The following is a 138,551-nucleotide window of genomic DNA, read 5'->3' as shown; positions in this document are numbered from 1 at the left end:
ATAGACAAAATGGTGAAAAAATCAAACCTGACAACCTCCAGATTAATACTGGATGTAGGCTCTTGAATGAGTCAAAGGGAAAAGAAATTACTGTTTTGGGGTCATAGATGAGATACTGATATTATAAATAACAAGGCTGTGGTTAGATCATTCCCCACATACCTATGCAAAACGCTTCAGGATGAGGGAGTTGTTGCTGATCCTAAACTCTCTGGTTTAACTGTTGACCCTTCTGAGTTATCTCTGTAGCATTCACACCAAGCCAGCTGGGCTGGTTAGTTGAGCACTAAGAAAATGTAAATATTTACTGCCTAACAAATCTAACTTCTCTCACTTTGGTAGAGTCCCATGATTGATTACAGCTCTGCCTTTCATTCTGCAAATATATTGACATCAGTTATATAAATACATTTATCAATTCTTAATATTCTTTGAGAAGGAAGTAAACACCGTGCCCTCCTTTCATTACATTTTAGTTTGTGCAGCCCTCTCTTAAAAGATTGCTGGATTTTCCCTGTTCCCCGTTTTATGTCATCAAAGTATTGCTGGCATTCTTTATTTCAGGTCTACAATTTTTTAAGACCACGTGCTTCCTGAGAATGTCTGGATACTTTTTGTCTCATGCTGTGCTGGTTTTGCCTGTGGTAGAGTTAATTTTCTTCAAAGGAACCATGACACATGATGGAGCCCGGCTGTCCCGGCTGGGAATAGTTGAACACCTGCTTGCCCATGGAAAGTGGTGAATGATTCCCTGTTTTGCTTTGCTTGTGTATGCAGACTCTTCTTTACCTATTAACTATCTTTATCACATCCATTGTGTTTTCTCGCTCTTACCCTTTTGATTCTCTCCCCCATCCTACCGCAGGGAAGTAAGTGAGCCAATTTCACTGCAATTGAATATAATTTTTTCTTTTACTGTAGCAATTCAACTCCCTGCTGGGAGTTGAACTGCTACAGTAAAAGAAAAAATTCCAGTCTGGGAATTATACTGGATTGTTACTAACCAAGGTGCTATATGCAGGCTGATTTTCCAATGGTGCTTGTCCTCTTAGTGCTATCCAGGCCACTGAGGTGCTTAACAAACTGGCCATAAAATAATTTATCATTTTTTGTGATTTAAGTTTAATGTGGAAACACTATTTTGTGAGACATAGTTTGATAGTACTCCAAAACGTTTAGTGAGCACTTCTCTGTAACAAGTAAACTTGAAGCCATAGATTCCATTTTTACTGCATGTCTGATACATAGAATATATCTATTTGATAGATGTGTGTGTACCTATAATGCACAGCCGACACATGCCACAAAGAACTGTATGTAGTGTGCAATGTGCAAACACATCAGGACATATTTAATCATTCACAAAAGCAAAATGTTCTCCACATTCTTCATTAACAGATTTTCTAGATATTCAGGATCAGTATATAGCTCCTAAGTGGTAGACACCATCTTAGTGAATGTCATGAAGTGATTATTTTTAAGTTTTTATATATGCCAAGTATTTGTCAAAGCAAGTATCAGCTGTTCTCTGCTGTTGTACATGCTTACACTACAGAACCCTCCCTATTCTCTATGTGTCCTTATTGATTGACAAATAAATGATCCACTACCTTGTCTCCTCATGCTCCACGTAACCCATCCTTATGGCTTTCCAGGTGGCCTGGTTGATGTGGAATAATTGCTAGGTGTTTTCCAACGAAATTCTGTTGAGTAATTAATTGTGAACAGTCTGCACGTTGTTTGTTTAACTGTCCTGATTCCTGTAAGTAACAATGTCCTTGTCTTGCCCTGACTGGAGGAAGGCACTGCTGTATCGCAGGTGGAAAGGAAGAGGGAAACAAGGAGACTGTTCCTGTAACTGGCATTGACTTCTGATTTGGGTCATCTCAGATCAAATTCCAGTTACTACAAAGCTTTCAGCTGTGACTTTAACCAAATCCTTTGGTTCACTGCAGGTCCCTCAGAGAATGTACTTTTTTAGTATGGGGACTGACTCTTATTTTGTGCCTTGGAAACAGGGACAAGATTTTCCTGAGCTAGCTCACGTCCTCCTTCAATGAAACAACAACAACAACAAAAATAGCAATATTTCACTGAAGTACAAATGCTTCATTGAAACAGGTAATGTCACGGTATTTCAGGTGTTGATCATGTCCAGGAAACTGTCAGCACGACCCCCCCCCCCCGCCCCCCCCCCGCCTGTATCAAATGCGCTGGGGGTGTAAGCCCTGTTGAACGTCCCTAACACGCTCTGGGCACAGCAGCCTGTTGCCGGGCGGGCGCCCCGCTCCCTGCTTCCGCTCCTTGCTCCCGTTCCGCAGTGAATCGTGCCGTCCACACTAATCAGCACCGGCTCCCGTTATTAAAGGGGCCGCCGCACTATTTTCATTTCCCAGAGGCGGGGCCCGGGAATTCGGTCCTCGGGGATTCCGCAGCTCGACACGGTCTAACCGGGGCCTCTCCGCCACCCCTTGTGCTGCAGGCTGCTTTAACCCCTTCTGCGCCCTTCGGAGTTGCAGCAGAGGTTTGTAGGGAATAATCCCAGCTGGTCCAGATTATCTGGACAGAAGGAAATTGCAAGCACCTTTATACCTAATTCTGCAAAAGAAATTTACTTTTCCGATTGCCTTTTCATCCACACGTTGTCCTTATCTGCACGGCATCTAGTTCTGACCTCCCTTCCTTCTTCCATGTATCTTTCTAGCAGCCAGTGCCACAAAAAATCCTTGCCTGTGCTTCCTGTCCTTTTGTTTGGATTAAGCAGCTATTATTCCCCTTGTTTGAATACCCTTTCATTACTGCAAATTGTTAAACTTGTTGATCCAACCTAGGCAAGGCCCATATCTTCACTGTTGCGCTTTTCAACCTTTCCTCAGCCTAATGACGTGCCTCTCTGCTGGTACATGACCCTGGTAATCTTTTCACTTCCCTGCCTTGGTTTCACATGTAATTCACGGATGCAAACTGGCTTTATATTCATACAATACTGCTTTTAAAGGATTATGCTTACTGAGAGTGTAGAGTTTTCCTTTGTTAAAATAATTCATTAAAGCCCATTATGAAGTTAATGGTGCAGTAAAGCCTAGAATGATTAGAGAACTTGATTTCTGGGTGAAACCATCAGTGAAGAATTTTGACTTGGTTATGATCTGATACACTGCAGATTTTGAAGCTTTTATATATTATGCTGAAATGATTAATTTTGACCTTTTGAACATTTCATGCAATGGATTTTCTAACATGCAGTGAATAAAACCATAGAATAAATTAGTATAAAAAGGTCTCACTTAGGTCAACTACTGTGCATTAGATGGTCAACTTCAAAGCTAGAAGGGCCCTGTACATATATCTTCTAAAGATCTCCAAGAATTATATTACTCAGTCTCTCTTGGCACTTCGTAGTACTGAATCATCCTCATAGAAAGAACAAATTTTTTCTTGAATATAGCTGAAATTTTCCTTGGTGTAACCTGAATGTTGTTACTTGTCCTTTTTTTGTGCCTATACTGATGAACCTAGATATCACTTCTGTGGAGGAGCTGCTTCATCTTTTCTGAATCATGGCCATTCCAGTCATCTCTGAAATTAGCAAGCAATCTTATAATTTCCTTCCTAATTAATTTTCCCTGTTGACAAATATCTAAAGTTATATTATCAAAATCCTCTCATTTCCCCAATCCATACACTACTGACAGACAGATAAATTGCTAAATATTTATCATAAAATTAAGTTTTACTAGCAGACAATTTTGGTCAAAGCTTGAAAGTAAACTGAGTTGTTATCAAAGAGCCCTGCTGAGAGATTGATGCCGCACTGATATCATGGGCTAGTTTAAAATTCAGTTGTTTGCAAAGGAGTCCTGCCATATCCCTTTCCCATCAGCCACTTGTTCCAGTCCCCTTCATTGCACCAGCACGGGCATTCAGGATGTCACCTGGACCCACTGGCTGATCTGAGAGGGGCTCTCCTGTGTCAGCACGGTATGGAGGCATCTCAAGCTGTTTGTACAACTGTACTGATGGACTCAGAGCTCTGTCTCCTTTCTGTGACCCTGGGAGATAGTGAGGGTTAGTATCTCTATGCCAGTTATCCTTATGTGGAGCAGTGGTAATAATGGGAACCAATATCAGTAATGCATTGTGAGATATGCAAATAAAGGTGGCAAGGAAGTGGGAAGTGCTCATATTTATATGGAAACAATTTCTTCTACAGTCTTTACAGACATATGGGAAGACCCAGTCAGTTTATAATCTAAGGGTGATTTAAAAACTTGTATAAAGGGCAGGATGTTATAATTGTATTGATCAGGTTATGAATAATAATAATTTTAGTATATAACATTACATTGTATGCAGTATATAAACTGTATATATACTATATAATATGAATAATATTAAATAGTAAAATACCAAAATAGTAATATAATTAGTCCAGTAAGAGTTTAATATTCTGAAAAAAAAGCATAAATCTATGCTCCTATATCTGTAGGTAGATACACAGGTATTGATATTTGCTGCTAACTGAAAAGCCAAAAATTACTGTTTTCTAATATTTATAATGCTGATTTTCTTACTGTTATTGAGTTTTACCATGTCTTGTTCTTAGTCTGCTTTTCTAGAAATAAAATTTACTTTAGACAGTCTGTGCCTATATACCATTTTTCCTTTGTAACCTCTGGAATAGCTTTCTTCTACCAAAATTAGGGTATCAAGATCTCAAAAATAATTTGCTGATTTGATGATTTGCTTAAAATTATGTTCTAATAATTTGATAATTATCTCAAAGAGCCTTTTTTTCTGTTATCCCGGAGAAAAGGCTCCTTTAAATTTAATTAAAATGGCCAACCAGGAAAAAAGATCCAAAAGAGGGAAAGGTTTCAATGTGAATCTCATCAAAGATCCAGCACAAGAGAAGGGTCTTGTAAATGCTCCAGCAGACTCAACTACAGTTGTTGGACCTGGAGCAACTGCACAAAGCAAATCTTGGGAAAATTTGTTGTTATTCCGTCCATAGAAGTTGGTGGTTCCAATGCTCACATGAAAACAAAAAGGTGATGACTTTTTCTTAATTTAAATTAAAACTTGTCCAGCCTGCAGAATTGTGGAGAAATGCTTGACAAAGCTTGATCTGCAAAGTTTTGAAAACAAGAATATAATTGAAAACAATCAGAGTACCCTCTTAAAAGAGTTTCTGATTTTCAGGAGTTTTACTCATAACTGTAGTTGCAATACCAATATTTTCTATTAGGCAATTTATTTTTAATGTAATTTCAGGAAACTCTTCACTTCTTCTGGTAAAATTCCTGCAGACATCTTTTTCAAAAGATGGAAAAAGTTAAATAGGGCAGAAAAGCCATGATGACCTACTGTTTGAGCACTCTAGTATGGTGGGGTTTTTATTTGTCTCTGTGGTGATTCTGGCACAGCTGTAGTCATGGGAAGAATTAACAGAACAAATTACTGTGATATTTGAGATGACACAGCAGGAGGGTCCCCAGCAAACTGGTGGGACTGGGATGATTCAGGGTGAGTTACTCCAATGCAAAATGGAACAGTTAACTTGTCCTGGGATTTCAACCTAATTTTGCTGTGAGGCAGATCTAGAACACTCACCCAGTTGTGGGCAGTAGCCCTCTACAAAGGCAAAATGTTTTAAATGCCTTGACCCAGGTCTGCCAGAACTCATTTTACCTTTGCCTAAGACTGCTACCACATGAGAATCCTTTAATTATCTACAAAAATTCTGACTGAAGAATCATTCCAACCCACAGGTCAGTCTCATGACTCATGATTACCAAAAGCATTTAGAGAAAGTACAATGTCATCCTGTCCCCTTAAATTATCCTCTCCCTGTGCCTTTGCTATGGGACTAAATCAGTACTACGTAATCATGTTTCAGATTTTTCCAGTCTTCTACTTTCCCTTCCTACTCTGATCTATACACATGAATTTGCATGACCCAGTTCACTGTCACCAAATAACTGTCATCATACTTGAAAGGACTACAGAAATGTTCTTTTCTGTAGTTAAAAAAACCCCAACAAAACAAAACCAAAAAAACCTCTTTCATTTTTAAAGGTCATCCCTGCAGGTCTGAGATTAGAAGCGCAGGGAGCAGGATGTGGATGTACAGAGCTGCTTGTCTTCCACCTCTGGAGCTGCCAGTCCGTCCCCTTCTGCCAGGGCAAATCTTCTCTGCTTGAGAGCACAGCTGCTCCACAGGATGGCTGTTCAATCGACAATGATCTCTAGTTTCAAGTGTGACAGCACCGACCTGCTCGATCTCCATTCAGCTGCAGGTGGGGGCAGCGGAAGAGAAAGGGAGGGAGGGAGAGGGAGGACACTACAACCTACGTGAATAATTGATAGTGCAAGGAAAGGAGAGCAGCTGGGTTCCCTGTCTCCATCTGCTCACCAGCTGGGGATGAGAGATCCTTGCTCAGGTAGGGGATGATCAGCTTAGCTGCTTTTATTCTCGTCTTGCTTGCAATGCCAATTAAAAATATTTTGCATCTAGAAGGAATGGGAGCAAAGATGGGTGGGGGAGGGTTGATCCAGATCTTCTCTGATGCTTGTGTGGTGTTGTGTAATGGATAGAGTTTGGGGCAGTTTCAGCCTCATCAGGGAAAGTGTGTGCTTTTTAAAAGACATTGTGCTATTCTGCATTGAGTAGAGAAGCAGTTGCAGAGAGAGAAATGGAGAGTGGAGGTGGGGGGAGCAGATGTCTGTGTAGGAAATGAAACAAACTGAAAGGATGGAGGGGCATGAGAGAGGGTCTGCCCAGACTCAAAAGGATCCCACCCTGATTATGTCAGTCCTGGACATAAAATGAGGAGTCCAAGTGCACTGCGGGAGATGCTGTCTGTGCACACCCGGTGCTATATTTAGAAGCTGTGTGCATAGATCTGTGGAAACAGCTGAGGTGAGAACATGTGTGTTTCTGTCTGTGGATGCAGCTATGAGTTTGTGTAATATTGAAGTAAAACTTAAAAAAATACAGGTTTTGCCCTGCAGAGTTTACCCTTGAAGGATATTCTGCTGTGTTTATGTGGTACTGCGCCGCTTCTGTAGAGCTGCTGATGTTCTTACCATGACTCAATTAACAGAATTGCAGGGACCAGTTTCTGTGTTACAGCTAATACAGACTTCTACGTGAGCAAGATCAAATGCTAATAAAATGAAACACATTGAAAAAATTGCTAACAGAAACTGGGAAAATTCATAGCAAAAGGTATAGACACCAATTACTGTAATACATATATTAATGTCTCTACAAGGATACCTGAAAGAACAAAAACTTATATGCCAGTCCCTAAACCATGCCATAACTATAAAACACATAATGATCCATGCAAGTATGGACACATATAGGGATTAAAATCTAAGACCGTAAGTACAATGTATTAGTCATATAAGAACACAAGTATTAATAGGAGCTGAATCTACTTACTACAACAGAAGGCTTATAATAGGGAATATTTTTGCATCAACAGGGTAAATAGTAACAATGGCTAGCTTGATTGTAAGTTGAGGAACAGAAAGTGGTCCTGTGATTTGTTTACATGTGATTTATTCATATTGCTATTGCTAAAGGAAGTTAATTAGAACAGTAATTAGGGTATTTAATAATTGTTTGCTGTTTTGCTTATGATGTTGAGGGCTTTGTACACAACTTGAGTTACACTGAAGGTTAGGTAAAGCTGTGAGGCCGCTAAATGAAAGCTGAGTTCAGTGTGGTTTTGTATGTGAACAAAGTTGGCTCTTGTCTGTAGTGGCAAGCTGCCAAAGAACAAGAATGGCAGAAAGACCTGAGCCTCTCTGTATGCTTTGCTTTCACCATGGCCAGGCCTGATAGCGCTGCTGATAATGACCCTGAGATGGGGGAGGGCAGTAGTTACTGCTGGCAGCCCTCTCTAACAGCAAAAAATAATGTCTCTTCCTCCTTCCTAGATGCAACAGAAATGGCAAGCTTGGCTCTTTGCCTTGGTCCAGTCACATCTCTACTCAGAGATTCAGGTGAATGAGTAAGACCTGCTTGTGCAGAGAGCAGCTGTTCTATTCAGTGCCCTGGGTCCATTTAGGAGGCATTTGAGTTGAAGTGAGGATGTATGAATTGGCCCATGCTCCAGCATCAGATCTTCTGGGGAATTACAAGAGGTAGACAAAAGGAAATTGAGTCACCTTGGCTCCATGCAAGTTACTAAAAACAGCAAATGGACCCTTTGTCCATTCAAAGTCATCACCCATCTTGATTCCTTACTCCTTAGAGTCTCTTTGCCCACCCACAGATCCTTGAAGACCCCATAATCATTTCTATCCAGGTCTTTCAAGAGTAGAATTTATAGGAAGCATTAGGATGAAAATGGTGCATTAATACTCAAAACTTTGATATAACTCCTTGCTCTCTGCATTTTTCTTTTTTCCCCCATCTCTATCTGCTAGCTCATATTTTCTGCCTGGTCTGTCTGCATATCGTTTGCACATTTCCTTTACATCTTTTCCTAGCTCTATGGCAAATTCTGTCTCTTGTTCTGTGTTTCCTGATGTCCTCTTCATTAGTTAGAAAAAATCCAGTGTGAGGCTGACATTTGGTGTAAGGTTATAGTTACTGCTTGTATAGGTCTTGATGTAAAGAGAATAAATGGCATCATCCTGTGGAATGAAAGTGAGAAGCATGGAAAAAAATACATGTCCAGAAGAACTCTGTGTTCTCATTTAACACAGGTATATTCATATTCTTTCTATCGCAGACCATGTTCTTATGCTCAGTTTTTTTATCAGGAATGACCATCTGTTGATGAGTCAATCTGTTGATGAGGAAATGTAAATACAATTGGTTAAGGCATTTGTGACCCCTGAGAAATTGAGCTTCCCTACACATTGCATCAATGAACTATTTCATAAGGAGTGCAGAGCCAAATCTCTGTGATACTTGATGTACGTCAGGTCCAAATGACACAGAATTGGATTTAGTGGATACAGCATCTTCCTAGACCTCCATTTAAAAGAATGGCAGTTTGTGGAGAACTGCTTTGATGCTCACTTTCCTCACTGGATACTGAGAGCCTCAAGATGTGATCTTGTTCCACAGCAGAGTTGACCAAGTGAAAGCCCTCTGCTGTCCCCGTCTAACGCTGTGCTTGGGTTACCCTCACAACCTGGAGGGCAGCGTCCTCGGCTCGGCTGTCCCAGCAGCAGCTCCGGCACGCTGTGCGCCATCCGTGGGCTCCCACAGCGGGGGGCTCCAGGGGAACCGCTCTGCCACGGCGGAGGAGGGGCAGAAGCCATCACCCCATCCCCCCTTGTCTCCTCGTCCTCCATCCCTCCTCCTCCTCCTTCCCTCCGTGCTCTCCGGGGCCGCTGTCCGCCGGGCCCGGTGCCAGCCGTGCGGGTCTCTTCCCCCGTCTATCCGGTGAATCCCGGCCCGAGAGGAAGAGGAGGGGTGGGGGCGGGAGCCGCGGCTTCGGAGGGGGCCTGGAGGCAGCCTGTGCCCTTCTTCATGGCGAGGCCGGGGGAGAGCAAGCTCCCGAGGAGGGAACCTGGGAGCTGACTCAGCGGAGCAGTCCAGCATGTTTTCCCGGGAGCACGGCTTCTCTGCCGGAGCCAGCAGAGGGTAGGTACAGGCACCGGGACCGGTGCCGGCGGCAGTGGGGCCTGGGCCCTGCCTGTCCCGCGCAGCCCGGCCACGGGGCAGGGCAGCGGCTGCCGGCGCTGGGATCGCAGTGCTGGAGCAGCAGGAAGGGCCCTCGCGGGTTGGCTGGAAGGGCGGAGAACCGGGGAGGGGGAAGGAGGTGGCCGTGCCCAGCCCGGCAGATCCGGTCTGGCTGTGGGCCCGGCCCTCGCTCCCGCCCTCCGGCTCTCCCGGCCCCGCTCCGGCCGGGGGAGGATGGCCGTGGGGCGGCAGCGGGTGCCCCTTTCCCTGGAAGGAAAGAGGGACGCTCGGCAGGATTTCTGCTGCCGTCCTGGGAGTGGGGGACCTCTCCTATTGGGACTTCTCAGGAGATGGGAGTGCGATTAATTTCCCCCTGGACTTCTCCTTTCTCCTGCCCCGCAAGGAAAACCGCCGGGGAGAGTTCTCCCGCTACCGTCGTTGTGTGTGCACAAAGTCCTGAGCACGGGGCTGCCCACGAGTGGGAGCGGTGCCCTCCACGGGAGCTGCCCAGCAGCCAGAGGGGAGCGCGGGTGGAAGAGAGGTTCCTTGCTGGAAGTCGGAGTCTGTGGGCAGAAAGTTTGTGACCAGCTGAGAGCAAACCACCTCTCATCTGTAGCGGTAGCTTCCTTTTCCTAGTTCTGCTTCAGTAATTCCTTCACTTGAGCTCTAGGAATGTGTAAGCAAATTTCAAAGCTGCACAGGTGTTCTGAGAGTAGGGCTATTCATGTCATGTTTTCAGCTGTCTCCACTGAATAGCTGACAATTGTATGTGGTGAAGCAAATGCACCTCTCTAAGGCAGAAATAAGGGAGTGAAACAGCAGAAGCTGTTGCTCAAGAGAAGTGGTTGCCCAGAGTTTTCCTTATGAGCATTTCAGGCCTGTTCTTGTCTGACATCACCTTCAGTTCTTCTGAATTGCCTGTCCCTTCCAGTGAGGGATTTAAAAAACATATTAGTGTCTCCCTGCAAGAAACTCTTACCAGGCTGGGATACCAGTTATCATACTGACTGTTGTTCCACAGATAGCTGCAAATCGTGTGGTGGTGTTTCTCCTATTGGAAGACTTCCAGATGAGCAGAACTATTTACAACAGCTATACACCTGCTTCCCTGTTAACTTTTAGAAAAACAGTTGTCTGAGGATTTGTGGCACTTGCCTTTTAGAGTGCAACAAATCCCTACTTGCTCTGTTATATTTCTGAAAGCATGTATGAAATTCTGTCCAATTTGTGTTTTTCTTAGAGCAAATACTTGCATCGACTTGGTTATTGAACTGGCTCAGCCACAGCAGATAGCAATGGTTTTGAAAGCTGGGTAGAGAGATCCTATGACTGAAATAGCAGAGGATGCTGCAAGACAGGAATATAAGGCATGAACACAGTTGTAGTGGCGTAGAGATTTCAGAGGTCCTTCTTGCTCCATTTCAGAATTGAGAGTGGAATTTATCAGTGGATCAGCATTTAGTTTGCCTACTTGTAGTACCTACATTTAGACTGCCTGCTTGAAATTATTGTACTTGTTACTGTCACTAACAAAATCCCAGTTTAGCCTTCAGCATTTTCTAGGCCCTCTGCTTTCCCTTATTGCCATTTTCTAGGAATAAAGCTTTAGCAAGTATATATTTGCACATAAATATTCCTCTCCCAATCTGCAGAATTGCCTTCCTTTATCAGAAGGATGATGTTCTTCTTTTCTGTGGTCAAATAGTTTGAAGTTCCAATTTGAAAAGAAGTATGTTCCCTTTTTGTAATACAGTCTAGTGATTTTCATTCCAGAAGTTCAAAGTTCCAGAAATTGAATGTGGACTTTAAAGCGATAATTATAATAGCTTCAAATTTTTGTGATATTTTATAAAAGGTAATATAAAAGATAATATAAAATCTAAGGCATTCTCTTGGGTTTTCAAAGGCCTGTGGAGTATTCGTAATTTGGGATAATTACAGAATTGTGAACATCTCTGAATCTACAGTAAGACTGGTGATTTTGGCATCTACTGGACTCATTTAGGCAATAGAACTGTGCTAGGATTCAATGGTAAAGAACAATTTCTGCCTAAACTTTTCCAGTCAGTCCAAAGTGTTGAGATGAATTTATGGTGAGAGGACAGGGGCAGGACTGGCTGCATTGACCATGTAGGAGCTGCCAGATTTCCATGATGCAGGTGTGTATTTAACTCCTCTGAATGATTCAGCATTCACCTCAGTGACATGCCAAAGAAAACACTAGTATGCAGCAAGGCCCCAGAACATCCAGTTGCACAAAAGGTTCTATTGTTACACTTCTTTCTGAAAATGAGAATTTATCAAATTAAACTCATGCCTTTTTAGGGCTTACAGAACAGAAACTTCAGGTTTTTAAGAGACAGGGAAAATGTACTGCCTTGGACATAAATTTTGCTCATCCCAAGCATTCTTCAAGTAAATGAATACGATTATAAATAAAGCATGTATTAGTATAGTATTAATATTAATTTAAAATACATTTGCCATTGAACTATTTCAATATTTATTTTAGGTTGTCAAGACTAACTCCTACATCTTCCCTCCCAGACATGTTATGGCATTAATTACTAGATGCATTATACAGATCTCTCTCATTTGAATTTCAGGAGAAAATTGTGGGGTGGAAGCATTGTGTTATTTTGTGTTGATGAGCCTATATACAAGTTACATTATGCGATTGGGCCACTAAAATGAATTGTGAATTGTCAGAGAACTGGTGAGCATTAGGATTCTTGGAGCTTTCAAGATTATAGAAATATACAAGAGGGAATGTAGCTACTGCTTTCAAAGCAAGGGTCTGCATGGCCACTCTCTTAGCATGGAAGCAGCAGCAGTCATGCATCTAACAGCTACAGGACAGCAATTCTTGATTGCCTTTTAGGATTATTATATGCCTTGTATGATGATTGTATGGCCAGTGATGAGTGGTGTCTGTCGGGCTCTGTCTTGGGACTGGTGATCTTTAATATCTTTATCAATGATGCCGGCAGTGGGACTGAGTGCACCCTCAGCAGGTTTGCAGATGACACAGAGCTGAGGGGTGTGGTTGACACAACAGAAGAAGGGACCATCCAGAGGGATCTGGACAAGCTTGAGGAGTGGTGGTCCCATGAGAATCTCATGAGGTTCAACAAGTCCAAGTGCACTTGGTTTGGGGCAATCCCAGACATGGGCACAGACTGGGACTTGAACTCACTGAGAGCAGCCCCGTGGAGAAGGACTTGGTGGTTCTGGTAGAGAAAAAGCTGGATATGAGCCTGCAGTGTGTGCTTACAGCCCAGAAAGCCAGACATACCCTGGGCTGTATCACAAGAGGAGGGGCCAGCAGGCTGAGAGAGGTGATTTTCCCTCTCTGCTCTTGCGAGACCACATGTGGTATACTGCATCCAGCTCTGGGGTCCCCAGCACAAGAGAGATATGAACCTGCTGGGGTAGGTCTAGAGGAGGCCACAAAGGTGCTCTGAGGGCTGGAGTTCCTCTCCTACAAATATAGGCTGAGAGAGTTGGGGTTGTTCAGCATGGAAAAAATAATCTAGTACTTAGAAGGGGCTTATTTAAAAGGGAGAGTGACTTTTTACAGGGCAGGTAGTAACAGGACAATGGGGAATGGTTTTAAACTAAAAGAGATTTATATTACATGTTAGGAAGAAGTTCTTTACTCAGAGGATAGCAAGGCACTAGAACAAGTTGCCCAGAGAAGCTGTGGATGCCCCACCCCTGGAAGTGTTCAAGGCCAGGTTGGATGGGGCCCTGAGCAACCTGATGTAGTAGGTGACCTCTGGCAGAGGGGTTGGGACTAGATGATCTTTAAGGTCACTTCCAACCCAAACCATTCTGTGATTCTATGACCACCTAACAATCATATTCATGATTTCATTACAAAGTGGATGAGTCCTGTCTCCTGTAAACCTGCACTTAGTTCCCAGCCCCACCTATGTGGCCTTCACCATGACTTAACCCCAATTGTGACTGCTAGTAAAAACTGTGAGAGGTGTGGAATGTTTATAAAGTAACAGTAGGAGAGGTGCAGCTGGCAGTGAGACTGTCTGTAGTGCTGTGGGCAATATGTCTTCTAAACTACAGTGTAGTGCTTGCTTTTTTTTTTCTTTTCTAGAAAATCTAATAAAGTCCTGCCACTATTTGTACCCACTGCTACTCCAGCAGGGACCATAGTAATAAAATATTTTCCATAGCAGATGTGTGGACAACAGCTCACCTAATCTCCATGCTGGTTGTACCAGCAGTAGTAACACAAATCGGTGCCTCCATCTCTGCAGGATCTTACCGGTTCTGCTCTGGTGCCATCTCTGTTATGCTCCTGTCTTTGAGATTGATACCCAGGCTGTGGCAGCTGGGTATTGGGTATTCGGTGCTGATTTCAGTGGTGGTTCAGGACTACTTTATCCTTTTTAATACAGTTCTGTTTTGACATCTGATTACAAAGCTTCTTGTGAGATGTGTCTTAATTCTGCTCCAAATCCATGATAGAAGAGGAAAAATCATTCAGCACTTCCTTGACAGTTGTGAGGAAAATATTGTATGTGAGCTGAGACAGAGCAGTCAGAAGCCAGAAATTTTTTGCTGTTACATCCAGGATGTTTGAAAGTGGCAAGTGGTAAGTTCAGCCACCTCAGGGATTTTCACAGGTAATGACAGCTTCCTTATAGGCAAGAAATGGCCTGGGGAGAGGAGTAGTATGCAGAGGGCAAAAGAGGCACTGCAGGCAAGCACTGACATCTTGAATTCTCTTAAGAGTTAATTTTTTCTATATTTTTTTCTCTTCTGCCTCTGTCTGTTGCAGGAAGTCTGAGGAGGTGGTGCAGGGTTTTAGTGATGTTATAGACTCTCCCACTGAAGGCTTTCCATGTGTCCTCACTCCTACTGTTCCAAACAAGGTAAAAGCAGTCCATGTTTGGCTCAGGGTTGGTGTATGCTTTGAGTTATGTGTGCAAAAGAATTGTCTGAAATCAAGCTTGTGTGTAGGTATGTCTTACAGCTATAGTTGCCTCCTTCTGTGAGAATCCTAAACTTGCTAATTTGACCAGTTCTTATGCCATACTATCTCAAGTCAATATGACCCATTGAAAGAGAGACATTCCTGATACTGACTGACCAGGTTTCAGGTCAAGCTTTTGCAACACAAGCAGAAGACAATGTGGCCAGTTTTTTTGTCCATGCTACCAATTAAGGAAGAACAATTCCATTATGTCTTCAGCAAGCAAGTAGTTTCTTTGCCAAAATATGGAGGGAGCTGTTGGCTCCTTCAGTATCTGGGTTACCACAGCAGATAATGTTATTTTCTGCAAATGTCAAATTATTTTTCTCTGTTGTCTTTTCCTTTTCACAGACTGCAGACTTGTTTGAGATGATTGAAAAAATGCAGGTAAGGAGAAGTAATTCTGTCAAACTTTGGGATCTGTTTATTTTTTGTAGCAAACAAATAATCAGCTACTATTTGTACTATTGCTTCATTCACAATATCCTTTATTGTGGGTTTACTGAATGTTTAGGGCCTCTAGGCTCAATCTCTTACTCTTCAATGGGATTTCAAAAGCATTTTTCTTTGTTAATTTTTCCAGTCAGCATGATGGAAGCAATAAACACAGGTTATTATAATTCTGTCTGTTCTTTGCAGAAGTGTGATTCTGAGAGAAAATCAAAGTTGCAGTAAGTTATCTCTGGCATCTTCTTCAGGAAACTCTGTTCTGCTGGGTAGCAGATATAATGACAGGTGGTTAATGGGATGTTAACCTAACTGCATTTAGCAAGGTCAGACAGTTTAATAAATAACTACCGTAGGTCCTGTCATTAACTTGTGCAAGAAGGAAGGACTCTGGCTTAAGTCTTACACAGAAATACATGCATTTAGCTGCATATATTTTGTTGTAAACTTAAAACAGGGCAGAGCTGGGTTTTTCCCCCTTCTACCATATCAGGTAAAGAAACAGTAATATGTTATATGTGTTAAATATCTAACAATGAAGTTTTCAAATACTCAGATTATGTGTTCTCAGAGCATCCTTGCAGTTTACCAGTATTTTCCCTGAGAGGTGAACCTTCTTTAAAGTGCTGTGGTTAACATTGACCTAACAGAACACATAGCATGGCACATAACTCCTGACTTTTATTACATACAGGAATTAAACTTATCAAAACCATTTAGCTTATTTTCTGGAATTCGGGTGATCAAATGATGAATATGAGGAAACTGCCAGAATTTAGTGAGACTACAAAGGTGAGGAGGTGGAAGGTAGCAGGAAGATGCTGAATTTAGAGTTATGAGGCTGAAGTACTTTTTGGCAGATGGGAGAGGAGGAATGTGGGAGGGAGGGGCTGAAGGTGTATGTGCCATATATTCATGTGCAGACAGACACAGACCTTGAAACCACTGTACTGACATCCAAACTATGTTTGGGATGCGTTCTCAGTGCTTTAGAGTAGCAAGTCCTGTAAGTGTGCCTGGCTTATTTAACTGCAGGAAAGTAAGCTTGAGCAAGCAGTGCTGCTTTAGTTCAAGCCCATGTTCAAAGGTTGTGACAGTCCTTCCCAGGCCTTTTGAAATATGGATAAGGAAGAGTCACTAGCAGGTGTCCCTCAGTGAAAGACTGGTGCTTAAGATTGTCAGTGTTTCTCAGCTCCCAGTTTACTATATAGAAAGTCTGACTGGATTTGCACCTCTTTAGAGAGATAGCAGGGACCTGATGGGAATCTCCAAGGCATGCAGACTGCCTAATTTTGCATCTATGGTGTTTTCTTAGCTGCCCATTATCAAGACTTTAAAGCTTTTTTTTTTTCTATTTAAGCTTGTTTTGTCACCTAACATGCACTAGGAGAATCAATAACTGCCATTTCAGTATAACGGATTTTTTTGAAAGTTAAGTGTTTTCCAAAAGGAAGAAATATTTTTTCTAATACTTTTTATGATATTTGTTTAGATTTTTACTAATTCTTTATTCTCTTTTGTTTGTTTTTGCTTTCCCTTTCCTTCCATTTGACTGTGACTATCCTTTAGATTTGTTGAATCATTCTTGTAAAGTAAATCTGGGATTTTCCTTAGCAGTCAAAGTGAGTGAATATCACGGCAGCTCCCTACCGGGCTGTGCCCAAGCAGGGTTGCCGGAGCCAGGATAACTCAGCAGGAGCTCGGGCCACCTAAGCAAGCTATAGTGATTTTCAGCTCTTACTGATTATCAGCTCTTAGTGATTTCCGCTCGTAGCTTGCTAGGTGCCGCAGCAGCAGACGCAGGGAGAGAGAGGAGAAGGCCGTGTGGGGCTCTGCAGGATTCTTTATTCTTTATTATGTTCCGCGAAGGTTCCCAGTGACAGCTCTTCTGCTGAACCAGGCAGAATCAGGGGTTTTTATACCCTACAGGGGTTTTGAAAACTGTCCAATACTAAGGGTCAGGGGAAAGTGACCTATGGGCTTACAGAGAGATAAGCAGGGTCCGAAGAAGGAAGAGAGGGGCTGCTAGGGTCCAGTCATGCTGACTTGGCATTTCCTAGCTTTAGGCCTCTGACTGCCAAGGCCTCGCAGGCCCTAGGTCTGCTACAAGTGAAAACCAAAGCAGGAGACTTGAACATTTCTTCTGTAAAATAACAACAAAAAAGCCTCAGGATAGAATTGATTATTGAGTACTTTACCATTGGATTGGAATATAATTGTTGGACTGAAAATTAGGATAGCCATTTCACATTCTGTGTGATAAATTAACATAAAGTTGTGCTCTCTTTTTACACTGAAACTAATCCCAAGATCTGGGAAAGAAGTTTACCTTTTTTTTCTTTCATGTTTTATTTTTGTTTTTCTCTTCAATTTTATTAATAATTTCTTGGAAATAAATAGGCTACTGGCCACTTCATTCTGTGCTTACAGATCTAGTGAAGTCACAGTATACACTCTGTTAAGAACACTTAGCAATATGTTGTTCCTAGATTGCTTTGCAGTGCAGGCATTTGAAAACCAAGTAAATTTTATTTCATCCAATAAGCTCAGATATTTCAGGTCTATTTTTACATAGCCAGTCTTTCACTTGACTACTTTTGTTCACTCTGTCTGTTCTGCATTCTTAAAATTTCTGCATATTCAGTTTTATTTTCTCACAAGTACTTTCATGGGTTTTTTTCTTGTGTCCCCTTTTGTATCCAAGTTGTCTGTTTTGAATTAGTCCCCTCAAGACACTGCTCTTTCCCCATAAAATATGTGTATTATCATAGCGTTGTTATGCCACGTTGGACCCTGACTCTGGGTCTGGACACGTCTTTCTCTGTCATTGATTCTTTCACCCTGCTCAGGCCAGGTGTTTCCCCTATACAAACCTTAGGAATATGAGATTCCTGGGCTGATATAAGTTTCCCAGAGTGGTGCTGTCTCCAGTTAGCTACCCAGGGAAACTGGCAGTGCTGCAAGCCAAACCAGATCAAACTAGAAGGATGTCTCAAGGGGTGGCTGAGACTGCTGCAGTTTATTCCCTTCCCTTTTAATGAATGACAGTGATCATCAAGCAGTTGTTCTTCCCATGCTTTGATGCTTCAACAACTTACGTTGTACGTTTTTTGTGGTCCTGGTTACCCTTTAAAATAAAGCTTTGGACTGTACAGCCCAGGGTTGCATTATTCTTACCTTAAGCTTCACTCTAGAGGAGAGGCTGGTAGATTTAAACTTGTCTTCTGCTTCCAGGCTATCAAGAGCTTCCTTAACAGTGCAGAGTCATGGAATGTGCTGGTACATTCCTTTGCTCTCTGTAGAGGTTCTGATACAGAGCTCCTTTACAGCAGCCCAGAAAGTTTTCCCTCAGGCTTGCTGAGATACTGGTCTCCTACCAGGACCTCCTTTGAAATTGGAAAATTCTTGCAGTTATCAGATCTGCCAAAAATGCCAAGGAAGGAGAGTGAAATATTAGAAGATTGCAGTTTCCCAATCTCCATTTCTGTCCCAGTACTTCCTACAGTTTGTTGTGGAAGTTTGTGGCTGTTTTGTACTTATGTATCTGTCGTGCTTCAGCCCTGTTTTGACAGTGCACAGGACTTTTTGGTAGTGACAGGACTTTCTGTCCCTTTTCCAAATCCCTGTTTCAGAACCTGGTCTTCCTTGTGAACCTCAGCTCAGTAGGTTGACAACTGAAACTGGAGACCACATCAACAAAACACTTTTTAGCACTTACATTCCATGACCTCAACTTTATCACCTTTACAACTTCCCTAAATGCAAAATGGTTACTAACTACTTCTGCAAAAGATAAAGATCACTTGTCAGCCTGTGTTCCATCTTAATTTCACAACTCACCACATCCTGGTAATTAGTTATTAATTTTGTCAATGCTGTGTACTGACAGCACAATTCAAAACATATATTGTAAAGTTTTCCTATGAAGAATGGTTTCAGGCTGGTATTTGTTTAGTCTCTGTTGTTGAAAATACAAAAGGAAAACAATTTTTTTGGGGAGGATGTGTAACTGTCTTGAAACTGAGCTTTTGTAGTTTGATCTTGTGTCACCCTGTAGATAACATGTGAAGCTTCTTTCTTCTAGTAGAGCTAAAGAAAATAATTTGGTTTTTTGTTATCTGCTCATTGTTCCTCGCTCACTTTACTGTGTTCCTATATTTAACCAATTAAAATTTGTTGTTACTGCTACTTCTTGTGATTAAACTTGACTTCAGACTTCTGAAGAATGACCTCCTGCATCTACTACTAGTCTCCCTGACCCCAGAGTATGGACATACTGTTTTACTTCTGATGTTTCTAAGAGTATTTTAAAGGTGTTAAGCATTTGTTGTGTACTCAAGGTCTGGCTCCTCATGATTTCATGAAGGTTTAAATTTTTTTATGACTCCTTCCTAGGTTATTTTAATAAACTTTCTAATTTTCCTAAAACCTTGTTTTTTATGTGAAGTAGATGTGTTGGTGTTTTTCCTTCCTTTTTTTTTTCTTTTGTTGCTCCTGCAAAGAGCATCCTGATTATTATGAATCCTCAGTAGTAAGGTTGCTGTTGCTCAGTGTTAGTGGTACTATGCTAGCAATTTTTGCACTCTGTACAGCTGGAGCATTGCCCAAAACTTTTGTTCCTGAGCTTCCTAAAGTCTCCACTGTAAAGCTCCTCTGCGATTTACCTGTTTCTACCAGAATCAGTTGACAGGCTAGTTCCACTGTAGAATATGTGCATAGGCATGGCTGTTATGAATCCAATCCTTATTTTCACTTAACAAAGTTAAGAGCTGCTTATCCTGTCTGGAATCCCTGATTAGCCATGCCAGTCACTGATGGTAAATAAAAATGTAGTTTCAGCATCATGTTCCAGCATGAGAGTTACAAGATTTAGGTGACAGTAGTTGAATACTCATGTACTGTGTGTAAGAGAAACCTACATTTTAAATCCTGGTCCTCACCTTCCTATCTGATCATGCAAATTCTGCTTCTTACTCTTCTGTCTGTGATGCCCACTTGGACAACTGTTGACCCTCATATCTTCTGCTCTGGGCCTCTACTCAGTCTGTGTTGGGACTCTCCTCACTACAATTGTCCTATTCTTGTGTGCTTCTGCTGCAGAGGTGTAGTGGAAGTGAGCTACTTTGCTGTGGTGAGAAGACAGAGGATGGAATAAACTTAAGGAGGAGATTCAAGTCTGGATGCCAGCTCTTGATTGAGGAGGAAACTAGGCAGCCAGTAGCCTTTTGCCCTATTATTCTAACCCAACTCATAGTCATTCCATTTCCTCTTTTTATTGCTTAGGATAGGAAGGAAGATAGCTAGAATAGATTAGAGAAACAGTTTGGGAGGTTGTTTTTAATATCTGCCAGTTGTCTGCTTTTTAAGAGGTGTTCTTCCAAATCTTCCAAAGTTGCTTAAAATGGTAGATTTTATGGAGAGACAAAATATGCATACTGCGGATATGGAGAAGGACACAGAGGGTAAGTGAAACAGAAATGCTGAAATACAGGATTCACTGTCTGTGACTTTATGTTTCCAGGGGAGTCGTCTGGATGAGCAAAGATGTTCCCTTCCAGCTCCTCTCAAGGTCAGGCAAAGTTGTTGTTGCCTCCTAAATTGCTGAGAATGGCAGATAATTACTGACCTGGCTTGCAGTGTACTTTTGTACTGGAATGAACAGGGAGTCTGCAAACATCCCAAAAACACATGCTTGCCTTTTTTCTTTTTTTTTCCCCTAGTTGCTGCACAAGAGGGTGCTGAAATATGTAGCTGAAATAGAATTAACTTTTCTTTTTTTCTAATTTAAGTGGCTCCTATAAGAGTTTATTATTATTAAAAGTGTTAGTTTTGACTACGTAATTTCTTAAATTTATTCGAGAGCTGCAATAATATTTATGAAACCACATAGCATTTATTTCAGTAGTCGGCTTGATGACTCATAGAGATGCTACTAGAAAGTTGATCTGTTTTGCCCAATATTAAGGCAATAAGAACAGATTCCTATCTTTAAATCCTCAAGTTGAGGATTAAACTCCGCTTCTTCAGTATCAACTCAGGCCTACTAACCTTAAAATCAAACCTGACCTTGACTTTTATCTTGGGATGACCTGTAAAAAAGCCACATCGAGAATTGACACAGCCTTATTCAGAGACAGAGATAGTCAGTGCTCTTTGTGGTGATGGAGAGGGCATGCAGCTGGCATAAATTGGCTGAGATACTGCCTCTGTTCTCTGAGTCACACCTTGGCATTGCTTGGATGCATACCACAGAGCAGCCATGGAGATGACACAGCCTCAGTCTCACTGTAAATAATAGTACTTTTTCTATCATTCCTACTGTCATCCCTGTCAGCAGAAGGACAGCAGTTGTCTGACACTGTGTGGAAGGAAAGGAGAGAGAGTGACACTCCTAACCACATCATGTTTGCCTCTAGTTTGGCTACTTCCTCATTTTGCATGCCTGTATTCCCTGTACTTTGGAGGAGGAGGGTGGGTAGAATCTAACTCCTAAGTTTATTGTTCTCAATGTTCTTTATTAAAATGCTGAGACCTTGGAAATGGAGTCTAACCTTAAGTCCTGAAGTAAAACTCTAAAGGATGACCTAGGGCAGAATAGAAGCTGAGGGTGCAGCTTGCACAGTCATGAGAGCATAACACTTTAAAAGATGTCACATGTTTTTGCTAATGGCCTGTTCTGATTTCAGACAGAAGAGGAGTATATTCCTTATCCCAGCATCCATGAGGTGAGTTAGTACTGCTCTTTCCTCTCCCTATTTGTCCTTGCACTTCATTGGTTTTCCAGCTTATTAGCCTTCCAGCTTACAGATCTGTCAGCTTTAATGCTTTCTGTCCTTCTGAATAGGTATTACAGAAAGGATGGCCATATCCTCTCATTATCCTACCCCAGTTTGGGGGCTACTGGATTGAAGGGACCAGCCACAACCTCTCCAGCTTGAGTCCAACTCTGTCTGATGTACCCTTTTCCTGGAGTGGTAAAGTGAAACTGGAAAGTGACCCTACAGCCAAGCTGTACCGCAAACATTTTCTGGGAAAGGTAAGGGTGACCTTCAGAGCCTTCTTTGCCCACCCACCCACAAGGCTGAAATGTTTCTCAGGCTTTTTCTGGTGGACTTAAAAATGTATGCACTGCTGCTACGTTTCATTTCCTTATGATGCCTTGAACTGATGTAAATGAGGCACATACTAAGATATGGTCTGTAGTGTTTTAAATTTGTTGTGTCCTCTTGTGAAATGTGCATAGAAAGATTTGCACAGGAAATGCTTTTATTTAGTTAAGAAGATCTTTTGAGGCTCCTGTACAGATACCAACCTCGGGATAACAAGTGTTCAAAAGCATAATAGTATTGGAAGTGGAAATGGCATTATTTTTAGAGGGGACTTCAGCACTTCCATTTCCCTCACTGTATGGTCATTAGAGAATGTATATGATGAAACCACACCATGTGTTTTATAGCTGTTGATTTAAGTAAGTTTGGTGCTAAATGTTCCATGAATTTAAAAGTTCCAGTTTGACACATAGGGAAACAGAGCGAGGCCTCATAAAGTGAATGTTTGCTGGCCAGCCATGAAGGTAGGCCTGTTTAGGGAATTGGCTGATTACCAGACTGAATCCCAGGATGATATTATCCATAAAGAACAAGTGAGAAAAACCCATGATCTTTTTTGAGATTTGGTATATGGCATAAGGAGATAAGAAAGCTTGACAAGTATGCTCACACTGCATCTTATTCAGTGGTCTCCCTCAGTGACTGCTGAATTAAGTTCAAAACCAGGAATAGGTGGTACTTTGCACAGTGCTGGGAACCTTTCTGCAGTAGTTATGCTTGTCAGAGTGATCTTCTGTAGTGAATCTTGTTCCACACCACTGGAAAATTATATTAATATGATTTTTAAATAATTAGGGGAAAAAGGAAGCCTTCCTGGAGTCTTCCCCTCAAGACTTAACAGATCTGCTGTGCAATCTGTTAATGGACATTTATCCTGTAACCTTCTGGAAGCTTTCAGTATGCCAACTGTAGTTATTTTTCTGTCATGGTAAATTTAGGGTTGTGCTTGAAGGCTTCCAGAGTCAGACAGGACGAGAGGCAAATTTGAATATGATGTTTTCAGTCCAATTGTAGGATTTACTGCTGACCTGATATCACAAAACAGTTGAGGTTGGAAGGGACCTCTGGAGCTCATCTTGTCCAGACTCCTGCTCAAGCAAGGCCATGTCATCATTTTTCCTTCCAAGTGTGATCCAGGACTTCCTCTGTTGTGGAGCTTTGCATTTGCAAAGTGTCCAACCATTAGTGCCTCTGTACCACAGAAAAACTCTCTCCTATATTCTTCCTTTACTGGTGTCCATTGTTTTATTCTTTGCCTTAACTGACATGAATGTGTGTCCATGTTCAGTTAAACATGCAAGTTTTTGAGCAAGCTGGTGTCAGGAAAGATCTTGTGTCACTGAAAACTCTACCCACGGCTAGAAAACGTTTTCCTCATGGTTTAAAAACTTAGTTAAGGAGAGAGCTCAAAGCTTTTCCACTAGAAGAGTATTTCTTCAGTGCAAAGTTAGCAGTGATTTTGGTGCTGTGTTGGATCTTTTCCTTGTTGGTAACATGGGAAGGTTATTTCAACAATGGCAGGAAAGGTCTCTTTCATGCTTTGAATAACAGCAAACAGTTCTTAGCTGAAGAAGAGTCTGGAAGTATAACATGGTGGGAGAGGCATAGCCAGTGGTTTAGGGAATATCATTTAAGCAAGACAGGAGATAAAAGTATTATGTGGTACTACAAACTTAATGTGCATGTCTGTGTTGTGGATGTGTGTATGTAGATTGCTCAAACCTGAACAATTCTGTGATACGTTTTATAGAATATCTTACAGCAGACCCTATAAAACAACCACCAAAAAAAGTGCTAGAACATTCAAGCCATAGCTCAGTTCCTTTTCCTTGCCTCATGATCTGTATTTTGTATGACAATTACACAGTAAGATTTATTCAGCCTTTAGGATAAAGGCTGTAAAGTCTTATGTCTTATACTTGGAATTATTTTATGTCTATGTTGTTTTTCAAGTCGGTAATAAAGAGAAATAGCCTGAAGCCAGGAAGGATTTAATAAATATGTACATTGTAACTGCCAGTCAAATAAACTTAGGGTCCAGTTTCTCAAGCACTTGAAGCTCTCAGTGCTGAGGGAGGAGCTTTCTTGCTATGTATTCATATGTAATTATGTATTTCTCCTTTATGATGTCCTTTCTTTGTGCTGGTTAAAGTTGCTGCACATGGCATATGTCTTACTAGCTTTATAACTTTTTAGGCAAACTGTCAGCATTCCTTGTGTTTTCTGTTAGTCTTTTCCCTTGGCCCATGGAAGATACTTAATTGTTTTTATAGAGATCTATCTGAAATCCAGAACTACCTTTCAGACTATATTAAATGTTACAGAAACTGCTTCTGTGGCTGAACAAATTTGTACTTAATACATAGGTCATCTTAGCTCCAGGGTATCTTGTCATCACTGACTTGCAATCTTCAGTATCAACTGCAAAAGCTTTTGATGGTTCATCTCTAACTTCAGGACAGCTAACAATAAGGGCTGCTGTCCACTGAAGGAATGTGAGTCTGATGCATATTGCCTATGTGTTTTTACAGAGAAAGAAAATCATAAGGAGTAAATTATAGGTTTATTCATACATACGATTGATCAAATCTCAGTTTAAACCTCAGGCTTACATTCAGGGTCAAGCTGCATAGTCAGAGTGGCTTTTACAAAAATTCAGTTGTTTTAATATCTCCACTAATTCTGGTAGACATTCCCCTGTGAGGACTGCACCCATTTGTGCAGCTCTGCCTAGCTGTGTCAGCTGCAGAGCTGATAGCCCAGTTTCCAAAGCAATTGAGATCCCCCTGTATTGCATCTGCTGGGGTCTGGCTTAGAAGTCTCATCAAAAGGCATCTTAATTTCTGGTCTTTGCAACTCAGTGTTACTTTTAGCCACAGCTAACCTCAGGCTTTGGCTCCTCTTCCTTGCTTTGCCTTCTAGTTCTGATTTTTGTTGGCATTATGCCATCTTTTCTCAGCAACCTGTCTTAGCTATCCAGCCTGGCATTTGACTTCTCTGGCTTAAAGATTTTGATTCTAGACTTCAACTGACCATGGAACATGCTCTTGATTTGTTCCTTGAATCTGTCTGTTCCTCAGCTACTCTGTCTTTCTGCCCTTGGTCACAGTGACTTACTGCACCCAATTCTTGTTCACATCCCAAAAATCCATTAGTATCCTGAAACTCATGGTCAGGAGAAATTAACTGTCCTTTGTGGCTTCCTTTGATTTCAGCTTTTTTTCCCGTGTACTGTCACTGACCAGTGTGACAGATCACAATGCACATCTGTGATTTGAACACTGCAGCTAGAGGCCATATTATTCTGTTTGCCTCTTGGCTGCTCTTAGACTTTACCTTTTTCAGACTGTCTTGTTTGATCAGCCATGGAACCTTCTGTCCAGTATCAGGGCAGTTCTGGGTGTTGGTTTTTTTTCTGTCTCAAAGAGGAGGTGAGGACAATAACATCTTTAATACTTTAAAAAGTTAGATAGCTGCATCTTCACATTATGGTTTAGGGTAGTGACTAAACCATAGTTTTGGTTTAAGTAGTCTTACTATTCCTATTTTTTGTTTCAAAGAGAGGATTGGTTTATGTCTGTTAGCTTCAAGTTGGCTGTGTCCATGTACATATTTCATGAGATGTATCTTTATTTCTGACAGTGAATCAGAACTATGACTTATACAAAAGATTTAGACAGCAAAAGACAATCTTACCAGTGTTTTTAGAGAGGTTTTAATCCATAAGAGCCAGAGCAGACCTTCTAGGCATGTATATATTCTATATATTCTAGGCAAAAGACTGAGGAAGGAACTGACAGACCAGCAACCATTTTTTATCAAATTACGCTTTGCTCCCACTGAATTCTTCACTAATTTATCATGCCTGGAGTATTCCTTTCACAGAACATATTCCAAATCATGCAAGTTTTGACTGTACAGCCGAATACAATTTGCTGTCCCACTTCTGTGTCATGCATGAGGATGCTTTTCCACTAGGATGATGGGAGTGATCAAGGCATTTCTGCACGATTTCACCTTAATGTTATTTTCATTGTGATGGAGGTTTCCATTCACATCCTGTGTCAAAAGGCTTTAACCTCTTGAGATTAGAGATTATATAGCAATATGTATGATACAGCAGTATACAAAATACACGTTGCTGTATCTAGGCCACTGGAACATGGCTGTATAGCCCAGAGAAATGTATGGCCACAGCCACTTACATATAGAGACTGTGAAAATGTTTGCAGTATCTTTCATTGTTTGACTGCATGACTGTTCCAGGCACACTCCACTAAAGCTCAGGCTTTAGTGGCACTGCTGAGACCAGTCTTCATCTGCAAAACCTCTTTGCTTACTGACTGTATCCTTCCTGACATGTGAGCACTCTTGGAGTTCAGCCATTTACCACAAACCCGCCATTGCTCTTTAGATAGAAAATTCCCACAACCACATCCAGCTGAATGCCTGGAAGACACTGCTTAGTCAAGCAGAACCTGAATGGATACAGGGAAAGCCCATGAAGATAGGATTTTATTTACAAGAAACTCAATTTCTTCAAAACGTGTTGTTGAATGTTCTAATACTATTCCTTCTCAGGAGCCCTTGTGATGTTGGACAGGTGAGGAGGAACTCAACTGACTGGATACACTTTGGCTGATATGCTCAGACACTGTTGATCAAGTGGGCTGGAAGACCACATACACACATCTGGAAGCATGCTACTCTTAGTTAAATTAAAAATTAGCTAATCTTGAGCAACAGGTTATATGCAAAAAAAACCCAAACAACTTGGAAAGCTTCTCCTGGCAGTGTTTTGGGGATAATGCATTTTGGTTTCCTGTCTGCAGGAGCACCAGAACTTTTACTCCAGTGACATGTCCTTGGGCTACCTGGTACTTTCTGTGAAATATGAACAGATTGAGAAACAGGAAAACCTACGCCTGTTGCTGAGGTAACAGTGCCTGTTATTGAAGTGTATGCTACTGTGCTGTGTTCTCTTGTCTTACCTTGTGCTCCCTCTGCATAGATGTAGTGTGAGTTTCATGTCTTTCTTCTGGAGTGAAAAGAAACTGCAAAGAAACCTTTGAGCCTTTTTTTCTAGCCTTCTGCTCTTGAGTTGTTCTCAGCAGTTTCCTTAAAGAAGACGATGTGGTGCTTACAGGTGCATCTTTGTAGTACTTGTGTGGAAAATACCTGTCCTTCCCTCAAATAGAAAGTTTTTCTGTTTATTCTGTCTACGTAGAGAGATATGAGTACTCTGTAGTAGAATATGGATTCCCTAAAGGAGGACAGCCTAGCCCAGGCTTTGTACTTGAGATTAAGGCTCCCTTGAAGGTGATCTAGAACATTCCCTGTATTCCCAGGGCAGTCTATGAAGCCATAACCCTTAGAGAGTGTTATGAAGAGAGACATTACCCAGAGAGAGCTGCTGGGTGAGCTACAAGAAGAATAGAGAAGGATCTTGTGTAGGTGAGAGGCCACCACAGAGAAGCTTTTTACTACATTATGGGCTGGGTGCACTCCCAGGAGGCAATGCTACTGGAGCCAAGTGATGTACACTTGCCACTGACAATGATTTGTCCAGGACTGAGGGGAAAAAAAATTATTGCATAGAAATTAGCTACAAGAAAATCACTGGTGGGTTTCCTCCAGTGTCTGCAGGGAATGCTTCAGACTGCCAGCAGTAATCTGGGAATAAAAAGAGAGCCTGTTTGTGAACTGTGCCTGGGAATATTTATCTTCCTATGTGGAAGAGACCAGGGAAGAACAAAAGGATAGTTATTCCTCTATTAAGATATTTTATTGTATGCAGTACTTTTTGTTCAATAGCTTGTTTATAATGGTTTGAAGAGGCTTTTGACAGCCCAATATTTCTTCTTCATTAGAAGTATATTTCTCCTTAAATACACATACAAAGAGGAAGGCAGCTTTCCTCTGTCAGCTTTCTGGAACAATGCTACACCAGTTTCTACCTCCTTTACTTTGCATAGATCTGCTTTTCTAGGCTGTTTCTAACAGACCTTTTAACAATCTTTCAAGCCCTCACTGATCATGGAGATCCCTTATTATTCTGTGTCCATGAACTGTACTTTGACATTTAGATTTCTTTGAAAGAAAATGGTGTGGGGGGGAAGCAAAATACTTCTTCAAGGCAGACAAGAGTGCAAAGGAGCAAAGACACCAAGGCTCCTGTTTTGTTTCCTCTGCTCACCACAACAAGTGATGGGCAGTAAGAATTGAAAATACCTTGCTTTTCCAGTGATTCTATGCACCATGGTTAAAATTAACCCTCTGGAATTAACTGCTTTAACAATACTCTGGAGGAATGGCAACGCTTTCTTTAAAGATCCAGTGTTGCTTGTGTCTCCCTTCAGCCATCAGTTTCTAATGCCTTTTTTGTTCTATGTCAGGACTCGTACTGGCACCAAACATGATCTAATTCCCATTTCCTGTCTGAATGAGTTTCCCAATGCTGTTCAGATGGCAAAGGTGAGGTTCATGCTTGCCTGTTTGTCTTAAGGCCTCATTCTTCAAGTTATTTTCCCCTCTGTCCTCCCATTTCCGTCTTTTTCTACTATTCACCAATACAACTATTATATAGTTCCCTTTTACCCTTCCATTTGCCTTTTCTTCTTTCTCTTCTAATTTTACCTCAGAATTTTTGCCTGAAGGGGCTCCTGTCAGATAATTATATATGGTGCCTATACTGTCAAGCCTGCAACAAGCCAGAACACATGATAATCACACTTATGTTTTCCTGTCTCTCTCGCTCAACAGCTACTGTGTGAGGATGTGAATGTTGAACGCTTCTTTCCTGTCCTGTATCCCAAGGTACAGTGTTCTGATATATGTGTATATCACTTTTCCATCAAGGTCTGGATAATGACATCCAGTTGACAATTTCTGTTTTCATTATCTCAGGCCTCGCAGCTTATTGTTGCATTTGATGAACACGTCATAAGCAATAACTTCAAATTTGGGGTCATCTACCAAAAACCTGGACAGGTAAGACCTATCAGATCCCATGGTACTTGGGGCAAAATGAAAAGAGTCAGTTTTCTTAGCTTAAAGGATGTAATAGCAATGTCTGCACTGTCCAGAAGCAATGGCATGGAGGCAGCAGTGTTTGTGCGGTGCCATGGTTCCCTTTGCATGCTTCTTCCACCCACAATGTCTCTGGCAGTATAGGCTTTGTGGATCTCTGAACCCTAACTCTTAACACTTACGGCAGCTTGGGGCTGAGGCACGGGACCCCAGCACCATGGGGGACTCAGGTCAGAAATGTATTCAAGCACAGATGTTTGTTGGTTGAACTGTCTATAGAAATTACTGCCTATTTTTGTACTCATTGTGCTTCTTACTACTTGTGCTTTCCTTCTGTAGACAACTGAAGAAGAAGTCTTCAGTAACACAGTAGAGAGTCAGGGATTCCTGGAGTTCCTGGATTTCCTTGGTGACAAGATTCAGCTGCAGGATTTCCGTGGGTGCGTACCCAAGGCAGCTGACAAGCCAGATTAAGTTAGGGAACATCATGTGTTCAGAGGCTGTGACTCTGTTACAGCCCAGCTTCCAGAGAAGTGCTGTGTCTTCAGAATCCCAGTGCAGGTGAAGAAGCCCCGAATGCTTTTGTTGGCCATCATGACTGAGAGCTACTTGGAGCTTAGGTCTCTGCTGGTATTTTCATTTAAAGGTCTCCTGGTATCTCAATCTGACCCGCAGCATCAGCAGAGAATAATTTTACTTGGCAGTGCAAATACAAGTTTGTTTCATAGTGGTATGGGGCAATATTATTTCAGGCTCTTTCTGTAAGGGATCTCATCCCTTCTGTAGTTCTAACATATAGCGTGTGTTTCTCAGAAGAATGCAAAAAAAGGTAGCTACTTTGAGGATCCCTGGTTTAACTTCATGGCTTTTAACACGCTGGTATGTTCACCAGCACAAACATGGTGCAGCTTCAGTCATTGCATTGGTTTGGTGAAGACTTGGTGCCTCCCTATCATTGATTTCCTAAAAATCACCTTTAATAGTCCTGATGTAGTAGTCTTACTGATACTGTCTGTCTTCTCTCTGCTCTCTCATTCCTGTACTGCCTGACCTGTGGCATGGTGTGGATTTGCTCAGGTTCCGGGGAGGCTTGGATGTTACTAGAGGTCAAACAGGCACCGAGTCAGTCTATACAAATTTCCGGGGGAAGGAGATCATGTTTCATGTGTCCACAAAGCTGCCCTTCACAGAGGGAGATTCCCAGCAGGTATCAAAAGGATGAATAAGGGTTACAACAGCGTGGCTGGGAGAGGAGGGGTATTTGAAGGACTGCATAGAGGGGACAATGATTGACTCTATAATGTTGGGAATTATGGCTGGAGTAATGGCAAAAGTAGTGATGAGGGGTTTGTTGAACAGATGGGTTTGAGATGTTAGGCAGACTGATGTTTGAGGTCCCATCACACTGTTCCACTCTTTTTCACCTGCCTTCTCTCCTCATTATTTATTTCCTCTCCAGCTTCAGCGGAAGCGTCACATTGGGAATGATATTGTAGCCATCATTTTCCAGGATGAAAGCACACCTTTTGTCCCTGATATGATTGCTTCTAATTTCCTACATGCTTATGTGGTAGTTCAGCTCACTCGTAGCACCACTGGGGACACTCTCTACAAGGTAACCAGGATCAATAGATTAACCTGTATTGATTTTGATCCTTGAAGTGGAAACGGGTTCTTGGGCCTTTGGGAGAGGTGCAGATTCAGCCAGATGTCATCCTCATTTCTTGAGTATCTATACCTGAAAGCTGAGTTAAGTTGTATGCTTTTCTAAGTAGCTGATTAATTTCTGAAGCTTAAAGCTTTGGAATTGAAGCAGAAAGAATTCAGGTAAAAAAATTTGTTGATATCACAGAGCATGAGCCACAATTGATCACGCTTTGGGGGTTGTCTCGCTTGCATTGTGTCAGTCAGGTAAAATTCATGTCTGCATTGCCCATGCTGCACAGCAAAGTGCTTGCAACTTGCACTGCTTGAGGCTGCTAGTCAGATACAGCTGCTTGACCTAACTATGGAATCCAAGCCAGCTACACCTGCTTTTGGGGATTCCAGAGCTGGTGCCTATCTGGCAGAGATGTGTTACCTGTTAGGGCCTTCCAGCTGAAAGAAGCCCTGCTAGAGCCCAGATTAATTATCTGCGGCCTTTGGACACAGCTCATTCTCTCTCACACTGTATGGATATCTGTATAACTTTATGTTCAACTTTCAGTGATGCTGAGAGAGCAGAAAATACAAAGAAACTTGGATTTATGATGGATTCTCCATTGTAGAAACATTTTAATCTCAAGTGCCATGTGTTGTATTATGTAGGGATTTTGATATGGTGATGATGAGTCCTTATGTCTAGGAGGTCTACAGGAACACCAAGAATATCATAATTAGGACAGTATCCCCATCTCCTCTTCCACCAAGAGGGTGTTGGTGGTGGAGCTACCATCTTCCCTTGTTCCCTATGCTTTGGGCAGCAAAGCTTTCACTAGAAACCAGCTGGGGTTCCAGTTCTCTTGCTCTGTTTTGTAGGCCACAAAAATTCACTGGACTTTTTAATGACAAGAAAAGAGCTGGGAAAACTTGCTACTTGTTGTGTGTCCTCCTGCCATTGTTTTCATCTTTGCCTGTCTGCAGTAACTTTTTTGTTGTTTTTGTTGTTGTTAGTGTAATAGGGCTGCTTCATTCCATGAAGAAGAAATTATCCCAGTAATCACCCTTGAGCCAATGCAGTTTTCTGTAAAGGCTTTAGTTCTAAAGGGGCTTTAACTGATGCTGCCTTGAGAGCACTGTAGTATGCAAAAGACTGCCATTTGAAAGATTTCTTTGCCATCCCTTGTTCCATTTACTTAAGCTTTAGTGCCTCCTGTTAAAGTGGAGTATTAATGGAATTTATTTCACAGAATCAATTTTTACAATCAGAAAACTAAAAATGCAAAGCAGGATTTAAACGGGTAGATATCTATTAGGAGAGAGATGGAGGCTTTGTAATTAGTGGAGATGGCCTAAATATGAGAAATCTGAATTTAATCAAAAGCCCATTTCCTTCTTCCTTTCATTAAACTCACACCTCTCAGTGGCTCTGTGACATTTATTTGTTGTTTTGAGGCGGTTGTGGTTGTTATGACATTGTTCCCTTTTGTATGAAAGGACAAATAATGGTCTTGTTTCAGCTCAATCATGACAAAAAAAAAAAAACCCTTGTGAAATATTGTGAAGTACTGTATGTATTTGGTAAGATAGCTACATATAATTATTGGTAAGTGCTGTGAAGAAACAAGTGACCATGTAAAAACTGGGCTGCATTACGGTTACTTTACACATTGGTATGTCAGGTAGGAGCATGCTAAAACAAATGAAACCTATCTCTTACTGGGAAAATGCATTTGCATGTTTTCCACCTGTGACTCCCAGAGGCAGTGGCACTGAGATATTCCCCTCAGTGTGCAGCATGTCTCCCCCAAGGATTCTCTGTAAAAAAAAACAGGTCAGAACAACCACACTGACAAAAGTTCTTTAGTGGAGGTTGATCTTGTGGGCTGAATAGGAGCATTTTTTTGTTCCTAAATATACTGGTTATACTAGTTATTATTTAAAATATTTTTTTAAAAAGCAGTCAGTTCAGCTTTTTTTTATTGCTCTTGCTGTGTGCACATGTAGCTGGCTGAGTTTCTGAGAGATAAATGAGCACATCCATCCACTGAGTTCAGGAACAGAGGGATGCACAGGACACTGTATTACATCTCTTTTTTATAAGTAAATTATTTAGGAGGAATCAGATCTATTGTAGTAGTTTGATGGTCTCACTTGTGTTCTGATATTCATTTTTTTCCCCTTACATTATTTCAGGTTTCAGTCACAGCCCGAGATGATGTCCCCTTCTTTGGACCGCCACTGCCAAATCCAGCCATATTTAAAAAGGTTTGTTTCTCTGGTCCAGTGTTAGTTGGCAGGAAACGTGGTGCACACACTTGTGTTCTGAGTCAGTATTATCAGTCTGGCTAGAGCACTTTGGAGGTCCAAAGAGTAGGAGGCAGAGTTTTTATAATGTGATATTTTTGCTAGTGTTTTCATCTCCAGTTTAGTCTAGTCTTCATCTTGTCTTGTAGAGTGCAGAGTTTCGTGAATTCCTTCTGGTCAAGCTCATCAACGCCGAGTACAGCTGCTATCGAGCTGAGAGATTTGCTAAATTAGAGGTGGGTCTGTTATCTGGCTGACTCAATGAAATATAATAATTATATATATATAATAAATATATTATTATCACACAAAGAGAATAAAGCAAAATTTCTGACTTCTAGTTTTGTGTTGCTTAAGAAAGGAAGATGAAATGTGATTTTATACTCAGTTATGGGATATTTCCTTCACATTTCTTAGTAGGTGTGATAGAATATGAACAGGTAAATTTTAATATAAAAATCTAATCCTCAAGTAAGGATGGAAATATGATGCATATACTTTGCTGGAGGAAATTCTGTATTAGCTGAAATTCAGTATTATGCTAGAGGATGCATGCTGATATCACTGATTTTTGGTTTAAGGTACCAAAATTCTGTTCCAGACTCTGCTGTTGCCTGATCTAGAAAAAAGCCATGTCTCTGTTTCATCAGCAGTAAAGAAGTGTCCTTTATGACTTGCTTTAGACAGAGTTTGAAGGGGCTGGGTGTTACTGCAATATATACTGTAACTATGCAGTTAAAACTACTTCATACTGTTTAAAATTATTTTCATGGGTTTTTGTTCTCATTGTTGGTCTTTTGGAGTTTTTTTTTGTTTGTTGGGGTTTTTTTTTAAGAAGGATGTGAGACATTGAAAAAACAAGAAAAAATCTCTCTGCTCCCAATAAAAACTGTTCTGATTCCCAATGTTGATGCAGGAAAGAACTCGGAGTGCCCTCTTGGAGAGCCTTTTTGAGGAGCTGCAGCTTCGCAGCCGCAGTATGATGGGATTACCTGTAGGGGAGGATGATAAGATAGAGAATGGCAGTGGTGGCTTCCTCGAGAACTTCAAGGTGAGCCTTTCTACAAACCTACAGTGTGGTCTAAATTCCATACTGGCCCTTAGAAGCCAAACTCTTTATGCTTTGTGTTGGTGTGTCAAGTGTCAGATATGATTTTATTCCATGACTTACAGAAGAAGGAGTCAGTGTTTGCAAGAGGAATTGTAATAACTAGGAGCAAGGGGCTTTCATTTCCTGCAGCAGACCTCTTTCAATTAATTTTCATTATAGCCGAAAGAATTGCAGGAGCCACTGCAAAAGTTTCTAACTTGTCTCTGAGTGTACTGTCTAGAAAAACTGGAGCTTTCTTTACCCTCTAAAAGCCCGAGTTAATTTGCCTTTTTCAGTGTAGATGGCATGTTAGGAGGTTTTTATTGTTGATGTTTTAAAAATAAACCAGGTGACCGAACTTTCTTTTAGAAGTGATGAAGATAATTGATATGAGAAAGCAAAGGTTTTGTATGAATGGGCAAACTGAGTTTTGAACTGGTTATACAGAGAGAATCTTTACTGCTTTACTATTCTGTCTACTTGGCCTTTCCCACTTAACGTGGGAAGTGCCTTGCCACTTCTTTTATATAAAAAGTTATGTCTCTGGAAAGAGAGATGTGTTATAAATAGCATTTCTTCAGATGATTTTATGGCTTTGTATGTTCGGTCAATTAGAGTTACTAAGGTCTGTAAAACTGACCTGTTCACAAATATGTTTGGTAGCTGTGTGCGTAGCTTTGGTCAGGTCTGGGATACTTTGGTGAGGGTTTGTTTTTTTTACATACAAACTGCCTCTGTTGCTAACCATGAATTTTAACCTATCCACATCTTCCACTAATTCTCCCAAAATGTCCTTTTATGACTTCTGGCAGATGCTGGGATTTGCACATCATGTATACAGATGACATTTGTAAAAGGCTGGAAAAGGCTGAGTTAATTCAGAAAATGGCTTTTTTAAATGCTGCAGATTTTTATATGGCTGCTTTCCCATTGAAACCAGAACTCAAGTTCATATGAGACTGAACCTTACAGTCTTGAACAGGAGTTTGATTTTTTGTTTTATAGCCTGTACTGGATAGGACTGCTCCAGATGATGCTGTTTAATCCAGTGTGCTGGGATACTGGTAGGAAACCTCTATTCATTGCAATAGGAGAAGAGAAGTGAAACTAGAGAATATACTTGATGAAGAGCTCTTCCCAGAGCTCTATGAATCAGCTAGAACCAATCTAAGGTGCTGACTTCTAGGAATTAGGATCTGTGTGGTTCTGGTGTCAGTCTGTCACAACTTCCCACTCAATCTGTGGTGCTTCTCACACTACCCTACCGTGTGCATGTCTATATGTGTATATCTGTGTTTGTCTGTTTCCCTGCCTCCCTCCTGTTCAGCGGGTGATCAGAGGCCGCAGCCAGAGCCTGGATACCATGGGGATATCCATGAGAAAGCAGCAGCCAGCCACCCTGCCCAGCCGCCCAGCTACAGCTGGCCTTGCCCTCAGCCAGAGTGTCGCCGAGGGCCCTAAGGCCATTGCTGCGGTAAGGTATTCGGGTGGGCTGTAAGAAGAGAACCCGGCATACCTTTGTATTTTGTAACCACTCATACATTTCCTTTCCCTATTAGTTTGTCCTCTTGTCCCACTGTGAATCTTTTTGTTGTATCATCCCATTTCACAAGTGGTGACAGTGTGTGTTGCAGTCTGTTTTGTCTGTGCCCATCTCTAGCCCCAGTTCATGTGTAAACTAGAGCTGAGATTGATGCAGACTGGGAGAAGAAAGCCAAACATGATTCTACATCAGACATCTATCTCTGATATCCTGGATTAGATTCTGTATGGTGCCATGTGTTAAAAAATGCATGCACTGTGGTTTGGCTAGAATGGTACTGTATTGTCATATGGCAAGGCCTGAGAACATAAGGACACTAGAACTGTTTCATTTTCTTTGATATCATCAATCAGACTATTTTCTGTAATATAAACAGGTGCACAAGGTATTCCAGGTGCTGTTTTGCTGTAAATAGAATTTGCATGTTGGGAACAAAGAGCAGAATTAATAAAGTTTGGGGTGAGAAAAAGAATTAATATTTCTAGTCACTGTCAAAACTTTTCTTATTTGATAGGGATACTAAATATATGTGACCAATGAATTAAAAATCTGTCACAAATCTTTCCAGAAAAGGATCCATGTTTCTGATACTGAAAATATGATTGCCTTGGCCAAAGTGCATCCAGCTGGTTGTGGTCTCTGCACTAGTGATGTCAATACAGGCAAACTACAAAAAAACCCCATCTCTGAGTAAGCCAAGAAGGTGCCCTTCAGAGTGAAGATTTCTTGGTGACAGTTTACTTGGTTGTATGCATTCCTTATGTCAATACAACAAAGTCACAGCATACTAATGACTTGGGTTTGCTGCCTCCTTTGCTCCTTTAACTTCTGGTTTTCTTTGTCTTTCTGGTTCTGCCTCTCCTCTCACCATATGGGGATACCTCCCTTCCCAAGCCTGTTTCTCTGTATACTGGCTGTGTTCTGCCTTTGTTTCTTTATAACTCTGTCCCTTTCTCACACCACCTTTGTAAGCCCTGGCTGCTTTTGCTCGCTGACAGAAAGTACTCCTTGCACAGGTGGAGCTGAGCTCTTGTATTGCAGTAAAGGAGAGGATCTGGACCTACATTGCAAACTCTTCTCCTGTGGTTGCAGCTCTGCACAGCTTTTCCTGTCTTGTTCCTCTCCTTTCTGTCATGCTTTCCTTTTTTCTAGTCTTTTGCCTTGCCTGGTAGGAGTCCATCACGTCCTCGAGCCAGTCGCTTCCAGGGGAGACGGAGTAGTGCCATTGGCATTGAAAACATACAGGAGGAAAAGAGGTATGAGCTGTGGGGAGACAAGACAAAGAGGGTAAAAATAAAAACGAGGAGGTGAGAAAAGGAACATAGAAAGGCACATATAGGCAGAGGGGGAACCATCAGGAATGAGAACTAAAACAGAAATGGTTGGAATGGGAAGAAAAGGGACTGATTATCGACTGATGGAGAAATGGACAAATAACAGAAACAGACAAAATAAAAGAGGGTATTTGGAATTAAAGAGAATCAGTATTTGAGTAAGAATGGAGGAAATAGGTGGAGGAACATTGTAAGATCACTTAAATATTGTGCAATATTACCCAGCACTCTTGAGTTTCCTGCTCTTCACTCACCACGTTCAGAAGAGAGTCAGATGAAAGGCTGGTATTTAGGAAGGGGATACTTGATTGTTTGTTTGTTTTCATGTTAAAATATTCAAATAGGCAAAACTTCTGCTAACTTACAGAATTTATTTAAAAAAGCTTCAAGTCCAAATGACTAGTGTTTAAGTTAGATAATCTGAGAAATAATTATAATTAAAGGATAATATACTGCTTCAAGGAGTGATTTGTCATGTTTGACAGAATTATAACCATTCAAAAGTTGTCTACTGGTCACAATAAATTATTTACTTAAATGATAAATTTCTCTCAGCACTAGCTGAGACATCATTTTAAGATTATACAGAGTCTCAAAAGTCATGTGAATGCTCTGCATCTAATGTGCAGTTTTCCCAGTTGCAAGAATTCCAGAAAATAGCTTAAAGACTGGGTGCAAAAGAGGGAAAGTCATCTCTAAAGTGGAAACTAGTTATTTTAGGAGGAAACTACTGCATTTTCCCTTCTTTCTTAATGAGGTGCCTATGACCTAATCTGAATAAAAATAGAACTTTTGAGAAAAATTAAATCTGCAGAGACAACTGCCCTGTAGCAGTCTAAGCTAGCACAGTAGCCACAGCTTCTCTCTACTTTAAATACTATTGTACCTTAGGCAGCTGTGTCCTTCAGTCCATTACTTTGTGTACAGCAACTGTTTCTATCCCCTTGAAGGATCTGTAAAACTTTCCTACTACAAGGAAAACCTCTGGATTTATTTTCTTTTTTTCCCCTGCTCTTTGCTTAGAGATACCTGATGAACTAATTGGCTTATTTAGCTTTCCTTTTGCTTACTTGTAAACTTAGATGTGAGGAACAGGGAGCCTTAGTTTGTTTTTTCTGAAAGACTTTTTGAGTCATTCTTGAAGGTGCAGATTCACTAGTGACTGCTCTAGCAGTTCATTGTTATTGAAAGCAGATGTGATACTTCCCTTCTGTCCCTTTCATCTACCCAATCCTGTCTATTCCTTGTGATGATTGCTCAAATCCCTAGTGGGCCTTTCATGGAACTGATTCAGCCCATTAATCAAATAGAAAAAGTATCAACTTTCTTTCACTGGATTGTCTGCCAGGTTCTGCCATGAACTGGCTCATGGAGAAGTCTGATGGGTACCAGGACTGGTGGAAAGTGCACTCAGCAAGAATGAAGGAGGCTGGAGCATGCTCTCTTTCTGGGAACAGTGAGCTCAAAGTGTCACGTGTGACTTCACCCTGAAGCTGTAATTTAAACATATGGAGGCTTTGCTGACAGAGTTGACCCAGTCCATCCCCCTTGTTAGCTTGTTGTAGGAGTTTCAGGGTTGCTTTAATTTTAGAATTACTTTTTGTTAGGGTACTTTCCAGTCTCACAAACAATTTTATTAGCATAACTGAGGGTATCAGAAACTTTTATGTGAGGGGCACAGGTAGGGTCAACTGACCAAGAGAGCAGAGGAAGAACTTTGTGACAAGCTCCATCACTGAAGCTCTAAGAAATCCCCCGAAATCCCTTAGTTTTCCTTTCTTTAATTAAATGTACCTCTCATTTCAGTTACTCACACAGACAACTTTCTTCAGTGGTATCTTGACAAGTCCTAGTAGCACTAACACTTTTGTAGCCATCATATTTATGCTCGCTATTAAATTCTGTAGCTTCTGAAGACCAGTGGAATGGGGAGGATAGAGGATAAAGTTAAAAAATAATGGTGAATACTGAAATTAATTCAGGCCTTTATATAAATTCAAAAGGAGCTTAAAGTTGGCCATTTCCAGATGTTACATGTCACATCTAAGGAGTCTGCCCTTTTCAGCACAGCTGTGTTTGCTTCCCTTTTACGTGTATAGAGGAGATACAGCTTTCTACAGTGTCTTGTACGGAGTGTTAGAATAGATGGTAGTTAACTCTGGCCCTGGGGTATAGCTGGTTTCTCTTTTCTCCCAGCAGAGACACCACAGAGAGGATACAAAGAGTGTTGGACAGTCCGGGAACTTTCTTTGACCTGAAGTCTGATGGATCATCTAGTCCCAGCTCTCCAGAGTTCCCCAGCAGGAAGAGCAAGTGAGTTGAAAATAAATTTTAGTATTTGAAAGATGCTCACTGTCTCTGGTATTGGCTTAAGTGTGGTGCATGTCTTGCTCTGTTGGAGGCTTTACTGAAATTGTCCACATCAGGCATTGTAGCATCTCAAAGGATGTCTGTCTGTGGCACAGTAATTCAGAGCCTGTCAGGAACTTGGCTTTCTTAAACAGACCGTGATGAAAAATTGGACCACTTGATTTTGGTTATATCTTTACTGTAATGTGAGCTTGCATCCAACAGGATACACAAAATTCTAGCTGTCCAATTATCCATGTTTACTTATATGTATGCTTCTTCTATAGTTTGCTCTGGAGTGATTTTGGAGCTTCATGGAGAAGCTTGGACAAGGGTATGTTGGGATGTTGGGCTGTACTCAAGTTCTGCCCCTTTAAGCAGGATTCATGCCGCTGCTCCCAACCAGTGTGAACTAACCCGTCTCCAGTCTCCCCAAAATGTTACAGCAGGATTCCAGCACGGTCCCATGTGTTGCACCTATATTTTCATTGCTAAAGCACGCCATACCACACCCAGCGGTATGTGCAAATCACTTTATGCAGTAGTCTCCAGTTTCTGGTTGTCAAAAGCTGGAGAAATGCAATTTCCTGGTAGTGGAGCTTTGCTGCTGCTAAGCTGCATTATACTGGGATGTGATCCTACCTAGAACACTTTAGGGAAACCAGCCAATTTATATTTCCAAGACCCCAGAACAGTCTGTCTTTAAATCAAAGGCTGCAGCTGACTTTCTGGAACATTATACCACACCTAATTTTTTTCAAGAGAGCTTGGATGAGACCTGTGGCAAGAAAGGTAGCAAGTACTTTGTATTAGGGCATTTCTCTTTCTCAGGATTGTGGAGATTCTTAAAAAAATTTCAGTAGGTGCCCTAGGACCAGGCATCTATGGTTATAGTTGCTTCAGGTGCCATATTTGACAAGGAGGCGCCGCCCTTCCAACTACACCCAATGCTCCCTAAGAATTGCAAGCTGGTGACTATCTGCAGTAGTTCAAAGACCAAGTTGTGTGCTGTAAGACTGCTCAGAATTTTGTCACAGCCACAGTGCAGTGTTCTAGTTTTTGTGTGTGTACTAGTTTTTGGGTTGGATGAGTGCCCAGAATTCTGGTGTGGAGGAGAATGGGAGCATATCTAGGAGATACAGACCATTTAAGGTGCTAGCTGTGGCAACTAAGGACTAGAGGGAATGCAGGACATGGAGCTGATTATTAGTCAGCACCCGCCATCTTCCAGATTTACCACATCATTCCACCTTCCCTTCCTCATCCTGCCTGGGGCCTTGTTAGTGAACTAGAAGTTCTTGACAGACATGTGTGAGGGACTCGTGCTCTGATTACATAGCTGATTACCTTGCATAATCCCCAAGAATTCTGCTCCCCCACTTCCCATTCTCCATCAGCTGAGGAGGTGAGCCAGCTGCAATGGCTGTTTCAAGTTGGTATCCACATGCTTTCAGAGAGCAAACATAGCATGGGATTTTACTAACAATACTTGCATGAATATTGTTTATGCACATTAGGCATGACCCATATGATTTATGCACATTAGGCATGACCCGTATGATTTGTCAGCCTGTCTAGTTCTGTTCCCAGGATTCTTTTTCCAGTCATGGACTCAAAACCACTTAGGATCACCAGAAAAAAAGAAGTATTTTCATATCTGTGGTGGTGTAGCCACTCCTGGACAGTTCATTTACAAGGTGGGATGAAGCATGGAGTTTTGCGCAATTAGTGATTAGTCAGAGTTAGAGTTGTGATCTCAGAGTTAGGGACTAGCCCATGTGCAGCCATACTTTTTGCATGACATCGGGGAGGGGGAATTAAGAACATGTAAAACACATAATTTTTAGCAAAACAGTGTTAGCACATTGCAGGAGAAGTCTGGGAGTGTAAAGTCTGTCTTGGAGACAGTTTACTGGTGTTCTGCTGAAATAGCCCACCTCTTGTTCATCAGCTGTGAAACCGGGATCAAAATGTAGGCATGCTTCCAATGCAAGTGAGTTCTGCCTCTTTTTAGACTAATTTAAGTAGTCCCTATTAGATAACAGAATGGGCTATCCCTGGTACTATGTCATCAGTCCACTCCTGGTCTCTCCATAGAATCACAAGAAATTTCTGTTACCTCAGAAATGTCCAGCATGATGCTACTGGTCTTACATAATCATTTCAGATTCAAAACTTGGAATGATCGACCTCTTCACCTGTCTTCTACTAAAAGCAACCTGGAAATAAATGCAAAGGGAACACATAAGTAATAAATTAATTATTTTACAGTAGAGGAAAAGCAGCATGCTGCTGAGTTTAACAGATGTTTATACAGTGATCAGCCAGCAATCCATGAAACTGCATCATTGTTCACTTGAGCTAACGATGTCTTCTCTCCCACATACAGGGACAATTGTCCTTAGTTTTTCTGCTTTACTGTCCAGGTAGCCTTCCAAATAATCCTTCTTCTCAAGGGACAGACTCAAAAGAATGAACCCAGCCTATATAATCAAGCAGTAGAACTCCTGAGGATCAGACGACTCTCTGGGTTACATCTGAAAAATCAAGCACTGTACTGTGTATGTCCATATCCTAGGAAAAGTACATGGATTTTTTGTATGTGTGTTTTCCCTCCTCAGACACATCTGAGTGGGGACATCAAGCCAATCAGGAATGGACCGGATGCTACTCAGTCATTGGGTACCTCACTGAAGACACTGGCAAGACTTTTGGGGTGAAATCAGAGTCCTGGCTAAGAGGAGCATGAACGTACTTAGAGGACCTCAAGGACTGGAGAGACCGAGTGGCACCAAGTGACGCTCCACTGTCAGTTCCTGGAGCAGAAATTCTGTGAGAGGGAGATGGAAGATAGCTCCTGTTGGAGCATTTTGGCTCTGTGCCCTTCCCATTGCCAAATCAGCAGCCACTGAACCAACCTCTACTAGTGATGCGGAACGGAGGCCAACTTGAGTGTGAACCCTTCTCTTCCCTTCCTCTCCCCTAGGATGAGTGAGAATAGTTTGGCCTGCAGAATGCAAGAGCAGAAGAACACAACTCCACCTCTGTCTCTAGTGCCTTGACACAGGTCAAGAAATGCAGTGCAGAGAACAAGGATGGAGAAACCTGCTGAGGAAGGGTGCTGAGAAGGAGATACTTTGTGGAAATCTAGATCCCATTTCACTTAGATTCGTGTTATTGATTTGCTCTGATAAGGGAGAAGCATGTTGGCCTTCATTTCCTCCAAAATATATTTCCTAATCTCTTGAGGAAATATCTTTGGCCTTTATTGGCCTGTCTTTACTGTTTTCCTTGTTGCATGCTGGCATGTAATATGCCTGGGACTTTAGGTTTCACAACTGCTTGTAGGTCAAGACTGGCCACATTTTGCAGTGTTTCTGAAGGAATAAATATATTTAGTATGTTAAAGGTTTTCTTGCCGTTTTTAACTTTTTTTTGTTCCTTAACATTTTTAAGCTTTAACATTTTTAAGTCTCTCTCTTACTAGCTGGTTTCTTATGCAGTCAATGAGTATTTCACCATAAATTTGGGGCTTACATGCACAGTCCACCTTCTGCTATGTAAGAGTGTCAGCCACATGGCCTGCTATATCTCCTGAATGACTCTAAGCAGTGGATCCCAAATTCTCAGCTGGGAATAGCTGACCTTAAGCGTCTTCTTTGGTAGATCTGAAACATGCACCAGACTACCTCAGTATCTGTTCCATTTGATAGAGTGGTGGTAAGGGGATCCAATACACTTTTCTTTGAATGTCCCTTTTGAATGGCCTTGTTGGGAGCTAAATTTCAGTGGGACAGACCTACAGGAGTCAGTCTGTTGGCAACTGGGCACATGGAAAATCACCAGGATGGGAATCCTGACCTAGATGTGTTCCTCTCTGTAAGCAGGAGGAAGGCTCTGACTTGTCTGTGCAAGAGCTTGGCACTTGATCCTACATAGTTTTACACTGAGACATCCTGCAATAATGCAGATCTCAGTAATGTGTTTCTACCTCCCCACTGCTTCCTTAAACTTTCTTAGTTGATTGTTCTGTAATGGCTAATGTGTGTCTGCTTTCCTGCTTCCTCCTGTTACATGTGTACAGAAAACAGCAGTAACAATTTATAAGTTCTATGACATGAAAAGTATGCTTTTATGGTCCCTTTCTTCTGCCTGGAATTTCACATAAGAGAAAACACAATAGCCTGAGAGTGGCTGTGGGAATGAGTGGCCTAGACTGGACTGCACCTGCTCTTTATACTCAGTTTAACACCTCTTCATTCTGTATTTAGGCTTTTAAAATCTCTGATCTCCACAAGAGGGCATCTGTTGATTTTAATGAATGTCTAGATCTATTTAATATATAAATGCAGGTTGTTTGAGTCACTCCACATTATTACACTTAGGTCTGTGACTTAAAAATTTGTTCAGACTTGTCCTTTCATGCAGTTATCCAGAATGGAGACAGAGAATTGGTGTTTCTCCTAAGTAATGTAGCAACTGGAAATTAAGGTATGTATGCCAGTTCACCTGAATTCTGTTCCTAGGTGGAAAAACTAGTTGTGAATGAATAATATATGCTTATTGTTTCTGACTGCTACATAATAAAGCTATGCCTCAAGAAGTTAAGCCTGTGTGTAACAATAAGCATGATGATGTTGAATGCTTGCATTTCACAGAATGCTCAGGAGTCAGACTTCAGGATACTGTGTGATGCAGCCACTCTCACATTCATCATCCAGTGTAAGCAGTTGTTGTAGTGGATTGAGGGAAAATGGAACATCTGAGGAAGAGGAGAATGACAGGGTGGGTGTATGATCTCTAATAAACAGAGGCTACCCTCCCTGATTTTACCAGGTGCATTATTAAAACACATCTTCTTTGCCCTCTCCAGGAGCTGACGTGCTCACTTAAGGGCCCTCCAAAACAGGATTCAATGGTTCAGAGTATGTGGCTGGATGACAGTGACTGCACACCCAGTACTTCTAGCTCACCAGGTAAAAAAGAAAGAAAAATAAGAAAACCCTCTACTTACGCTTCTATAAGTGTTTGAGAGGTTGAGCCAAATCTTTTGTATGCTCTACTTAATATTTTAGAAGGACAGGTAGATGATAGCCCAGGAAAATGGGGAGAGAAGGTGCCATGCAAAGTTTAATTGGGAAAGAATAAATAGTGCTGTATATACTGCAAAAGGAGTTACAGTACAGTGCAAAGAATTAAAGTGTTCATGTCTTTCTGTGGAGAACTATGGTTGCATTTCTGATTGCAACAACTAGATAGTTTGGATATGGGATTAGTGGAGCTGCTTCCTGAACAAAGCAGTATGCTCCTGAGAAGGTGGGTAGTCAGGAAGCTAACCTACACTGAGACTTTTTTGTCAAGGTTGGGCTCTTAGTCTAGTACTTGATTAAAGCTGACGTAGTTGATTAAACTCAGTTTGGATCCATTCACTGTGCAGAGATGATTATAGTCCTTAGAAGTTCTCTTCAGTCCTGTAGCAGGGACACCTATTGTGTTTCCTGCTGTAGAGCTGGATCACCTGCCCTCATCTCAGACCCTGTTTGCAGTTGCATTTCACTTTTGTTAAAATGAACTGGTTTGGATTGAAGCATTTCTTGTTGAGCATCAGCCTTAGGCTAAAATTAGGGAAAGTTTAAATCAGTTTCAGTCTGTTTCTGATAATGAGGCTGTTTAAGATTTTGGGAAAGTATGATTGAAAAGACTAAACTTTTGAGTTTGGGAAGTCATTAGAAACTGTGAAAGCCAAAACATTTAACATTTGTTGCTGGAAGACTGGAATAGAAACTTGTTGAGGTGGTAAGAGATAGTAGGGATTATGTGTATGGCAAGGAAGAGCGTTGGTTGGAATGAACCATGAAATCTTTATAGGAATTGTGTGGAAAAGGATTGTTTGTAAAGATTACAAGGGTCAGAAGGTGGAATCAACTTACTTTGAGGATAGAGTTAGGTCTCATTCTCCACAGCTGCCATATATGAGATATCAGGAGTGGCTATCAGATAGATCCCTGCATAAAATTGTCTGTATCTTAGCAACAGCATTGGAGATGTAATACTGTCAGATATTCTGCAGAGATCTCTGTTCTGTCAGATACTCCTCTTTTGTTGTGTATGCTGGAGACAGGGATGCTTTCCATTGGCCTCTTCTGCTCTTCACACATAGAAATCTCTGTCTGCTGACCCTTTATTATCTTACAGTATATAAATCATTAATATGCATCACTGAGAATAATTGTTACAGAGAATGCAGTGTAAAGTTCAATGTGATTTTTAGGTTTTACAACCCTGGGGACAGCGAGCAGTATTCTGGTGGTTTAGTTTTGCCCTTTATTGAGTTAGCCAGTAAGTATTCAGCCACAGTTAATGCACTGTGTAGAGTCAGACCAAACTGATTTTTTTTTAAATGGAGAAACCTAAGACAAGCCCACTGTGAGTCTAGATCCTACAATGAATAAATCCAGCATTCCTGACCCATGTACACATTCTTGGCTTCTCCAATTTGCCTCTCAGATTGAGAGAGCAAAGTTACAGGGGAAAAAAAAAAGTCAGCAGTCTGTGGTCATTATGCTCCCAGATCATGACACAGAGAACTGCCTTTGCCAAAATGTTTTCTGAGTTGGCTTTAAAATACCAACATGTCTCATGTGCCAGTGCATGTCACATGAAGCAGAGGTGACTTTCTCCATAGCCTCAAGGGCAGGATAAAAATTCAGCTATAACTCTCCTTAACACTTAGACACTACCAGTTGTGTTAGGTATATTTTTATTTAGTTACTTGGCCTGTTAGTCACTTACTACAAAAAACATATATCATTATTAAATTTTAGCATAGTGGAACTGGGATATATACAAAATAGAGAAGAACTCTCATACTGTAAATTCATGTTGTTTAAAACAACAGTTTAGCAGCATTTGGTAGTGATTCACCAGTTTTGTTTTTAAATCTCAGTTTTAAACTACATAATGGCACTGGGAAAGAGGATAGTCTACTTTGGAAAAAATGCTGAAACAATAGTTGCATCTTATCTGTTTCCTAGAAAATACTGGTGTGATCACATATAAGTAAACAAAAAAAACCAAACAAAAACAAACAAACAAACAAACAAACAAAAAAAAACCACAAAAAACCCCCACCCAAACAAAAAAAAAGTGTTCCTGGGAAAAGCATCTGAGCTTACCATCTTACTGCAGAAATCCCTCATTAGCTTTCTTCACTTTCCTGATTGAATGGTGGTTAGATATGCCATCAGCAGTATTCATCTGCCCATTCTACCCCTTAGCACATTCCACTCTAAACTCTTTAATTCAAACTCTTTCCACTTTTCTCTGATTTAAAGAAAAGATTTAGTATTTTATAATACAGATTTATGTTGTGATGCAGCTATGCATAAACTCCCACAAACTGTACTGGTTGGAAATTACCATATTTTAACCATAAAATGGATAGAATGGAGGATCATGCAAGAGTAAATGTAGAATGGTTTAAGAAGCTGTTATGTTAAAGACATCTTACTAATTTTTTGGAGAATAGTGTATGGTGAATATAAGCTGATTACAGAAAGCAGAAGAATGCTTTTAATTTGTGCATTTTGCAAGCATTTAATCCCTGGTTTTGCCATGGTGCTGATATGTGATGAGAGGCAAATTCCTTAAACCCTGAGGTCATATGTGGGAATCTCAAGGAAGAGGTCAGAGGGAAAAGGAAGAGAAACACTGTGAGAGTGTAAGATTAGAGTCTGCTTCACAAATGTGTATCCTCGAGAATAAAGCATTCAGATTGTCTGGAACCAGTAGCTGATGACTATTTTTTAAATGAAATTAAAGCAGTCACATTCCTCATGTTTTGAGATGGAATGAGAAACAGGTGAGGGTAACACTAGTCAATTTGGGCATAGGTACACTCCTTTCACTCTTACCTGTGGAAGAGCCACAGATCTGTGAAAACCAATTTGGAGTAAAACCAGCTATGTGTGCAGCTCCTGGGATACCCACTTGATTATTTTTGTATTGTTCTGTGCTTGGTTCCCTTCTAGGAAGCAGGTTGCTTCCTTCCAGCAGTGTTGCTGGCTCCACTGGAAAAGGAAAAGGCAGCAAAGCAGAGACTCAGCACCATAATCCAGTAAGTGCTTTAATAAAACGTTTCCTTCTCGCTTGCACAGAGATAAGGATGGGAGAAAAGAGAGAGGCTTGATTTAGGAAGTGTTGCTTGCTGAGGGTTGAAAGGGCAGTAGGAAGGCGCTTGCAGGGGGAGGTTAAAGCAGTGCTTGTTCTGCAGGCCTCCATTTTGTGCTGTGTGTGATGTCAGCGCTGGAGCACTGTTTACTACACGCAGGGTGAGGAGCACAGGTAATGGACATGGGGGGAGGAGAGCCATGGGCCCCTGGCCATCCCTGCCTCTTTGAGACAATGCAACAAGTGCTATACAGCTTCTCTGGAAACAGTTAGTCCTTTACCTTCCTGCCTGAGTGATCTTCCATGGCCAGCAGCTCTGGGCTGTCTGATTTACCTAAGCGCTCCCTTTCCTGGCTGCCTTCTCCCTCTCAGGAAACAGCATGTCCCATTGAGATTCTGTTTTCTACCCTAATCTAGGCACAGGTTTTTTTTCTTTCTCTTCTTGTCTTTGATTGTTCAGTTTCCTTTGCTCAGATACAACCTACCTTTCTCTGTGCCTAACCTCTGCTTTTTCTAATAGTTCCATTACTTTACAGAACCCCTTTTTGTTGCTCATTTTCTGATGTTGTGCCTATCTGTACACTTGCTTATTTGCTTTCAGCCTATCATTGGTGGGACCTACTTGTCCATGCCAGTTTCACAGCTTTTCCAGACATGGGAAGTGGGACTTGATTTCCTGGTGAGGCCTGTAATAAGAGCAAAGGGGAACACAACTTCAGGTTTGTTCCCTAGAATTCATAGTCCAGTTTTGCCTGTGTTGTTGAGAGTCTTTTTGCTCAATGTACCTTTCCTTGCCCAGTATATTCTCTGGCCTGACAGCTAAACAGCTACCTTGAAAGTGGTGGGGATGTGAGGCTCTCAGGAGCCTCACATCGTTTGGTATGTGGCTGAGTAGAACAGGATCACCTTTATGTAATAAAATTCTTGCAGCCATTCCTAAACATTCCTAAATAGCTGCCCTGCCACCTTGTGGCATTCAGAGCAGTCAGGTGAACAGTTCAGCTCCATGTGGTCGTGGCCACTGGTGCCACAGCCGATCAGAGCGGGGAGCTGATACTCACCAGTGAGGCTGCTTCAGTGTGTGCTAGAACAAAGATCAGAACTGAACATGACAGTGCAGCTGCCAGCCACTGTTTACTGGGGTCATCCCCAGAGTGTTTGCCACGAGCTTGTGCTCACGTCATGGTTCTGTAACACAGGAGCAAGTTTGTCTAAATGAGGGGCAGAACTCCCTCAAAGTTCTGCTGCCAAACAGGCAAATTTTGCTCAGAATAGGTACAGGGTCAGAATTGCAACAGTCTGCAAACTCACTGATAAAAAGGCAAAGGCTGTGGTTTTGCATTTACTCTTGGCTATTACAGGCAATAAGCAATGTATCTCAGTAGTACTCAAGTATGATTTTAGTACCTCAGGTTTTGAGCATTTAATTTCCACTGATTTGAAGTAGGTCAAAGATGTTTAAGATAATTTCATGAAATGTATTGCATTCTGTAGGATCCATGTCTTTTGGTCCATCTGCCAAATCAACAACATTCTGCCACAAAGTCATTTTATTTGTCAGTTGATCTGGTTCAAAGAACAAAGTTTCATGAGACCCTGCTTTTCACGGTGAGATTATTTCCAGATGTTCTTTGAATTCTCACCAGCTCCTTACCAGAGTACATTATTTCCACAAAAGGGCATTTTACCCACTTCTGAGATAGCACTGCTGGCTTAAAGTGATGTTTTAGTCATTCCATTTTATCACAACCTCTGAATCAGTTTGATAGCACAGACTGGAGACTAGCAAGTTTCAGGGGAAAAATTGTAAAAAATTTCTGTAACATGGCTTCAAGGGACTCAAAGAAACCTATGGCACCCAAATCCATGGTAGCCTCCTTGTCATTCTAACTCCTCTTATCTCTCACAAAGATTTCCTTCAGTTGCAGGCTGGATTTGCCCAAAGACTAATGGGTGCACTGGTAAAAAGGAGGAAGGACTCTTCCAATCCTAGGGTATTCCTGAAGAGCTGAAAGAAAGAAAAATTGTGGATGGGGGAACCAATGATACTCCCACAACACTTAGAGCTGTAAGAACATGAAGGATACAGATTTTTTTTTTTCTGATGCTTTGTTTTAGGAATTGCTGTTCAAGTGAAAATACACAAATATGCTTTACCTTAAAAAGACAAAAAAGTGAATTCCAGCTGCTGCTGTTTCATTTGGTGATGCATGAGAGAGTGTGGAATCATGCAGAAATCAAACTTCATATAAATCAAATTTCTGTGTGTCATTCCAATTCAGCCACTACAGGGCCAAGCTCAAAGTGTTTCCATGTAGAATTTCTTATTTTAATTGTTTGCATACCTTTCCCTCTGCAGACTACATGCTTGGAAGTCCCCCACAGCCATATCCAAATCACCTTTGGATAGGCAGAATTAGGGCATCCTTGAGGAAGCAAAACAGAGTCTACTTCAGTTACCAGCTGAACCTACAGCAGTGTTCCCCACCATACTCCAACGACATTCCTGTAAAACTTGCATTAGTTAAAAACCCCTACAGGGTTTGGGGTTGGTGCCCACAAATGCACGTGTGTGGTGGTTTCCTCAAATATCAGTCACTGCAGAGCAAGGTGTATCAAATATTGTCCAGGATGGGGACAGCTCCTTTTAAAATACTTGATTGGTTCCCTAGACTCTACTTTGGGCTTGAATTGTGTCCTTTCCAGCTGCCATGATGCAGAGTAAAAGGAAGCATTAATATCTTACCCTGTGCTTCTTATGTCTGTGTAGTACACTGGACTTAAAATAAAAGGAGAATGTGGCCAGCTTCTCTTAGTATTTGTGTGTGTGTGTTTATAAAGGACAAGCAGGAAGATGTGAAAAACCCAGAGATCGCAGTCCAGTGACTATGTAATCCTCATGGTTTTAGGGTAAAGGAAAGAAAACCAACCAGGGAAGGAGAATGTTCACTCTGCAAGAAGTTAAATCTTTAATATTAATCTTTGATCTGTTGAAAGAAAGGAAGCACATTTGTATGGGTAAGCACCTCACCAGGCTGGTAATACTGGCAAACGTTGGTATGTTTTTCAAAATTAGAGATGAGATCAAGCAGTAAAGTTAACTTAAGGATGAGAAAGCCGTCTCTCCATAAAATTGAATACATTAAGATAACCACTGAAGACTGACATATATATTTTCCTTCCTATATGTTTCCCCTGGACTTTTCACAGCTTGGGGCTTGGAACTGGTCCCAGCCATTTTTCACCTGTAAGACAAACCAGCATAAGAGAGATATGTTAAAATGTAATCCATTCAAGTAATTGGCCAGTCATTTTTCTGCAGCAGGATTACTGTTCCCACTCTTGTGAAAGGTAACTACTGGTGATGGAATATGGATTTATATCTTGTTTGGTGTGCTTCAGCCAGCTCCATAAATCTTTCACTGTCTAGTCACAACTGAAACTGTACGGAAGAATTATTTTCCTCCATTACAGATGAGACATTCTGCAGGTCAGGGGTATTCCACATGAAGGAGAAATCAGTTCTTTTTAGGACTCACTTTTTGGGGGAACTGGGGGTTAAAAAAAGGGTACAAGGCTGCAGAGTCAGAGAATCAAAAAGAAAATCTGATTAAGTCCTTGGAGTTGAGACTAGAAACCAGGCCACAATGTTCCAGCCAGTATTAGTGACTGCTGTAGTGGTAGTTGGGTACTCTGCTTCCTCACTCTCATGTTCATCAAGAATATTTTGTAGAATCAGAAACTCATCCAGAAGACTAAAAAGAAAAAACTTCAAAAAATTTCCATTCTGCGTAAGCCTATGACTAATACTGATTTGCATTAATACTTTCTGCTGAATGTTTTCCACAAATGCATGAGCTAATTATGTGCATAACTCTTTCTAGAGACATTCTCTCAAGTGCTAAATCTTGAGATGAATAGTCAAATGCCCTCTAACTCATAAAAACCAGTGACTTTAGTTTTATTATTTATCACTAGCTGCTTCAATCTCTTAAAGAATTTAAAGTGTGTATTCTGTTAATAGAAAAATGAAAAGAAGGATGGTCAATATATGAACAACCTAAACAGCTGTGTAGGTAGACACAAGTTATGGATTGGGGAGCTGTAATAATGTGCTTTTACTAAGAAGGAACAGATATAAAATGAAAATGTTAGAATGACAAAAAAAAAAAAAAAGTACCAGCCATAGTCATAATCTTAGCCAAGGCCTACTGTCCAGTACCAAAAGGTTACATATGAATATTTTGAGAATGGCACATGGACCACAAAGCCTTGAAACACACAAAGAGAGGGTGTGAGAGAGAGAGAGAGAGAGAACTCAAGTTACTTCTGGTCTGGAAAAAGATAATTTGGTAATTTTAAGTGTACTGAGACAGATTTCAGGCAGCAGTTTCATTCCAGAAGAAGGAAGAAATAACCAACATTATTTAACATTTGAAAGCCCTTAAGAATGTTTTACTCAGCTGCATTACGTATTTTGTTCTAAGAGGGTGAAAGCATGAAACCAAAGTGATGAAATGAGGTAGACTCACCTATAACACTGCCTAGCAGCTCTAAACGATCAGAGCCAAAAAAGAGATGAGGTTCCCCATCATAATGTGCCACAACAGCAGGCATCCCAAATGCCTATTGACACCATGGAGATGAAACAGAGAATGTTATAATGGGAGAATTGCTTGCAGTCATATCATCAATCTTTGGGAATAAGTCCCCACAATTTTTAATTTTTTCCCTCCCCTTCTTTTTACCTTCTTCATTCTTAAAGATAAGCCTAATGAAGCCATCTGAAAGTAGGTGACTCTCCAGAGCCTGTGTGCCCCTTTTGAAGGAGCATAAAAAGCAACCTGATTAATCCACAGTTCTATTTCAAGAAGCAATAAATGGTATCTCTCAGTACTGGTCCTGTCCTTGCTGTCCAGCTGGAATGAGTGGGTCAACTTTATTTTCCCAGATGACAGTGAGATAAACTACCAACAACAGTGAGGTGGCTTTCACACACTGGAAAAGAATTAGTGCTTTCTAATCATCACCCTCATTGTTCCCTGCTTCCCTGTATTCTTAAGAGGGAAGGAATGCACAGCTGTAAAGCCCAGTGCCATTGCAAACATCTCACCCCATATTTCAGTGCTTCAGTTGTTGTGTCTTTCAGTCGGTCCTTCACTGTAGGGGATGAAATCATTTCAAGTGCCTTCTGGGAGAGCTCTGCTGAGAGTCCAGCCTGTCGGGCAACCTGTGAAAAGATGATATAATTAAGAATACTCTAAAAGTATATATTCTAATTCCTACCCTGGTCTAATTAATTTAATCTTCAGGATTATTATGTAAGGTCTAGTGACAAATTCAAAATATTCTTGAAGCACTTCTTGCACAACTGTCTTGCTGTATTCCCAACTTATTCATCATTTAACAACTCTCAGATACAAAGTAGAAGAGACATTTTAAATCTTCCAAGCCCCAGATCTGCACTTTTTTTCCCAGGAGTTCCTAAACCGAAGAAAAAAAAAGAATCTTTGATACAACGACTCATCAGATAACTTACAAAAAACCTCAAACTGGTGTTATGGAAAATAAAATCTCTCTGTACAAGCCTACCAAGACTTAAACAGTTTGTGTTACAAATGTGTCCACATGGATCTGTAAGTAACACTGCATGAAAGACACTAAATCACAGAGGTTTAACAGTTACTGGTGTTACTCTGCCACACAGGAATGAGACAAAGTAGCCAAACTTAAATGTCCCATGTTTATCTGGTAACAATAACTTACAAATACTCTTTGAATAAAGTCCTTCAAACAAAAGAAAAAAAAAAGGAAAAAAAAGAGAAGAATTGTAGTATTTCACATGGAGAAGTAATCCTGCACATGTAACTGTTAATGAGTCTTTATTTCAATTTTTTTTTTTTTTTTTTTTTTTTTTTTTTTTTGTTTAGCACCCACATTTTCACGTGTCTTCCCCTACGAACACATCAGGGAAATGAGGAGCTCTTTTGGACTGTGCTTGAACAGGAGGTTAAACAAGTGTACCACTGGATTAGAACAAAATGCTTGGTAGCAACAGTGTTTAGACAGTGATGTAGTATTTGGTCCTCACCATTTCAGGGCAGAAAGAGGATTTAAGTGGACTAGGGAAGAATTCAGATCACACATTGCTGATATAGCAATTTATGTGAAGCTGCTTTTGATTAAATAAAGAAGTAAAAACTACTAAGGCATTATTATCCAGTTTTAAAAGTACCATTTTTCTAACTGCTGTGTAAAATAAATCTAAAAAGACTCAGATGATTGGCTGGGACCTCTCAGCCACCTTTGGATGACAGATTTCCAGAACAGTCTAATACTTGTTGCAGGGGTGAATGAAGACAGGCACAAGCAGACAAGGGGACACCTCCTTCTATGCCTTGATGAAAAAGAGGGATACTCATTGACTGCCAAACTGTGACTAAATTAGAGATTGTTCTGAGTATGAACTTTTTGGCGCTGAATTTCTGCATGTCCTTGCTTTATTGAAATACTGATGAATTCAGAGAAAATGTGACAACGTTCTATATATATTTATGTACTGGGTCTAGCAGGAATGGAGCTACTTTGCTTCACAGCAGCTCCTGTGGTTTTGTGTTTCAGATCTGTGACCAAAACAATGCTGATAACATCCCAATAATTTTAACTCTTGATGAATAGTGCTTGCACAGTGTCAAGGCAGTCTCTGGTTCTCACTCTATCCCCACAGTGAATAAACTGGGGCTTCACCAGAGGCTGGGAGGTGACCTGGACTAACCCAGGAGACAGACCATGCCACATGCCATGCTCAGCAGTAATTCATGAGGAGGGGGTTTAGGCAGGTTAACCTTTTTCTTGGGAACTGGCTGAGCATCAGTCTACGTGTAGGTGGTTCTTTGTTTTCTTTCACTCTGTTTCCACTTCTCTTTTGCTTATTAAGTAATTTTATCTCAATGCACAAGTTTTCTGGCTTTTATTCCTCTTTTCCTCTTCCCCTTTCCTCCTGGGCAGTGGGAGGAAGCAAGTAAGCATCTGTGTGGTGCTTGACTGCCTACCAGAGTAAAAGTACCACTTTAATTATATCTTTAGCTATAAAGATAGTTAATTAATTAAATTATGTCTTTAAATAAAGAATAACTTCAATTATATCCTTCAAATTTTGCTTCTTAAAAAGGCAAAGTGCAAACCTTTGGTAAAAAAGCTACACTAAGATGAAGCTGAAGTGCAAGAACTAGACTTGGAGGGGAACAGCAAGACTGCAAGCTTCAGATTTCAGCTAGGGATGTTGGATAGGAGAGACTAGTCATGGACAACTCCTCTCTTTTCTTCATATTCCAAGAACTTATAAAATAATTAAGAAAGGAGAGACCTTCAAGAGGATCTACTGGTATTGTAACTTACATGCTATTACAGCTTTTACTGTAATAAACAAAATCAAAATGGCAAAAGAAAATATATTAAGAGTATAATTTCCAGGTATATAAAAGGGAAATATAGCACTGAGCTTAATAGAAAACTTGACTCCATCACTCTAAGGAAAGTCACTTTCCCCAAGTGTTGCATTGCACCTGAACATTTCATGTAAGAGCAATGCCTCAATGCATTCTGCAGAAACTATTTATACTTTCATACTGTTAATAAAACAGTATCAACAGGTAACTCATTGTCCAGCCCGGGTATCTTGCCACATAAATTAACAAAAAAAAAGTGTATTCTGGTTCTGAGTATTATGTAAAAATACCCAAAAAAATCCAAACAGAGCTGCAAGGGAATTTAAATCCATTTTTCTTCAAAGTCATCAATAAGAATATCTATCAGAAATGCAGAAGCACCAAGAAAAAGACACTTACAGCCAATATGCTCTCTGGCTGACTGATGTCTTCATGCTGGTAAAAGAATAAAATAAGTAAATCAGTATTTACTGAACAAAAGCATGTCTCTGGATTTAAAAGCAAGTTTTCTAAGAAAACAAAAATAAACCCAATACTAATTGCTGGAGAAATTACCTCAGAAAAGGTCTTAAGCCACCTAATCTAGGAATGTATTAAAGTGTTTTCTGATATGAACCATTGATCAAGCCTGCTGGATCCATCATATATACCTAAAAGAAGGCAAATTAAGCTCATCATAAGCTTGTGGCTTCTGAGCCACTGTGACCTGAAGTTCCTGCTATGACTTTTTATTAAAAGACATTCTCTTCCTCTTGCTGGAATTCCACATTTGAATGATGTGGGACAGGGAAGGTGACAGAAAGGATCAAGAAGTTAGTTGGCTGCATAAAATACTGACCTGTGACCAAAACCGCATCCAGAACTCCCTCGATAAGGGTTCCAGGTACTGTGGGTCTGTCATGTCAACGGCTGTGATAAAGCGCATGGCTGTCAGGCTGCCTGGATCCGTGGGGAGACAGAGGAACACTCAGACAAGGCACAGCATCAGGAGCAGGTGTGGTCTGCATGACTGCTAAGAAGAGGGTGATCTCCCCTGTAACAGTCCTGAGAAACCCACAGTCTGTACAGTAAAGCTCATGTTGATCCACTGTTATCTCCCGTGCTATTCACAGCCATATTTCTCCAGAAATTTCTTTCATGGTTATGAATGCACAGACTTCATACTGCTCATAGGTTAAGGAAAAGGCTGCACACAGGGAATTCATCTTCACCTTTAATGGTAGGGAGAACTGGAACCAGAAGTGCTAGGGATGAGAAATACCAGCTAAGACTCTTACTTGTGCCCATGATGTGCTGGACGGCATCTGGTGACATGCATACAGGCACCTGGTAGTACTTCGCCATCCTTTTCATATCCTTCAGCAGGTATTCCCCTCGCTTTGGTAACATTGCTGGTGGCTTGTTACCTTTTAGGAAAAAGTTCTGTTGAGGTTTATAGCTGTGTTATAGTACCACTGAAGAACACTGGACAAATTATGCCTCATACATACATATAGCTAAGGAAGAGTATAATTTTGTAGTATAATTTCATATTGGTTTACTGAAACATACTTAGCTTTTCCAAAGATAATGCTATGATTTAAACATGGTTTATTTCAGTTTTACACACATCAAACCTTTAGGGTAGCTGAATCAGTTTTAAACCAAGGTACAAATGTCCTAGCAGGGATTTATGTTGATTCAGACAGATGACTTTTCAGCTAGACAACTCCTAATGCATGGGTAAACTGACGTAAAGACTTGTTAATTCATGATTTATGCGTTGTAAGTCTTGGTGATCTAATTAAGGCCATAAGTACTGTTTCAGGACATACTTGTATCCTTCCTGCATATTACAAAGTGCAAGTGTTGCACAAATTAATTCTGGTTTAAAAGCTAACTCTAAGAAAACACTCCATGTCAAGTTATTACTTATTTTATTGTGTTTTAGAACAGATGGAGTTTGGCACAGACTGTCTGTGTAGTTGCAATGGTGTGAAATTCCTTATGATTAATTTCTCAATCCCTTTGGGACTCCACAATCCTGTAGTTAATCTGTTACTGGTGCCACAACTTAGTTCAGAGCTGGCTCTGCACATATGCGGGGCCTGCACACTAAGTGCTCTGCTAATGAAGAAGGTATCTCCCTGCAGAGCTCATCTCCCTGTACTCCATACCTGTTTGTTGCATTATGCCACCAAGGAAAGCTGGACGGAAGCGCAGGTCAATATTCCAGATGTGCTGGTACCGGCAGAGAGCCTGCAACGTGAAAGAGTAGTGAAGGATTCACAGTCAAAGATGTCTGTAGAGCTGTGTGCAGCTAAGGCAGTAAATACTACAAATAAATCCTTTCCTATTGTATTAGGGCTAGTCCTAAAGCCTTTCCTGGATGATGTCAGGGAACTCTGATCTCAGAAAAACTGAGGGGTCCCTATTTGTGTCACAACTATCCAAGGATAAGCAGCAGTAATTATGGGAAAGGTCAGGCTCATGTCATGATCAGGACACCTGCATTTTCTAAATATGAAAGCTACCCCCGAAGCAAAATATTCAGCACTAACTCCTGCACTGCCGTTTGGCTCGGACACGCTTCCCTGGTGTCCCTGGATTTCAACACGCGAAGGAGAAGCCCAGGCACCCCTCAGAGGTGAGAGAAAAATTAACTTCAGAGGGCAAAGGGCGCTGCCTGCAGCCAGCCCTTTGCGCTCCGAAGCAAGGAGCTTCGGCGAGCTGCCCTTGAGCGGCCCTTCCGAGGGGGAGGCGGTGGCGGGACCGGCCGGGCGCCAGCGCCGTTCCGGCACCGCGGAGACCCGGCAAGGGCCTCCCTCCCCGTGCCGACCCCTCACCTCGAACGCCAGCCAGGAGTACGGGGAGATCACATCGTAAAACAGCTCCACGAGCGTCCGGCCCATCCTGGCCCCGCGCCGCGCCGCCGCTCCGCAGCGTTCCGCGGCCGCAGCACCGCCCCGGGCAGGGAGGAAGGGAGCGGCAGCGGGGCGGCCCTTCCGCCGCTGCGGGACGGAGCCGCCCCCGCCACCCCTCCGGTTCCGCCTCGCCGCGGCTCCCGCTTGCTCGGCCCGGGCGTGCCGCTTGCTCCGCTGGTTCTCCGGGAGGAAGAGCAGGGGTGCGATCGCAGGGGGCCGGGAGGCAGCCTGTGCCCTTGGCCATGGCGAGGCCGCGGGAGAGGAGGCTTCCGAGGAGGGAACCCGGGAGCGGACTCGGCGGGGCAGTCCAGCATGTTTTCCCGGAAGCACGGCGTCCCTGCCGGATCCGCAAGCGATTTACGTGCCGCTGGCCGTTTTATCCCCCTACTCTCCATTTTCCCCACACTTGTTCCTCCTCCGTTCACCTACGCCCTTCCCTTTCCCCACCTTTAGTTCCTCCCCTGCCCATCCCACAGAGACGCTGTGCAATCCCAAAACGCTCTCGTTCTGCCACGGTTCCCTCCCCATCGCAGCAACGCCGTTTAGTCCTGGATGTTATCCGGAACGTGCTCCTGGATCCCTCCTTTGGCTGTAATCTTGATTTTTTTAGCAAAGCGGCTTTCTGGGTAACTTTAACTCAAGAATGAAAAACCTGAATCCCAACAACAGGCTGTGACCCCTCCCTGAAGTCTTTCTTAACACCTGAGTACTGGACAGCGAGCCAATCGTTAAGAAAAGATTTGGGAGAGAGCTGGGAAACTTAAGTGTGAAGCATATTGGTGGCAAAAAAGAATCAATGAGTGACTGAATAAAAATTCTATTCAGGAGACTTAGTAGAATTTCTCCAAAGAGCAATCGTGCCTTACGTTTTTCTCAAGGGGTCAGAAATACTGCAGAGAGTGACTTTAAAGAGTTGCAATAAGTCACTGCCTCAGGCACCCTCTGGGGTCTGTGGTGCCTCTCTTGGGCCACTGGAGCCTGTGGATGTGACTGCTGCTTTCCCAAGTGCTGGTTCAGGCAGTAGTAAGGCTGTGTGTCCCAGAGAGATAAATTTGTGTGCACAGAGGTGACTCCAACATAGCTGGCTACATAGACTGCAACAAGCACTGCTGCCTGTAACCCCACTCACAAACAACTTCCTTTCATAGCTGCTTTTTCAAAAATTTGAAAGATAGATTTGTAATGAGTTCAGCTGTGGCCTGATTCTCTAGGATTTCATCCTTTGCCTGATAGATCCCACAGTTAAGTCATTTTACATATTTTATTAATCTTGTTAATTGTTAATATGCTTTTAATCCAGTTACTCCAATTATCCTAAAACTTTCCCTGTGCAGGTGTCATCAGGTGCAGGGAGAGTGCTCTAAGAGTTTGGCTACAAATTTTAACACATTCCTAATATCAGTCTACTAAATCAGTCACACTGAGGATTATATACCCCAGTCACCTGGGGAACACTCAGCTCAACTGGATCATGCCTGTGACATCAGTTGTTGCCATCTCTGAGTCATCAGGGATTCCTTCTTCCTCGTCCCTGCCTGGTGCACCTGGAGAGGAAAAGTTCTGTCCTGTGCAGATAGTTCTGACAGGGATAAATAGCTTGCTACATCTTTTTTGGGCATAACATTTGTTGCAATGCTTATGTCGGTTTCTTCTGCCTTTTACTATTCCTTGCAAAAACTTTCTACTTTCCCAGTTTTCCTGTTAGTGAGCCAGGAAAAGTAGATTGCAGGATGCAGTTAAATCCCACGTGTTTCCCTCCTTCTGTGCCTCACATCATGCCTGCAGCACACCTGTCAGATCTCTTGATGTTGCTGCAGAAACAATCAGCAACAGTTCCTTTCTCAAAGACTTGGCTGAAACAGAATTTTGATTCTTTTCTTGAAGTTCAGTCTCAATTCCAAATAATTCCCAGAAGCTGCCCCCATGTATCTGAGAGGAAAACCATACATTTGAGAACTTTGGACAGCTTCTAATAAGAAAATATAATAATTTTAAAATTAATTAAGTAAAAAAAAAAAATTAAGGTATTTAAAAATAAAATCAAAAGTATCCATTAAGTCTTAACAACAAGAAATTGTAAGATAAATTTGAAAGAACTTCTTAACAGACATGCTTCCTTATCTTTTATGTATGTTATCTCTTCTCTGAAAATAACCAAAACTTATGCAAACGAATCCTAAATGCAGATTGTTCTGGTTCTGCTAGTACGGGATTAGCATTTTACGAGCAGTGGTGTATTTCCAGAAGAAGTTAATACAGCTCAGCAGTCTCTATCAGTGCCCCAGCTCTTCAATGTTGTCGTAGCTTGTATCCTCAAGAGCAGGGGATGAGGATCCCCTCAGAGGGGGATCCTCAGCCTCAGAGGTCCTGTTTCTGTGAGTCCAGTCTGAAAACATGAAGGGAAGAACACTGTGATAGACAAATGCACATCCTGTAGGTATTACCTCTGAGTGGTTGTGCAGCTTCCAGTTGTCTCCTCCAGAAATTAGAACCTTAGATAGGAGTGCCTGTGAAAGATCTGAGAAATGCTTATGTCACTCTGCCTTCTGTGGCGTGTCTATATATATATATATGGATCGAGCTTTATGCACAATGTTAAAAGGAATATATTCTGGGCTGTCAAAAAAAAATCTCTAATGTCTCTCTAGTTATTTAGAGTCCTGTATTTTGATTATTTTTCCACATCTCCAGTAGGCCAGAAATATTTATCACTACCCCAAAAGTAAGAGTTAAGATCGGGTGTTCCACAGCTATATTAAATGCACTGATAAAGAAAAGTCTGTCTTAAATGTTAGTTGTTAATGCTTACTGAATTATATGAGCCTGACAAAATTTAGTGCCAGGTTAAAAACCCAGCTGAATCCATCCTCCATAGACATAGAATGAGATCTAATAAGGATACTTAAGAGACTACAGGCGAAGGGAGAAAGAGTCAATTGCATGATTTGAAAAATCCATGTCTAATGCTATGTAGTATTCTACAGAGCACTATTTGAAGCTGCATCAGACATGGAGCCCTCTCAAGACTGTCATGTTGTTGGAAAAAAGGAAGTATCACACTAGCATCCATAAACAGAAGGATATGGTGTAAGAGCTGGTCCTTCTGCTCTACCTGACACTAGTAAGATCTCAGTACCATGCTGTAAAGAAATACTGTAAAGTTTTGGGTTTGAAGCAATTTTTGAAAGATATGGACCTCTGACATGGACTGAGCAGAGACACATCATGGGCAGAGTGTAGTCTACAAGACCTAAGTAGAAAGTTGACTAATTTATGTTGCGGATGTGTAGAGAAACAAAATACAGAGCAGAACTGAAGATAGGTATGTGAACAAACTGTTATCAGTCTTCAAGTACTTAAAAGGCTGTTTAAAAGATGACTGCAACCCTCTGTCCCCATGGTCATTCTAATAAGAAGTAAAATTTTAATTTGCAGCAGTGGAAACTTAGGTTGGTTGGCCACAGGCAAGAATTTTATGGCTGTAAGGAAAGCAGAACAGAGGTATAGGTTAGCTGGATGTAAGAACAGAACAGCACTGCTCTTCTAGCCTCACCTGTCTGGGAATCCTTGTTTCTGTCACTTTCTCCAGGGATCCCAATGATTTCCTGTTCATTCTGCTCAGAAAGAGAAGCATCTCTAGGTCCAGGAGCTTCTGTCACATCATCATAACCATCTTCCAGGGCATTTTCAGGCAGTGGAGAGGCCTCTGGAACAGTACAGGTATTAACTTCCACTAAGGAAAGCAGTAGGTGATAATCCAGCAACACAGGGCTGTAATACTGACTTGTCTGTAACTGGAATCCATGCCTCAGCAAATGTTACTGTGCACACTTTTATTGTAAATACATATGCTTACCAATAATACATGTATAAACAGAAAAGTAAATCAAAGCACTCCTGTTTCACTTTTTACCTAGAAATCAATATTCAATCTGAATAAGGGAAAGAGAAACCATTTAGAATAATTGTCTTCTCTATAAGCGCTTCAAAGCTTTTAGTTTGTTTTTTAGGTTTTGGTTTGTAAGGAAAAGCTTTTAGTTTGTTTTTTAACTAAAAAAAAACGTTCTTAATATAAGAAAAGCAGTGGAAAATAAAGAGATGGTGCAGCAGAGTCTGGGATATGGGCAACTGAGATGCAAAACTGCTTGTGCCTTTGGCAGTTGTTCTCTTGACATCAGACAATGGCTATCAGAGCTTTTTGATCAGCTCTAGGAAAATACAGTTCTTTTCCAAACACTTCCCCTCCCTCAACTATTTAAAATAATTTAAAAAAATCCAACAAACCAAATGTACCCCACAGGCAAACCCCACAGATAGGAATATGTATTTTCTTTAGATCACTTGTATTAAGATCCCTTGATCAGCTCGAATTGTACACCAGTGTTCTTATTTGGAATATGTCTTTCCTCTGTTTTAATTCTCCCCATTTTTCTCAGAAATAAGGCAAATGTTTACGAGCTGTTATGGTTGAATGTCTGGGAGAAGCAGTTGTCACATTGTTGGATTCATGTGACTGCATCCTGTGAAGTGTCTGCAGAACTACCAGCAAGCATTTGTTTTAAATTTCTCATACAGAAGAGAAAACTAGCACTTGTATATGGGATTGTATGACACTCTTCCACCACAAGAGTTACACAGAAGATTTCCATCACAAGGAAACATCACTAGGACATGAAATTGAACTCTTAATCACTCATAATACTTTGGATATTAGAAATTACCCTGATTTGGGATATCTTTCTTTGTACAAACCCTTTCTCACATTGCCTTGGGTTGCTCCAGGACCATTTTCTTCATCACTGTCTGCTCTATAAAACTGTTCCTTTGGTTTTGAGCTCTCTGAATAAAAATCTAGGCAAATGAGAAAGAGCATGATACCAGATTAAACTCTCCTTAAGTGCTAAAACTGCACAATGAGAAAAAAAGCAGTAATAGCATCCAAGTCCAGCATATTCTTTGAAAGTCAGTATTACTTCTGCAAGGCTTACAATGGAGTAACCAAGAATCCCTCAGGGGGCCCCATAAGACCTCTCATGGACCATGGCGAAGGCAAGCCACAAAGGGAGAAAAGTAATCCACAGGAGGAAACCTACAGGGACCCAGCTGCTGTGAGGGACATGCAAATTATTCCTTTATTTGTTCCTGCTTTAAATAATTGCAGCAAAAGGCTTTTGTTTGTTTGTTTGACCTATACTGATCTATGGTCTGTGGCTGCAGTGAGAACTGCACAAAACAAATTGTCCCTAGGAAAGGAATTGACAGAGTCCACTGGGCAGGAAACTCCTCTCCTCAAATCCAGGGATTTTAAATTTCTCAGTAGATTTGGGAGCTGCAAGATACCAGATTGGGATCAGAAAGGAGGAGCTTTCCCTTGGGAAAAGCAAGACACACACACAGACCTGAGAGGAAAGTCACGCCCTGCTTTTCCCTCATCAGGTTATAGTCAATCTCTTCATAGACAGCCTCAGAGAAGGGGTCGTAGGATAGTCTGGAGCCTGAAAGTAAAAGGTAATGATCACTTTCACAGTCTCTGCTTGTATTCAGGTTGGAGTCTTGAAAAGGAGAAGTGCCTTACAGGGGTCAACATGGACTAGAAAGGCATCAAGAGGTGCTGGCTGAGGATAAGCACCTCTGGGCTCTTCCACTCAGAAAGTAATGAAAAATCTCAGCGTGTCAACAGATTCAGTTAATCTCAGTCACCCATCCCCACTGCCTCCCAGGCAAGTAAACATTTGGGACCATGTAAAAGAGGCATTTCATACCAGTCTGAGAAACCCACCTCTGTGCTGTGTCCTGGCACGTTGGATCTGCCCAGCAAGAATGGCAAGGGCCAGGCAGAGAAGGGTCCCCAGGACAATGCAGAGGATGACAGGCACTGAAAGTCTTGTACTGCCTGTGGCAGGGCAGCGGGGACGATCTGAGTGGAAACCAAGAGGAAACAGGTAGAGAATCATGTGTCCCAAAGAGGTGCTCCTCTGCAGCCCCTTGCTGTGCCCATGCTAGCAGGGTGAGGCAGGGCACCTGCTGCTCTGCTATGGGTCCTGCTCAAGCAGATAAAATTCAGCAGTTGGGTGTGGTGCCTCTCAGTGTTCCTTTATGAAAGTCTGTGGGAAGTGCTATCTGATGAGCTGAAATAAACTGCTGTTTGATCTGTCAAGCATCTGGGACCTTAAATTGTCATTTGATTGGAGAAAGAAAAGAGAGAGAAAGAATTTACCTGCTCTCGTGGGTGATGCTGTTGTTTCTGTCACACCTGCAAAAGAAAGGTGAGTCTAGATTAAGAGGCAAGTGTGAAAAATACATCTTCATATAATTTGTGATGTTTTAGCAGTCAAAATTATGAAAGGGCTAGTCACTGGGAAGTACAGCTGGCGTAATGCTCCCCTACCCATCTACTTCACAGACATGTGTAATAAAGGACCAGTACTAACCAGAGCAATTCACAGCAGCATCTTCCTTATGATCACAGGTTTTGCCAAACACAGGCTTGGCCGCACAGTCCCAAAGAGACAGCTCTGTTCCTTTACAGTGTACCTTCTCCAACCAGATGGGACCAGTCCCTTCACCAAAGGCAGCCTCACTCAGAGCAGACACAGCAGATCCACAGCCCAGCTGCCTGCATACAACATTGGCATCTGCCATGTCCCAGGAGTCATCACAGATTGTTCCCCAGGAACCTTGGTGCCACATCTCCACTCTGCCTGAGCATTCATCCTCTCCTCCCATGACTCGTAACTTCTCCCTGTCTGCAAAACACAGAAACCTTCTGTTTTACTGAAACAGCAGGAAGGCCCACAGGGACCAATAAGGAAAAACAAAGAAGTGGAGGTACCTGAACAACTTGTGGAGTTTGGACACTCAGCAAATGCAGCTGGAGATGTTGCCTCTTTTCTTCCTGCAGAATTTAAATAATGAAGTAAATAATTTAATTATTCTCTGAAAAAAAATGAGGGAGTATAAAATAGCTGAAAATTAACCATCAGGTTAATTGTTTCCTGAAATATGTGTATATCCTGTTTAGTTCTTGGCAGATGGCTGTTTGGCTGTTGCTGTGAGTAATAATCTTCCTGATGGTTATGCTTTCCTTCTTCTCATGAGGCAGCTGCAATCCCTTTCAGGATATCTGAATGTCATGTAGATTTCATTTTTATTATATTTTATATTATATTTTATTTTTATTTTCTATTTTCTATTTTTTCATTTTTATATATTCTATTATATATGAATACAGATATTGATACCCATAGGTGTGAAATACTGTCATAAGAACAGGCATTAGAAATGGACCTTTAGAACCAAATGGATTTGTGCGCTTGTCCATGGCTATGTGTATACACAGATACGCCTCCTTACATGCAGAAACATAGACTTGGCTCTAGACCTCTTGGGAAGTCTCATCCTAACTCAGATCTCACAGGCTGACTTTGTATCATAGATTTTTGCATTAAAAAATAGGCAATGACGCCATCTTATTAGGGAATTCCTTAGGATTTCACTGGTCCACAGCACTCTGATAATCTTGTAATTTTAATTCACTCATTTAAGTCAATGATATAGACAAAAATCCATGTTGCTGCAATTTTCATGAAACTAGAAACAATATACACCAGATAACAGGTGCACACAAAGTAATTACTGTGATGTCCATACGTGCATGCATAGGTTAATGTACATGTCTGGCCATATACAAATACATTTCTGATTACCAGTGCAAGTAATGTGGGTCTCTTCAGCTCGGTTAGTGCACGACTGAGGATCCCAGGGGTCTGACTGACATTGCCAGAGCGAGCTGTGCTGCTCAGTGCACTCAATATGGTCCAGCCACGTGGGCCCCGACCCTCTGCCGTACTGGGACTCCGTGGCTATTTCTCCTCCATCTCCGCAGCCCAGGTGCTTGCACATGGTTACTGCGGTGAGCAGGGACATGTGATTAGAACAAACGCTCCCCCACGTCCCATTATAGAAAACTTCTACACGCCCAGCACAGTCATTGCCATTCACCAGTCTCAGAGCCAGGAAATCTGGAAGTGAAGGCATAAAAATGGAATTAGTGCCACAGACTTTCTGTGATGTTTCTTTCTTGCCTGTGTAATAACACTTTTTTTACAGTGCTAACTGCTTGTGTTGGTTCTTCCTGTATTGTGGGGCAAAGAGGCTGCTGTCCTTTCAGGGTTTGTTCTGGCTTCAACATGGGCCCTAACAGACTGCACTCCCTTCAGGGTTCATCTGTGGTTTTTTCCACTTCTCTTTCGTTTCTCCTCTCTCTTGCTGCTGCCATTCTTAAATATGCATGTGCAGAGCTACCATAAGCTACTTGGATTGTCTGATGCTGTAGTGCACAGTGGGTTGCTCCCATTGGTTTCAGAGCCAGTTGTAACTGACTGGAAGGAGCACACAGCCCCTTGCTGTAGAAATCTTTACAAACTCCTCAAATTTATCCCCTAAATATCCTACTACACCACAGACTTTTGTGTGTGTGTGTGTGTGCATTGGTGCATAATATGGGCTTCTGTAGATCTTTTGCATCTTGGTAGGACAAAGAGGATATGCTGAGCAACTGTGCTTGTCATCAAGACAGGAGGAGGCTATCCAAGCATGTCCCCGCTATTCTTGACTTCCCTTTTATACAACCCTCCTGTTTGAACCCACAGGCTTAGAAAAGTGTTTTCCAAACACACCTGAGCACAGGACCCCAGCATCCTCTTTGTGTTGGCAGTTGTGCTGGCCCCACGCCCTAGAGGGACATGACCAGAGATCAGATTCAGCCCCAGAGCAATTCACGTCATCCAGCCAGATCTGCCCTGACCCTTCGCCATAATGAGCAGAGACAAATGCCTCGATGGCATGCCCACATCTAAGCTGTTTGCAAACAACATTGGCATCTGATAAATCCCAGTTATCATCACAGATGGTGCCCCAGCTGCCATGATGATAAAGCTCTACTCTCCCAGCACAGCGGTTTGTTCCATTCACCAGCCTCATCTGTCTGCTTCCTGTAGGAAGAAAATCCAGCTGTCAACATGCAACACAACTATAATTCACATGTCAGCATAATGGCAATATTTTTAAAGCACTTTTAAGACATCATATGCTTGTTATATCCCTGTTCTTCTGCTATGGTTGCTTGGGCAGAAGTCCTGTGAGGCTAAAACTGCATAAGGGGAAATATCTACTCCTGCACCAGGTGAATGTTTTAATAATTCAGGTGAGATATTGCCAGCAAGAAGTGTATAATCATACCAAGTATATGCAGAGATCACCTTATCTTAGAAAGCCAGACAACCTGTTTTCTGTCTATACTCATTTAGTTAGAAACAGACACTGTTCCTGTTACAAACGAGTTGCAAAATCAGAGAAGAGTAGAAATAGTTCTATAGAAACTATTCTACAATAATATTATGTAGAATAGCTGCAAGTATCTATAAATATAGAAATGTCACAAAATAAAAGATATTTAATTCTCAAGTGGCAGTAAGAATGCTTAGCAATCATAGCTAAATTAGTGTTCTTATGGCTTCTGTGTTCTAATAGTTCTTTTTGACTCTGGAAGAGAATTCTGTAAGAAATTCGGATGAAGAAAGCATTATGTAAATTACACTTTTTTCCTTAACTATCATCAAGCTCAGACTCATGCCAATTTAACATCTGTGACACCTCAGCACAACGTGGGCTGGAGAAATCCTAGGAAACCTTCTGTACCTTTCACACAGCGACTCACCTGAACAAATCACACCAACATCTTCCGAAACTCCTGTTGGCACTGTCTGATAATGGGAGGCGTTGCAGAGCATCAACTGAGTCTCATTTCCAGTGCACTGGACACTCCTTAGGCCAACAGGACCCGTGCCTCGCTCAGACTTTGGAAGGTAATAGGCTTTCTCAGCAGTTCCGCACTGGAGCTGTCGGCACACCACATGGGCATCCCTAATGTCCCAGTTGTCATCCAGGACTCTGCTCCACACCCCATGGAGGGAAATCTCAACTCGCCCACCACAGTGGCTCTCACTCCCTGAGAGTCTGAGTGATTCAACAAGACCTGGGTTCAAGAGAGTTAGGAAATATATTGAGTGACATCTACTTATCTCACTACAGTAGAAATAACTTGCAGGAAAACAATGGAAGACAAATTTCTGTGCTGGCAAAATATTAATTCTCACCACTGATTAAGGAGACTACCCTTGTTAAGGCTGTTTGCTTTCATGCACACAAGGGCCTGCAATGGGAAGCAAGAAAGACTTCCCTACCTCAAAAACTAAATCCTGTCAGTGAGATCACCAGCACTGCTTTGGTCTGAAGTTGCACTACCCATAAAAGGCCACCCCTGACTTACCTGAGCAAGTTACAGTGGCTACTTCTTTGGCTGAACAGGTTGGATTGCCCAAAGTCACTTGAACACAATCCCATAGGCAGGACTCTGTCCCTTTACAGTGAAAAGCATCTCTCCATATAGGCCCATTTCCATCCACAAAACTGTCTTTCATCTGGATTGATTTTGCATAGCCACAATTCAGCTGATGGCAGAGAACATTGGCAGCTTGCAAATTCCAGTGGGAGTGGCAGAGTCTTCCCCACGTGTCTCCATGGCGGATCTCCACTATGCCAGAGCATGTGGTGCCATTCACCAGCCTGCCCCCTGGACACCCTGAATGTAAGAGAATGGGAATATCGGGGTGTTACATTTGCAACTGATCATGGGCAGGACCTGGAAGTGACTGGGGAATGGGAATGAGTTTTCCTTACCATTCAGTAGTAAAAATGACTTAACTGGGCCATATTCATAAGTAGACTTCAGTCCAACCTATTTTACTGGGAAGAATGACTAAAACTCAGGATCATGTCCCATCTGCAATTTTTAAAATCAGTGCACTAGGTTTTGGGACTTTGGGTCAACCAATAGACCTTAATTTTTCAGACCAACATCACTGAGGGCCTACAGCTCTGCATCCTTCAACTGCTGGTCCAAGTCCTCACTTAAACCTGGACCAGGAATTCAGTCCCTGCCTCAAGTACATGACAGGTATAACCATCTCCAGTCTTGTCTCATGCTATGCCTGGCTGTTCTCTCCAGCCAGACCCTACACCTCTTTGTTTGCTTCAACTTGTCTGGGACTGCTCATAGACCTTATTACCAATACCTTCCTCTGTCCTCTCTGCAAATGCTTTGGATTGTGTCTGGCAAGGACTCTGCCTGTGCTGTGCTCAGCCTGGCTTGTGCAGCAGCCCTGCTCCTGCTGTTATCTGACACTAGGAGCATTTCAGAGAGAGCAGCCTTGTGGTAGAGTTGAAGTGCAGCCTTGACTCCTGTTGCAGCAGTCAAATGACAAAGACTGACTCCACATATGCCCTCTGAATTTTGAGTCCATATTTTTCCTCAAGGAAAGAGTTTTTCAGTTCTTTTCTTAGACCTTCCCACTTCTCACCTGAACATACCACATGAGCCTCTTTTCCAGCAGGGCATTCATCCTGACCTAGAGCACGCACGGGACACTCTCTCAGGAGTGAGCCATTCTTCTGGCAGCTGAATGTGGCGTTCCAGACAGATCCATTTCCTTCCCCAAAGGACTGTCCACTTGGGATCAGTAGTGCAATTCCACAGTTTAGCTGCTGGCAGAGGATATTGGCAGCTGGTAAATCCCACAGGTAGTCACAGAGGGTTCCCCATATGCCTCCGTGAAGAAGCTCTACTCTCCCTGAACATGTGGTATTGCCGTTTGCCAGCCTGTACCCACCGTAGCCTGCAGAAAGAATAAAGGAGCTTTGCAATTACTTTTGGGTTTTTGTGCTACTGTGCTGAAAACTGTAAGAGAGCTCTATCTGCAAGAAACCAGCGCTCATTTATATGTCAGGTTACTAGAAGCATCTTAGAACAGGATGCTGATAAGCCAGCCCTTAAAAATGTCTCTATTTTCCATTTTGTAACCTTCACTGTATGACGAAAAGTCTTTTGACTCTTTGAGTTCAGTGTCTCCTTTCTGCTCTGCTCTGTCCTCCCCTCACCATACTGCTGCTACCTTACAACATCTTCTGTTGCAGAGGCTCTTTCAGTACTGCCTCACATGTGAGGAACTCAGGGTAGGAGCAACTGGTATCACACTCTCTCCCAGTAGCTGGTCATGTCACATTTCCTGGTAAGCAGAAACTGCAGTGGGGAATTCTTAGCTTTCATCCATGTCCCAGAGCAAGGCTCTGAACACCCCAGGCCATAACCATCAGCATATTGACAATAAATTAAGGGTGGCATGGATGGCACTGTGGTGTCCTACTGCCAGCTCCATGAAGTTCCTCTGTCTTCTCGCACTGTTACTTTCTACCCTTACCTTCTCCTTGCACTGTACCCCTAATGAGCCCAGGATTTCAGCTCTGAGCTAAGACTCTTGCAAGATAGAGGCAGGAGCCAAGGCCTGTTAGGTGGCTTAACTGAGGTGTTTGGCTGCCACTGGTCACAGTGTCCAAGGCAGTCTTGAAACAGACTTAAGCCCATTGGGCAGGAAATGGACATGAGCTCCAACCCTTTTCCAGGCTTGTTTTCTGTCAGTCTGTTGCCAGCAGCTCTGTCCCAGGTTTAGTTTATCCCTTTAGAACTGTGGCCTCAGAAAAATTTGTTAGGCCTAATCTTCACTTTTTCAGTGGGTGGCAATACATAGCTGTATTCAGAGCCCCCAGCAGCCATGTCTTTATGGAGTTCTTAAGTGATGTTACCTTCAAATCACAATGAAAGTCATCTAGTCATCTAGGCCTCTGGCAACTTTTTTTTTGTTTTGTTTTTGTTTTTGTTTGGTTGGTTTTTTGTTTTGTTTTTGTTTTTGTTTTTTTTTTTAAACCCCAAACCCTTACATTTGTAACTTGTGCCTCCTTCAACCTTTTGGAGATATGGTACCTCTTCCAGTTATATCATTAACTGAAGTGCCAGGGATTAACATACACATTGGCACCACAGGAAAGAAATTAATGTCTTGATATTCCTGCTTGTCTGCTCTGGCCATTTTCCCTTTTATTTATGAGAGAAGGATGTGCAGAGCATTCTTAGGACTGTTGAGTGCCTATTTCTAATAGCATAAAATAATTAACAGCCCTTTTGACATATCTCTGTAGTAGTGAAGTGATTAGAACCGCCCAAGTTAGATGCAGACCCTCAGTAGAGTGAATGAGACATTGTGGGACTGCTCTCTGTTATTTTCTGGTCCCCCTTTGAATGGCTCAAGGCCTGATAGTGGAAGCATCCAAAGATCCTGAGGCCCTCAGAAGTGTACAGATGCTCTGAACAGTGAGTTAACAGGAAAAAGGCATATAGGACATGGGTGAATTACATTCATCAGTCCAAAGTCTCACCTGAACACACAACAGTGGCATCATGAGAGCATGTGTTAATGTGGTGCCTGCTCCTGGGACAGTCTGCAAGGTGAGTCTCATTCCCTACACAGTGAAACTCTTCTTGCCAGATCAGTTCATATCTATCTCCAAAGTGAGTTCCTCTCAAGGTATCCACAGCCTGGCCACACTTTAACTCATTACATATAACAGAGGCAGTTTTGAAATCAATGTGTGAGAAACAGACAGTGGCCCAAGTTTCTTCTTTCTTTACTTTCAGAAGTCCTGAGCAGGCAGTGTCCCCTCCAGTCAGATGCATGTCAGAGAAGCCTGGAAAAAACCCCAAAAAATAAGAAATCTAACATCAAAGGTTGGTTCTACTGACCTATTTTTATAACTCCTTAATGGGCAAGACACATTTCACTTCCCTAAGGATGACTGATACTTTTGAATTGTGACTGGGGCAACTCCTGTATAGCACTGATAAAGAACAAAATGGTGTATGAGATTGCTAATTTCTCAGTATGTGAAAATACTAAATCCTTGGGAAAGAAGGAAGGAAGCTTTGAGCATCTGCAAATGACTGAGAAGTAGCAACCCCCAAATAGATAAATAGACAAATAGCTATTTACTACTGTGTGTCCTTTAGACCTCATTATTTCAATGAATAGCTGAAGCACCCAGGAAGAGGAAACAGGAAATGTTCACCCAGTTTCAGAAATTGCTAAAAAACCAGTTTAGAGAGCTACAGGCTGAGCAGCCTCACTTTGGTGCTTGAAAAAAAAGACGGAGTGAGACTTGTAGAAACTCATTTGTGGGAATAAGGAGATAAATAGGAAGAGTCAGCATGGTTTCATCAAGCATGTATCATGCCTGTGGAACTGTAAGGCTTTCTCTGATTAAGATGGGTTTATGGATGAGGGGACAGCAGCACATGCCATTTGCCTCACATTTAGCGCTGCCATTAACACTGTCTTGCACAATATTCTTATGTCCAAGAACTCGGATGTTACTGTCTGGCTGGAAAGGCAACATGATTAAGCAGCTGATTGAATGGTCAGGTTCAGTCATTAGTGAGTTGCACTCTACCTGAAGACTGTCAGCAAGTGGAATATCACTTTCACTTGTTGGGTCTTTCCAGGAGCCTGTTCCACTCAGTGTCTTATCTTCATGGAGGTGGTGATGGAGTACACTCTTATGATTTTGGGGGGGGNCGGGGGGAGATAACCGCAAGGCAGACCTGCCATTCTGAGAGATCCAGACAGGATAGAGTAATGGGCTGACAGGAACCTTACAAAAATCAAAAAAGGACAAATGGAAACTCCTGAAGCTACAAAGGAAAAGCTTATTGCAGTGGTTCTTTTTCCAAAGAGTAAAACCATGCACATCTTGCACAGGAAACAGCCAAACAGGTATTGGTCTTTTTTGCCATTGCAGACTGTCTTGTCTTAGCCTACCTGAAGATCTGGAGAAGAAGGGAAGTTATATGACATAATATTGCATTTTCTTGCTTCTCCACCTACACCTGCTTTTTTAGCCCCAATTCCTTATTAATGACAAGTTCTCCCCTGTTGCCGGGAGAGCTGTGGTGGAAACAAATAGTGGATTGGGGTTTTTTTCTGTTCTATGTAATTTAATGTCATTTGATGTCATTGCTGTGCCCAGGCAAAGTCAGCTTGCACTCATAGTTAGCAGAAGACTTAATGCTCGAGCAACTTGCTTTGGATGAGTAGCAGGAGTACTTGGCTTTATCCAACCAGGACAAAGTTTGATCCTAGGCTTGTATCTCTTTTCCTATTGTACAAGCCTGGATTCTTACCTGAGCAGATCACTCCAATATCAAAGTAATGAGGGCAGGTAAAAGCACCCCATCCTGTATGTGAGCAGTTCCATAGAGCAGATTCATCACCACGGCAATCAACTCGGTACAACCATGTTGGTCCAGTTCCTTGTCCAAAAGGAGCTCGATTTAGGGCCTTAACAGCAGATCCACATTGTAGTTGCTTACAGACAACCTCAGCATCCTTTATGGTCCAGTCGCCATCACACACAGTTCCCCACTGCTCCTCATGTTTTACTTCCACTCTCCCAGAGCAGGGGCCAGTTCCGTTAGACAGCCTCAATTCATCAGTGCCTTCAGACAGAGAAAGGACAGAGCTTAATCATGGTTATCTACTGCAGATGTTAATGAGATTGATATTGCTCTTAATTTACTCTTACATCAGACTTATTTGGTTCACCTTCCTAAATAGTCCAACTTAAAGACTTTTTTTTGCAAGGAGTTATGTCTGTATTTATAAGTTTAAGCTAACTGCACTGCTAAAATGTAAATTAATTCTAATGACAGTCAAACTTTCTTTTTTAGTGACTTATCAGGGCTGGGAAATGCTGAGTAATGTCCCTGCTTTGTGATTCACAAAGCCTGTCACAATAAACACAGCAACTGGAGTGGGTGAGGGGACTGCCTGTCAGTGTGTGATTGCCACAGTAGATCAAGCTTCATTATCCTGTGAGTTAATTGGCCTGAAAACCAATGTGTATGTGTCTTTGGGAGTGAGGTAACTGTAGGAGCTGGCTACCAGAGGGACCAGTGGGGCCAGGCTAGCTACTGGAGTGGTGGTAAGGTCGGGGGGGCTACTTGAAGACGCAGCTCGAAGTTGGCTTTCTGGGCTGCAAGGGCACATTGCTGGCTCATGTCCAATTTGTCCCCACCAGTATCCTCAAGTCCTTCTCATGGGGCTGCTCTCAAGCTATGCATCCTCCAGTCTGTGCCGATCCTGATGGTTGTCCTAAGCCAGGTACAGCACCTTGCACTTGGCCTTGTTGAACTTCATGGGGTGAGGCTCATTTTTCAAGCCTGTCAAGATTCCTCTGGGTAGTATTCCTTCTTTCAATGGCTGAACCACTGAGCTTGGTGGGAGACATTTCTACGTATCACACATCTTGCTGTTGTCTGACATTGTGAAATAAGAATATTTAATTTTTCTTTGCATTGGGAAACAAATCTAATTCTTCTCTCTACTCACTGCAAATGTATCAGTCTTAACCCATGAGCTGGTGCTAAAACAGCCATTTCTTTCCAAAACTAACAATTGTTTTACTTCTTACTGCAGAGTAACTGCTAGCAATAGTCAATTGGAAGGCAATGTTGCCTCCACCTTCATGTGGTTTGTAACTGCTTCATCATACATAGACTGTGGCTTTGACACGTCATCACCTCTCATACACAGGCAAAGGCTTTACCTCTTTGCTAACACTGCTGGATTTCCTCACAATTTCCTGCCTATCATTTAAATTTGGAAACAAACAAACAAACAAAAAAAGGTGGTTATTCAAGTGACTGACAATTGGTAATTCCCAAAACCTATTTTTTCTGCAAAATATCCTCTCTCCTCAAGTCTCCATAGTAAGAAAATCACATGCATAGTACAATCCTCAGGTAACTAGAAAACCACTTTGTGCCTGCAACATATTGTCTCAGAGGGAGCATAATCTATCTGTAATAAATCTTGTAAGTCTCTAGAAAGATATTCTGGAGAACCCCCAGAGCATTTAAGGAATATAATCCAAAAAAAGAGTTTTCTCAGCTATAATATTTATACATATAAAAGGGTAATGAGTTCTAAGAAAAGTTGAATTCCTAATACATTTTTAAATGAACCAGACAACCCATTTCTATTAGCCATATCCAGGAACAAAACAAACAGCTCTTGACTCAATTCGATGACCTCTGTGCACTTGAATTTTTAAATAATTGTACAAATGATGTTTTCAATGTGTAACAGCATGCAAGACTGGATGCAGAGGTAGGCACAACTGAATCGAGATATTTAAATATTTCCTAATAAAAGCAATAATTTGCTGTAGTCACTCTTCTGTGATTTTTTTATGATACGTACAGGTACAATTTCATATTTCTTCACATTTCACAGCAAGTCCTGCAAGTACCTTCATTGAATTCAGTGGTTTGGTGTTCTGCTTGGCTGAGAAGGCATGAGATTTTTGATTGCTCCAGCTGAAAACCCGGTTATTCTCATGGGCAAAGATGAGGGTGCGCCATGCATTCCTGTCTCCAGGCCCTCAGAGGAGGTTTCCAGCCTAGGCTGGCTGCCTCAGGGGCAGATTTCCAGCTCACTCCCGGAGAGCTGTGACTCCTGCACTGATCTGCACAATGCTGTGTGCCTGGGGAACATCAGAATACCTGTAGCAGCATGAAGAGTGCAAGTGCTGCCAGATCAGAGATGGGGGTGGTAGGTGCTGATGATGATAGTGTCATTGTAAAGCTACTCTTGTCTGCATGTTCCAGTCAGTCTGTTACTGTTCCCTGATGTTAACAAGGAGTTGGCAGAAAAGTCACTCTCATTTCTGCAGTACAGCTCAGTTGACACTAAAACGTCACTACAATGATGTCTAAATAAAAAATGTTTCATATTATGAGAATGTACGTCAAGAGTGCCTCCTGTTCCCTGCCATGTAAACTCTGACTGCATCCACACAACTAGAGAGAACCTTCAAGACTAGGGCCATGCTATAGCAAAACACCAACCCTGAAGTCTTGTTCTCATCATATGGGGATGACACCACCACCACAATGCCTTAATGTCACCTCCATGTGTAGAGAGAAAAAAACAAGGTTTCCCAAATCTGTCTCTCATCACCAGCATCAAGCATGTACACATAGCTCCAGACATGCAGAGAGAGAAACAGTGATAAGCTTCAGATATACAGGAACAACTGAGGAGATGTTGTGTTACCAACACTCCACTGGACACAGAGGGTAGAGCTGCATAATTTTAACTGGTGTTGAAAAAAGACCCAGAATTATTAATTCTGTCTACAAAGAGCTCAGCAGGGGAGATTAGACAGCAGTAAGAATACCCAGCTGGTTTTTAGTACAGCTTTTAGTTTACAAAATTTGGACTTGAATTTTTATGGGAATGGCCAGTCACTGATATCTAAGTAAAATACAAAACTTTTACAAAAGGCTTACATTTCCTTATCTCAGGATTACCAAGAAGATTGAATCAAAGACAGAAACATAAACACCATTTTGTCACTTTGCTTCAGAGGTTAGTAAAAGAATAACCTAATGATATTAAATTTGCATACTTTTTTTTTTTAATCTCACTGCCTTATGCAAAATAAAGAATGTACTTACCCAGGGAGACCTGAATGGAGAGAAGAATCAACCACAGTACTGGAGCAGAAAGTCTTTTTGTTGCCATCTTGACCATGGATGGATGAAACTTGACTCTCCAGGCACTGCCTAGCTAAAACTCTGGATGGGCATTCCAGTATCTCACAAATGACTACGAAGGAGGAAATATATAGATTCACGTGCTAGCATGAGCTACCTGAAGGAACCAATAGAAATATTGTTCACCTTTTTAGACGTTATCAGCAGATTAATCTCCAAGCTGAAGGAGACAAAACCTCCAATAAAATTCAAAAAGTGTACTTGTGACCTTATATGAAAAATTATTACGTATCTGGTGTCATCATCGGAATTGTTTTACTGTGGGACCAACATTGGTGGCACAGGCAGAGCAGTTCACAAAGTGGTTATTTCTCACCTGAAAAAGGAGTATGAAAGTGCAGAACACTGGTCATTTTTTAGTCACTTCAGAAGAAAAAAAGGCAAAGAAAATTCCTTTAATTTGTAGCTTACCTGTCATATTGTAGAAGAAGAAGAAATTGTACTCCAATCAACAGAATGTACTCCAATCAACAGAAATGGTGTTTATCACTAGAGGTGAGTAAAAAATTACACCCTCTCTGTCTTTGGGGTAGGCTTAAGGCTTCCTTATTTGGTCATACCTTTTTGGGCAGACTCTCTTAAAAAGGATCTTCCTTAGGATTCAAATTACAGACCTTCCTGTTTCCTCTGCTGAATTTCTTTTTGTTTCAGGTGACAACTGCTAGTAGTTCTACCCCCTCTCTCATTCACTCTAGAATAGCAACTTTAGGAAAATAAAAGCTTCTGTTAATTAGAGTGGCTACTTGACTCATTCTGACAACTGGAACAATTTGCAGAATGCTGTTTACACCAGTCTAAACACTCATTCCCCTCTATGACGCTGCCAGCATCTTGCTTTTGTCTGATGGTATCTATCTACTCTTTATCCAGAATTCTGAGTTCAGTAACATCCATGCTGTTGGGCCCTTAGGACACCAATCTTTGCAACCTCTTCCCCTTCTCACTGGGCTGTGCTTGTTCAAGTTCTGCGTAACATCGCACAGGATAACCTTGGGTCAGACTGCTGCAGAAAGGTACGAGAGGAACAGCAGAGAGTCTGGCCAGAGGCTGCCTGTTCTTTGCTCAGGACCTCAGACACTTGCCTGTGGTCTCTCTAGAGCTACAGGGCAGCCAGGCTGGGATCTGGCCTGACTGATACCTGCTGATACCTGACTCTGATCTGCTGACTTGACTTTATTGCTTGATCTTGGTTTTTTCTGGATTGTCTGCACTACTGGCTTAACCTTGCTGATGTTTTGACCTATTCCAGAGGTTTTTTGTTCAGTTACTATGGGATTGCAACTCTTGTGAGGACTTTGCTTCATGACTGGTTTGCTGCCAGCTTCAGTTCCTGGCTGACCTTCCCTTGCAGAGCATCCTGCTTCTCCTACCTGATAGAGACCTCTGAAAACCAGAAAGTCACTGCCACTCCATTGGAAATGTGGTCAGGGTGGGGGAAATCCCACTACAGATGTGCTAATGAGAGATAGGTAAGGTATCCATTATCATGTCAGATCCTATACTGAGGTTCAGTAGTTTCAGTTAGCACTATTCAGTGTCCACCAACTGAATTCTCACTGACATTTTAAACCCACTCCAGGAAGCCTTAGAGTAAGGTCTGTTTCTCAGCATACAAGCCCTTGATGATCAGAGCCTCTTTTATGGACACTGTGTCCATGTAGCCAGGTACATGCCAGTGCCCATGGATGTTAGAACAGATAGCATGAAAGAAAATTGCCTCACGTTGTGCTAGAGGAGGCTCAGGTGAGATATTGGGGAAAAAAAGTTTCACTGGCAGGGTTGTCAAATCCTGGGACAGACTCCCCAGGGAAGTGGTTGAGTCACCATCCATAAATTTATTTCAAAGATATATAGATGAGGCACTTAGGGCCACAGGCCCCTAGGTTTAGTGCTAAGTTAATGGTTGGACTTGGTATTAACATATTTGCTAGCTAAAATGGTGCTATGATTCCAGGAAAATCAGGCAGGAAACAGCAGAACAACTCTGAGATATTTTGCTTAAGAAACTGAATACAATACTTCACTTACCAAAAATATGTGCTAGAGTTGGAACAATACAAAGAATGTCTTCAGGGATGATCAGGTGATTACAAAGTCCATTTTACAGTCAGAGGATAATGAAGAGACTTCAAAAAGTTGTCAGCCTAGCAAAACAGACTTTTGCTTCTAAGTATTTTGAGACACTAACTGGAATATGGACTATATAATGTAAAGAAAAGAATAAAGTATATCACAAGGGGGTTTCTAAAAATCAGAAAAATAAGGCCTGGAATTAGGTCTGAGTAAAAATGGTGACAGAAAACTTCTGCAGTAATGACCAAGTAATGAAAGGAGCTATTGAGCATGTTTCATTCCATTAACACAAGTGCGGGTTTGGTGACTCCAATGGTCCCCTTAAATCCCTTCTCCATTGTTCAGGAATTACCACAACAGACCCTCTGAATAAATCATCCTTTTGCTGCAGATACAAGAGAAGATTGCTGTAGAGCAGACAGAAAGGCCTTACTCCATAGTGACCATATAGCATTTAATCTGGTACTTGACTCAGAACTCTGTCCTGAGGATATGCAACATCTCAGACTTCCCTATACTGTGACCAACACAGTGCAAAAGAGGCAGGTCAGTGAAGGAACAATGAGCAGGATTAGTGGAACATTTATTGGTCATTGAGGTACAGATGGGGCTCAGGCAGGAAACAATTAATGAGCTTGTACTAGTCCTAAAGAGTCAAGCAAGGATGTGATGGTTTCTTAAGTAAATTTGCAAATTTTCCTGGTCAGTATTTAAGTCAGGAGAGAAAAAGATTACAGTTAATGTCTATTAGATCACTTCTTACTGGTTAGGCTATTAGTAAATCAAGCTGTTATTATTAACAGCAGATACCAATTCACACATTATGCCCAGTTATTGACTCACACTCAGACACTCACCAACACGAGCTGTTGTCTGGTATCACGACATGTTTGTGGCCTGGAGAGACTGGAGAATCTTGATGTTCTGAGTTTTTCTGTTCTTGTGAATCCACAGGACTGAGAGTTTCCTGACCTTATGTATTCTTAGGAGTGTTTCACTTGTCTCAGCACCCACCCATTCTTTCTTTGGTCTGGTTTTTGGTATCACATGCACAGGCCCTGCTCTTTCATGCAAATTCACCCCATGAGGGCTTTTATGACAGAAATGCAGAACCAGAGTTGATCCAAAAGCCATCATGTGTCCCACAGGACATTGTCCTGTCCCATGATTTCAGCTCGCAGTAGCAATCTTTACCTCCAATCCCTCTGAACACAGTTCTTTTGTATCTGTGGGAAATTTATACCTTTACTGCTGCACATTATAAATAGAATTTCAAAGTAGATCACTCACTGCAACATAACTAAGAGACAAACCACTTTTCTTAATTGTTTCAATTTAGAGTATGAACCCTTTTGTACAGAGGCTGTACACATTTCTGAAGGCTTCTTCCAGGTCTTATGACTGTCATTCCCATACACCTGTGAAAATGAGAAAGATAAGCACACCCAAGTGCATGTTTTGTGGTCTGAAGTTAATACAGGATGCTTCAAAACTTGTTTTGGGGCTGTGTAAGTACATGTGCCTTTGAACTGCCGTTATCTTTAAACACAACATAGATGGAGTTAAGAGATGAAGGTAATACACTGAGTGCTAAGGTAAAGATGGGGCTGCCTGAAGGAAAGTAAGCAGTTAGGAAGGAAACCACTTTCTTCCTTACTCAAGCTGTGCTGGAGGGATTTTGAATTTCAGAGAAATGAGATGTATCCTGTGGTTAAGATAAACCTGAGCTTTGAGATAGATTAATCTCTGTATCTCAAACTGACAATGGTTTAAACAGACATCTGAAATTAAGTTACCTGGAGCGGTGTTTACCTTTGTGTTATCTTTATGAATGTATTTGTCAAAGCCTTCCAAAAGCTAGTTATATATTTACTGTCTTGTGAACCCAAATGCTTTCGGAGAAGTGTCAGTCAGGAATTTTTCAGCAACAGTATCGCTTGAAGAAAGTGGACTCTAAAGAAATATTAATATTTTACAAAATTTGGTATCAGGGAGACTTCAAGAGTGAGAGCCAATATGATTTTTATTGTAAGGAAAGATAAGCTGTATTCACTTTCAGAATAAACCATATTTTGATCTTATGACACATTGAATGAAGAGTTAAACAACTTGAAAGTAAAGTTTTAATGATTTCTTTAAATTGTGGTCTAAGGCATATGTTTTCAGTGCACTTCCACTGAGATATTTTAATTTATACATACATTTCTACAGGGTTTTTTTGCGAGTATTGTTCTTTCTGCACTAGTTTCCTTAATAAGTAAAAAATATTTTTATATGATTCTTTGTTATTTTTTCCTCCTCCAGTTTGGTTAATTCCAAATAATCATGAAATCACTATTTATTCAAACCATGTGTATTAAAATTAACTTCGGGTCACTGTCTATGATTTCATGTTAAGTGTGCAGTCAGCTAAACAAGGAAACAACAGATCCAATGGCCACTGAAAATTCACATAAATTATGGCAGATTATGTTCTGACCTTTTCTTGAGAGATTTGTGAGGACTAGTTATTAATTAAATACCAGCATCTCAGTTCTCAAGATCAAAATGATTCAAGTTTCAATAGGGACCATGTGACATGTATATCTGTTTATCCCTTTTTGTAAGATAAGGCTTCTAAACTTTTCCTCAGTATATTTAAATCTTTCATCCCTGAGTTTGAAGGGAGAAGTTAAAAACAGTGGACCAGGTAGTAGCTGGTCTCCAAACCCACAATTTCTCCAGACCAAACCAGCATAACGCCACATTTCTAGCTTAAGCAAGAGATTTCAGATGTGAGCTGAGGGATGCAAATCACTCATTAAACAACATTCTACTGCTTCTTGCAATGTTTGTATATTTTCTTCCTTCAGCACTGGTGATTGTTTATTGCTAATAATTTAAATTTGTTTTCCTTTTGCAATTCAATTACTTACAGGTTACTATGAGTGTGCGTGTGGGCATGTGAGACAGAAAGAGAAAGTGGGAACTATGCAAGTGTATTTGCTTTGTGAATAGCTATTAATTTAAAATGTGTGGTAGAAAATAGCCTTGTAATTAATAAAGACATAGAAGTAAATATTTTTGTGCTCTTTCTGCATGGCAGAATCTTCTGTCAAGGAAAATGGAATTTGCAGAAAATATTACGGCTCATGTCTTGATACATAAAGAAGAAAATCTGTTCAAGAGTTGCCAGGTCTGCTATTATGTACAGCTGATTGAATCCTTAAATTTTCATATTTGGAAAACAGAAGAATGACTGTATCTTTACAAGGAAATAATTTCAAAACTGAAAATGTAGGCATCAGATATGATTAGTCACTTTTTACTAATGTTTGGAGAGTTTTATAATTTTTTATTATAATAACTGTATTAGGCATATTTTCAATATGCTGTCTTAAAGTTATTTGTTACGTTTCACAAGTGTCATCTGCGTATAGGCATTAATCAAACTAAAATCAGGATGATAGTATTGCTCTTAAGGTATATACCCAGAAAAAGACAAAGTTGTGGATGTCCAGGAAAGCCTTAAAAATGCAATAGGATTTTCCATTTCTCTTAGCTGAGGATAGAATGCTTTGATTGTAAAAGCCCAACCAGTAATCACAGGGATGCAAACTACAGTGAATAGCTGTTTGCATGTTCTGTTAGTTGCTGCATTTGACTCTTTCTATTTTAAATTAATATAACCTGTTAAATATTAATAGAACCTGTGCTAAATTAATAGATCATCCTCCTTTACATTTCCATATTGTGCCCAGAAAGAACAGACAATTTTAAAAATAATTAATTCAGTGCAAGCTGTGTCAATTAAACTTCATCGTCTTTGTGACTGCTGTCTGAAGAAATTTCAAAAGAAAAACTGAGTATCATACACATAGAATACAGTCAGCCTAAGTATTATCAATAATGAAGGTTATGGAGCTTGTATGAAATTGATTTGGTAAAGCAAAGTGATTGGATCCCCTTAGGGATACATAATGTTTCCTTATGCTCCTTCCTCTGATTGGAAGGAATGTGTCAAACACTAAAGACTGATGATCTTGCCTGTCCAGGAGTTGAAAATTGTGGTGGCGTCCAACATAAATGATGAAGAAACCTGTAGTTGGATGCTGAGATACAGCAACAGATAATTAAGGAAAGCTACAGCCATTAATTAGTTAATTAATTCCTGTGATGGGAATGTGCCCTTTTTGTTCACTAAAACAGGAGAGAGCATAAGATTGTGATGGGAATGTGACCTTCTTGTTCACCAAAAACAGGAGGAAACATAGTGTAAATAAGTAACCGCCAACTAGTATGCGATAACATATGAGACTAAACATTGCTGAGCTAATCATCTAGAAGTTGTTCCAAGTCCCAGGTTCCCAGGAGGGGGGGGGTACCAAGGAAAAGTACCAGAGGCCTTCATCGACGACCACCAGGAGGCAGAAGGAGACCCTCTAACAGCCGGGCGGACATGCGCGGAGAAGCACCGGAATTGCGATGGGGCTAGAAGCGGGAGGGTACAAAAAGGGGAAACGGAACAACTTTCGGCGCGGCAGTTGGTGGAGCGAGGACTCCCCTGCCGCCCAGCGCTGCAATTTGCTTTCTCTTTTCTGTATTAATAAATTGGCTATATAATTGACCCGACTGGCCCATTGCGCTCATTTCTAACAATAACAATTCCCTTTGTACTGATGGTCTCTTGCACTTGTACCCAGTTATACAATAGCCTATGTTGTTCCCTTCATTTTTTCTCTGACCCTTTTGTTCCCTTGTACCAAGAGTGTGTGTCACTCTTGGTACACACACATTTGCCCTTGTCACATTTGCCCTTTCAACTCTCTTCCCACTTTTGAGAGTGCAAGTTATTCCATGCCTTATTCTTATGCACTGGGATCTTCTCAGCATTTGTTCAGACAAGGCTGGGAAATTATTTGGTAGCTCTTTCCTCTTAGACCATTTAGGCTGCTGTCTGCCACTTCAGCTTTTTACTGGCTGTGCTGGTTTATCCCTGCCCTTTCAGGCCGCACTGTGACCTCAGGAATGCTCGTCAGGCCTTGATGAACAGCCACTGGGCCCAGCTCCTCGAGCTTATCAGAAACGCTGTCTGCTCTCAGAAACTTGCACTGCCTAACGAGCTCCTGGATTTTTAATGAACAGCCTCGGAAACTGTTTTTCTTGCCTGAATGGTGTAACATCCTTATTCTCACAGTTTCAAAGAAGGGGTGCTGGCCCGAAGCGTGGCCAGGTTGAACACTGTTATGACTAAGGCCCGCTCACTTGTGGCCTACAAACAGAGCTCCAAAATGAGACCCTTGGAGCTCTCCTGGGCCGCAGCGGCTGAAACCGGCAACCGCCCTCTGAGCCAGCAAACTTTCCTTTGCTGCGCCCAGAGACCACCAAATAACAATGGACCCTGGGCTGATACCCCCACTCCTCGAGGCCCCTTTACCCATTGAGGAGATGCAAGGGCATCCAAAGTGAGTATTTCATTACCTTCAAGGGGAATTTTTCATGAGTACCTTGCACTGACTTTTTATGTCTGTGTGCATACAAGTGTGCAAAACTATGGCAAAACAGGAGAAATGCTGCTCTCTCAGGTGTTCAAGTATCTTAGGTATGTAAGTAAGCTAGGCCTGTAAGTAACTTTTATTAAAGTTATAAGGTAAGTTAAATGCTGTTGAGTGTTATTCCTTTGCTAAATTGTTACATTTAAGGTATAATTTATGTTAAATGCTGTTCAGTGTGGTTCTATTACTAAATTGTCAAGTTTAAGGTACAAGTAAGTTTAAGTACTGTTGAGTGCTATTAAGCTTTTAGGCTGTATTTCTTTTTATGCTTGCCCTTTCTATCCTTTTATCACACATAGCTAAACACACATCAAAACACACACTCACAAATAGATAGTACTTGGTTAATTTCTGTTTAGATTGAGTGGATTTTGTTTGTTGCTTTCTTACCCTTGGTGTGCCTTAATCATCTAGTAAGTAGTAGAGTGAACCTTGCCAATGACTCTTGTCATGCAGTTACTTAGTATTAAATCTGATTTTTACTGATACCCTTGCTGGTGATTTTTTAAGTAACCTCAACTTTCATAACACTGCACAATGAGGTTTTCTATTCAGGTCTCCTTTTTTCCCTGTAAAATAAGTGATCTGAGAATCCATGAGTCTAAGATGTACTTGTAGATACACTCTTTTTGTCACTGTGGTAAAAACAAACAGTGATTTACTCCCTTAAGCAGAAATGTCCTTCATTTTTTGAGCAACTGACATTAATTGCTCCTGGACTTTCACAAACACATATATCCTGTCATAGCTGAACTGAAATTTCTGCCTATCCTGCATTTTAGATTAATTCCACACACATTTACATGTGTGTCCAACTACTTGAAGATAATAGAATTTTTGTTTTTCAGCTCTGAGCTTAGTGTAGTGTTCCCTTCCATTTCATAGGATCAATGAAAACAATTCAAAAGCTAAGTGCAGATATCATTTTAATGTCCCTTCATAAAAGAAAGATACTGTTCTAAGAGATTTCACTGTGTAAGTAAAAGGTACAAAAAGAGCCCAGTGAATTGGCCTGAAAAAACAACAAAATTTGGCTTATATAAGACTCTTGCAACCTGAAGGCATGAATAATACTTGCATTTCCATATCTCAACAAACTAAGCTCCTCTGAGATGGAAAAAAGCAATTTTGGTGAAGAAACTGTCCATTTTAATAGATGTGTGGTTTTGTGTAAGACGCTATCCAGTTAAATGTTCTATTCCATTCTATGCCATTCATTTCGATATGCACATGCAAAGCTAATAAGGGACCATCAGACATCAAACCATCATATAATGTGCCCAGCTGCCAACCGTATGTGTGCTACCAATTTTAAATCATGTTTTGATGGGCATTGAAAGCAGAGTCCATCAGATGTTGTCCATTATGAAAATTCCATCTGTGCTTACGGGAATGCAAATCAGAGAAGAATCCTGTAGTCATCTCTCATGTAGATGTTTGCATTTCTTGCCTTGAGATAAGGACTCTAATCAAATTACTGTTTTTTCACCTGGAAAAGACTGTGCTTTAGAAAAGAAATGATGACTACTCTCTTTCTTTGAATTGCTCACTGATTACTTCTTCATCTTTAAATTACAGTAATACAGAAAAGTGCTTTTAACAGAAAAGGGCTTTGTTTCAAATGCTGGCCTCACTGCTTTATGTTATGTGTGAATAGTTTCCTAGAAAATCTTTTGAGCTTTTTCCAGGATGCTCAATAGAAAGAGGTACACGACAAGATGATTTGCATGATGTCTTTCAGCAATGTTAGAGCAGGATGAACTTTGAATTTTTTTTGTTTCATGATTTGATTCACTGTACCAGACTGGAATCAAGCTGCCATTGCAGTTATGTGGTATAGATGTGTGTGGAAAGAGTTCAGATGTTTTGGAAGGGTCTGATTCCATGACTTTTAAACCTTCTTCAGGTTGCAAACTGGCAGGTTTAGGGTGGGGGGTACAAATCACCTTTAGATTACAAACAGAAGTGAAAAAAGAGAATATGCCTGCTCTCAGACATGATGCATGTCTTCAGAGGATCCTAATCCCAAGAAATGTAATTTTCCTACTAATACAAAAGTTGCTATTTTCCTTCACAGAACAAACCCTTATCAAACTTATCTTATAATTTTTCCAATAGTGCACAGGGATTTAGTAGATGGTGCATATAATGCGTGTTGAAGGTATTTTTATTCATATGGCCATAGTTATTTAGGAGGTTAGTTACAGACAGAAAGGTCTTCCAGAATACTGGCCCTATGAGTCACTTTCCAATATTTCTGTCTACTTTCCCTCTTTGATTTCTAAACATATGCTAATGAACTGGAAAGTATTTAATTAAATTTTATGGAAAGGAAGCTTTGGAGGGAAGATATACGAAAAGAGGCTGGGAAAAAAACACAAGGACCACTTTTGAATCTCGTGTGCATAAGGAATGTGGAATAAGGGAACATAAACCAAATTGTGTGAGAGCAGCTGTTCGGGGTGTCCCTGCTGAGCAGCCGTGTGCCTCAGAGCTCAGCCAGGAGCAGGGCAGCACACACGGATTGTGGGCTGAGCACAGCCCACGTGTTTTGCTTGTTGGTGTGGGCAGAGAGCTCTGAGGTTTCTTCCTGAAGGCCGGTGAGGGGAGAGCAGGGAAGGGCAGAGGATGGACCAACCCTCCCAACATGGGTGTCTCATGGTGCTGAGCTGTGAACCAGCATGGTGACAATGCATGGTGCTGACAATGGCATGTCAGCGTGTCATTGCCATGTGCTCAACTTTCTGCATGTCTGTTAAATGGCATTAAAAATGTTCATGGATGCCAGTGCTGTCACCTGTGACACAGTTTCTGTCATGAGGGAAAGGAAGACTCCATCTCAAGTTATCCTTTGACTTGGTATTTTTTAATTTGTAAAATAAAGCAATTCAGGCACAGACTCAGATCTATTACAGGTCCATTGTTTCAAACAGATTGACAACATCCAACCCAGACACATTGAATCAGGATGGGCTTAGTGAACACAAGGCTCAAGTCATGTATGTTTCTGTGACAGTTACTTTAAAAGTGAATAAACTCCCACTACAGCTGGAAAGGCTCCCAAATCTCCAGTTCTGATGTAAGTATAATGCACTGACAACAGTCATTACTTCAGGAAGAGCAGAAAAAGATCAAAAGGCTGTTTTGTTCTTTTACTGAATCACACAGGAATCTGAGTTTTTGCCTTGTTTTTCTCTTGTTCCAGAGAAACCATGGCAATTTTCAAGGAAAGTGTAGCAAATAGGAGACAACTTACAAAATATTTCAAAACAAAACTCACATCCAAGTAAAGCAAATTTTTACTCTTCTTCATCATTCCAGATCAAGGCCCTAATATATTAATTCCAGTGCCTAATATTTTTTATCTCTGACAACTTCATTTAATTAATTTGGATCTAAACTAGAAATTGCATGCTAACTCATGATCATTTACACAGATATAGTACTGAAAGGACATTTAGTGTGGTGCCAAATCCTAGCTGGAAGCTCTCAAAATTTGGGATTGCTCCAAATTAAAACCATTGTGTATCCTGTAGGACAGGCAGACAATATAACTATACACATGGATTCCTTATCACTTAAAGGTGAAAAGACTCTGGAGTAGAGGAGAAGCAAACAAATAAAATATGTAATATAGAAGAAAAAGAAGGAACAGACTGACTTGATGCCTTTCCTATGGGCCTCTAAGCTGGGATCCCTGAAACCACTTGCATTACTTTGCATCCGTCTGGTGTGTATCAACAGAGACCGAATCAGCAGAACACTGGAAACAACAGACAATATTAAAGGCATAACTATACCAGCATTAGAGAGAAGAATTATTAAACCCAAACTGTCTTTTTTTGTTGTTCTCCTTGCTGAAGAGTTTGTCATGGATGAAGGAGCAGTGATGTTCTCATGCACACTGTAGACATCCCAGGCAAAGGGAATTGCAGCTGTGAAGGAGAAGAGCCATGATGTGAGCAGCAACCAGGGCACCAGCCTGGCAATTCTTAGCTTCAGCCAGATGAAGAAAGACTGTGTAAAACTGGCAAACTTGATACAATAGAAGACACTAAGCCAGGCTCCAAACCAGAGGCTGGATTAGCTCAGAAATGTAAAAATTGTCTTGGAAACTACAAACATGTTTTCTTCGTGAATGAAGGGCTCATAAAATAGACTCATTAAGGAATCCAGTGTATTCCATGACTGCAAAATGAATTTAGATGAACTCAGTGAGATCATGATCATGTCGTATGGAGGCCATATTTTGCTCCCAATGCAGCTTGATAAACTGGCAGCCAAGATAATTCCATTTCCTAGAATTCCTGCCAGGGATTCAATTATAGCAATTGATAGACAAAGGACAGCAAAAGATGTCACCATTGCAATACAAGAGCTTGCAATTATTACTCAGCTTCCTCTGGGCTCCTGAAAGCCTCATATTTGCCAGGCACTACCAATCCCAAGGAGCTGTTATGGGCAATGCTCACCTACTTATCTCAGGGGCAGAAGTATCCTAATGTCATTTAATATTTCTGCTGCTTTACATGTTGTTTTGGGGGTTGATGTCTCAGCTGTTTTGTCTAAGCATGCAAATTGGGTCAAGAATCGGTTGCATAGTTTTCATTTTTGTGGAAGGATTTGCATTGTAAAGCTATGGAGCAGCTCAACTGGGGATTTTAGAACTGTGGGTTTGCACTCCAGTATCTGATGTCCTGCTTTACATGCCTAGATTTGGTTTTCTTAAAATATCTTATGCTTTAATCTCTTCCTGTCTTGCATTGTCATGTCTTAGTTTATGAGAGTAATAATCTCTGTGGCCTCTTCTAATACTGAAGCAGGTCCTTATCAGATGTATTCAAATATCTGCCAATAGGCTTGGTGGGCATGTGACAGCCAATCAAGGTCAACCCCCAACAGGTATAAAGGATTTTCATCATGTCTCCCCTGTCATTGCACAGTATTGTAAAGGTTCTAATATTTCAAGGCCTTGTTTTTATGTAATGAACCAAAGTGATGACATCCTGTAGCACCTTTTGCAGGTCTGATTCCAGTTTCTTTGCTGTAATAACTCATCTATGAACATTGCAGTGAACAAATTCCAGGTGTAGTGATGGTGATGTAATCTTACCACCCAATCCTTCTCTTATGCCAGTCAAAGCAGCTGTTCCACTGGTCTTTACACTTGCACAGCTCTTCCAGGAAATATTTTTAGGAAATAAGTAATTTACAGTTGAGAATACAGCTTCTGTGGTAAATCTTCCCTTCAGTGGCTTAAAGAAAGTAGCTCTTAATTTATATCATTACTGAAACAGAATTTGTAAAACACATTAATCTGAGGCATTTTAGGAACATTTGTACTTTCATCCATCCACTCAGTAATCCTCTTCCACTATGTAATTCATGCTGATACTTGTCTCTTCAAACCTTCAGCAGTATTTTTATGTGTCTTCTAACAGTGTTTGCTGACAACAGAATCCATTTTAGTTTGCTGCTTTATTGCTTTCTGTGTATTATCCCAGCCATTTTTACTTTTTATGGCAGGAAGAATGTTTCTCTGGTGCTATATGACATTTTTTTCTTTTGCTGTGAAGCCTCAAGAAACCTCAAAGGAGGCTTCTCTACACATCTGTCATTAAGTTTGGTGAAATTTTGTAAAGTAGTGAATTGAATCACGTGGCTTGAAACAAGGCTGAAAAATTGTAGGGGTTCATCTTTGTGCTCTGGATGCTTAGATTTTAAATAACTTGGTAATTCTCATGGCTTCATACTGACATTAGCTAAATTTTCAAAGCATTTTCAAAGAAAAGTTTTCAAGTACTTCCTGTCCATGTGATCTGCATGGCCACCTGTGTGCTTGAGTAGTCTGACTGTAAGTGCTTGTGTGCGTTTCTATAGACCACAGGATGATACAATCATGGAATGGTTTGGATTGGAAGGACAATTTACAGATCATCTAGTTCCAACCTCCCCACCACAGGCAGGGATACCTGCCCAAGGAGTATTTCCTCAGCCTCACTTCCTAGCCTGACTTCAATAAAACAGAGCTGTAACATCCACACTTCATCAGGAAAACGGATTCATCCACTTGTAGCAATACTGCCCATACATGACAGAATCTAATTAAGTATAGACATAAACAAATATCATAAATACCAACTCTGCTGGAGATGTTTCAATAGGAGAGGTTAGACATTTAATGAAATTATGTAACATTGAAACAATATCTGTTTGTAGTTATTAACATACTACAGTACCCTCCTAATGTTGTACAATTAGAGAATCGGAACAGTTTGCAGTCAGCAAACTGCTTACAGAAATAATTCTAAATTTAGGGTTATTACTAAATTGCAATTCATCCCATATGCAACAAACTACAGAACTTGCAGTTATTTCATGCAACTTTATATTATCCTGGTAACCCACACCAGGGAATGACCTTTGTTTCCATGGCTAAGAGATCCAGCGTGACTCATGTGCCTCTACTCACTGCAGACCTCAAAAGCCAAGCCAAGCCTACCGTATCTGGCAATGGGCTGACAGTCTGAGTGACACTGCTGCCATTCCAGCTGCTGGATTTGATTCTGCTGCTGTATTCTCAATTATGCTCATGCTCAGGATTATCTAGAAAGTACTGGAGCAATCTTTTTCTCTAGGAAGGGTCAAAGGAAGCTGCTGATGGGTAGATAACTCCTTCACCCCGTGAAAAATTACTGTCCAGTTCCAGGGATCATATTGTGCTGTGCACTTTGGTGGAACAGCAAGAAGTGACACATTTTGACCTGAAAAGGGTCAGTTTAAGTAAGTATTGATCTCATGCCTGTCACTGTCACTGTATCACATTCTGGTCACCGACACCTGAGAAGGTGCTCCATTGCATTTTGCAGCCTTACTCCCTTGATGCTGATTGTCAGGCACTCAGTCTGAGTCCATGGTGCAGATGGAGAAAAAGGTCTCTCAGGCCATCTCCCAGAATCTATCCATAAGTCAAAATCAACATCAGAGATCAGATGAATGCTAGCTGAATCTAACAGCCCATCCTCATGGAGCCAACTAGCAAAATACATATATATCCCCATACACAGTTTATAGAAAGGCTACAATAGAAGCCTAGCAGTCAACTGTTTCAAAAGCTGCTCAACACCCTGTAAACCCACAAGGGAGAATTATGGTTGAAGCATAGATTACAATGGTCATGTCAAGGAGCAGCAGGAGGAGCTGTTCCATAAGGAAATGAGATCCAAAAAGGCAGCATCGCCACAAGGCAGGTAAGGACAGAACTGTCAAGCATGCAGTCCCACCTCCTATAGGCAAGGATAGCAGAGAAGCTCTGTAATGGGTCAGCCAGCAGTCCAGTCATACCAGATATGTCCATAGTGATACAACATGTCCAAGATCAAGCCAGTAATTCCAGTTTGTAACCAGGATCAGTATCCAGGTCAGCAAGGCAGGTGGAAAGACTCAGGCAAACTGCAGCACAGCTCAGTGAGAGAGCAAGGATGAGCACCCAGCTTAGAAGCAGCTCCTGAAATGACAGGAGGCTGAGCCCTGCTGAGGCATCTTCCAGCAATTTGTTTTAAGGTCAGTCAGTTGTGTTGTGGAAGTCGACTCTGAAACTCAGCAGCCAAAACCCCCAAAGCAGTATAGAGCCCCTAATCATATTCATCATATCAGTACCTGGGAACTTTATCAATTAGTCCATCCCAGTCGCGTCTTTTTATTGTCTGGTGGTAAAAACTAATTATATCAGCAGTATTCAAGTAGATTCTAAGGGCTTTACAAAGAAATCAGAATTAAGTACCACAGTAGATGGGTAGCTAAGTACATAAAATAGTTCATAAATATCTAGAGAATAAGTATACAATGTACAGCACTCTAATCTGGTTTACCAGGAGCACAGCCAGTAGAGTAAGGAAAATTATTATCTTCCTCCACACTTTTTAAAGGTGGTATCTGGACTATTGCATCCAGTATTTGGGGGGAATTTTATTTTTCTGGTGACTGGACACTACCAAATTTACACACAACACCAGGCTTAGGCTGAGCACAAAATTCTGTAAGACAGATTCAGAATTCAAAATCATTTTGGCAAGCTGGAGATGCAGTCTGATAAAATAGGCACAAATGCCTACAGACTATGAATAAACACATGCATATTTAAATTTGTGAAGGAAGATGTAATAAAAATAGATGCCATGCTGGGAGACGCAACCAAAAATTTTTCTTTGTTGCAATTGTACTCTTGTATGTAGGTCTAATAAAGTTGTATTGCAGAACTTTAAAACCTGGAAACAACAGCCTTTTTTTTTTTTAGAAAGAATAAATCTGCCAAAGGTCTAAAAAACATGCAAAAATAACTCTGAAAATACAGGAATAAACTTTTATTAAAGTGCATTGTGGAGAAGGCAAGGAGCGGCTTGTTTCATAATTACAAAGCCAGATCCTTTTTACAATTAGTGTTAAAACTTACAGGAAAAAAAAAATCATGTATATTTTCATTGCAAACTTTTAAAAATAGTTTGAACAAGAAGCTTTTGGAGAGTCTAAGGGGAAGCTGATCTTGCCTTGGAAAAGAGAAATGAATGAAAGCAAAGCTTATTAATCTAACTCTATAAAAATCTACTAAAAATACATTTGTTTCCATTTCATCTGTATGGGAGAAAATCTCTTCCAACTTATTTGGCTACTGAATGAACCAAAGTGTTTGGTACTTAATAATACCTCATAGTGACACAGGAAATTATTTAGTTCAATTCAAAACATGCCATGTTGCTGGCCAGATGCAAACTCTGCTTTACAGAGGCACTGGCAAGTTACCTGATTACTCAAAACCACATATTACAACAGAATGAAAAATACAAATGGAACTTGAAATCTTCAGAATTCTAAGTTTAAGCCTTAACTTCTGAAACATACTGCAATAACTGGAGATACTGAGGAGGATGAAAAGTCTAAGAAGAGGAGACATAAAATGAAATTGTGGTGGAAATACAGAAGAAAGAATTCTTCTGTATTCTGGGTTCTGCTCAGAAGAGATGAGGTAATTTTAATTTTTTTAATTTTTTTTTTTTTTATTATTACACATGCATTACTTTGTGATATTGCAAAGTATATGAAGAGCTTTAGTATCTAAGTTTGACCTAAACCACAAATGAGGACAGCAGATTTAGGGCTGACCGAAAGAGAATTATTGTGACTGATGGCACTTCACTGTGTGGTCCACAGATGTAACTAATGGTAGATATTATATATGTACTTCTAACAAAAAAAATACTTAAAAACAATGTCTTGGTGATACCTTCTAAAGTATTTTGAATGGCCATGAAATTCATATAGTTTAGAATTTAGCTGTAAATGCTATGCTTCCATACAGTTTCTTGTTGCAGCATTACAATTAAAATACACATTTGGAGACATAAATCTGAGTTGTGGTCAAGTGGTTATTGCATTGTGACATCCATGATTCAAGTGATTTTGCAGCAGAAGAATATTATCTACATGTGAAATAGAAATAATTCTGCTTGACAGACCCATAATCTCTGAAATGCAAGGCTGTTTTCACCTCACACTTTGGCACACATAATTTAGGTTATAACGCTTTGTTCTATTTTGCTATCACCAAGCATAGCAATTAACCTGAGTTTTCCATAAGTAGGTACAACTCCACATCTCACACAAGGTTGTCTTTCATCTGAGTTATATCTGTAGGGCTAATACAGTAAAGCATAGGACGTAGGTTTTATGTTATGAAATTCACCACTTTTGATTATGTTGCATATGAAAGGATATTTTTGTTATGGTCATTTTTTAGAATCAGAATGGAGTTTTACAGGAAATATCCCTTTAAATCAGCCTGTAAGCAATTGTAGAAAACAAAGCAGATAGCAAGCACTTTAAAGAGCCATGGAAAATGGTTTTCTAGGATGTATTTTGGAAGGTGCTGCACTGTGAAGAAACAAGAACAGAGTTGATACACACTCAATTGTAAGAGAAGCCCTCTGGCAGTCTGCTGGACTCAGATACTTCATTTGCCTTAACATGCCTTCTCAGTAGAAGGCTGTGTGGCTGCTTATTCAGGGATTATGCTTTTATTCTTTTTTGCTCTCCTTGAAGTTAAATAAATGCTTCAGAGGCTAGGATTTGCATTTCTGAATGGAAAACTATGCCTCATGGGTGTTTTGGAATGGTTTTACAGTCAATGTCTGAATGCACAAAGAGATATACAACTGCAAAAATTTTTTTTATTATCAGTCTTTACCCTGTTGCAGAGAAAAAAAATTAAGTTCTCACTAGTACAGTAACTACAAGAAACCTACAAAATCTTTAACAATAGCCTGAGGTGATATTCTAATTATGCTATTTATTCTTAGAGTTTGTGCCCAATGAAGCAACAATGAGATATTAAAGTACCACAGAAAATAATAGAAGGCATTCATGTACAGTAGGGTTATGACTAGGGAAATTCATGTACATTCATGTAGGACAGGGAAAAACAAGGTGTTTTTTAGTTTCAACTTCAGTGGGTTTTGCCATTCTTATTTTCACTGCTTCTTCTGCCTTTCTTGCCTAATATTCTCCATCCTCTTAGCCTTCATTCTCAGACTTTCCTAGTACCTGAAACCAGCTCCTTTTCTTTCCTATCATCAAGGATACACTTCGTGTCTACCTCCCAGTTCACATATCTTGTATCCATTCTATCCACTTGAATCCCAGGTTTAAGTATAATCTTCCTTATGGGTGGACTGATGAATCTTCAATTTGAAGGACTTGCAGAGGTCAGGTCAAAAATTCCTGTTTTTTCCCCCGCTGTCTTTAACAAATTCATCCAGGTAACTGAATTGCCACACATTGAGCTAATCTGTCGTTATAAACTTTAGTCTCTCCCCTTCATCCTTCCTCATCTGAACCTAAAGTCTATTAACTTGTGGTTACGGTTAGAAGTATCAATGACTTTTCTGTCTTTTTTTCCTGAATAAAGATGTCCCAGAAAACTGGAAGGACAGGTTGCCCCAGGAAGTGGTGGATGTCCCCTCACTAGAAGTATTCAAAGCCTGGACAGAGATTAAGCAGCCTGACCATGTTGGGTTGGTTGAATTGGATGATTTTTGAAAGGTCCCTTCCAACCAAGGCATTCTGTGAATCTTTGAGTTTGTGTACTGATGGACTGATGCTAGATGAGAGGGGTAGTTTTTGGTGGGTAAAAGGGTGAAAAGTTGCCATCGGCATAGGTGATTTGAGAGTATCTGAGAGCATTTTTGCCCCAGAAGGGATTTCTCTCTGTCACCTGCAGGGCAGTTAGAACACTCTGCTGGATCCCTGACTGACATCTCCACTTATGGGTTGTTTAAATTGAATTTATCCTGTCATCAGTCCTCCAATCTACAATGGAATATTATGGCTCTCAGGCAGTCCTGCCTCCAGTTTTCTGAACTTCTTTAGTGAAGGAACAAGTGCTACAGTGTTCTGATGACTTCAGACCAAATTTATGCTTTTGATGGTTACCAAAATTATTACTAACCTTTAGCAGACAGTCTTTCATATCAAGGAGATTTTCTTTCATATTATTTTAATCCTCAAGTCACACTTCTCAGTAGTAGTACCACCAGGGACCGTTTGAGGTAGAAGAGCTTGAGTTAAACAAGTGTTTTTTTAAACCTAAGTGTAGTCTCTTTGTAATTGATACCCTTTTGACAAGAGTTTTCAAGATGGCCAGTGTCATTAGCATTGCCTCGCCATGTTTTTTTAATGCTCTTTTTAAAAGAGCAATCTTTCATGCAGTTGGTGATACAGATACATTTTGGAAGGTTAAAGATGTGATATCAATCCATGAAGCAAAACTTCAGTCTACCAAACTGTTGCAGTGGAATTTACTATTCACATGATGTAGAAGATCAAAGTCCCAGTTCAATTTCACTTCAGGACAGATATTAGAAAAATAATTTGCTGAAATCTGCTTTTGGTTCCAAACCATTTGAAATACTAACCATTTAAAATTACCGTAAGAAATATTTGCAACAACATCTGTCAAATGCACACCAACACACTTAATATATCCATATTTCTTTGAATCAAATGTTTATTTAATTCTAAAAGGTATCTAAAATATAATTGCCGTTAAGCATTTTTATGTGTAACAGCTGGAAGGCATGGTGAACATTATATTTTTTTCAATGTGCTGATCAGTGTTAGATTTGGAAGACGCGAATGCACTGCATGGAGAGAAAGTGTCTGTCCCAGAGAAAAAAGCCAGGGGTTCTCTTACTAATTTGTGGACTCAAGGGAGCAGAGCTGTCATATGTGCCTTAAAGATAAGAAGGGAACGAGTTGATAAGGATTACTTGTGACGTCTTCTCCCTCCCTGCCATCCCTCCCTCCCCCAAGCCCCTCTTCCTGCTTCTGTAATTAGAAAAAATTTACAGAGAAACTTTTTGTCTTTACTTTCTGTAGGTGATAAAAGTGTCTTTGAAGAAACCTACATGCTAGCAGGAAAAACAACAGCACCATTTTCATGTATATGTGAATAATTTACGCATTCATCTCTCAAGATACCCAAAGCTCTACAGGTTGTATATTCAAAACCCCATCAGAATATTTACAATGCCATCATGCAATCCTCTCCAAGACAGAGCTTTTTCAAGGCTTAAATATATATACACACTGTCACTTTCAGACAGGAATTGCTACTGTCCTGTGGCACATAATGGGAAAGAAAATTCCATATCCAATTGGTGATATGGAAAATGCAAGACATGCTTCACAGCCTTATGCAGTGATGCCAGATGCAAATATGATCTGTCCTTAGCCTGACAGAGGCAAGAAACTCTGCTTGAAACATAACTACACACATAACTACAGTGTCTGAATTACTTTGCAACAGCTAATAACCACAGACAAACAGATTTTTCTGAAGTGTGGATCATATAACTTCAGATAAAATATGTCTTATACCTGGATATCTCAGACCATAGTCACAAAGGCAGCATCTATGTGAAATAAATCCACATTTTTCCAATGAGATACACGAATTTTGGAATAAATAAAAGTTTTAACAACTTAATTCTCTCCATAACAGCTCAACCTTGCTACTTAATTACTGAACAAACTGAAAACCCAATGTCCACTACAGCTGAATACTACTCAGGAGCATACTTTCCCAGAACAGTATTGAGAATCCAACAATAATGTCGATTAGATCCAACATATAATGTTACTATGGTGTGTAATGCATTAGGAGAAAAAATATCACCACCACACTAGATCTTGCAAGGCAGCTTTCTCAGCATCACAGCACCATTGAAACGTGTACTAATTCAAAGAGCTGTGCTCTTCATTGAGAAAGAGAGGGTTTCTCAGCTTTCCTTTCCTGAAACATCTTATGCACTCTTGAAATGAAGTTGTGATCCATCTACTTTTCAGGATGTGTCCTGATTAGTTTACAAGTCTGGTAAAAATCATCCATACATACACATTCAAAGCATTTCTAGGTAGCGTGTGCGGGACAATCCATGTGTTGTGGCAATACCAATGTACTGTTTTGCCAAAGTATGTGGTAAAATTTCATTTAATCAAGAGGAAATGAGAATACCTGTTTAAAAGATACTGGTGTAGGAAACCACATTAATGCAAAACATATCCTCCCAGCATATTGATCAAAGGCTTTTTTTTTGTCTTCTCAAGTGTCATTTTAAAAGTGAATACTTCAGCCAAGTTTTAATTACTTGCTTTAATTTTAATTGCAGTGTTCAAAATGATCATAACCATTTTATAATCAAAAAAGGCAATAAATTCCTTGCCCAGGTAAATTTTAAAACTTAGATAGTGTTCATAGAGAAAAGAGAAGTAAAATTTACTTCATTACATAAAGCTTAGCAGCTGTTAGATCCTGTAATTATGAAGGTGGAAGAGTTCAGATACAGTTAAGACAGATAAATAAGGTGAATATTGTCATGAACAAATTTGTCCAGATAGTTTACAAAGATCTCTTCACTGTGAGATCTCAATTGTGGCTAACAAAATACTTTTTTGTTGCTTTCATTAAGTCAAATCTCAGTCAATTTATGTGAGAAGTATTTGCAAAATGGATTCTGATGTTAAGGTGAAGTGATGCACTGCAAGGAAAGAAAGGTTAGTAGGGACCTTTTTGTCATTATGCAAGGACTTTCTTACTGTATTTAGAGCTGTTTGGTAAATATAGAAATATATAGCTACCAGTAACCTGAATGCTAAAAAGAACTGGAAGTAATTGGTTTCAGCCATATGAGAAATATGTTGTGATAGTAAAGTATTAAATTATGCAAGCACTACAGAAATAGGGAAAAATCAGGTTGATAGGAGATCTGAACAACTGAACAGATATCAAATTATCTTCAGACTAGTGAACCAAGATAACATATTCTCCTCAGAGACTTGCAGGCTTGGGAGGCAAACAGTCCCACCCCGGTATTCTGCATGTTTCAAGCACTTTGGAAGCTGACACCAAGCTGGTCCCCACTACCTCTCTCAGCTCACAGCTGCCAGTTGAGAAGGTCTCAGATCCCAATGTCTCACTCTCCTGTTCAGTTTTTAATGTCTCAAAGAAGTAATCTGGGTTCCCAGTCCTCAAGGCAGAGAAACCTCCCTCCCAAATCTTCCCAATATTCCTCCTTAAATAAGCAAAGACACACAAGCTGGCCATCTTCCAAGAAGCAATGAAAAACTCTAAATAGAATCAGTAATTAATGGGTTTTTTTTCTATGCATCTTAATGGGAAAGAGAAAAAGTCAGATGTGTTCGCCTCTTGAATGGACACTAGGGCACAGTTGAGAAAGCAAGAGCAAGAAGCAAGTCAGCACCTTGGCTTTTCCTTGTGGGAGGAGGAGCACTAGGATCCCTAGCCCACACTATCTAGCAATAGGCAGAAGCCTGCAGGCCCCAAGGCGGCAGCAGGTTGAAACAGGCTAGTGGCAGGGAGAATATCAGACCAAAACAGGCTTGTTGGGTGGGCAGGATACTGAGGCTGCTGGAGAGAAAAGAAACAGCGAATAGCTGAGAAGAGGCTGGGGGAGATAGAGAATCACATATTTATGTTCAAAAATATTTCAGTGGAGCTCCGAAAGACAGAAAGGCAGGTGGGTCACAGAGACACAGAAAGGAAAAAAATATCCTTTTATGAGAAGAAGAGGTGTTAAGAAAGTGGGTGGAGAGATGCAGAAACACCATTTCCCTCCCTCCCATTTTCTCTAAGTGTGTTTGTCTCCGAGCTTTTCCTCTCACTTCTCCTCCCTACAGCAAACAGCCAAGCTGGGAAGAAGAGATTGTCTCCGAACTCAGCAGAGTGTGTGGGCACAGAAGACTGATAGCAAACAAGTAAACACAGTTCACAACTGTGGCAGCTGAAGGAGCAAAGTCTGCTCAGTGACAAGCATGAGCACTGTTCCACAGGTAAGGAAATGGGTCTGTTTTGTAATCTGCTGAGGGACCTTCATTGCACACCTTGCTTTTCCTTCCTGTTTCATAGCTACACTGCTTATTGCCTTGGGGGACTGAGGTAATGGAGTTTTTGACAGTTTGTATCCAGAAAGGTCTTGTCCAGGTCTCAGAATTAATGATTTGGGATATGGTGTGATGACTTAGGGGTTCTTGCCCTTCCTCTTAGTCGCCCTAATGGCTGTTCTGAGAACTGTTTGAAGCACTGACCAACAAATAGTAATAGTAAAACAATTAGTCGTAGTAATAATGATAACAACAACAACAATAATAAAAATAACAATGGCATCTTTTATTCTATCTCCATTTTTTTCAGCAAGGTATTATAAGAAAGTACTCACACAGAAATGTGCAGTTTCTCTCCTACAAATAGTTGTGGATAAACAAGGCATAGTTTTTGGAATGCGAGAATGACATGGTGAGCCTAATTGCTTCCCATGTAGTGTGATGTCCTTTTTCTGCTTTGATGTCTTATATAAATAGCTAGCAAAGTTTTAATTGTATATTTACAGACAAATTGCACTGAACTGAACTGTCAGCTCAAGGTTGCTAAAAAAGTACAAAACATTCAAGGGCAACAGAGATAAGTGAAGTGTTCTATGTTACAAAATAATGTAAACACTGAAATGAGCGTGTGTTCTTACATTGAGATCTGTTCAGTTTGACTGTGGCTGTAATGCAGTCACTTATATTCATCTTGTCTACATTTTTATAGTTGAAGAATTTGCAGAAATGTTTGTTTTGTATATCCATTCCCAAACTTATATGTGATTGAGATCAGACTGTAAGCATAATTTTAGTTGTTGGCCATGGTTTTGCTTTACAATTTTAGTACTCCAAAATATAATTCAGTAACCTTTCTGTTTTGTATTCCATGTGAGTGAGCAGGTACTCTATTTCAAACGCAGGCTAAAATATTTCTCAAATGGCATTTAATGGGTTCCATTTATGTGCTTAAATAATTTGCTGCCAAAAGATAAATTTAAGAATATGAAGGTTTTTGTGATATTGGGGTATTAGTCTGAAAATATGCCATCCATGTGAGTAATGTGATAAACATGATTTGGGTAACAGCCAACGTCAGTAATTCATGAATAATCTACTGGCTGAAAAACAATACTGCTACATTATCTGGTAAATAGTTATGAAAAATAACTTCAGTTCTCTTTTCCTTTGATCGCATTTTTAAAATTTTCATGAAAGCTAGATGTTTCTTTTTCTGTAACAGCACTAAACACTGTGAAAATGCAAGCTGAGAAAGAATTAGGCAGAGTAACTTCAACCTCCCTTCAGAATTCAGGAATAGCTCACAAAGAGAAAGAAGGAAATGCTCAAGGAAAATCAAATGCTTTGGCTGATTTAGTTGTATCAAACAGTTTTTGCTTTAGTGATAACAGTACTTATCATGCTATCTCAAGTCATGCTTGCATTTGAGTCAGATGATACACATAGTACATTAACATAAAGTCATAAATTTTTATAATTTACAGCAATTACAATAATAATAATTTACAATTAATCTTTTAATCATTTTACAGCCATTTGTTCTCACTTATCTCTAGTGAACCCAATTAAATCTGAGCATTTGCACATGCTTAAAAACATGAAAGAACTAAAACTGTACTGGAAATTGCACTCATCTTTACACTAATACTGATTATTCTTCTCACCCATAAGTGAGGCCTGTAAGGGAAAACCCTGTCAGATGTTGAAGTCTTTTTGTCCTTTTACACTGGCTTGTTCAAAGCATTCACTTGTATCTTTATATGGAGCATGCTGGATGAACCAACCAGGTCTCAAAACATGCCACAATAAAGTGCTGCTGCTTCCTGTAAGCTATGTAATGTTCCTGTATCCTGTGCCCTGGAAGTGTTGGTGTGCCACCTCTGGGTTCATCTAGTTAAATCCACACCTCTGCCTTGGCCAAGAATCACTGGCTTAGGAAGGGGTCTGTATTTTAGTGCCTGTGAACCACTTAATCCATTGTGGCATAAAAGGAAAATTCATTCTAGATCAAGAATCTGACAGGGATTTTGCTCTGGTCAGTATCTGTGTAAGAGTACTGAAAAAGCAGGTATTTGTCAATCTAGATTTGTTTAAGCTGTTGTCATGAAAAAGACATAAAAGACAACTAAATATGACTGCCCTCCTCTTTTTTTCCTCTGTTCATGTAGGTCCACAATTTCTCTCAAATCCCACCCCAGTTACAGAGGCAAGATTAGAAAGGCATTTTTTATGGAAGGTGAAGTGTTTCAAGAACAATTTTTATGCTTATGGTTCACATAACATAGACCATAATCCAGTCTCTATGTAGAGGTCCACAATCAATTTCCACTCCCCTGTCATTTGTTTTGTGCTATGTTATTATTTTGGGCATGCTGCTCTAGCCAGGTACTTCTCTAGTTGTTTCACAGTGGGGATTAGAGGGGGGTAGTGCTGTTTCTCTTAGAGATTTTTAAAAATCTGTTATTTTATGCATTTTGCATTTCAAAATAAACATAATGCATAGGCCTGAACAAGGCCGACTGTTAAATAAAAATCCAACAGACAGTCTTGAAATACCAGTTTCTTGTTAGTATCTCCACAGTCATGACATTTATGACACAAAAGAGAGAAACAAATGTCTTCTGATAACATGAAACCAAATAATTGCAAAATTGTTACTATTTCATGGTAGGAATAGGCTAGATTTGCTATGCTAAAAGCAAGAAGTTGATTGCAGCAGAGAAGTCAGGAGAATTGTGAATGTAAATCACTCACTCTTTCCTAAATGGTGAGAGATGAAGGCTTGCATGCCAAAGAATAGTTTTCCTATTTCCTTTACCAGCTAAGTTAATTTTTTTCCACTCAGTTCCCTGTGGTACTGTTGTGACACTTTCTTACTCCAGGAGTAAAACAAGTGTTTTGCTATAGGGATTTATGAAAGGAATTTGGATTTCCTCCTTTGTAGTTTGTACACTGTTCTTTGCCAGTATGATCATGTTCTGTATCTAGCAACTTCTAATGTCACTTGTATGTACTTGCTCTCCATTTGGTTATTCTGTATCCTTCTGGAAGAAGTCAGGAGAATAGGATTTTAAACGAGAAAAGCATTAGGCACTCAACTTTTGTTAGTAATTTCCAGGAGCTGAGTAAGCCTTTGAGAGGCTTTTATTCAAGATTGAATAAAACTCACGTTTGAAAGATTATAATATTATGAGGTCTGTTTTTCTATTGCTTATTTTTGTTTTCCCTGCTATTAATGTTTTTGTGCAGAAGTTGAAAATAGTATATTAATCCAGATGATTAACAGTAGACTCATTCCTTTCCCTAATGTTCCCTTAGGTGAAGGGGCATATACTGTGACATATTTAATTCCTGTAAGATTTTGCTCCATTTCTTCTGATTTTTGTCAAGATCCATGTTTCCTGGTCTTGTGGCAAAGAACATAGATACCAAGAGTGGTGACAAATGCAGTTTAGCATTGTAAGGGAGCAGCAAAGGCAGAAGAGAGGTGACAATCTGAAACCTGAGAGTCATGACAAGACAGGCAAGAAGCAATGACTTAAAAAGCAAGGGGTGCACCCCTCAGTATGGGCATTAGGGGTGTAAGGTAGGCCTGGTGACAGTGCTCAGGGTCAACCAAGAGTGTAGATTGCCAGGCAAGTCCCTTGTGAGGAGGCAGGTCCAAGGGCAAACTTGCAGAATCAAGTCTGTAGGTGATGATCAGGATCCAGATCAATGGGATGCCTGTCCAGACAAAGGCATGGCTGCCATTGCAGCAGAGCTCAGATGGAGACCGCAGAGGAGAGCTGCAGACGGCCAAGTGAAGAAGTGGGCATGTGCACTAAGGCTGCTTCTTGCCTTAGAGAGTTCCAAGGTCTGACAAGGTTTCTCAAACAGATTTCTATTTTTTCAAAGAATCGGGATAGAACGAGGAGCTAAACTTGAGCCTGTGGGGACAGTACAGGCCAGGCCCTGACAGTGACATGTAGGACTCTCCCAATAGCACTTCCATCAGCCTTCACAGCTGTGAGATTTTCTCCTTGTTTGCTACAGCTGAGGTTTTCCATTATCTTCTGGCTTTTCCCCCCCTTCTGCCTCCCTTTTCTCACTGTATACTCCAGTCATTTCACTTTTCATTTTTTTTCAGTTCTTTCCCTTTCTTTATATATTACCAGCATGCATTCCGGTGTCTGTTCTTTCATAAACAGCTATTCTCCAATCTTATGTACTTCAAAGTATGCAGAAGGAGAGAAAATGTCATAATATTTAACTATATCCAGGTAGATGTTAGGGGTGTATCTTGTGATAGTCATCTGGCTTCCTTTGCAGCCAACAGAGAAAAGGACAAATATCTCTGGAGAATGCTTCAGCTCATCCTAAAACAGATATCTAAAACAGAAGGTGTATTCATTAGGTCCCTAGCCTGTTCCACAGACAAAAACGACAGACCTAGATTATGAAGATAACTAAATTTAAGTGACATAAAACCTGTCTCTATATAAGATCATCTCAGCAATTTACAGCTTACTCCAATTTGTAGAATAGAAAAATCTTTTCTCTTACTTGAATTGGACTAGAGGGCTTTGGATGCAGTACTTTATTTCTTGAGGAGAGATCTGAAATTAGTGCTCAGATTGCCAGACTCTGGCAGAATAAAGAACCACTAGTCCTAGCCATCTTATTATTAGCTTTATAGACTCAAAAAGGCTTTGGTATCTTCAGGAAGTATATGCAAGGTGATTCCATAAACTAGAATGAACCATGGAGGGACAAGTGTCCTCATAGCAAGCTGGATTTTCAGTGAGTAATTCATAACACTATGCAACAGATACAGCTTGAAAAAACAAGTGAATGAAGAAAGTGAGAAAGCCCATGGGAGTAGAGTCATGTACCTGACTTGGATGACTATTGGTGTTTTGGCACTCGTCCTGTGAATGATTTTCAAGTCGATTAGGTGGGAGATGAGTATGTTATTAATGCTAATCTTAATATGGATTTTTCTTTCTTGATTTTTTCTGTCTCTTCAGACTTGTGACCAGGAGCTGAGAACAGGTGCAAAGAAAGAACGATGCCTTCAGGGGAAAAGCCTACTTCTGTGTGCACTTCTTAGTACTCTCCTTGGCTTTACACTGCTCATCACCTACCTCGTGATGACTTGTGCTCTAGGTATAATATGAGATATCCTTTTCCATTCTTCCTCATCCACCCCATTTTTAAGATCCCTTTCTCTCTTACCTGCCTCCACTGTGTTTTAAGCTTAACATCAGTATTAAGAACCAGACTTTCAGAATCTCCAGGAATCATAGCACCTTTTGTCAAAAAAGTACATTTTTCTACCTCTTCCTTGAGTCACAGTGGGGAGAGATCATCCCCATCTGTCCTCCTCTGCCTGCTATTTAATATGCCTGAGCCCAATTTTGAGAGAGAACAGCATTATATTGTATTACACCTCATCAATGTGCTCTGCTCTCTCTGTTGTCAAGAAACTGAACTGAATCTGAGACTTGGAGCTCTTCTTTTGCCTTTCTATCTCTGACTTAATCTAGTCCTGGTTTTCTAGCACAGATCAGTGCAGTCAAAGAATAAAAGAAAAAAAAAAAAAAAAAAAAAAAAAAAAAAAAAAAAAAAAAAGAAAAAAGCAGAGTTTCTCGCTAATGGAGAACCAGAAACATTAATTCACCTTCCAAATTTGCTAAAGAATTATCTGCACAATGGTTCATATGGTTCAGAATATCTCTGCATATAGAAAGCTCAAAACAGTAGGTGCATTTATATTGATGGATACAGACATTCCCTGCTCCAAAATAAGCACTGTTGAACCTTTACCTAGCTTTCTTTCTTTAGCTCTTGTTATATGTTAAAGACTGCAGAGACCATGGAAAATCTGTTTAGATCTAGTCCATTTCCACTCTGCCTAACTTCTCCCATGTCTACTTTGAAACCATAGTATGAGAAGTCTTACCTTGATTTACAGGTGGATTATTTCAGTAAAAAAATTCATCTGATCTGATGTTGATATAAGATACTGAACTAAAATGACAATGTATACCCAGCAATTTGAAGCAGTTTAGAAAAAGAAAAGTATAGATCAAAGCAAGATATTCTAAAAATATTCTTGTTCTCTTTTCACAAATGTCATCCTGAAAAATATTTCTTATTCTTGAAAAAAACCCATGTTTTAATCTTATTCCTTTCTCTGTGCTATGTCCTTCTCTTGCATCATGTATTGACACCATCAGTTGCTTCTTGTTTATCATGTGGCCAAATTTGGCTGACTCAGAGGAAAGACACTGAGAAGGCAGAATAACCCAACCTGTGGCTGCCTAGATAGTACAAACAGATTATCCCTTCCTGGAATATGAAAGAGAGAATACACTTCCTCAACATTCAACACTGCATGCAAAGGAGTTTATACCAAAATAAGTCTTTTGGGGTAAATGTCCCCTAAAACATTTGTGTTTGGAGTTTTTCTCACTCTCCACTGTTACTTCTCAGTTCTCTCTTATATACTTCCTCTTCAGGATCCTGTGATGCTGTGTCAGATCCTGCTCTGTTGGAAAGACTTCTGAATTCTAGGAATGACACTGTTAACCCCTGTGAGAACTTCTACAAATATGCCTGTGGCAGATGGGAAGGCAAACAGTCAAGCAGAACCCGAGAAGAATCACTAAACGTATTTGATGTGTTGTTGGAAGAAAACCTGTTGATCGTGAAAAGGCTTTTAGGTAGGGTCAGATGACTGGTGTGTTACCTTCGGCATCTGCCTCAGTCAGATCTGACAGTAGTAGTGACTGAGCATAATCATTCCTAACAGGGACTGAGTCCCCTCTCTTCGTTCTTCTATAATTACAGGCACAGATTTATTTTTTGAGCATGGCATGTTACTGTAGCTGCATTTTAAACATTTTAGTTCCTCTTGCCAAGTGTAACAGATGAAAGTCACACTTTAAATTCTGACAGCAACTCAAACCATACCCTGTTACCTTGTCAAAGTAGGCCATTGTTGCTGTGGTAGTCTGAATGTGCACTCTGGTGATGTGTGCTGTCTCCATGGGGGACTGAAGTCTAGATATGCACCAACTTCCTGTTATGCTCCTGTTTCCATGCAAAAAACCTCACATATTTGGCCTCAGGAAGAATCATGGTGCTAGAAGGTCTCTTGCTTTGGGTCACTGTGGGAAATGTGGATGTATTTGTTAAAATGTTCTGGATCAAAGTACAGTATTTTCTTAAAACTGTTCTCTGCTCTAATGCTGTCCCAACTTCTTTTTAAATTGCTTTTTTAAATTTTAAATCTACTTTTTTCTTCAGAAAATCCACAGTCTGGGATAAGAGGCTCAGCCAAGGAGAAAGCAATACAATTTTATCGTTCCTGCATGGATACTGAACGAATAGAATCCCAAGGAGCTCAGCCATTGAAGGACCTCCTAAATGAGGTAAATGTTTGTGCTGTTTCCTCTCCCTTAGGAAGAGAATTCCTGCAGAGAAAAGGAAAGTGGGCAGGTGCGGTCATATAGTCCTACATGATGTAACTTTCATAGAATCTGACACTAGTCATGGTTCCAGCACAACTGCCAAGTGGTAAATCTTCTAGCTTTAAATGCTGTTTCACAAACTGATTTTCTGACATCAGTACCTGAATCTCTCCTCATAACCTTGTATATTACTTAAGGATGGGGAAAAATCAAGCCTACAATTTAAAGGAGAAAATCCTTCTCTTTCTATTCTGGGAGACTCCTCTTCGTGCCAGGGAGGGCTGGACATCTTCCTTCCAGCACAGAGCATTTATGCACTTTGTCAAAAGAGGGTGCAGAACCTTCCAGCAAAAGGAACAGTGACTACAGGCCTGCCTGTGAATCTGCTTGTAAGAGAGGTGGGTCCAGTAATCACTGGTCCCTGTTTGTTCTCCCAGATAGCTTTAGAAAAATGAGACCTATTTCCTGTCTCCTGCTTATCCAGCATTTTTTTCTGCACACCTTACTCTGTTGCTAATTACAATTCGTTTTTCTTGTGTCATTTTGCAGTTCATTGCTTTGCTTAAGGGAAAGTGTCAGGTCATTTTAAAGCCAGTAGGGTATGTAGAACGCTTCACAAGTTTCCCTTGGTGCTTTTTTGCTCTGTTGCTTCTCAGTTACCAGAATGACTGAACTTCTAGGTGTAAAAGAAAAAAAAAAAAAAAAAACCAAAAAATACCAACCAACTACAGATCCAAACATTTTTTCTCACTTGCAGCATTTCTATCTTTCTCTAGGTTGGTGGATGGCATAACACAATTGTGGGGGAAACAAAAGATTTTAATGAAACTCTTCAGATTCTCATGAGCAGATACAGCACCTTTCCATTTTTTAGAGTCCATGTGGGACCTACTCCTTTTGACCCCAAGACCAATATTATTCAGGTGAGTATGCTAAAGAAAGAGCATATTCAAGGAAGCACTGTAAGTAAAAAGTCAGACCAAGACTTGCTCAAGTTAAGCCTGTGTCCTTCTCTGAAGAACTGAGCAAACATTTTCCAAAAGTAAAAGCAAGTTAATAACATTTCAAATTCCATTATACAGAAGTTACCAAAATATCCTCACATTTGCATTTCTGAAAATAATAAGTTTTTCCTTTACTCCTTTTTGCAGATTGACCATCCTGAGTTTGATATTCCACTTGAGAGTGAATTCAAAGAGAACAATTATCTTGAGGTAACATATCAGAGGCTGAAGAAAGGTAAAAATAGCTATTTGATGCAGGGATCTCCTTGAATTGCCTCCTGATTCAGAGTGGTCTGTTTCCATGGGTTACGGTCAGTGACCTCTGAAAATGCCTCCAGAAAGAATTCTTTATGAAACTCAACTTTTCCAGAGGATAGATTATAAAATGTAATACATTTTAGCTGCCAGGATTAAAATTTCTAGTTTAGAATTGTTATAATTACAATTTTAATTTCTATTTGCTAAGTAGTCTGAACCTGGGCTTCCTTTTAGTTTTTACCTTGAATGAATGTTTTTTAAAAAATGTTTTTTGTCCAAAATAAGGCTTTATAACAAAATTTGTGTATTGCAGGGAGGGATAGCTAGCATTTTTCAGCTTATTTTAAAGTGTTTGAACATATGTTGGGGGAACAAGTTCTCTGACCTTGGGACATTGTAACAAAATGAACTTTGTCATTTCTGAACTTCGTAAAAACTGAGTTATGTCAGTTTCTCAATCTGAGCCTTTCAGAAAAATCCTCAAAAAACTCCTGACCTCTCACAAGCATTTCTCTGAAACCTCATGAAAATAGAAACAAGAAGTTGACATATTGTGTCCATTAAAATACTGTCTCATTATATCACTGATTTTCTCTCCTATGATTCTAGAGATGCCAGGCATACATCTCTAAAATTATTCTAGTATTTGAAGTAATTGTGAGCTGTGAGGAAAATAATCTTTTGGGAATTCAGTGTTGTTCACTGAGAGAGGAGCTGTACTTGGCAAAGCATATTCCACGTGAATAATTACAGAAGGATGTTGCAGCAAGAAGACAGTTTTATGGATGGGTTGGGTCTGCAGTAGTTTTGAAAGACTGAGGTTTATATGGTCAAGATAGATGTGTGGATGGAGGGATGGATGGAGTGACTAATCATATATCTTCCATTGAAGATGTGCTCTGTATTGCAGGTTCTCCGTGTGTATCTTTCGTATTTGAAGAAATTGGGGGTCCTACTTGGAAGGTCAGAAGATGGTCCCCCTGACTCCTTTTCCCTGACGTTGTCCTTCATTTCTAACCTCCAGCGATTTGTCACTCCACTGCAGAAAAGACAGCAGAGGGGGATGCTGTTCTTTCACACTACCATTAGGGAGCTACAGGTATCTGTGCCTTAAAGCTTGAGCAACAGAGTTACATGTGGCATTCATGACTTCTTTCTGAAGATCCAGATCAAAAGAGATATAAGATGCTGTGTTTAAATGCCATTGTCTTGCAAATTACACTTGGAGCCTGTTGAGCTTTAAATAACCCAGTAACTTATGGTCTTTTACTGACAGTTTTTTCAAGCCCACAACTCTCTCCCTTCCCATGTTAATTCCCTTTAAAAAAGTCAGCTCTCCTCTTAAAGATGCACATTATAAAATCAATTTAACTTGTGGAAAGTATCTCTTAACATTATTGGGAAGACTATCCTGGTTTCCCTATTATTTCTTGTGAGCCAGTTTAGATCCATAGTTCAGCATGTAAGCTTTGTTTTACTTGCAGGAAAAGGCACCTGCAATTGACTGGCTGGCGTGTCTCAAGGCAGTTTTCCATCCTGTGCCAATGAACCTCTCTCAGCCAGTTGCAGTGCATGACATGGATTACTTAAGCAACATGTCACAGCTCATCGAGAGATGGCACAAGGGAAGGTAGGAGTCAATATCTATGGCTGCAGTTGTTCATGCCCCAAGAAATATTTTATTCAAATACCATAAATTTAATAGATTAGAGGCTGCTGTGTTAGAGGCTGCTGAATCCAGAAGCCTAACAACAGCAAAGCTGCTGTGGCTTTATATACACAGGTTTGGCCACTGCTATGGCTTAGCATATATTCCCAATAGGTTTGCATATGCATGCACCATGTATGAACACACATCTAAAATAATATATTTATGTGTGTCACACAGACAGAGAACCCAGTGTCTTGACTGGCACCCATTCTCCCATAGCACTCATACCAACATGAACACAGACTGATTATATTCCTCAGCTCCAGCTGATTGGGATAGGTCTAGACTAGTGAAATATGTGTGTGCACACGCATGATGTGGCTCAGTCCAATAGCTGGTTTTTGGTATTTAGTCTTTCAAGAAACTGGCCAAGATCTCCCGGTGTTCCTTTGTCTATATCACATGAAGATATGATCCCCTGAGTCTTGTGGCTCTGCTTCGGTTGCTGGTACTCTGGTGTCTTCCTGTTACAAGGACACCTATATTATCAGGTCTCTTCAGTAGCTGCTCCCAACCACTAGTATTCCCAATAGCCAGTTCTCAGACTGCTGCTCTCTCCAGAAGCTAGGTGGATCCAAAGTCCCTCCAGTAGTCAACTCAGACTTGTCATCTCTCCAGCATTCAGTTCCATCTTCACACACAGTGAGTAGAATGTTACTGAATAATAGCTTTTAATAAGTTAGGAGGACAAATCCTGGTTAACATGTGCAGGGCTCAGTCAGGCAGACGCCCTGGCAAGCACAAGTTTACACTCAACCATTCCCTCTTATCAGCTTTCCTCTCTATTTTCCCACATATATTGTCCCAGTCCACTATGATCCTTCCCTTTCCCTGCCTTTGGTCCTTCCCATAAACATGCCATCATAAATCTTACATAATCCCACAGGCCTCTCATAATATTCTATATGTTTCACCCTGTCCTAAAAAGTATCCTTCTCCAGCTTCCCATAAAGAATCCTGTGTCCCAGCAGAGAGTTACCCCTTAAGCCTCCACAGTGTTTTGGGGAGTTTCTGTATTCAACTCATGTCAATCATCCCTCTTTGATAGCCCCAGGGGTATTCTGTTTAGAGTTCTTTGTCGTCATTGTTCAGGTTCCTAGGATTTCTCAAGTTACTCTTCTGACACTTACCTTGCTTCTGTGTTTATGGTTACCAGCCTTCAATTTTCTGTCTACAGGGTCCTTCACATTTATATGATTGTTTGTCTGGTTGGGAATCTCTCCCCAGCCCTTGACAGTCAATTCCAAGATGCGCGCCTGGAGCTGTATAAGATCCTTTATGGAAAAATGGGATCTAGAATGGTGAGTTAGCCTTTTCTCAATTTCTTCAGCCTCCCCAACAGCTGAACACTGTAGCTCATGCCTTCTGAATGTTATCTTGATACCTCCTTAGATGGATGGAGTTTCTTAGATCTGGGGAGAAAAACTACTCTCCCATGGTAATTAAGTGTTTCTTTTTTCTCAAAAGAAATGTATGAGTAGATATGACCCTCAGAAGTTTAGAGAGCTGAGTGTACTGTATCATGGAGTAGGGTAAAATATATAGATGGTCACTTTTCTTCTATGGCTTTTTGTCTGCTAATATACAAATCTGCATCTTGAGGGGAAAGAAATAGAGTAAATCATAAGGAAATAAATGTTTTACTAGAAATGTTTACTGTGGTAGCTTAAATAGAACTGCATTACTTATTCACTGCTATCAATTTTAGATAGTCCACAGATTTCCTAGTTTTTGTCCTCACTCTCATGTGTCTCTACTCCTTTGTTCCTACAGATCCCAGCTGAGCGCTGGAGGAAGTGCTTGACTGATACCAGCTCTTTCTTTGAGCCAGTCCTAGGGAAGATGATCGTGCAAGAAATTTTTCCTGAGCAGACCAAGAAATTTGTAGGTATTCATCATCTTAACCCCTAAGCAGAGTTCAGCTTCACCTCTTTCGTTTTTTGACATGTCACCTTAAGACCACATCAAGGCAGCAAAATCATCTGTAGGTTTCCTACCTTTTGTTCCTCTGCTTATTCACTTCCCCTCTTTTTTTGGGAATATGTCAGAACAAGACATTGATGTCATTTTAGAATAATCAGTGCTAAATACTAGCTATTATCTTTGTCTCAACTGTTAGAAAAGTCATATTTGCAGCACCAATAGCTATGACAGCCCTATAAATGCATGCAATCTCTGTATACTCCCTGGAATAAAAGTATTAACAGTATTCATCATCAATGTGATTTATCTCAATAAGATTTTAAATTGCAAAGACACTAAGCAATCATATGAAAACATTCTGAGTGGATCCACAGTAAAAAGAACCACCTGCATGCAATGTGGAAAAGCTGTTGTTTTCATCCTGTGGTGGTCAGAGTTCCTTTTTTTTTTTTTTTTTTTGAGGAAAGTTAGTGTAGCGCCTGGTTTAGCAGAGTTTGAAGTCTATCAAGTGACAAGAGTAAATAGCACCAAGAAAAGCTAAATCTCTGTAGAAAATGAAATCTTTTATCACACACACTCAAAATGGATTTTTCCCCCCAGATACTCTGTGGTTGAATTGTTAGAACATGGGAAGATGGTAGCTAAGAGTGAGCAATGTTTTTGTGCAGTTGAGACCATGCCTTCTTTTCTCCATGGCAGGCTGAGCAGATGTTCTCTGTGATCCAAGATGCCCTCTGTGACCGCCTGGATCAGGTGGAGTGGATGGATGAAAAGACTCGCCGAAATGCTAAAGCCTTGGTGAGTGCAGAAGGCAGAAATTACTGAGGCCTTCCTTTCTCTGAAGCCTCTGGAGAAGGAATGGAAGAGACCTAGACCTTTATATATTCCTACCTGCTGCTACAGGCACACAGTCTTAAATAGATATCATATTCATACTAAAAATTGAAGGTGGTTTTATAAGTGCCAGCATGCATGGGTACATACATTGATAGGTCGGCATAGAGCAGCTCAGTTGTTGTCTGTCCATGAATACTCTGAATTAATTTTATTGAGATACAATTCAATTTTATACATCTAGCAAGGCTAAGAGCTAAAAAGCTGAATGGCAGAAGACAATACAAAGAAAAAGAGTAGAACAACATTAGGCCTCAGGTCGCAGAGTTGAGACAGCAGAGCAGCAGGACAAGATGTCTTCTTGAAACAGAGTAGCTGTCATTTTGAAGGGCTGACTCACAGATCATGCTTACATTGGTTAGAAATAGCCTTTAAAAGGACTTGCAGAATGGGAAGCCAATTAAGTTTCTTTATGTATGCTTGTTTGATTTTTTGTTTGTTATTATTTTAGGTATCCAAACTACAAGTGGAGATTGGTTATCCAGCTCACATACTCCAGACTGACAAAGTGAACCTGGAATACCAGAATGTGAGCTATATAATGTAAACATGCCTGCCTCATTATTACCTGTATCAACTGCTGTCTTGTCTGCTTACAAAAGAGGCTATGACCTCTGGAGCACATTTCATTTTCATTTTTTGGGAACATAAAATGTTCTGGGACCACAGAACCTTTATCTATTGCTTCTATATTGTTGCCTATACTGTCTTCTGTTTAGAGGCGCTGGCCTGATAAAAGTAATTTTTTACCTGTTTGTATATTCTCTTTGGCCTTCAGATAACATTCCTGTCATATCTTAAATTGAAGGTCTTTAGAAATGGGAGAGAAAAAAATACAAGTATTCCATTGGTTTCTCTTTTGATTAACCCTTTTTTGATCCATGGGACTTTTTCTCATTTTTCTTTTTCTCAATTGTTCAATTCATTCCTCACTTATGCTCTATGACAGTCACATCCCCTGTCTCTTCCCTCAGCTGGAGATAAATGAAGACACTTTTTTCCTCAATGTGGTGGCTTGCTTGAAAGTACTGAGGGAAAATTCCTACCTGAAGCTCCTTCAGCATAACCCACAGAAAAAGTAAGTCAGATGTGATCTGAAAAATATAACAAAATCACATACCTGTGGACCAGCTGAGGTTGGAAGGGACCCGTGGAGATCACCTAGTCCAATCCTCCTGCTCAAAGCAGGATTAGTTAGAGCAGGTCTCAGAACTGTCTATATCTTTTTTTCCTGTGGAAGAGGAGGAACAGCAGGTGGGAGCCAGTGGGCAGAGTTGGATTCAATACCTCTGAAAGTAGTTTCACCAGTTCTGAATGTTGCTACAAGTCTGCATTGCTGCACCCTGCTTTAAAGAAACCTTGAATCTGGCAGGCTGTCCTTCATTGAGCCTGAGCCATGCTACCAAAGTACCCACCATTGTGAAGAGAGCACCAGAGCTCTGAAAAAAAACCATTTTTTTGACCATGCACCCTTAAATAAGGGTGATAGCTGGTTCTCCTGGACTTCTTAACAAAGCCAACAGCAAGGCACTGTGATGACAGGAATGCTGGTGGAGTCACCTCAAAGGCAGGACATAGGAAGCTTCAGAAGAAAGACAGCATTGACAGATGGGCTTAGGGCGTTACACCTCCTGCACAGTATTCTGTGCACGACTTCACAGGAGGTTACTAATCCTAATTTACTTGACAGGGAAATTGTGAGGGAGAATGTCTATGAAAACTAAGCTATTAGTTCTGACCATCCATAAACAACTGAAGATTTATTTCAAACACCTGTAACTCTAGGGAATGTGAATTTCATAGTTTGCTGGTGCTGTGTGAACAGTTGAGCTATTTTTGCAAGCTTAGCGAAGGAAAGGATCAAAGTGTGAGATAAGGAGTTAGTACATTCTCTAATTTATTTTTTTATTTTGCTTCTAGCTGGCATGTGCACCCCTGGAGTGTGCATTCATACTATTCAATAAGCCACCACATGGTGGTCTTTCCGGCTGGAATGTTCCGCAGTCCTTTTTTCCACATGGAGTTTCCCAGGTATGGAGGGGCTTCAGAAGTGCAAGCTGAGTGTAGTCCCTGGGCTGCACCATGCTTCCAGGAGGAATCTTAGCAGGCTGTCTGTCTTTAATTTCTTTTTCTCGCTGCATCCCAGAAAGACACAGGAAAGGGGGGAAGCCCATCTTTTTTTAAGTCAGATGGATACTGCTTGATGCATTCTGAGAGAGAGTGATCATTAACTCTGCTGAAGCAAAATCAGAATCTAGGTGAAACTGAACTAACACAAAGATATTACTCCAGAGCAAAGAGGCAGAAGTCACATGTAGATTAACTGCAAAGAAGACATTCCACCTTTACCTCTCATTTTCTAAATTCCAAGGATTCCTGAAATTAAACCCAGAGAAAATAGGAGCCTCACAGAACAACTTCTTGTCAGAAGTCTTTTTCAAATGTATCACAGTTCTTCTATATTTTTTTTAAGAAACCCTTTCTACTAAGCAAATAGATTTTTAACTCTGAGTCTTCTCCTGAAATAGCAAGATTTCTCTAGACCATACTCCTCTGGTTCTGTTCTTTCATCATGTGGAACAGATCTCTTAAGCAATAATTTTTCTTATAATAAAAGCACTCCAAACAGTTGAATGTAAACATATAATTCTATGTCCTCTTTGTCTATAGTGGATATATACTTGTCTTAATACCACCGTACTGAAAAATAAGCTCACATTGTGACAAGAGGATGAAGTTTCAAAGAAACATGTTTCAGTTAAAATTAATTATTTTCTCAATTATGATCTTCTAGTGCTTGCAGTATTTAATTAATTTATTATATTATGAGGAAAAGGACATCTCAAAAGAATAGTACAAAAGAAATTTTTTTAGCAGTGATATGGGCTTTCACTATATTCTTTCCCTGTGAAAAAGTGTCTATGCCTTTTTGTTCCTTTTGCATCAGTGTTAGTAAAGTACATTTTTTTCACTGTCACCTCAGTTGAGTAGACTGATAAGTAAAACTTGATCAGCTTTTGGTGAGTTGGTACAATAGCATTTACTCAGATGATGCTCCAGAGTTTAAACTTTACTGGCAAAAGTCAATTCAGATGACTGTGAGGATAATTTTTAAAATAAGAACTCAGCAAAGCAGTACAATTGTTATAAAATCATAAAAAGGTTTGGGTTGGAAGGAACCTTTAAAGATTGTCCAGTTCCACCCCCCCTGCCATGGGCTGGGACACTTTCCACTGGATCAGGTTGCTCAGAGCTCTATCCAGCCTGGCCCTGAACACTTCCAAGGGTGGAATATCCACAGCTTCTCTAGGTAAAATTTATAAATTATCATCTATAGATCTCCTACTGAGTTCCCAGTGATGCAATAATGATCTAGTACAAAGATTTCATGCTTCAGCAGTGTTAATCAGTGCATGGGAAGAAAGAATGAGCCCATAATTTCATATAATGGGAATGCATTTTGAGTGTTATCTTCCTTGTGAGAGTACTTGTAAATTCATTGCACAGAACCATAGAAATTCCTTTTGGAAAGAACTACTGGAGGTTTCTAGGACAGTTTTTTGCTTGCATGTTGCCAATGCTAGACCAGAGTATTGCAGTCAAAACATCATGATTTTAATCTACCTTGCCAATTTGATGTATCCTTTCTCACTAGACAAAAGTTGCAAGATTGCTTCTTCAAATGTCCTGCTTTTGTACAGTTACCATTGTAGTTGGTGTTTGTGCAGCAGTTCAGACAGTAGAGGTTCAATAAAGACACATATGAACATCAACAATACCTGTCATTACAGCTAATAAAAGCCGAATCTCATTCATAGGCTCTTTATTGTTATGATGGTTTATTAGCAATAAATACTTTAAAATAAGCCCATAGTACAATTTTAAGCATAGCTAAGTCAATTTGCACTTGTATTTGCACTTTTACATGCCTGAGTGACAATACATAGAAAGTGTTTCTGTGTGGTGCAAGAGTAGAATGCTCTTGTGGAGCACATAGTTGTGCTCAGTATAAAGAATGCTCCTTTGCCCTCTTTTTCTTTCCAAAGGCACTCTTTTCATCTTTATTTTTCAGCGCTGTGAATTTTGGAGCCATCGGGGTCTTCATGGCACATGAAATTCTTCACTCATTCTATGGTTATGGTGGGTACTGGCCATGGTGTCTCCATTTACTCTTCTAGGTCCCCTGGAAGAGTACTTGGTACTCCCTTAGAGGATCTGAAATCCTAGTCCTTACATCAATATATACATATATTATTAAGGTAGATGAACTTAAGGAAAACATTTTTCAGTCCACACTGGCTACTAGGAATAATCAGTGACTAGTATGAGGAATATAGGTAAATGTCATAAATAGCTTTACTTCTAGGACTTTTCCCCTCACAGTGTTGCCTGAGGGCTGTCCTGCATGCAACAGGAGTGCACTACAAAGCTCTATAGACTGTTTGGTTGAGCAGTATGAAAGCTACAGCTTTAATGTCAATGGCACCTTCACACTGTTGGAGAATACAGCTGACACTGGAGGGCTCGCCATCGCCTACCAGGTATTGTGATTTACCCACTTCTGCAATCTCATTGTTTCCCTACATAACATACAAGATTGCCCTGCTGCTCCTCTGTCCCACGTCCCCCTCCAGTTCCAGATTTCTTGCACACCTGCGCCAGTGGAACATAAGCCCAGCATGTCCTCTGTTAGTCCAGAGAGAGGTTCCTCACAAAACTTTGCTCATAGCCACAATATGTCCATGTAAGACAACTTGTCCCCTTCACCACCTTTACAATAGCATGCTATTGTACATATGCTTATGTTATACTTGAGGAAATAAGCTGAGACATGAAACAGAATTTTGTGTGATGGTAAAATGGCTCCATAACAATGTTTTCAGCAGTACTTCAGGAGTTTAACTGCTGAGGGTGGTGTGAGATCCCTAGGTCTAAAACAGTACTTATTACATTCTTTCATGAAGAACATTGGGAAGCAGAGAGTCTTTCATTTATAGTCAAATATTTGTGATTTTTTGAAAATAATTTTCATTCTTTCATAGTATAATTACCATGCCCCATGACAATGTGTATATCAGTATCTCTGTAGTAGCATCTGAGATGGTAAGGAAAGTAATTATGTTGTGTTCTCCCACTTTAGATTCATTAAGGGCATGGCCAGCAGCAGAGAGCCTCAGAATGAGGAGAGAGATACAAACTTGCTGATTTATTAAATATATATTAGATTGATAGATTTCATTGACAGAAGAACTTGTGATACTGTCTAAGGAAGATTTATAATTATCCATTTTATCTCTCCACAGGCCTATAAGAATTGGCTGAAAAAGCACAAAGAAGAGGGTTTACCTAAGATTGGACTTTCACACGATCAACTTTTCTACCTCAGTTTTGCTCATGTAATGAATTCTAATCATGTGTCTTTTCCACTCTCCATTTCTTCCACATCCTTACAGTTTGTCTTTCTCAATATTCAATCACTTTCCCCCCTCTTCACAGAACTGAGAATGACCAATGATTCTGTGAGATCCAGAATCTTATTTAGAAGCTAAAAAACATATTTACAGCTCCTAACCTGTTATGGATCTCAAAGCTAACAAAAGGCGTGTCTGCAAATATATCTTTTACAAGCACTGAAATCCACCAAAATTAAGTTGTAGCAGACAACTGTGTCAGGGAAAGCAGGCTTCATTGCCAGCCTCTGAGTACTTTTTTGCTGTTGTGAGCAATCTTTCACAGGGAAAGTGAAATCTAACTGTAAAAGTCATGTATCTGTCCCTCCCTTCCTTCCTTCACTTCTCTATCATGGTGCATAGCTGGATGTCACATCACTCTGATTGACTGATTGTGAAAAAAAGTGTTTCAAATGTTATTTAGAGACAAATAACTAGAAATACATGCACCCATAATTTGCTGATTCTATGGGTAGCTGCAGTAAATTGTGCAGCTATGCATAGCTGTGCTGCCAAGTTCCTCATGATAAATGGTGAGATTTCTGTGCTCAAAAAATCACATCCTTGTAAGTCACTAATTGTGTAAAGGGAGAAGTTTTGTGTGTTTATTAAGTCAGAGCGGTGTGTGAAAAAAACAGCTTATTGGGTCTTGGTGGCAAGATTTGCATTTTAGAGGCTAAATGGCAGCTGCATTATTTGTTGATAAAAAGGACTGAAATAATGAGAATGAAAACTTGAATTGCTAGTTTAACACCAGTAAAGTCATATAATCCTCCCCAAGTCTCTAGAGTAGTAATGGGATTTTGTGTAAGTGCTCTCCTTTGTTGATGAGCACTCATTGAGTTCACCTAAGAAGCTGAATCTAGGCACTGAGACATCTTTATCACTTTTTTAGATAGAGTCCAAGGTTGCATGAGCGTAGCCAAGGTGGCCTCAATTTTCTGTGTTCTGGACTATGCAGTATAGAACCAGGGCAGGTGACTTGTCAGAGAGTGGAATGGGGACAGAGAAGTTCAAGGAAAGGGAAAACAATCCAAAGAAAATCTTGTTGTCAGCCATGTATGCACATTCCCTTGTTTTCTCCAGCGCCCTCTGACATGTGCAGAGAGAGGCATGAGGAGCCTAAGTCTTGTTCACACGAGGACTTCCAGCCAAACTGACTTTTCTATTTTGCTTCCTTTCAGGCAATGTGTGGACACCAGGACCCAGAAAAGCTCCAGTCTTCCCTGAACACAGATCCACACAGTCCCTTGCCACTTCGTGTCTCTGGGCCTGTCAGCAATAGCCAGGACTTTTCCAAGAGCTTCCAGTGTCCCAGTGGATCCCTGATGAACCCAGACAAGAAATGCCGCATCTGGTAGTGCACATGGAAGAGGAGGAAGAGAGATGTGATCCCAGGGAGAGGAAGGCCTGACACATGAAAATATGACCATCTTCTCAGGGCCTCTAGGGTGACATTGTGCTCTTATTCACTCCTTTTCCTTCCTTTTCTTGTTATCCTTTCCTCAGCATTTAATGGCAGGGAAATTCTTAAACTGATCTCATAAGGAAGGAATCTCCTCCAAGGCTCTCAGTCCCAGATGTGTGACAAGTCCCAGGGCAACAAGTCCCAGGTGACTGGCCAGTTCCTAGTAGGCAGCAGCTTGTGAGGAGTTGTAAACAGAAAGACTGTTACATTATTAGTCTCTCTGTTTAGTGCATTTACCTGTCTGCCTCAGCAGCCTCACAGTCCTGTAGAAAGGGCAAGTCAATAAACAGGAGCTGTAAGACTTGTTCATATCTTAAAATAGCTCTTGGGGAAATCTAATGGGTTACTGTGCAAACCACATGTAACTTACAAGAGAGGGAAGAATTCTCTTATTTTGCTAATAAATGGAGACAGGTGCTAGGAAAGACTTAGTGGCTGCAGCTTGTAGGCTGAAAGGTAAGTAACTTAATAATGAAGTTTACTGGAGGCCTTCTCTGCTCTGTTTTTGTTTCATCAGCAAGACTCAAACATAAGGGGAAAGAGGAAACTCCCCCTTTAATGGGAGGATAATTGGGCAGCTGAGAACAGATTATCTTTCTTTTCCAACAATATCTTCTTTTTTTAAGTGTCTAGGGTTGAGGATATGGTAGAGGATGCAGTATGGGAGGGTCACAAAGTTTTCTAGAAGTTTTTGAAGGTTGAACAACTAGAACTCAAAAAGCTTCTCAGCATCCTGAACCTGGTCCTCTCCCTACATTTGTAAATATTTACCATCCAAGCAGAGACATGGAGCTGTTGCAGGATTTTACTTTCTACTTGAAATTGAATTTTAGGTGTTATTTTTCTTTAGAGCAAAAACAGAGTAAGAAACAACATGATTTGGAGTAGCAGAAGTGCCTAAACTACATTCTTAACAACAATGTAATAATTACATCTATTTCAGAGTTTCATAATTAGAAAATTTATATCAATGTTCTAAACTTTACTGATGTTAATAAGTATACAAAATACTTATACCTTTTGCATACTCTTCAAACTGTTCTTGTTTATGGGAACGTTTTTATTTTACTTATTATATTGGCTGCCTGGGGATTGTTTGTGGAATAGATGATGGCAAGTGGAAACATCCCTTATCAATGTAAGCATTTTAAAAATAACTGTGTTAATCCTATTCAAGTACTGACAAATACAGCAAAATGTTTCCCAAGAATGGACTGTTCAGAGATTTTGTTTTCATTAATTAACAAAAATAGTAATAAAGTGTTTGCTTCTGAAAAAAAACCCAAAAACAATTACTTTGACTGCAAAAGCTTTATCATCAGGCCTGTATCTTTTTTTCTGTATTTGTACTGTTCACAACTTGTCTGATGCTCTTAGCTGGACTTCACAAGTAATAAATAAAAATACCTCAAAATAATTTGATTTATTTACCATCATAAAAATAACAAAATTAGGCTTGTTCTTATCATTACCATTTAAACAGTGTATACTCTTCCTTCCCTTCACTCATTCAATTATTTTCTCCTAGCAGCATGTCCAGACAGGTTTTTTTAAGATGCTAATAGCAAATAACATTGCATAACACTAAGTGTATAATATAGACATAATTTCAGTGTTCTGAGTCTACTTGGCTTCTGTGTTTATTGCGTTTAAAAAAAGCAAAAGGTACTGACAATATGCATTTTGAGGAGTATAACTGTTCTTGTACCTATCTTGTTAAGTGTATGGGTAGGTACAGTTCCCTGGAATATGCTTTATTTTTTCTTGTTCTTTCAATATATGTTGAATTTAATAATATTCTATTTAAAAGACAGGGTCACTGGTGAAATTGGTGAGTTCAATTCATTCTTATTATTAGCTATGATGTTTTTACACAAAGAATATATGGGAAGTGCAAGAAGGGAAGGCTGGCGTAGAAAAAAATTACTGAGAATTTATTGTGTTTCTCAAGAAACAAGAAAGAAGGAAGGAGAAAACACTTTCAGTATGTGCACAGGGTCCTTGCCCTTATCTTCAGTGTTCTAGTTCAGTTCCCTGGGATATGGTTGGTGAAAAAAAGCTGTATTGTCCAGAAGGTGATCATGAAACATAGGTAGGTGTTCAAATTGTCATCATTCCTGATCACAGAAATTATTTCAAGCTCTAGCTCATGCATAAAGAAACCCAAAAAACAATCCTGAGGAGAAGAGCCAGATCCAAGAGCAGATCTTTCACTGCTGAATTGCTCAGTATCTCTGAGCCCTCATGCTCCACCATATCGATTACCTCCATTCCTTCCCCTGTTGATGAGGCCACAAATGACTCCTCCATTTCCTCCCAGACTGTAAATGAGGGGAAAAGGGAACAACATCAGCTTTCTTCTTGTTCACTTCTTTCATACATGAAGCCTTTTTACCACTGTGTCTCTCCTGTTTTATTCTCTCTGCTTTCTAAACTTTCAAATTCTCTTCACCTTCACTGTATGTCCACTTCCTCTTTCATCAATGAAAAGCAGCTTTTCATTCATACCTGTTCCCTCTCTCTGCTTCTTCTGTCCTTTTCTTGTTTCTGTGTTTCAGGTTTTGACATATTTTCTTTTAGTAATTGCTTTTCCTTCACTACACTTTGCATCTCATGTTTTTCTCCTTTCCTGTATTTTCCATTACAAAAGTTACCCCAGATACATTCTTTTATCTTTTCAGGGCCATGACTTTAGCAGTAGGCTGTAATAGCCCATAAAAGCCTTGACTGGAGCCTTTACCTAAATTCCATGGGTCCAAGAGCTGTATTTAAGCTTGGATATGGGTCTCAGATCTCTATTTGTGGTCTGCTGCAAATATACTTATCTCCAGCTCTGTCTCTATCACAGCTGTGCCTGGACCCTGCTATTGTGTATCCTGACCTGCAAACTGACCTCCTGGTTTGACCTTGAATGTGCATTGTCACTACAGACTTGCTTGGTAGTCATGGGACTGTGTCTGACTCTATTTTCTTTCATTATTTCACCCTGGCCTCCAGGCGTGTCCTGGACCTTTCCTTTCAGATCTCTGTAGGGTGTGAGGGAACAGCTGAGACAGGAGGCTGCAGTCAGAGTTGCAGGTGATATAAGAGGCCTTAACATCTATGACTGGCCTGAACTTGTGTGTCCCTCATGTCCTCTGCCCCGAGTGAGAGTAGGGCTGGGCCATCACTGGACTGTGTCTGACCCTGGGCACCATCACTAGGTTTGGTCCTCACACTGACTGGTATTCCTCCTTGAACTTGGACTTGTCTCAACATCATGGACCTCCCTGGTGACCTCTTGGCTGACCCTGACTTCCATCCCAGGCCTGTCCTGTTTAGGCCTGTGGGGTGGCCTTGATATCCTACTCCTTTGCAGGCTCCCTATTCCTTAGGGATCATCTGACCTCCACTTCCCCTTGACATATATCTTGTTGTTCCTCCTCTGATTTTATTTTTACAAGACATTTTTTTCTTCTGTGTCCACACCTAATCTCATTTCCTGCCCTTAGCTGCTCTCCAAGACCCTTATTTCTCATCCTCTCTCTCTTCAGCCCATCCTCTCACCTGCTGTTGGACTGCTTTCCTCTTCCTGTTCAATCTCGGCAGTGCGAATCATGCTCTGACTTTTCACTGGTACTGAGCAGTAAGTGGCCGGGAAGAAACTCATCAGACAGATGGCAAAACCCAGGAAAATTATCAGGGTTGAATTAATCCTCATCCTATTTTGCTGTCTAGCACAAGACACTTTTGCTCCTTGCTGCTTTTCAGGTAATGGAGTCTGGAAGTAGCAACCACCACAGTCTTGTTTGTGGCACATTGTGACATCATGACACCATCTGACATACAAAGGTGTTGCATTCTGTTAGGCAGAAACACTGTGGACTTTCACCCTATGTAGCTAAGAAAACCCCAAAGCAAGGAAAGAGTGTGAAAGCTTTTGGGAATATTTTTTTTAAAAGTATGTCTCTGCTGAAAGGTAAAAAAGAGAATGAAGGGGATAGGATCATAACAATAGGAAACTACCTAAAGTGAAAAAAAATCACACTTAATCCCGAATATTTCTGTAGCTGACAACTAACTGAAACTGAACAAGAAGTGTTCTATAAAACTGGTAGAAGTGGAGTGGAAAATGTAATGAATTTCCCACTTCAGTGCTTAAGCAATTATTAGCAAATTGTGCTGTTTGGCTCAAACAGCTTTAGTAAACAGAAATAGTATTTTTTTAATCCAGTCAAATGACAAGCATGTGTTTTAAATGACCTCTAGATGGTGATCTAACAACATCAATGTAGAAACAACTCATCTTGCAAAGCACCTATTCTACTGAGAAAAACCCATCTCATGTCTTATTAACCCTTGCCATTGACTTTGCCAGTCCAAATTGCCCACTCTAATTAAATCTCTGTTCAGACTGCATTTTAGAACTCTGATGATGACTTTTCAGCACTTAGTGTAGAAGACAATTTTCTAGTTATTTTCAAACTCACATTTAAACCCAACCATTTTTTGCTGTACCATATTTCTTTCATACTCCTGAAATTTACGTACAGATTTATGTTAAGATCCCTTAGATTTTACTTTCATTTTGTTTGGTTTTGTGTTGATTTTCATTTGTATTGGTTTTGTTTGGAGGGTTTTTTTGGTAGTCTTGGGGGGTGGTTGACATTTCTTGTTTGTGGAGGTTTTTTCCCCTTTTCTACTATTAGCAATCATCCTTTCATTCAAGCTCTTCACATTTCTTTTCTAGATGCCCCAAAGCCAGGTCGGAGAATTAGCTCATCAAATCAAGATAACAGTTATCCTGGGCCTATGATGGTTTCTTCAGACTTAAGCACATGCAAGGAGATATATAATATATAATATATATTCTGATTTATAGGCATTGAGATTTCTACACCGGGTCTTAGATCAGATTCAGCTTGCTGTCCAAGACATTCAGCGGTCTTTTTTCCTGCTTGTCTTAAGAAGACTTTAGATTTGGCCCAGAAAGTGCTCATTAGAAATATACTTCAGGAGGTTAGAAGATCAATTTCTCAGGAATACCCATTGAGTGGAATTGTTGAATGTCACATTCAACAAATAAATAACATGTTTGGTTGTAAAATAAATTTTCACTCTACTGGATCCTACTGAATGGTGTAATAATACCCAGTTCAATGCACTGGGTGTCAGGAGGTATATACCCTAACACAGGAGTAGGACAGAAGCTTCAACAGATCTGCATCAGAAAGGGTAAGAGGGAGTGGGACTGGAACAAGGAATTTTCAGTCCTGCAGAGCAATTAGTAAAGCAACTTCAAGGGACGTGTTCTCTACAGAGATCTCTGCATCTGAAGTAATCTGTACCCAAATCAGCATAAGATTGTATTTCAAAGGTGTTCTGCATTCCTTACGTGGAGTGTGGGATACTTTCAAGTCCTCAGCTGCACCTCTGAAATTCTTCATTTCACTGAAGTAGGTAAGTAAATAGATGCTAGATGTGAAAACTCTTACTATGACTGAGGTCATGATGACATATTCATTCTGGCATAAGCTCACACTCCTGCTTCAGCAGAAGTTCTTGCCACTGGATGCTTGCTCCTACATCTTTTCCTTTGCCAACACTAGAGCTGGTGTGGCTCAGTTAATGGGGTGTATTAGGTGACAGAATCACTTTAAACACGGGTTTTATTAGGTCACTTTTCTATTGGGTGAGTTTTTGATGCAGTTAACTGTGCACTCACACAAATGCTACTCTGCACTGAGCCAGCAGAAACAGAGGATTGGGGCAGGACAGAGGAAGGCTGGACTGCCCTTTACTGAGTGATGGACACTCCAAATTCAAAAGAAGCCATGGCCTTAAAAAGAAACAGTGACTACACAATCCTTGCTCAAGTACAGAGAGTTCTGACTTCTGTTTTGTTTTGTTTGTGGTTATGTATGTTCCCTAGCAAAGTATATATAAAAAAAGAGGAAAAGCGTGAAATGCAAAATGAGAAGATTTAAGCTTTGAAAAGAAAGATTTAAGCTTAAAAAAAATTAAGCACTACTGCTCTATCTCTGAAGAGTTCTTAAAATCAAACTGCAAAAAAACTTTTTGAAAGAAAAATAAATATGGAGAACCAGACTGTCTGACTAATGTTTTGGGTTTTTTTTCTCAGTGTGGCTGACAGTAATAGAATATTTCTCTGACCATCTCAGACCTTGTATACATATTTTTCTGTCTGTTCTCTGTTTTGAATGTGTGAATGCAAATATGTGCGAAAATTTCAGCCTGTATGCATCCCACACAATAGAGAAAAGGTTGAAAGAATTAAATTAATAATTACTTTTTTCCCCACTGCTTCATCTCTGTTCCCAGAATTAAATCATCCTTTGCCAGCACTGTGACCCCATTGATTGTACTACATTTTAAAAATCTATCCTCAATTAACTGTTTTGTTTAAAACATTGTTGCATATTGGGCCTTAGTTGGACATATTTAAAACTCTTTTTTTGCTTTGGGTCTCCTGGCCTGCACATTAGTAGGCTAACTTCACTTCTTACTTCTGAAGAGGAATGACAGAGGAATGACCCCCATTCCAAAACCTCACTTCACATGGCCTGGACCTTCCCTGGAATCCTCATGGCCCTTTCTGTTTACTGTCACACTGACTACAGTGGAAAACAGATTCCTGCTTAAGGCTGTGCTTTTCTAGCCGGACCAAGAGATCCAGGTTCATTTCTGTAGCCAAGGGAGTGGATTTTAGTGTAGTACAATGACTGCCCATGGACTTTGAAGCTGAGGCTCTAAGGCAAAGAGGAACAGTGGATATGCATTTCCCTGTCCATACAATGGTGGAGAATGAGCAGGATATGAGAAAGATGAATACACTGAAAGAGTTGGATAACCCAGTTAGAGCAATAATTTCTCTTTCTAGGGATTGTGAGTCAGTATTTCACATTTTCCTTCCTTAGCAAATTCTGCAACATGACTCAGTGTGGTGCAAAGATGATGAAAATACCCAAGGCAGAGCAGCCCATGGGCCACTGCTCTCAGGCTGGGCTGAGGGAGGGGGATAAAGCAGACTAGTTAATGTATGCTTTCTCCCTCATCAGGTTGAAAGAGCTGGAGCATGAAATCCAGTAAAAGCAGCTCTCCAGTCCAGTGAAGCTCGGGACAATTGGCAGCACCAGGAAGGTTATCACTGTCTGCATCAGATGACTCTCCTGTGTGAGGTCAAAACCCCATTGGATTTGTAATGAGGAGGTGGATGAGGCTGTAAAGTCATTCCCAAGATGGAGCAGTGAGGGCCTTGAGGCAAGAAGGAGCCAATGAAGGGAAGAAAGGAAATGGACCGAAAGATCATAATCACTGAATTTCTGCATCCTACCCCAAGGCTGTATTCCTCAGAGAATGGGATAGCCCCAGGAAACTAAAGGCATGCCTACTGGCTGATTTTGATGCTGGGATCCAAAACTGATGGAGAATTTGGGGATACTGCAGTCTGTAATGGGGAACCCCAGAAGATGACTGAAAGCAGATTTCCTTGGGAGTGCCTACAAAGGCCAGGCAACAGTGTAGTGGGGAATGGCACAAGCAGAACTTTATGAGGATTCCAGAACAGAAATAAGTGGAGAGACACAGGACAGGACAGAGGGAACTGACAGAGGGTTTTGTGACTGTAGGTTGGAAATGACTCAGCAGCTGCAAGACAGGAATGGTGGTGGGTGTTGTGTTTGAGATGAATCAGCAGCTGCAGCTCAGGCCCACAATTGTGAGTAGAGGTCTGTGGTGAAGGGACTGCAGGCAGTTCTGTATTATGGCTACTGATCTGGTGTTGCAGGGAGTCATAAAGTGCATTCAAATTCCAAGAAACTAATTCCCTTCTGGCAAACCAGGCTTTTAATTTACCTGCCGTGTATTATCATCAGAATGCTAACTAATCTGTCAGAGTCCAGTTGTTCCAAAGCAGGTACTGTCCCTCTCTGCTTTTTCATGCAGAATTCACAGCTTCTGAGGTCATCACTAAAAAGAAAACTTAGAAGGAGCGGTCAAAAAGAGCAGAAGGGTTTGGAAATGTGGCCATCTTTCACCACTAATACAGGATTCTGGAAATGGAAAGTGCTTCTTCTAAGAGCAGATAGCAGCAGCTAGGTTGTGTCATCCCATGCAAGAGCTGGGGATAGCATCCTTCCCCCAAAGGTTTTGTCTATCTCACCATGACACAGAAACAACAAATGAAAAACTCAGCTGGGAGTGATGGACAATTATTTAAAAAAATAGTGCAAACTGGATTTCCACTGAGGTATGGTTTGTACAAACACTTTCTCTTCTCATTCTCTTCTTGTGCCATTTCTGTTTTCATTTGCTCTTACTTGGACTGCTATTATTTATATAAAATTTAAAAGTAACAGTTAACAGTAGAATCACATGCAAGATATACAGTGTGAATCAAACCTGTTTTAAATCTAGTATTCTTTAAGCGCAAGAGTCACCTCCACAAGACAGTCCTTTCAAACCAGCTCAAATGCCGTCACTTTTTACACTTGCTCAGACTTACCTACTTTTTTTTTTTTTTAAATCTAGATTTAAGTGAAATAAACAGCACTGAGTGTAATTTTGAGAAAAGTGAATTCAGATAAAGAAGAAAGTTCATAGTTGGAAGCTTCTAAATCAGAAGATTGCAGAACCTGATTGCTTCATTGTCAACTGGAGGAGTCAAAAGTAGCTTTAATTGTTGAGACACTGCTCTGTGTGGCCTGTTAAGCCTCACATCATTTATTCAAACATCTTTATGTCTGTCATCAGCCAGCTCCATATGCATTCAATAAATATTGAAATATCTTTTACAACAGCCTTACTGTGTTCATTTTAAAATACTTTTATGTTTTTTCTCTAATTTACTTCAGGCTACCCTGACCAAATCTAGACACAATATAAGATATAAATTGATTGAGAAGAGTTTCAGCTTCTTATTATTTCAGAAAATCACAGTTATTAAAGCAAGTTCTTAAGAAAATTAATAAACTAACTAAGATTATAAGAAACACAATGTGGCAATATATTGTGCCTTCTGTTGAGGAATATAGTTGCTTAATATTTTCTGGGTTCTTTTTTTAGCAATTAAATCTAGGAACAGATTTTTAAAAAGCTCAAAAAATCCAGAGACTCAGCCCAACATGCACTGTAGGCTTTCTGCAGAAGGCATTACAGTGCTTGTACAATGCAAGTTATGTTCATTTCCCATGGAATCCGCATATACCCATAACTCTCTTTTCTATTCACCTTTTATGATGTAGATGCTAATTTTTTTTCATTTGTGAAATGATCCAAGGCCTATTCAGAAAAAGATACCATTTAATGACTATTTAATTAAATTAATAACTATAATTAGTAGTTATAATTTAATAAATTAATGTATATATAATTATGGCAATAGAATGGGGCCTCCAAGTGGGTGGAGTCTACATATACCTAGTGTTCTTGAAAATGAGAATGTGAGGCAACTCTGCATTTGCTTATTGAAAATACAAAGAAGAGGAATGGTATAAGAACCGTGGGAATGCAAAAGTCATTAGGTTCATTGTCAGGGCCTTGGATCCCTTTCTCCCCAGGTAAAACATCAGTGACATTGTTATGACATGCTTTCTTTATGAATGGGCAATTATACAAGGTTCTGTCTTAATTTCTCTTGTACCCTTTCCAGAGCTGACCACATGATATAACTGTTCATCAGATAAAGTACACAAATCACCACTGCAGTCTCCTTCCAGGCTGTAATTTGGTTTGGGGTAAATGAGGGCAGTACAATGATAAGATGGAGATCCAAGATAATTAGGTAGTTGATAAGAAAGTCTGTGATAGTTCACTGCTGTCAGAGGTGTTGCTCTGAACTGCCCTGATGCTGCACAGTCTGTGTCATGCTGTATATCCCAGTCACTCATACTAGCAAGGAAAAATATATAGTATTAAAAGAACTAAATAAATAATTCCATGTTTAAACAATTAAATACAATTATGAAGTAAATTTGTCTTCTTTAATCATTCTTATTCTAATTGTGTTTTCTAAATAGCCGTTGAACACTGCTTGTTAACCTTGGTGACTTTCACTTCTGAATTTCCATGGGATAAATATCATTCCAGTTTCTCTCTTTCTCCAGCTCAGAGAAATTTTACTGTTCCCACCTCACTGTTTTTCCTTCAGTATCTATAAGCTGGGATCTGTAATATTGACTTGCTGTAATGGAATAGAATGATGAAAGAGATTGCATTGTCCCTTTAAATGTAACTGCATTTGGATTTTGAAAAGAAGTCAGTTGCAAAACTTCGGTATCTCATTCAAGTAGTACCTGCATGATTGCTAGGTAAGTGGGAGTAATACAAATAGTCTTCAAGGTGTCTGACACCTGGCAGTTGCACAATAAACACTCTAAAATTTTAGAGTGTCCCGGGGTTTTTTTCTTTCAGTTCACTGAAAAAAAACCCAGTCAATCTAAAATTGAATATTTCAATGTTATTTCCTGGTAAATTATTTGAATTGTGTAAAACAGAGTTGTCTGGAGAGGAAGAGACAAGTGTTTATGTCCCATCGTAAAGCATTTGGACTGAGAACTGCGCCACAGGACAGACTGGACAGGTAATAGCTGCAGATGCAGAGATATCTTAGATGCATTGCATTATCTACACCTTCTGTAATGTGCTTGAACTTATCTTTGTTTATTGGATACAGCTCTTTGAAACCTGTGACTCTCGCTTTTACAGATATTCCTTCTGAAATGGGAATACATTAATATTGCCAACAAATTACTTTTTCTGTTTCTAATGCAGGTGAACATGTTCTGAAAATATAGCTGTGACAGGAATAGAATGATAATACTATCATGACTTCTCAGAATTGCAACAGAGAGGGTAGCAGTTGCCAGACTGTGCATTCTTCCCATCATACTCTTGATAATGTGATGCCCAATCTGCAATCTGATCTGTAATTTTTGGAATGTGAACTGTGCCCACAACTGCGGCACCTGAGCTCACGTTCCTTCGTGCATGTTCCTTCGCGCATGTCTGGCAGCCTGGCCCTAGGAAACAAATAGCAGAAGTTGTTTTGAAGATTTTTATGTTGGTGTTCCTCCTTCTTTCCAAATATAGCAGATTCATGAGGGTTTATGTGAAGAAGAACCCCAAAGGTGGAGAAGTTCAAATGCTCTATATTTAGTTGCTTCTGTGACTGCCTCGGAGATTCTTTTCATGTAAATGACACAGTTAACCCTAAAAGTATACTCTTTGGGTTTTCTCACTATGACTTCCTAGTCATGTCTTGGAATGTGTGATATTTTATGTAACATAAACAATATGCTATTAATATAAGAAATATTTTTCTATTTTCATTGGAAAGGATAATACTATACTGTGCATAAGCAATATTAGAGAACTGACACAAAAGATAAAATGTTAGAAATTACATTTGCTTTCTAGCAGTGAGAATTATTCTTAAAACTGCAAAATGATCTTTCGTTAGCCCGAAGTTCTTCTGTCACTTGGGTATGGTTTCAATGTATACCACTCACATAGGGTAGACAAGTGTGTAAAAACTGACCATTTAAATTATTCAGTGTTAAATTACATTATGATTTATTATCAGCTTATGATCTGTCTGTTTATTATTACAAATTTTATCTCCCACAGGTAATGCAACAAAATAGGAGAAGCTGAATGATTGACCTAGTTTAAAGTCATCACCAAGATATATTTAACACTCATTGTATGGCACCATGCAAACTAAAAATGCAGCCAAGAGTTTGTGTTCATCATACCATGGCAAAGAAATCAGTATAGGTAGTGTCAAACATAGCTGCCATACCTGGAGAATTACCACTTCTGAGAAGAAGTTTAGGAATATAGTTTAAATTTGTACTGTCAGTAGTTTTTTTTTCTTCCAATTTATTATTTCTAAATGCTCCTTGACAAAAATGTAACCTGTTCAAAGGTGCTTTTAACCAGAAATATTGTGGAGTTAAAAGTGTTCATGAAATAATTGCTCAGCTGCAGAGCACTCATGGGTCTGCAAGTTGGCAGAGGTTTGTGAACTTTGGATATAGGTCGGCAAAGTAAGCCCAATATGTTTTGTAAGCATTAGGGTATTGATGTGGGTGCTTCCCATACTCCAAGTTCTGAGCATATTATTCCTGCAAAATAAACAGATATCAGAGTTTTATTACTGAATGGTGGAAATGAAAATGTCTCAAAAGAGTTAGAAAAAGGAAATTTCCAAACGAGGAATGATTTAAAACACCACATAGCCTACCTAAATAAAAAAAGAGCAAGAGGTGACATGCCACTTTTTGGAAATTTGAATCAAAACACTAAACTTGTGATCTGCTCTGTGATAGGGATAATCAGTTTTCAACTGAAGTTTGTATACGGCATCACATGAAAATAGGTTGGGAGTCAATGTTTATAGCTGACGTCAGAAAAAACTTAAGATGCAAAGAAGGCTTTAAGGCATAACTATTTTCCTTGGTAATTCAAAACAGGAGAAGCCAAATGGAATAAGTGTATTCAGTTACCTTTTCTTTTTCAATAAACTTGGTGACTCCAAAGGGCAAATTATGGAAAAATGCCGTGGGTGCCCAGGAGATGTTCAGGCGGAAAAATACTTTGTGGTCTTTTCCCCAGGGTTTGGATGAAGGTCACCCGGATACAGAGTTCTTACAGCAGTTCTAGAGACACAACCTCTGATCTTGCAGACTTCAAATCAGAAGATGGACAAGGACTTGAGCACTAATGCTTGTTACTCTGCTGTATGAATAGGAAATGGCCTTCTTAAGGGCTTCAGTTGATCCGACTTAGTGTTTGTGAAAGTCCCACTCTAAGTGATGCCACCATTTCATTTATTTGGAGACTGATTGCCTTGAGCATCCAGGAACTCACACTGAAATCAGGAGGGGCAGATGAGACGTAGATTCTCCCCAACTATTAACACAAAGATTGTAGAGGTTTCAAGAGAAGTCAGGTTAAGAAGCAAGCTGTTCATAGAGGACTCTGGTGCGCAGAGCTGGTGCACACAAAAAACCCTGCAGGACAGAGTCACATTTTTTGGATACTTGGTCACTTCCAGTAACTGCTTTGGCTAATGTTTGTAGGAGATGACAACATTGTAATTTTAATGACTGTAGGCTGTAGCATGTACTAACATCAGTGAATAAGTAATGATTAGATACAGAACATTCATATCTTAAAATACATTTTGAAGAGTTGCCAAATTTTTAGTTTTAAGAAGCACTTTTATACCTTCATAGCCTTTAGAAAGGCTGTAGTCTCTCCTTGTTCAAAGCAATGCTGACACAGAAACTGGATCAGTTTGCTCAGAATCTTCCTCAACTAAGTTTTGAAAAGCTCAAAGAACAGAGATATCACACCCTCTCTTGAAAACCTATTGCACTGCTGAATCACCCTCACTGCAGTGTTTGAAAGTTGTTGCTTTTTTTCCTTGCTACCTCTTAGAAGAGTCTGGTTCTGTCACCTCTGTGACCCTGTTGGACACAGCAATTAGTCCTGCACCTTCCCTTCCCCTCCCCTCCCCTTAAGCAATCTCCATGATAAACAAAAGCAGCCCCCTCAGTCTCCCCTTGAACAGTGTTTTGACCCTCTGTTTGATGTGCTCCTGTTTGTCAGTGTGGGGAGCCCAACCCTGGATGCAGTCTCTTATTAAACACAGCTTAACCCCTCTGAAATAGAAGGGAAAAATAATTTCTCTTGACGTACTGCCTACAGTATTGCTAATGCAATCTAGCATGTGGCTGACCTTCATTGATGCAAGGACACCCTGCTGGCTTATGTTCAACTTGCAGACTCTTTTCTGCAGAGATGGTCCCCAGCCAATCTTTCCCTAGCCTGTAATTTTCCTTCCCTATATCTAAGACTGAGTTTTTGTCTTTGTTGAGCCCCATGAGATCCCTCTTGGACTCAGTTTTATCAAGTAATCTCTGAATGGCAGCCCTGCCTCCCAGTATAGTGAGCATTGCCCACACTTTGGGGTCATGAATTTACTGAAGGTGCGCTCTGTACTTTGAAAGCATTTGTGATACCATCAACAGTGTGAACCAACTCTGATTAATCCAGTAGTGCTCAGTCAGTCTCTCCTAATTAACACAGAGAGCACAGAGACATGTCAAAGCTTCCAAACCACCAGCTTGTTGTTTCATGGATAAATAGGTTAAAAACTAGGGAAGTCACTATGGAGATCATTGGGAATAACTAAGATAAAATATGATTTATATTTGCTATGCAATTGTTGAGTGTTACACTGATACTTGAGCTTGCATTTAGTGATAGTGGATGCACACTGAGCACACTTCCACACTGGGACATAAGGGCTGAATCAAGGAGAAATGGTGTTACTACTGAGTCACCTCCTGATGCTGTTTTATGGCACCAAATTTGTGGTGCCTTGTGATCTTTGTGTCACATCACCTACACTCCCTTCAGCAGCATGAGTGGTATTTTTGTTTGTCATTCAAGGGAAAGGTGTCATTTTGGATCATCAAAACAAACAAAAAATTCCTTGGTTAAGAGGCAGTTTAAGGAGTATTTAAACATATTTAATTGCTTGGTCCATGGCCAATGATAGTAAGAGACTTTAGGGAGGCTATAAATGGGCCTCTGCCTGAGAAAATTAATGAATCATACTTGCAAAGGGAATGGTAACTTTTTATTTCAAATCCTATTCTCAGATTCTTTCATGAAGATAGAACACTTGCTCTAAGAGTTTGTTTTTTCTAAATGTCAGTCCTATTCAGGGTTATGTAAGTCAATGCAACTTCTTTCCACTTAAGAAAGTAGTTAGCTGTCACTGTGAACATGCACTTCAAAATCTCCAGGACAGTTTTCATAACAAAAAAATTCAGCTGTGCCTGGAGTATGCACAAGTGGCCAAAGACCTGACTTCTCAGGATAATTTTGTTCTGTACTCAGTTTTAATCAATGCACATCTGTTTAAGGGGACAACTTTCTGGTATATCCAATATTCTCGGGGGAAGTGTGTGATGATTAATTTTGATCATTCATCTGTCTTTAATTGTGTGGTTAGAACATACCTCTCTCTGCAGTGAAGTACAATTTCTCTCAAGTTCTTGGTGAAGATGAGTATAAAAATTCACTAATGCAAATACATCTCTTGTAGCTCTTTGGATGTCCTGTTATATCAGGCCCAAAATTCATTACCTAATAAAATATAATCAGATAACATGAATCTGAAGAAAAATCCTGCTTTATTCAACAGGGTGAATACAACAGAATCTGAGGAAAAACAAAAATTCAAACAAAAAGATCCCAACCATCAAGTTTTCCAGCAGATGTATAACAAATTACTAATAACTAAACAAATTACTAACAAATTACTAATAAGTAAACAAATAAATTATTTTTGTTCTACTAGTTACTTTAATACATGCATTAAATAAAACCCAACTAATTCCATCTTATAGGAGATTGGTTATTTCTCAGTGCTTATAAAATTTTATTTTAAGTTTAGTTCACTGCCATCTCTCTGGATCAGTTTCCTTTTGCGTACAACACTCCAGTTTCTGCCATAAAATTTTCCATGAGGTGTATAACAGTCCTTTTCCCAGAAGCTCAGGACAATGAGTTCTGCAGCCCTTGACTATCTTTCTTAACTATTGCAATACCATATCTGCACAAAAAGAGCAGAATTACTCACACAGTAACACAATAACCTGAACTTTGCCTGGCTTAGCTATCAAAGCTGATTAATAGACAACTACTTCTGAACAGGCCATTACCTAGCAGTAAGTGTTCCTTCCCAGCAACAAGTATGTTGAAGAATATCCTTCAGGATATTCCTTTTGAGAGGAACATATCCAGCTTCTGTGCTTTTTCTCAGAGGAGACCATTTAAACTCTACTGGCTTGGGATCTAGCTCTGATAAAATCACCGAATCAAAGATCTTCCAATAGTTAATGCAATAAACCACTGTCTTCTTTGTCACTTCTCTACCAGAAAAATTCTGCAAGCAGGTCTTAAGATACCATAAGTGGAATCCACTATTTTCATTGTTTATTCATTTTCTGGTGTTGAAAGCAATGAGTTCACATAGGCAGAGATATTTGTTTTCACTTTAGGACCAATGGATTCTCTAAAGTAATTTTGCAGAACAACCAGTCAGATCTGACATCTGCCCATAACCTTCTGCTACTGCCAAAACTTTCAGAACAGGTGAAGACGTCACTGCAACAATCTTCAAGACTGCAATTTGAAGAGTAACAAGTGCAAAGGTATTTATAGGACCTCTTATATTGTGAGGGAAATGTTAGGAAGCTGCAAGGGCTAGCTGTACCCTAAGAGATGGGACAGAGCCTGACTTTACACCAGACAGGATAGGGGCCTCCCATCTGGGGTACAGTCCCACACTGCTTGAGCAAGGTGAGTAGGCAGACCTGGAGATGGTTGCTCAAGCAAGAGCCTAGATTTTCAAGAAATTTCGTGGTGGTGAGGCAGGTCTAAGATCAAGCCAGGAAATTAATCCATTGTCAGAACGATCTCCAGTGATGGTGACAAGGCCTGCTTATCACAAAGTACACATCCAAGCTGACAAGGCAAGTGTGAAATCAAGCTAGAAGCCATGGAGCCCATGGTCAAACATGTTCCTTTCTTCTGCAGGCAGGAACTGAAGACACAAGACAGGCCTTAAACCAGGCTTCTATGCTTCTGGGAAGAGTGTGTATGTGTAGCTTTTTTGAAGGCTCTTGGGTGGACTGGTCAGGGTCATGAAAACCCTGGATGCTCAGGAACACGACAGTAAGGGTCTCCTTCCAGCAAAAGTGTCCTCACATCCCTCAGGGTTCTGGAGTCAGAAAGGACTTTACAGAGAGTGGATTAGCTGTTGTGGGTTTCCACAGGACTATTTCAGGGGACACAAAACCAAGGGCAGACTATTGAGAAAGAGAAGAAAGTATAGGAAAATTTGAGCTGCAGAGTAGAACTCAGAGTGCCTATGAGGTTCCTAAAGGCTAGGTGGGCTTGAGAGACAACAGGGGATGAGTGGGTAAATTCACTATATCCTTGACAAGATTTGGGAATGGGGCAAGGCAGAGGAAGTAGGGGAAGGAAACCCTAGGGAACAAAGGAGGAAACCTGGAAACCTAGGCTATGTTAGAGACCATACAGACTTAAAGGTGATGAGTATGAGGCTGGAGATATCAGGTGAGGCTGGTCAGGACCATTAAAGCCTTTTAGTACACTCAGGGACCTGACCAAGGGTGGGGCAGAGAAACAAAACCAAGGATTTTCAGTCTGCTCTGAGACTTCACAGGTTGCAGTAAACAACCTGTGAAATTTGTAGCATTATTTGTAGCAAGCCATGTAACCTGAGATGTACAGTTGAATGGCTCTACCAGGAATTGCTCTCAGGATATTGTTAAAGACAAACATTTAACAGGGCCCAGATTTCCCCTGTTTGTGAGGACCAAAGTTTAACCTCTGTCATCAGAACTTACCTTCAAAATTCTTCCTCTTACACCAAAGCATATATTCAGGAGTTCCCCTAATGGTGCTTTGGACAACTTAGAACTGTAAGTACTAAGTGGTGTCACTTGTTGCCACAAAAAAAATCTTGATCTTTAGGATCAAGGAGAATGTCTACTGAAAAAGCAGGATCTACTCACTCATACACAGAACTTTATAGTTGCTGAATGAAAGACTTAGCTATTCTTGTGGCATTCCAGGCCACAAAATAAAACTAAATAGTAAGGTGCTTTTTTTTAATAATGGTTTTTCCCACTCTGTTGTAGGCTGGTTTGGAGATTCCTGGTAACACCCTTGGGCTACCTTTAAATTCCAGATCTCCACTGAGGAAATCTGTATAAGAAGGCTCTCATGACTTGATTTCAGTATCTTATACCTCACTGTTGATGCCTTAAGTTTTAGCTTTCATATTTTCCAGATTCTGTATTAGTACATAACTCTGAATTTCATATGAAATGCTGGCAAGTTCTCTTCACAGTTTATTCAGGAAAAAAAAATTCTTTTCCAGCCCCAGAACCAAGGACATCATTGCAGCTTCAGGCCCAACAAGTGTAAACAACAGTGAATGGATGACAGCAATCTGGGAGGATGGGACTCCATAACCTGAAGCTGTATTTGGACAATTAACCCCAATATGTAAATGGAAAAGTGTGAAAATGTGGGACCCATTGTCCATCTTGGGTGGAGCCATGGCTGGGCTCCTGCACTGCCCAAAGTGCATCTTTTGAAGGCCTTTTAATAAATACCTTCTTTATTCCTTTAACACTGTCCAGGCTCTCTTCCAGGGAGCCTCTCAAGGCATCACTGTCACGATTTTAATGTCAGTCTACAGTCCAAGTGGAGATCCAAGCCCTTTTTTCTTTTTCTTTATTACCTATTTTTGTGTTAGGATCCACTACCAGTTCCCTATCTGCAGGAGCAGATTATTGGTTTCACATTTACTCAGTCCACCTTTTATAAAGGAATATGCTTCTGCTTCTATTGAGTACATGAGTCCATGGGACACACTCCCTTGACAGGAGGCTGGGGGTTGGTCACTATGTAAACCACCAGCAAATAAGCTTCCCAACTTTCTCAGAGAAAGCTTTCTGGCCTGAGCTAGACCTCAAAGTAGACAGAGTAGAAAACCATCTGTGTCTGGGCTTCCACCCTGAGGTAGAATCGTACTGACTCCCTCAATCAAGGTTTTTTAGGAATTAGTAATACTCTTGGTGATCCTATTTCACTAAGAGATCTCCTTCACACTGCCAATATAACTGCAGTTATCAG

The 138,551-nt window shown here is 40.5% G+C and overlaps 5 protein-coding genes across 27 annotated transcripts; 2 read left to right on the top strand and 3 right to left on the bottom strand.

Moving 5' to 3' along the window:
* The first annotated feature begins 2,404 nt into the window (after positions 1 to 2,404).
* LOC120506366 (rap1 GTPase-activating protein 1-like) lies at positions 2,405 to 50,468 on the top strand. 18 transcript variants are annotated; one of them, XM_039717841.1, is made up of 24 exons: positions 2,405 to 2,524; positions 6,079 to 6,299; positions 14,454 to 14,547; positions 15,000 to 15,035; positions 20,617 to 20,664; positions 21,782 to 21,820; positions 21,940 to 22,131; positions 27,037 to 27,140; positions 28,600 to 28,678; positions 28,967 to 29,020; positions 29,111 to 29,194; positions 29,573 to 29,673; positions 30,311 to 30,440; positions 30,693 to 30,848; positions 33,068 to 33,139; positions 33,328 to 33,414; positions 34,095 to 34,229; positions 35,596 to 35,742; positions 36,964 to 37,067; positions 39,342 to 39,458; positions 44,153 to 44,279; positions 44,368 to 44,470; positions 47,525 to 47,610; positions 47,767 to 50,468. In XM_039717841.1, the coding sequence occupies exons 4-24, from the start codon at positions 15,018 to 15,020 to the stop codon at positions 47,788 to 47,790; spliced, it is 2,007 nt and encodes a 668-aa protein (XP_039573775.1). In that variant the 5' UTR covers positions 2,405 to 2,524; positions 6,079 to 6,299; positions 14,454 to 14,547; positions 15,000 to 15,017; the 3' UTR covers positions 47,791 to 50,468. The 18 variants fall into 18 exon arrangements, 13 of the variants coding, with proteins under 13 accessions (XP_039573775.1, XP_039573774.1, XP_039573770.1 ...); XM_039717836.1 differs by lacking the exons at positions 2,405 to 2,524; positions 6,079 to 6,299 and adding an exon at positions 7,634 to 9,613 and having other exon boundaries at positions 47,767 to 47,824; positions 49,586 to 50,468; XM_039717835.1 differs by lacking the exons at positions 2,405 to 2,524; positions 6,079 to 6,299 and adding an exon at positions 7,634 to 9,613 and having other exon boundaries at positions 47,767 to 47,837; positions 49,586 to 50,468.
* A 140-nt stretch (positions 50,469 to 50,608) lies between these two features.
* Positions 50,609 to 58,097, bottom strand: GSTK1 (glutathione S-transferase kappa 1). 2 transcript variants are annotated; one of them, XM_039717847.1, is made up of 8 exons: positions 57,937 to 58,097; positions 57,268 to 57,349; positions 56,389 to 56,517; positions 55,950 to 56,050; positions 55,511 to 55,546; positions 52,777 to 52,893; positions 52,196 to 52,289; positions 50,609 to 50,908 (listed from the first exon to the last, which is right to left on the bottom strand). In XM_039717847.1, exons 1-8 carry the CDS (start codon positions 58,000 to 58,002, stop codon positions 50,868 to 50,870), a joined length of 666 nt encoding a protein of 221 aa, XP_039573781.1. In that variant the 5' UTR covers positions 58,003 to 58,097; the 3' UTR covers positions 50,609 to 50,867. The 2 variants fall into 2 exon arrangements, with proteins under 2 accessions (XP_039573781.1, XP_039573782.1); XM_039717848.1 differs by lacking the exon at positions 55,511 to 55,546.
* A 3,293-nt stretch (positions 58,098 to 61,390) lies between these two features.
* LOC120506425 (antigen WC1.1-like) lies at positions 61,391 to 76,599 on the bottom strand. The gene is made up of 15 exons (XM_039717990.1): positions 76,481 to 76,599; positions 73,142 to 73,456; positions 71,344 to 71,652; positions 69,435 to 69,749; positions 68,345 to 68,656; positions 67,733 to 68,050; positions 66,693 to 67,007; positions 65,721 to 66,035; positions 64,847 to 64,909; positions 64,446 to 64,760; positions 64,232 to 64,267; positions 63,794 to 63,931; positions 63,404 to 63,509; positions 62,782 to 62,849; positions 61,391 to 61,720 (listed from the first exon to the last, which is right to left on the bottom strand). The coding sequence occupies exons 1-15, from the start codon at positions 76,554 to 76,556 to the stop codon at positions 61,488 to 61,490; spliced, it is 3,234 nt and encodes a 1,077-aa protein (XP_039573924.1). The 5' UTR covers positions 76,557 to 76,599; the 3' UTR covers positions 61,391 to 61,487.
* A 6,439-nt stretch (positions 76,600 to 83,038) lies between these two features.
* LOC120506318 (taste receptor type 2 member 40-like) lies at positions 83,039 to 88,551 on the bottom strand. The gene is given in 4 exon segments (XM_039717722.1): positions 83,039 to 83,122; positions 83,647 to 83,798; positions 84,799 to 84,845; positions 87,620 to 88,551. Coding segments are annotated over 4 exon segments (1,215 nt in total).
* A 10,416-nt stretch (positions 88,552 to 98,967) lies between these two features.
* On the top strand, positions 98,968 to 121,219 carry KEL (Kell metallo-endopeptidase (Kell blood group)). 5 transcript variants are annotated; one of them, XM_039717785.1, is made up of 20 exons: positions 98,974 to 99,275; positions 99,436 to 99,588; positions 104,646 to 104,784; positions 106,140 to 106,343; positions 106,930 to 107,054; positions 107,291 to 107,491; positions 107,870 to 108,016; positions 108,245 to 108,307; positions 109,266 to 109,454; positions 109,840 to 109,985; positions 111,244 to 111,367; positions 111,840 to 111,950; positions 112,689 to 112,787; positions 113,335 to 113,412; positions 113,858 to 113,961; positions 114,804 to 114,914; positions 116,956 to 117,023; positions 117,267 to 117,424; positions 118,187 to 118,279; positions 119,518 to 121,219. In XM_039717785.1, exons 2-20 carry the CDS (start codon positions 99,571 to 99,573, stop codon positions 119,692 to 119,694), a joined length of 2,355 nt encoding a protein of 784 aa, XP_039573719.1. In that variant the 5' UTR covers positions 98,974 to 99,275; positions 99,436 to 99,570; the 3' UTR covers positions 119,695 to 121,219. The 5 variants fall into 5 exon arrangements, 3 of the variants coding, with proteins under 3 accessions (XP_039573721.1, XP_039573719.1, XP_039573720.1); XR_005628493.1 differs by lacking the exon at positions 119,518 to 121,219 and having other exon boundaries at positions 98,968 to 99,275; positions 117,250 to 117,424; positions 118,187 to 118,278; XR_005628492.1 differs by lacking the exon at positions 119,518 to 121,219 and having other exon boundaries at positions 98,968 to 99,275; positions 117,238 to 117,424; positions 118,187 to 118,278.
* The last annotated feature ends 17,332 nt before the right edge of the window (positions 121,220 to 138,551 follow it).

This window comes from Passer montanus, unplaced genomic scaffold (genome assembly GCF_014805655.1).
Source record: "Passer montanus isolate IOZ18808 unplaced genomic scaffold, ASM1480565v1 scaffold39, whole genome shotgun sequence".
Classification (NCBI taxonomy): Eukaryota; Metazoa; Chordata; class Aves; order Passeriformes; family Passeridae; genus Passer; species Passer montanus.
This window is presented reverse-complemented; position numbering and strand designations above follow the sequence as displayed.

Excerpts from the sequence above, each read along its gene's own strand:
- LOC120506366 (XM_039717836.1), top strand. The coding sequence starts at position 9,570 with ATGTTTTCCCGGGAGCACGGCTTCTCTGCCGGAGCCAGCAGAGG. Across the intron at positions 21,821-21,939 it reads CTTATCCCAGCATCCATGAG|GTATTACAGAAAGGATGGCC; the intron begins GTGAGTTAGTAC and ends CCTTCTGAATAG. Across the intron at positions 29,021-29,110 it reads TTCCTGTCCTGTATCCCAAG|GCCTCGCAGCTTATTGTTGC; the intron begins GTACAGTGTTCT and ends TCATTATCTCAG.
- GSTK1 (XM_039717847.1), bottom strand. The coding sequence starts at position 58,002 with ATGGGCCGGACGCTCGTGGAGCTGTTTTACGATGTGATCTCCCCGTAC. Across the intron at positions 57,350-57,936 it reads ACTCCTGGCTGGCGTTCGAG|GCTCTCTGCCGGTACCAGCA; the intron begins GTGAGGGGTCGG and ends TTCACGTTGCAG. Across the intron at positions 52,290-52,776 it reads CTGAAGCACTGAAATATGGG|GCATTTGGGATGCCTGCTGT; the intron begins GTGAGATGTTTG and ends TGGTGTCAATAG.
- LOC120506425 (XM_039717990.1), bottom strand. The coding sequence starts at position 76,556 with ATGGTCAAGATGGCAACAAAAAGACTTTCTGCTCCAGTACTGTGGTTG. Across the intron at positions 63,932-64,231 it reads AGCATCACCCACGAGAGCAG|ATCGTCCCCGCTGCCCTGCC; the intron begins GTAAATTCTTTC and ends GTTTCCACTCAG. Across the intron at positions 63,510-63,793 it reads TGCCAGGACACAGCACAGAG|GCTCCAGACTATCCTACGAC; the intron begins GTGGGTTTCTCA and ends TTTTACTTTCAG.
- KEL (XM_039717785.1), top strand. Across the intron at positions 109,986-111,243 it reads GAGAGATGGCACAAGGGAAG|GGTCCTTCACATTTATATGA; the intron begins GTAGGAGTCAAT and ends TTCTGTCTACAG. Across the intron at positions 111,368-111,839 it reads GAAAAATGGGATCTAGAATG|ATCCCAGCTGAGCGCTGGAG; the intron begins GTGAGTTAGCCT and ends TTGTTCCTACAG.